Here is a 123,012-nt window from a genome sequence, read left to right as displayed (position 1 = left end):
ATAGGAAATGCACAAAGTTAATAGTATTTATGTACCAGTACAAATATGTTAATTGGACCTTGTCAATAAGTCTAAAACAAATTAATGTATGTGGTATAAGGAGGATTAGAGAGCAAAAATTAATGGCATATTCTGTGGGTATTTGAATGAAATGTTGGTCTCAATGATTGGGGGTTTGAGGGTATTTTTAGGGGCAATTAAGGCTAAAATTCGGGCAAAATTGGCTGTTGCTTTGGGCTAATTCCAATGCTTGTCAAAGTGACCCTTAGTGTCAGCATAACATTAAAAATTTTAAATTGATATGAAGTAGTGTTTCACATTTGGCTACCCATAGTCTACTTTATGGATTTTAACTATTCTTTGACTTCAGTAAACTAGAAATCAGAATATAGACAATGGACTGTAGCTTACTATTCAACTCAGAAATTTGTATTTATGAAGAAAAGCCTTTTATGTATTTTAAATATTTCCATGAAAGGGAACTCCTAAAAAATACCCACCATAACAAACCTTGTGTGAATAACTTTCATCAGTAGTGATAATAATTAGCTAGAAAATTTTACATGATAAAAAAAGCTTTTGGCATTTTGGCAATGGAGGTTTGTAATTATTATGATACCATCAGATCATGTCACCAACCAAACTCTTAAACTCCCAATATAATAACAACTCTTAAAACAGGAGGTTCAAGTATTTGAACTTATTTTAACTTTTTTTTTCAAATTTGTCAATTTTTGAAATATGACTTATTTGAATTTCTTCTTTCTACAATGTACGAATTAGTTGTGATTAATTGTGTTTCACTCTTTTCCAATGAATTGGAGTAGGTTAATAACTTGTCTTCACATACAAGCTTTTCATATTTTTTTAGAATTAGGGGAGGTGCATTGTTTTTTTGTAACACTTTTCATACTTTTCATACATAGATGCTTATCTAAACCATAAAGGTTGCGGATAACTGGCTATTAAGGATATGCTCCTTTCCAGTGGTGGACCGTGACCCGGAAGAGACAAAGCATTGGAGGGGCACAGCATTGTTCACAAACAATACAGTGCCCCTCCAATCATTGTCTCCCCTGGGTCACGGTCCGCCACTGCTCCTTTCGATTGCATATGTGAACCAGGGTTATTAGTGATTGTATATTTTGCCTCTTCACTTTACTTAATCATTTCCGAAACCTTGAACAGGCAGTGGCTGTTTTCTCGTACATATCTTCAACATACAGATGACTCTATCAACCTCGTCATTTGAAGGTCACATAGGAATGCTTGCTTCTGTCTACTGACCCTTGCCAATTTAAGGATGTTTCCTTTTACTGATTAGAGGGCTTTGTTTACATCCTTGGCCTGCTGAAGACGGGCGTGTTGAATGTGTTCTCATTACTAATCGTTAACGTTCTCATTAACGTTTCAGGGTCCCATTGTATAACACTTTTTTGTATAATTTTGCCATCCAATTGGTATTTCTGTGGAATCATTGATTTTGATTTGCTGTTGTTGAGCATGGTTATTACTATTGGAGAGCAAAGTGAATTGGATAGTAACTAATGTGCAATGGAACCCAGGTGGAAGATGATTCTGATACAGGGATGCAACTTTTCATTTGAAATTAGGAATTTCTACTTTAAACATATTTTGGGCTGAAATATCCTTTTTTCTGTAATAAAAGGGACAATTCTAGATGATTCTCTTTTCCTTAAAAAAAGATCAATTTTAAGTGACATTCCTGATGATAAGCATCAATATATCATGCTTACAGGTATTTTATTTCTGTCAGTGTTGCAGAGACTATAAAGACTTTAATTCATTAAAAAATAAACATTGAAATATGGCATACATATTTGAAAAAATATCACAATTCAGATTTGTCAATCGTCATACAACCCCTCCTTCCAAAACAAACATTCATACCTGAAATTTCCCAAACAATTTTATGCTCAAAGCTGCATTTCTTCTATGTGACATAGCTTGTTTGTTCTTTTTTGGTGAAATGAAAGAGTCCGATATGACTATCTACATGTAGTATCTCGTAAGAATTTTTTATATGAATATTTCTTTCATGAAACTAAATTGCCATGTGAACGAGGCCTTATGCAGATCTTGAAATTCTCCTTTGAAAGATTGACCTGCAGAGATTATCTAATCATGATTTCTGCCAAAAAAGCAAGGTTACATTGTTTCCCCAAATCACAGTAATCTCATCTTACACTTCACCCTACGGCTAGAATTGGCCGTTGGAATTACCTTCTCAAAATCAAAATGAAGCATCTGACATTTCAAAGGAAAGAATATAATGGGTTTTTTTGTCAGATAAGGAATATTTCTTGATAACATTTTTATTTTGATGTCAAAATTTAGTTTGAAATTTGATGAATCTTTTAAAAATATGTCTTCTAGTTTTTATATAATTACCCGTCACTGCTCATCAAAGCAAATTTGTAATTTTGAATTTTTTTGCTTCTCAGAAATGATTGAATATTATGCTCCTAAAAGATTGATAACATTTCATGGTGAGTAATTTGAAGATAATTGATTGGCATGGATTATGATATTATTGTAATTCATATTTAACAATGCTTTACTCTGATGACATACATGTTTCTGAGAAAGAAGATCTGTATTGAACGATTGACTTAACTGGTACAATATACACTGTACCTCTTAGCCATGACATCTTCATGACCTTAAACAATGTGTGAAATGACCCACATTATTGTTACATAATGCCTGATAAGTTACGGGATATGAGAGGATGTTGGTTGTGTTTCACAAGTCTGAGGATATCATTGATCAACAATGACTGAGTCAGGATACAATAAATGAGATAGAAGTGGAGATTCATTGAGAATCATACCAAGGTAGATTGAGTTTAAAGGTCAAGTCCACCCAAGAAAAACGTTGATTCGAATAGAGAAAAATCAAACAGGCATAACACTGAAAATTTTATCAAAATCGGATATCAAATAAGAAAGTTATGACATTTTAAAGTTTTGCTTATTTTTCACAAAACAATGATATGCACAATGCAGTGACATGCCTATGAGACAGTTGATGTTGTACTCCACTCACAGTTTCTTTTGTTTTTTATTGTTTGAATTATACAATATTTCATTTTTGTTACAGATTAGACAAGAAGGACCAACTTAACTGAAACATATGACATTAAACAATGCTAATGCATATGTTCAGGTAGGAAGTAATTGTTTCACGTGACAATGAGAAGAAAATTAGAATATTTAATATTTTATGTAATGAAATACAAAATAAATAGTGAGTGGATGACGTCATCTGTCTCCTCATATGCATATTGATCAGCAAATCTTTAAAATGTCATAACTTTCTTATTTTCCTTCCGATTTTGATGAAAGTTTGAGTGTAATGCTTGTTAGATTCTCTCGTTTTATTCAAATCAACTTTTATTTGGGCTGGACTTGTCCTTTAAGGCAAACTCCCACAGCAACAATTAACATCAGCATCATTTATGATGCTTGTGGGTGCTGTTAATTCTCTGATACTTACAGAGACCAATGCTTTTCAACCAATCAAATTCAAAGATTTCACTAAACTTCAGTGCCGACAACTTTCATGAAATCCCCAAAGAATTGCTAACTTTCCATACCTGGAATGACACATTTCACAAAAGAGAAAATCAAGTTCTGTCTAAAGCATAATGGAATGGTTTTAAGGGAAAAAGTACCAATGCCATGTTGAACAGCAGGTGCGAAATGCAGAAAATGATAATCAGCTATTTTGAAGTTTGAATGAGGTTGATATTTTCCCCGTTATCAGGCAGATGTTAATATGCCCATTGAAGGATTGAGGAACAAGGTGCTTTTCCACCCCCCTTGGAATTTGTTGTCCCTTTGGTCTGTATCCAGGGTCCATCTGTCTGCGGTCTAAGCTCACTTTAATCTCGGTCTAATCTTGATTTCCTCTAACCTGTTTCACTATCTTGGTCCAAGTCTGACCATAAGGAACAGGACTTATGTAATATCTTGTGATTTCGTTTTGGGTATTTTTGTCTCCTTAGTCTGCGTAATAAACCTTGTCTATCAAGGCCACTTGGGAAACAAGTCGATCACGATTTGATCATTTTTTTAGAAAAGTATTCTTGTAATTGACAACTTATCAACTCAAAATACTTAAATTGAAATGCCTAGTTCAACAATATGTAGGCCTATAGATGTAGTTGTTTAGGATTGAAATGGTTGCAATTAGTTTAAGTGTAGATTGTGCTTGAAGAATAGACATCTGAAATATCAAGATTTGCTAGAATGAAAGTATTGTAATCAAATGACCTTTACCATCTTGATATACCCCTTTTCACTGTAACATTAGCGTGAGAAAACCCATATTTGTTCAGCACATTGCTGTTATTGAACGTGATAAAAATGTGTTAACGTGAAAGGTTTCTGTTTCCAATACCTTTGATTTTAAGAATTAAAAAAAAATTATTCTGCAAATTAAAAAATTTGTTAATATATGCACATGATTTTGTTCATGGTAACATGTAAATGTCAAGGGTTCAGGGAAGTTCATGTGATCAGTGAAGTAATTTTATCTTTCTGTGTTATTGAGCAGTTCAATAATTGTTTTGTCATAAAATTCATTGCAGTATAATGAACAAACAAGGCTTCTGAGAACAATAGATTTAGGAAAAGATAATTCTCAATCTAATTTTTTTCCACTTTGAAAACTATATTATCGGTAATTGAAAATTTGTCTGCCCAAGGCTCTATCTTTGGGGATGGGATGTTATCGTCTACAAGCAATCTAGATTGTCTTTGAGATTAATAATGGAGTGAGGGTCAACACACAAAGTCAATAGTGGAAATGGTGGACGGCTGCAATAATTGATGTCATTTTGTTTGGAGACTGCTTGGTAATTGCCACTAATTTGTCCATTCATCTATTGCTATGTCTATTGTGAACAGTAAAACTGAGCTGAAGACAATGTTTAATGGCCTTTTAATGCTTAACCTTGACATAATTTGGGAGAGATTTGTGCCGATTATTTGACTCTCCGAAAGAACACTGGTTGTTCTCCTTGCTCCAGATAATTTTGCGATCAGTAGCTTTGTCCGTTACTGCACGAAATACTTATATTTATCCGCACATAATCGCATTGATGTGCTTTTTAATGTAGATTTGAAGGTACACATGTGATGAATGTGATTCCTTTTACTTAACAGGGTTTGGATTTGTATTGAAAAGCTATTTTCATATTTACTCAATTCAATGAACAGTAGTATACCATTTTACAATGCTGCACAATTCTCTGGTATTTGCCATGACAGAGTTCCTATTTATGTGAAATCAATATACTGTTGAAATTCTTGTGTCTTCAAGATGATTTGTTGTTTAAAAATGTCTGTACAAACAATATTTTTTATTTTGATGGGGGGGGGTGGACAGTTTGATTGAATTGAATGAAATTAAGCCGGGATAATATAGAATTGCACAACTCAGCCTGTCTGTTCCCCCCCCCCCTCCCCACTAGTTGAAAAAAAATCATGCATATTTTTTTTTTTTTTGGGGGGGGGGAGCTGTGCCACCCCTGCCCCTTGTTCAAAAATAACAGCTGAATCTCGGTTAATGTGCACCGGTAGACACCTACCTTGAAAAGCTGTTTTCCTGTGTTAATGTTTAATACTTCATGAGACTACATTTCTTGGAATTGTCCTTATCCTTAATGAAACATGATATCACACTGTTTATTGTTATTCTTGCCATTTGCAATTAATGAGTACAATGCATCAATATAAGGGCCTGACACACTTTACTTGTATTTCAGCATAAGGAAAATGAAAGACAAAAATTAGAAATTACCACACTGTCATACATTTCAACAATAGAACCTCTTTGCATACAAAAGGATCAGTTTGTAATATTTTACTTTTTGCTGAATCATTCTTTATGCACTAGTATTCTTTTATGACTGGTAGGACAGGTATTGTTAAATTTGACAATTATTTTTTAAGTTACCTATATACTCAATAAAAAAGCAGGGTGCTATTTATGTTGTTAAATTATGTCAAAGTCATCAATTCATCATCAATCATGTACCAATGATCTATTATTTTGTACCAAAAGATAATAACAGGTCACAGTTTCTTTTGTAATTTTTTTTACAATTTTTATGGGCTTTTTGTCATGAATGAATGAAAAAAAGATTCTGGTTGAAGTAAGTAGTGTTTTGAAATAATACTAAAATATGTTATATATGGTTAATAAAATAAATAAGGTTATTTTGATTCAGTTACACAACATGTTTTTTGTATAATGTTAATTATGTGACTTTGATTTGATACTAGTAAGATAGTTTTTTACTAATGCAAGAAGTCGTATTTAGATTTGCACAGGGGGCTGCTGTTCACAAAGCTTTTTATAGTTGTGCATGAATTTTTGGGCAGCTTTATGAATTATGAAGTGCTAGAATATAAGCCTATTTTGCTCTTCTGATTTTCACACAAATTTATAACACATCCTATAATTTCATTAATATAGTGCTACTACTACTTCTAGAAAGGGTTATCAGTAGTATAAATATGTATAAACAACTGCTTGTTAAATTCAAGTGCTTGTGAAACCCTCTTTGCTTCTTATATTCTAGTTGTAAAGTTGTGCATAACTTTGTAAATGGCTTTGTAAAACAGACCCCAGATATATGAATACTCAGTAGCAGTAATATGTTGAATTATATATCATTTATGGTCAAGTTAAGTTCTTCCTGGAATAAAGAACAAGATACATTCCTTAAAAGTGATATAAATGATTGATTTAGACAAAGAAATGTACAATTTATTTTTGTTACTTTCTCAGTGTGTGTGTGTGCTATAGCACATGGACCCTGTTTCAGTCGACTTCAGAGCAGCAAGTATTGTGATTGTTGTAAGGTTTTGAAATAGTTGAATTTGTTAGTGACATGTTTGATGAAAAAGGGTCCATTTACATTCATGACCATAATGTGTCAGATTATGAGATATTGTAAAGAGAGATTAGTGAAGAATATTTATCTGACGTGTACATATAGATATGCACAGTGTATTGGATACAAGATATAAAACTTTACTATTCTTTTGATTTACTTTTGACAGGATAAGCAAATCCACTGTCTAAACTCTGTTGAAATCAATGCAATAAAAAAAGACCTAGTTGACATTATTGTTGAGTAGCTATGGCCTTATCTGTGTTTATTATTCAAATATTGTGAAAGAATCTTTGTCATTTATTAATCTCTTTCTGCATTAAATCTATTTTCTCCATTTCTCTCACTCTCTCCCCTCTCTCTTGCACTCTTTCTTACTAAGTATATTAATTATATTTTTTTCAATCAAATTATTTGACTTATAAAGGCACTATCCATTGTCGGATATAATATTACATGAATTTAACATGAGATATGGTTCCCTTCTGAAACTTGGAAGTGAATGTATTTCATAAATTCATTTTAAAAATAGTGTGCTAAATATGCAATGCACTGTTTTGATAGGGAATGATTCACAAGTAATATTTAATGGGCATTGTATTTTTTTTGGCCAATCCCAAGATTTAATTGATTTAGTTGGTACGATACCACCGAGTCTGTTATTGGTCCATGTATCTAACTAGCATTTTTGTCTAATTGCCGGAAGAACAGATGGCCGCTTAGTGCCATTATCAAATGGTCCAATCACTATTTGGTATATTTAGTATCTTTTAGAACCAAAGTGCAAATCAGCCGTTGAATGGCATCAATTCACAGAGGTAGTTTTGAAACTCTGATCTGAAACCATTGTACCTTTAATTGCATTTATTGAGTGTGATATTTGCTTTTGTCACATGGCCCTAATACATGACTGTTTCTATGGTTACTCTTCTGCATTAAGGAGTAAGGTAGGTAATGTAAATAAATTTACATAAACATTTGAATAATTGATTGAAAACAGTCGGTTCATTAACGCTGTAACATTAGTGACAGGCGTGAATTACCCCCCCCCCCCCCTTGTGACGTTCATTATTGGGTTGTTGTTTTTTGTCAATATACATGTATATGCTGGGTTACACTTCGTAATTCCGAAACACTTAAATTGCCTATACCTCGATGTTCGTTAATCCGAAAACGTTCGGATTCGTTAATCCGAACATTTGTGGCGTTATTCCGAAGGTTTGTTATTCCGACGGTTCGATAATCCGAAAACGAAATAAGGTTCGATGTTCCGAAGGTTCGTTAATCTGAAAAAAAAAACGAAATAAGGTTCGTTGTTCCGAAGGTTCGTTAATCCGAAAACAAAATAAGGTTCGTTGTTCCGAAGGTCCGTTAGTCCGAAAACGAAATAAGGTTCGTTAATCATTTTGTTTTCGGACTAACGAACCTTCGGAATTACGAACCTCACTTCGTTTTCGGAATAACAAACCTTCGGAATTACGAACCTCATTTCGTTTTCGGACTAACGAACCGTCGGAATTATACGCACCTTTGGAAATACGAACCTTCGGAATAACCAACCTTAAGAATATCCGAACATTCGGAATAACGAAGCTTCGGAATTACGAATGTATGCGAGATGCTGAATAAAGCGAAATAGTTTCAGACTGTGTATTCAAAGCCACCTATGTCAGTTCAGACGAATATGGCCCCGGCACACTATTCCAACATTATATTAAAGTTTTTTAGGTCAAGTGAAAGCTGGACCGAGTAATAAGTGGATTCAGTCCACACAGAATTAATTGAACCGTTAATTAAACAAAGTTGTTATAGACCGAGGGAGAGTATATACCGTCCAATGAATTGTCTAGATGAGTGTTGTAATAGTGATGATCTTGTGAATGGTTGTCTGTTAATAAAAAAAAAATGGGCCTCCTTCAAATGCGTGCTCAATCAGTTTTGACGAAGTTGAATATTTCATACTCAACTGGCTGTTGCCTATCTACCATGGATTAAAGAATTGTCCAGTTATAATTATTTATAAAATCAGTTTGGATCGAAAAGTACCTCCAAGCAAAACGTTGTCGTAACCTTCACTTGTTTTTCAATGAAATTAACATGAAATCGATACTAAAATGTGTTTATTACGCAATTATGATGTAAATTATTGAAAATATGTTTTGAAATGGATATCAATGGAACCCTTGTAGGATTATGACATCATTGACATCTGGATTCATTCATTGCAGTCGTGCCTACTTTGGGGCAAATCAAAATTTGCATCACTGAAAGAATACCCCGTGACCATCAATGATGTGGGGGAATACTCTTTCAGGCCATACACAATATACATATATTTTACATGTTTATGACATATTTCGTCCTTACACGGTATAACAATGTTGAAGATGATATTGACGATGATTACCATGACAATGATTACAATGACGACTATGGCAGTAGTGATGATATGGATTGTTACTACTACGACGACGACGGCAATGATGCAGATGACGATTACGACGACAATGATGATGATATTGACAGGATGTGACGACAATGATAACGATGATGATTGATGATGAAGAAGACCATTTAAACTTCTCTAACCGGACGTGGTACCCCTGCTATACCAACAATCACCTGAACACTGACACTGTACTTTCCTTCCGTATCTCAACAACTGAGTTACTGTTCTTAAACTTCTCTTCGGTCACCTTACACAAACCATCTATCATCATGACTTTAGATCTGTACTACATTCAAACCTACGAAACTTTAAAAGTGCTTTCTCCATGTACTTGACGAGATGGAAATATACTTTATGTCGTCATTTTGACTTATCAGCCATATTTATATGTCGACATGACGAGATACGTTATCTTGCCAAGTCAACATTTGACAAAATACTTCAAAATACAATGTAGTACAATACATTTAATTTGGTAGATAACGATGATGTGACTCGCATTGAGGACAATTTTTTTTCATACGTTGATCTTGGCTAACATGTACATAACTTATTATAACTTTCAATAATTCGCTATGACGACATTTAACTTTCTATAGGTCGACTTGGAAAGATAATGCATCTCACCATATCGATATGATAAGGCGAGTAAGTTGACATGGGATGTGTCGTCATTTCGTCAAGTCAGTAGATGGCACTTTAAAACTTGTTCGCACAGACCATCATTGATACTCTTTACAAGTGAGTTGTCTCTCACGACTCCCTTCTATAAATTAGATCTATCTGTCTTCTTACAACCCAAATTCTTTCCAGGCTGTCTCAATTCCTTTCACTTCTTTGAAGTATTGAACTTAAGACCTCCCTCTCGGCAGTGCTCAAACGCCTAGCCCTGGGGCCTGTTTCATAAAGCTGTTCGTAAGCTAAGAGCGACTTTAAGAACGGCTGGTGATCCTTTCTTGTCAGCTTGTGGTAAATGATGTTCACCATTAAATGTTCATTGGTGATTATTAAGCGCATGAGAAAGGATCACCAGTTGTTCTTAAAGTCGCTCTGAACTTACTAACAGCTTCATGAAACACCCACCTGGTCTCGGGTAGAGCACTTAATGAAGGAACTTACAATATCGTGCTAAGTTTGATTTAATTTGATAACGAGTAAATTCGTTAAAGAAAAACGGTAAAATTTCCAGAAAACAAAAAGTGGATGTGATGAATCGTTGATCATTCTATTTGTTATGAAAGCCTGTCATAAAAAAGATAGATATTTATTAATGAAACATTTGCCTCATCATTCTAGATTCATTTCTGCCTACACGAACGCAATCGGTTATCTCGACCTATCTCGCCATCAGATAATGGCGGTGCAGGCTTTTGAACTGTCGTTGGTCTTTGCAGGCTAAATTCATTAAAAATCTAGACTAGTCGAATCTACAATTAAATTTATTAATCACATCAAACAGACGTGTCTTTATTGGTAATTATTAACCTCTGCACATTGTATTATGGAAGTGGGGGGGGGGGGGGCAATATTTCATAATTACTAATCGGAATTGAGTTCGGAAGGGTGTAATTCAACTTTTCACCCTGGGGTGCAAAATACGAACCTATTTTATTTTCTGCTGACTGTACTGGGACATTTATAATACCGTAATTAATATCATGGGGGCTTTCTTAATCAACTTCCTCAAAGAAATTAAAGGGAAGTAAGATTTAAAAGCAAAATGGAAAACATTTTATGCTTAGTCAATACCTCCTCATGATATGTGACACGGACTGCAAATTTATTGACAGTAGCCTCACTCGAACATATAATTAATATTTAAACCTAGTAAAAATACATAAAATTGTCATAAAGTCTGACATTAGGGCACCTTTCTGCAATGTTAATGGTATGTCATTCTGTACTTATTCTTTTACATACATTTTTTTCGAATGATTTGTAAGCCATTTACTCAGCGACTCAAGGGTATCCACCATTATTTCATTGGTTCAACTAATAAAAAGATGACGATGTCCAGAAGTGTGATTCGTTTTCAGACTTTGATTTGTAATTGAGGTATGGTTTAAAGCAGAAAAGATACACGAAGTGACCATTTGCTTTTAAGACAGCATCCGTATTTTACTTTAAGATCATAAAATATCAGTGGTCAACCTTTACCATTTTTTAAACTGAAGAACATCCATTACAATTGGTGTTAAAGGTTCTACTCAGAAATTTTATATTAGGCCTACAATCGTCACTTTATACTCTAGCTCGTCAAAATAATGAAGAATATAATTGTAGAGTATAGGCCTCTGTACTACATCCTCCACTGTCTTCTTCTTTCATCACCATTATCATCATCATCATCATCATCAAGGACCCCATGGAAGAACAGTGGTATTCTGATAATACCGCTGAAATGGGCCTCCCTCCATATTTTATTTGACGTTTTCATTTTTTTATCACGTATACATTTTATTGTTTTATATGGAAATAAATACAAACTAACAAACAATCATCATCAAGGACCCCATGGAATAACAGTGGTATTCGGATAATACCGCTGAAATGGGCCTTCCTCCATATTTTATTTGACGTTTTTAAAAATTTCATCATGTATATATTTTATTATTTTATATGGAAATAAATACAAACAATCATCGTCGTCGTCGTCGTCCTCATCATCATCATTATCGATCAGCAATATTTTCAAAATTTTCACGAGCATCCCAATTCCACCACTAATACCACCAATATGCACCATCCGTCGTAATCACAGCCATCATCATCATGGTTTCACCATGTCCGTTAAAATTACTTCACCACAACCATCAGCAACATTGTCATCATCGTGATCATCACAGCCATTCTTATCATGGTCACCCATCATCACCGTCAACGTCATTTCCATTACCGTAGTAATATACATCCACTACCATCACATCACCACTTCCAATATCGTGACCATTTCCACACACCACCATCATCATACAATCATCGCGATCACCAACTACATACAACTATCACCCCCACCACCTACAACGTTTCCATCACCACGCATGCCACTCTTAAAAAACATTGGGTAAAATATGCTCCATGAGGGTAATTATGTGTCAAACCAACGCTGGGCATTTCTTTGGAGCATTTTTATTTATCCAGTGTGATGAAAATTTGCCCATTCTAAAGTAATTGCTGCTTATTTTTTTAACCTTACTGGACAATACGCTTCCCGAATTGGGTAGAATACTGTCCTAAATTGGTTGGACACATAATTACCCTCGTGCTGGTTAAAGTTTCACCCAATATTACAATGCAATCATCATCCAGATCAACTACACAACATTACCATAATCACCATTACCATCATCAACAAATACACGAATTAAATCGAATTCAAGAAATCTAACTTGTCGCCATCGTGACGTAACGCAATTCTCGACTCAATTTACTCATGTACATGAAAACGAAGTTTACCAATACCAACATTTCTGTCGCCTTATCTGCCCGTACCTTTTTGATCTGCCTCAGATTATTTTTTTCCCAACGACTGTCCGGCAATATTGACGATTCCACTTCCAATAAAGCTAATGAGCCCCTGATGAGTAGGCCAATAAACATCTTGTATATCGTGTAACCTTGCTCATGCAAGGTAAATCAGCACTTTTCACAAATTACACAGACAACACCAAAACTACATTTGACATTTATTGATCCAAATACACCATAACAAAAGGCACGTCATTTGTAACATATCAAAATCAACTCGAATCACGTTAACATTTCCACGGACACATTTTATCAAATCATTCCAGAGCGAAGATTCTAACCCGTCAGCATTTGAGCTGCATCCCATAAATCAATTCATATATTCCCGATACGTCTCAACTAATGCCTTCCTTCATGACCTTCGAAATGATGTAATTACTTTCCTTATGCCCATAGCAAAAAGAGTTGGTTTAAACGCAACTAAGAATATTCATGCGCCGCGCATACACCAGTATACGCACCAGTGATTGGTTGAAAGTTTCGTTGGATGGTATTCTTTCTGCAAAACCTCAGAAATCAGAACGATTGGTATTCAAATGAATATTCACTCGAGTGAAGTATATCAAGGCTCCATAAAATATGAATACATTTGTCAACAAGTAAGTGTGAGGATTAACAACTTTAGAAAATATTAATGATCATGGCTTTTGATTTTATACACAAGATGGTAGTCTGTTTGCCAAAGTTTGTTACTGTAATCCTATTTAAGCCTAGATTACTTGTATTTGATAGTTCGTATCGGCTTGAGAGGGTAAAGCTTTTCACTTTAAATGTATTGGTGAATCATTGAAATAAATAAGAAAAAACGAGAGTAATATTGATAATAGAATCATTTACAAATGTACATCAGATTGATTACAAGTAAAAAAAAAAAAGATTTTGATCTATCAGCTATTAAATCAAATCAATCTATACTATACACCGTTTGTTCACAAATTACTTTACTTAATTGTATTTACAGTAAACAAAAGTACGTCAGTATATTAGTATCTTCCTCTCTATATTCTCTATCACACAACACTCACTATCAAATCGTCCAACGAAATAATAAAAATAAAAATAAAAAAGAATACTTTGGCAAAAGGTAACGAAGATGGCATGTAAGGGATCGAACTGATACTTGGCGCTACACCTGACGTGCGTCACAATTTGCCGTTATACCCAGTAAAAACTCTTCATAAAATTTTCATGCAATGCTTTATACTATATGAATGAACCATATGCAATTATTGTTTAAACGGTTTAAACAAGTGTTTAAAATTTTAAACAAAAAAGTTAGATCTTTACTATTCAATTAGTAAGAAAACATGTTTGCTTTAAGCTGTGAGACAACTACTGAAATATTCATATAGTAAACATGTTTGCTTTTATGAGCGTACTATGGTTCATAATGTTGTAAACAGCGATATTACTGTGTATCGTCTGCCTCGTCTAACAATGCAGCAAAATATATAATTTGAAACTTCACTACGACAGAGAATAATCTATAAAAAAAAAATCGGTACAGACTATTCGATAATCAAAATTAAAAACACACCATCAAAGGAAAACTCAAATCAATCATGAACAAGAGGACTTGAACGATCAAAATTTACATAAAACTGAAACACAGTTACTGATATTCATTAATAACTTATATAGCACCAGTTTGTTATGAAAGAAAAAATGGAAGACTGATTTAGAATCGTTAGAAAAATTAAAACGATTGTGACATTAAAGAGAATATATAGGGCGAGGATAATCGTTGTTATTCGAAATATTACTTAATCTTAAATTAAATATCTTTAAGCTTACAACAAATAGTTTCTTTGTAGTGATTTTATTTTGTAATGATAATTGAGCGAAAACCTTTAAGAAACAATACAGGGCAGTATTTAAATCATTTGACACGTGTGAGGTATATTATTAACATAATACAACTTGGCGTATGGTTTATCTCAAATACGCTTTTACTAAAATTTAGAGAGAAAAATCTCAGAAACTATGATTTGAGTTTAAAGAAATTTGAAGGACATAGGTTATAACAGTCAATTATAAAATTTTAATCAAAATGTTATCAATATAAGTACGAATTGCCATTAGACTAAACTGCTGCTGCTGCTCCCAGTTTTACGTTTTGTTGATGCTGCGTCCATGGACGAAGATTCAATTTGCGTCTGTGGTGGTTCATGTAAAGCAGCTTCTATTTCCGTGTCAAAGGGCACATTTAGAGGTGTATCCCCCCTGGGGACGACCCGAGGGGGTAAGAGCCCATCGCCCCGCAATGCGACTGACGGTACCGGATCAGTTTCGGTTTGTAGTAGTGCCGCCGAGTCGGTTGGGCCAGTACCCGATGCTTCTTCTCCTCCTATCATTGTATTGCCTTGTGGCGGACCGATGACCGTGCTGCCGGATGGAGACCCGTCGGTTCCCTGGTCGGGTATCGAGTAACCCGGTGTTCTCGGTGTTCCGATGTCGATGTCGACACTGCTTCCCACTGACATTGGAAAGAATGGAACGCTCATTGATTCGGCTCCACCTGCAAAGTGGAAAATAGAACTATGCTAAATTAATACTCTTTATGTTACGGTATAAGCCTTTGCAACAATCCATTTGTTAAAACTCCAAAAATGCCTATTAAACGTAGATTTTGGGCCCGTCTTACAAAGAGTTGTGATTGATCCGATCAATCGCAACTATCACAGCCAGCAAGGTCAACATCTATTATACATGTTTGTTCGAAATATTTTCTAGCTTTGATGTATATTCATGCATTAATTGTTTTCTTGAAAATTCACTGTGCTTCTCTTTACAAAGGACATTGTGCAAATTTCCTGTAGAAAAAAACAGGACACTGATGGATTTCCATAGAGTTACGATTGATTAGATCAATCGCAACTCTTTGTAAGACGGGGTCCTGATTTGCAAGGATGTTAGAATAAGGGGAAGAAAACGATATAATTATTGTCAAATATTAAACAAAAATATCAGGTGACAGCATTACAAACCGTCATTTCCAATATAAAGGATGTTAAGGCCAAATCTAGTTGCGCAGAAGGCCTACTTGAAAGAAAGAAAAAAAAATCACTCGATCGTCCAGATCAGACAGGAGGGACAAGCAATTTTTCAATTAAAATGGTTTACTCTTACAATCCTTACAATCTAAAACCGTTGCAGACAGAGTTTATTCACAATTACATTAAAATCAACATATTTAAGTTCCAAAATGCGCGATCTGGACCCCGTTGCATAGAAGTTACTATTAAAGTAACTTTCCCATCCAATGGTGACTATCATGGCGACGATGATCAACGGCCAATCAAAATCAAGGATTCTATGGAAGTTACCACTGCATGGCAAAGTTACCATAAGTTACTTTTACACAACGGGAAATCCAATTGCGTCTGATATTTGGAGGTGTGATTGATTGCAACAACTCATTCTGAAACGTGCCCCAGCACATTTCGATACCACTGAAGTGTTCATCTCACCTTGTCCAAACTTGATGAATTCATCTAGCATGTCTACACGATCTTTCAGCTTGGCCATCTCCAGCAGTAGTCCTTTCAACTCTGCAGCCTTTTAGAACAAAGAGACAAATAAACTCTTTCTTGTCAATCGGAACTCTCACTTGAAAAGTCACAAGCCACCAAACGATGGCAGTACGTGAGTATAACAATAATCTTTCTTCATCAAGATATTAACCCTGCTAATTTGGTCGTAGTGTTGTAGCAAGATATCGTTTTGTATTTTGCATTGTTTTGAAGAAAACTGTACAGGAATCTTCTCGAAACAAAATTATTAATTCATATTGTGGCAATAGCCTAATGAGCTGAACTTTCAGAGGGTTCCAAACGTTATGTATGGGGAAAATATGTCGCAAGCGAGCCCCCCCCCCCCCCCAAAAAAAAGGGGGGGAGCGAAAAGTTTATTGCGAAATCTAATTTTGTGATATATTTCGACGAAATAGGAGAAAATAATACTATATGTCACAATTTTCCCTTTCCTTTTCTTTGTTTTTCTCCTTTTTCTGATAGCGGTGGATTTTATTTTATTTTTTTCGCGGGGGGGGGGGGGGTGACCCCAAACCCCGCCTATGCGCCAGTCTATAGCGGGGTAAACAGCGGAGGAGAGCGTCAACCAAGGGAAAAGTCATAAAACTGTCGATTCAGTACCATGTGTGCTCTTGACTTGAGCCGCCGCAATCCTTCAAATCTATCGCAGAACGGACAAAAATAGAGACCAGTCCGACTTTAATCATTAACTTAAATTGGTTAAAAATGTGTCCTAATTGAAAACATGGAAACTCATGTTCACTAATATCACTTAATAGACAAACCTTGGGGAATTACACACGGTAAATCCGATTAAGCAAAAAATGTCGAGGAATATTTTTGATAACTGATTCGATTGAAAACTTGTTGTGATGAAATAAAATATATTTTTGCCGCGGTCTGTATCAGCGACAGGTCAATATCCAGATATATATTTTTTTATGTTCCTTGTTTGGAAAATCATTACAGGTATGAAATCTGAGTAGACCCCGCATGGCAAATATATATATAAAAAAATTACTGGTGTGATAATTGACGACGACGATGATGATGGTGTTGATGATAATGATTGTGATGGTGATGATGATGATGACGACTATGTTTATTAATAGCTATGGTGTGACGATTATGATACTAGTAATGGGAACGTTTATAATGGTTGTGAACTTGTGATGGCGACGATGATGATGATAGTGGTGACGGCCGAGCTGATAACGAGAGATATGTGAACAGTTCTTGGAATAGACGAATGGATTTATAAAATTGAACGTTTTTGTGAAGAAACTACTGAGTGCAAATGCAATCTCACCATCTATACAAAGTCCCACGCCATATGTCGTAAAAATTGTATATGAAATAATTCTCTCTGAACAATTTGTATTTTATGAAGTGAAGTCAGCTGTCCAGATTTATGGATATTTCACTTGTCTGTCCGTGGATGATCGTAAACCGACCGAGAAATTGAATTTCATAGCGATCCTGGATTGCAATTGGCCTCAACCCCAAAAGTACTTGTGCTCCTCTTTAGATTGTTTTGTAAACCTGCAGTCCCTTATAGAAACCAAACGAAAATGTGCACTTCAAAATAAATATAACAGACATAGACCTTCATCAATCCATTAATGATACAATGAAGGATTATTACAAACACAAAAAGACAGTATAAGGATCTTTACGGATTAACAAGGACTGAAATTAATTTCATTCATTATCACATGACAATGACGATATATAGTTTCTTGGATCCCAAATCTAAGACGTTGGTATATTCTGCCGGGAGACGAAGTGAACTTAACTAAATAGAGAATTGTATAAAGACCATCTCGGTTTTAATTGGCAAATTATCAATATTTCGCATTTCCCTACATTTCTCATTAAATTACAATTTAAACGTAACTGACCTCCAAAGTGTGTTCAGGGGCAGGATGTATACCACAAAATAGAAACACGGTTACTACATTTACAGAACAAGACCATCTATTCGCTTAAATGAATAGTAACAAAATATAATACTGAAAAAAAATCGGATGTAAAATAAGCAAATCATAACAATATAACGTATAGGGCCTGTGCAATAGTAGCTGATATCATGGAATGCCAATGAGCGAATCGATGACGTCACATACTACTACATAAGTTAACTATGTAAATATCACACGGTATTAAAAATCATTTTTTGTTGTAAATTTGATGATAGAAGAAACCGTATTATCTACAATAATAATTAAACGTAGGATGTATACTTGAAAATCATTCAATTACAGTATAGCCTATATACAGGAGGAAAAATATCTTATAATTCATTAAGAAATACTAATGTGAACGGGAGATATGTTCTTACTTGCTCGTTTGCACCTAATTTTGTTCTGAATTTAGGCAAAAATATCGAAATGTTATATTTTTCCTATTTTATATCTGATGATTTTTATGAAATTGCCAGCATTATGCTTGTTTGGATTTTCTCTATCTATTCGAATTAACTTTCAGCTGTGATGGACCTGGACTTTATGGCAGCAGAAGACGAGAGCTAACGAATTGAGGTACCCAAAAAGCCAACAAGCCCCCACCCCGAGTAGGTACATATACATCGTTCACGGCTGTGTATTTATCGATCTCCCTGGAGGAACAGAAAGTCGGTGTATTTCGTTTTGACAGCAAGCGTGGCTAAAACGGCTTTTTACAAGGGACCTTTTGACATTGGTTGTATTCGTATGCCATGTGGCGCCCATTAAGTCCAATCTAAAATGGGATCATGTCTCTTGGGCCTTACACTTCACGCTTCAAGCGAGACAGATCAGTGTAACAACCTGCTTTCCGTAGATTTAAAGTTAGAATCAGGGAAATCCCTCTTTGAATTGCGAGACTTCTACCATTAAAGTATATTAAACATTGGATCCATTTATCTAATGTCCACCGCAACGTTGTAGGACCGTGAGAGGTTTGATGAAAATTATCCACAAACCTGAGTTCAGATTTTTAAAAAGTTTAATTGGGCCTATTGTGACGTCACATGCGAGCAGTTCTTCCATTCTACATGTATGTGCCATGTGATACACACTTCATAAAATAAAATCTTCCCATGAAATTTTCACTGAATCTATCTGTGCATTCAATATCATAGGCTTCCATTGCAACAATATTTCCAGCCCACAAACCAATAAAATTTACATTACGTGAGAAGGTACTGCTATGGCAGTCATGTTGCATCAATAGGTGAGAACGTCCAGGCTTCAAACTAGAAAATCATGTTATTCATTGATTTTCTTTACCCTTCAAAATTACTTGTACAAAAAACAATATAATCAGATTTCCCCTCATTACTAACGGAATGATCTATCATAGCAGAATACTTGGAAAAGAGTAATGGAAAATCCATTTATATGCACCGAAAAACGTCGGCTTACAGCTGACGTAATTATCGCGGCTTATAATCAATTATGAATACATTACCCAATAAGACGAGTATTTATTTACAGAGTGCTATATTCCGGGCCTATGTCCCTAAACAAGTTCAATATTTCCATCAACGTGTCTAGAGAGGAAAACATGTAGACCGACAATATTGATGCTACATGAGTGGCGATACCGTTACATTATACGCTAACTTTTTGTCATCAGGAAAATTCCTTTAAAGCTAGAAGTGGATTGGCTTTTACGGCGATCAAGCTCAAACTACCCTAGGATTTGTGAGATAAACTTGTCTTTTCATCGGGAGAAAAACCCGCTAAAAAGCTGGAGGTTTCATCCAAGATCAAGTGAAGTTTAACAGGATTTTTCACTAATGCCATGGATACCTATGAAGAGGAGTGTAGTGTGTATAGTGTTACAGTCACACCCACGGGACTGACTCCAAACCGATCAAAATTTATTGCGCCATTTCCAACGACATCCCATCGGTCGGTTTGGCGTCGGTGTCGTCGGTCTGACTGTAGCAACAACAGGAAGATGGGAGGGTGCGATAAGAGGAATTTTAGAACCCACTTCAACATGATCAATGTCTGTCTGCCATTTTTATATCAGGATTAACAGGTATGTGCTCCTATTCCTTATTTACCGTAATCATGTTAACATCAATAACATTTAATTCATGGAAAAGGACCTGGTAACCGATCGTCAACAACCTAAAATGAAGGAGACCTCAACTCGAGGCAATCCTTTCACTTAAATCTGTAATTATAATGATCGTAGTTTGATGAATGATAAATTTGGGGCACAGGATAGGAAAGTATAGTAGCTGTTTATCAACGATTGACATGGCTTTATCTTAAACAAGTCGGAAAATGTCAGTTGCTCTCCCCAAGCCAAAAGAGGGGTTTTCCTAATTCATAATTAAACAGCAAAGACTATAATGCGAATGAAACAGTCATTTACGCAATTCCAGGGGCCACTTAAGCTAAAGAGCTCTAACTTACGTGACTTAATTTATTGTCTTTGGTTAGGAGGAGGGCGATGGGTTTAATTTAAAGTATAAAACTTATCCCCTTTCGAAAATCATCCATTACACCCGATTCGAATTCGCCTTTAGTGCCCCAAAGATGATCGTCAATATTCTGATGAATAGCACTTGACAAGCTTATATTCGCCGATAATATTACAACAAGCAGGCTTAAGTCAGAACACATGGTTTGTGTTATTTTTATATCATTCTTATTCACAGAACGGAAACAAGTGTGATCAGTTGATCTAATTCTGGTTTAAATAAATTGTGACAGAAATAGGTTTTTGTTCCGACTGCTTTTTACGACAGCCTTCCCAAATTGATTGACACCGAGAAAAACAAAAACGGTTATCAATAAACAAACATACCATGGTAAACACGACTTAGGACTGCATCAATGTAGGAACTAAACAATAATCATGGTAATTGATTCTTGACATACTAGATAGAAGTAAATTTGCTTAGCTATATGAAGTTAAATCAGAGCAAGGTTGGTTTCCTTCTATTTCTTTATAAAGTTTTGCAATTGTTTTTTTATTGGCGGGGTAATACATTCAAATATTCATCACAAGAAGAGGCCTGTGGGTTATTCATAGGCAGTCATGGCTATCAAACTTTCCAAGACACCATGACTGTCTTGTTATAACAGAGTTGTACATAATGAAAATGATTGCCACATGAAGTAGGACCGTTATCATGGTCATGTGCTTAGTTTCAAGGCAAATACATCTAGAAGAACTACCGAAGTAAACTACAGACCGAATAAAAATCTGGCCACACGACATTTGCTCCTGCAGCACTTTCTCGGGGATTTATTTCTTCTAAGTTAGATGTAGGATCAGGGTTAGGTTCCAATAAGTTTATATGTTTAGTTGAGGGTAAGGTTTAGGGTAAGGTTAAATCAATGGTTGAAGTTGGTCATTCCATTTGTGTGGAATTTATAGCGGAACAATTGTCGCCGGAGCAAATGAAACGAAACCAAAGCTATTTTGCCATCAACTCTCAGAACATTTACCTCCACTGACATGACAGGATACTCACCATGGGACATCAACCCACTATACTCCCTAACAACCATCAAACTGATGAGCATCCAAGGATATTAGAACAATTTTACTAAATTTGAATATCAACCAAAATTCAGATCATCCCAACTCGTATTTTCGAGTAACTGTGTTGTACTATGGTGTTGAGTCCCTGAATCCCTAACCAATGTCTAAAGCTCCAAAATATCCACTTGGACAGGGCAGTTGCTGGGTCAGGGGCAATCGTACTACGATTGTTGTAAAGTTTTCCGAGAATACTATGCTTGACTTACCGTCACAACCATTCCGAGTGATTCAATGGACCCCGGAGGACCAGGAGGACCCGGTGGACCTACGATACCTGAAATGAAAACAAATTACCATGTTCGCTTTAGATGAGGTGTGATTTTGAAGATTAGTTTGAAATATTGAGATACATGTACGTGCATAAATTCTTTCCTGCAATTTAAAGGACAGTTAGGAGAGGACATTTTGGAGATAGATACCAAATTGCGAGGGGTGCCCAACAATATTACAGCACTTCAAATGTGTTATTATCTGAATACCCTCTCCAGACGAGCCAGAGGATGATGTATTTTGATCAAAATGCAGATATATGCGATTTGAAATCAGGATGTACTTTTGTAGTTATTGACCTACCAAGTATGAAAGTCAAAATGGGTAAGTAGAAATTAATGAAATTGCCAGAAAATTACGAAGTGTTCTCCGTCTCTGACATCACCCATTACAAGGTGAGCGATTCCAGTGATCTGATGAACCTACCTGGTGCAGACTGTCCAGGGAGGCCCTGAATCCCCGGTGGACCTTGAGCCCCTGTTTGTCCTTGTGGTCCAGCAGGCCCTCTTGGACCAGGATCTCCCTTTGGTCCTGCTGGTCCCGGTGGCCCACTCGCACCCACTGCTCCGGGAGACCCCGCTGAACCGGCGGGCCCACCAGGGCCACGTGGGCCTTGGGGACCTCGAAGAGTAGTGGTACCACGATCACCAGCACTGTTATACACCGGGTTTACCAGGTTGACGTCATGGTTTACAGGTCGTATAGATGCGCCCCGTGAACGACTAATCTAAAGGTGGGGTTTAAAGAAGAAAGGAGTGGTAAGTGTCAATTCTGCGCTATGACGTACTCTAAATCTTTACTGTATTTGTTTGGTATCGACGGGCAATACCAAAATCTTTCTCTAACATTATCCGATGTCTTTAAAATTATCGTGTACAAATTTGAATGATGAATATTATTAGTTATAAATTGTGTCAATAATAATTTGATGTTTAAAATGTGTTTACGAATATCTCCATGTTTAAATGTAATCAATTTTTGAAAGCTTTGAAATAAATAATAGTAAAAAGCTAAGCAGAGAACCAGCAAAGAAAACTACCAATCGAAAGCTAGTATCGAGAATTGGGCAATGAAATCTCTGGCAATTCAGATGAAAAGGTACCAAATATTTAAATATCTTATTCATGTTCTCTGCCTTGTCACCTGATTTTTCAAACAGACTCATGCATAATGTATTTTCACTTTGCCAAATGATAATGAGCTTTAAATTGAATTCGTATAATGCAAGTTCTTAAACTTACCAAATTGTTTACTTTTTGTTGTAATTCATTTAACGTTGAACAATTCATACATGCTGCAATAGAACAAAATAAAACACATAAATCGCAATTTAGTACCAACGTGACAGATACATTTGTACTGAGTGATTCAGGCCTACTACAAAATTTGATCGAAGAAAGGTAATTTAACTTTTGCCTTAAATGACATGAAGATCACACGAGCACTCATTACCCGATATTCAAATAACATCTACAAACCATTATCACTGAGGGAAGAATTGATTTCCATGAGGTGGTTATCTTCATGATAATCACGATTGTAACATTCAAAATCAGAAAGCTCAAATAGGGAAACATCTCAAATTTTGTGTAAATGAACGAGCAACTGTTTCAAAGCAGACAGATCATTAAAACTCAATCCGCTATTCCGTGTGAACAAACAAGCATTATGCTTTTCGAAAGGATATCACTCAGGACACTGCCGAACACTTAAAGAAATATGCTTTGCACCTTTAATACTATCATTTGCATAAATACGAAAGGTGAAAACCAATGTCACCATGGGAGCACCTTCAAAAGGGCAGTTTTACACCTACTTTGCAATTTCCAGGAGGAGAGCACCTTTAAGGCTAATAAAGGGGAGAACCTCTCAAGGTGCACCTATTTTTACTGTTCAAGGTTGAGCAAAAGTTTCTTATAGTGAAAAAGATATAAGTTTAAACGTATTCATCAATGACAAAAAAGTATAAATAGTTGCAAGTGAATAAGGAAAGGATAAGCAATATTGGGTAACGATATTCTGGGCGAAGGAGCACTATATCGTTAGAAACCCTATCCAATATCCGTGCTATAATCAAATTTTATTATCCTAATGCAAATCCTGTCAAAAACATTTTAAAAAGTGCATTCAACACAGTCTTACCTCTACACACGCTTAATGAAGTGGTCAACAGGTAAGTATTTGATGCAGTGGCTTGATGTTTATTCTGAATTACATTACTATATTTGATTTTAAATGAATAAGAGTGAAAATATTCCGTTCATAAAAAGCCGAGGCTCAATATAGCGTTAGTCAGTTACTAGTTTGTATGTTGTTGGCACCGAGTCTGTGTGATAAAAAGGGTAAACTCATTTTATTTGTCCTTCGAAAAATTTGGCAGAGATATTCTTCATAAACCACAAGTTTGTGTCACGAAGGCACATAATATTTGAACTATGTTAAAGGGAAAACTAATAGGTTTTCTTTTGAAATATGGAATCATATCTACGCCGAATAAAGCTACCAAAATCTATTCAGATCATCTGATCCTCTAACCCCAGACCCAGCCCTTGCAAAAGAAGGTAAAAAACAATAATAATGAACAACAAGAGTTAACATGAGCAACGACTTATAAAATCAGCTTAATTTCACTCGTCTATACCTGTACAGTCGTATAATGACCACAAGCGGTTTGAGTTATAATAAACTGCTAATTTACGAGAAGAAATAAGATAAAAATACAGTATCATCTTTCTCGATCATGACATAGATTTGTACTTTAATAATCATTTAATCGAAAATGTATTGTTTTTCTCTAATTCATGATTATTATGTATGATAACAAAATAAATACTCATCGTGTTTTTAACACTTAACACTCCGACTCATCGCATACTTACACCTTAAACTCACATTAGTAATAGTGCTTTTGATAATCTAAGAATGTTCAATATCTAATATATTTGGATGGAATACAGAAAATTGACTGGAAACATGTCTTGGTCTCTGATTAGGCGTGACAGCTTAACGGAAATATATTAAATGAAATCTCTTGGATAAAAGAGGATGAAGCTGCAAATGGCATGAACTAGGGAAAAGAGACAAGCGAACATAAATAAAGAATCTTTGTGAAGTAGGAGAGATTGTGTTATCTCGTAATAGGAGCACTAAGACCTTCTTCAATCGTGTTCAAGATCAAAGACAGTCTCTACAGTCTCCATGTGAAGAGGTTTCCTGTTTCATATTGACATAGGTTGAATGCTCTCTGCCTTCAAGATCCGTACTGAGATTTTAACATATACAACGATGACGAAGATTTTAAATGACATGGTCTAAAAACTACCTAAGATTCCCCCTGCAAATGACAACGGGGAAGACGAACGTTAAGCTGAGGAAAAAGTCAAACCTGTTTCATTGCTATGATTACACAAAGGATGATTTCTTTTCAACGACTATAAATTTGAATAAACTTTCAAACATGTCAGATAGAATCATTTTTAAATTCGAATGCAACTGTGAAGAATATGAGTATTACAATCTCTGTCAGAAAAAAAACAATTGAGGCAAACATAAATAATATGCGGAGAAAGCTGATCTCAGAGCAGATTAAAACAAGAGAAAAAGAAATGAACTAAGTATGCTAGTACAAGTAATAACGAGAGATTTAGTCAAAGCACTTTCAAGATTACAGAGGAGAATAATATTTTTGTTTTCATTTCATGTAAACTCGAGGGGACACCTCTTGGAGACAATACACCATAACAAACATGATACATGAAGTATGAGGTTGATTAACGAGGGGATTTCACCGAGTCACCTCCATCTATCTTTCTTTTTAGGGTTCAACACAGACTTTAAGTTAAAGTGTATCCTTGATAAAACGGAAGAGAAAAATGCAGACGAGGGCGGAAGCCAAGAAAAACCTCCTACTCTTGAGAATAGGTGAGGTGCACAGCTAGGTTCATATTCAATGGTGGTCCTCTGACTCCTGTTGATCAGGGATCAAGTTCAAGATCGGGTTCGAAAGCATTCGATGTGATAACTCGAAAGAAGTCAAGATATATCAGACAAAAACACCTCCTCAAAAAAAGCAAGGTCTAGTTTGAAACACGCCACTACCCATAGAAAATCTCCGATGTCATGGATGTATTAATTAAAAAAAAAATGATTTTACGATTTGGTTTACCGACTCCAACCATGTAAACGGACTAGACTCGGATGTCCATAGAACGATTTTATGTATGGCTTGTATAGGCATTTTCTGGATTTATTGGATATTTCAATATTATCAGACCTAACTGTTAATCAAGCCCTATATGGCACCGAAATATGTTACGATATTATGTCATTCATTAATGGATTCAGTAATTTACAATTAAGGCTTTGTAGAAACAGTAGAAACATCGGCTTCCATTATAGGCAACTGATTGATCATTGGGCCTTTTCACACGTGAATCTTGAATCATCGTTGTTCATGATTCTATTCATGTTCTGGTTTGGTTCACACTTCCTAAATATTCGTCATTAGCCTTATTTTTCACTGGAATCATCATTTAATTTACGATTTTTACCGTATGGAAGGGCGGTTAATCTCATACGGTAACAATAAAATTCAGGACATTGCAAATAGGAGACCTTTCATTTATGTCAATCTAATCTCAGCATTATTCTATTTTTATACTCACCGTCGTTACAATTTGGGCCATGAAAACCAGGACAACATCGTCTTTCTGTTGTTTCTACTGTTCTGTATCCTATTGTATATTTTGGTCGAAACATTACCCTAAAAAAGGAAAGGAATACAGAAAAATATTGTTAAACTGACCCAAGTCTGTAACATAAATCCATGAGTGATTTATGTAAATTCACTACATTCTGAATAGTATATGAAAACAACATAATTGCCACATTAAAATCATTTAAAATGATTTATATGAAAAAAAACCTTTCCCGAGACGTACGCAGAGCACATACGCATGATAATAACGGAACTGATTTCATTTCACTGTAAATCTTGGAACAAAAAACAAAACGCAAAAAGAGTATGAGAAAGGAGAGCTATCAAAGAGATAATGAGATTCGCTGATTTATATCATTGGGAAAAACGACAAACAATTCTTTAGGACAGGTAAATATATCTCTTATAAAAATATACAAATTCCATGTCATCTCATAGGTAGCTAAAAATAACTCATGGATTGCTAGTCATTTGAAAAGACAATGTATTTTCTTTTCGGACTAAAAATAAAAGGGGGTGGGGCATTAACAACCCCATCGACCACAGTACAGGGGCCTACATGTATACTCGACAGACAGGCAGAATAGAAAAACCATACATAATAATTGTCTATGACGAATGATCAGGTTTGATACAAATAGACTTATGGGAGATGGGAAGGTGAGTCTGACCTGGATACTTCGGAAGCATTGAATAAAAAAAGGACCCCATTTTGATATATTTTCTGATTACATTTATTGGATGATATATCACCGTGGGGACGATAGGTAGTAAAGCGCCGGCGTCTGACTTTGTCAAAGTTAATCTTCGAGATGATTCAAAATTACGACATAATCAAGTTTGACCTTCCTGTTTTTTTTTAAATACATTTGTAATACTTTCAAACTCTGTTGATAGTAATTGTAATATAAACATGATAATTGAAATGGATTGGGTCTTAAATCAAGTTTTGCACGTTCGGAAATTAATTTTGATTTGAATTGGATGCAAAGCAGTTCCCAGGAATGGATAAAATTTTGTTGATAGAAAATAATTTCGTCTTGGATGCTCCGAAAAGGATTATTTTATATATATAAAAGAGAAAATACGTCTTAATAAATCAATCAACTACTTCTTTCAATTCCTATCTAAAATTAAGCAAATGCACATTTGCAGATCTTATGTGCATATTGTCTCGACGTTAAAGCTCCTTGGTCCTTCAGCTTATTATTGACTGAGGCGCGCGTGAATAGGAAAGCGGTATAAATGCACCACTGACATGACTGATACGATGATTAATACAACATTATGGCGGGGTTTTTGCGTGTCATCTACAATATCATGACCTTCATCACTGTGGCCTAATTTTCGCCTTATCACAAGAACATCAGATTTGTTTTCTTATATAGCATATGGGTCTATCGTTTAGAACAAGAACCTCAAGCCAAAGCAAGTGTTAAGCGCTCTCCACTACTGGAGGCATAAATTCGTCCTGTGTAAAAACTGTTTAATTACAAAAATAAACTGACAATGGAACATTAATGACCTCGTGAAAACAGTTTGAGGAATTTGATCTCATCGTTAATCGTGGTAATATCAATCGCATCAAATCATTGTATATTATGACCATTCCTAATCACAGGATTTGTGTATCTTTAATAAAACCTACCATTGCATTGACCCGAACTTTGACGCCACCATGGTCGATGATATTATTCACTATGGCATTATTTTGGTGACATTGATGTCACTGTTTCTTAACAGTTCCATTTTATTCTACGTGTCCATAATTATATAAATTATTATCTATAGGTAATGTTATTCTTTCTTTTGCATTGAGACTTAGGTACACGTAAATTTAATTTGCTTTTTGACAGAATTTTTAATTTACATCTACCTAAGACAGGTAAGAAGACTGCATCGCCAGGACAATGAAATCACGCATTCAAATGTATATGGATGGATTGAGGGATCATTCTAATGATATCAATCTGTTATCTTAACGTTTGACACAGGACAAGCACTTGGAATGGATTTGCATTCTTGAAATGTGTATACCAATCGGATTATCATTTACCTTTGGTTACGATATGGATATCGGAGATGATTAGCCAACCCAGGGACGTCCATGGTCAACCCGTCTATTCTTCTTCTTCTTTTTTCAATTTTTTTAAAAACAGAATTTAGTAGATCCACCTACAATAATTATGCACAATGATTTATAAATACTGTACATTTAAAATGAATATAATCCAGTAAATGTTCAGGTTTGGGCCCTCACATTAACTAAAAAAGAATCGTCAATGATCCGAAGACGACAATGACACAACTTCTTTGAAATGAAGCCTGAGAAAAGGATTCAGTCATTAAGAAAACTATGTCTCGCAATTACACTTCTGTTGGAATGCTCCCCAGGGAGTGGATAAAGTACCTAGTTACCTACATTTAGAGAGCAGGCCTAAATGCTTTTATTCTGTATTCTTTTGGCTTTCTCATAATTATCGCACAGACTAGTGGTAGGGCAGAGTTAACAAAAGAGGCCATGAACTATTATTGATATGTGATGTGTAAATCAAAGATGATTTGTCAACTTGCCGATTTTTTTTTAAGTTCTTACAGCCGACCGGATTATAATATACATAATGATTTATTCATACTGTTGAATACTGGCTTGTATTATTGATTTTTCCTAGCTGTTCTTGTATTTTCTTCTATTAAATTCTTGTATGACGGTGGAAAAAAGATGTCTCTAAATAGAGATGACATTCAAACTTGACAGTTTACAGTATCATTTTCAGTCTGTCATGGCCTCTCTCGGCGATATGTTTACAAGCCATTCTAATGTTTATTGAAATCACTGATCCGAATAGTATGTGACTTCGAACTTCTAAATGGGATACGGCATCGTTTTCAAAATAAATAGTCGTAAAAATGTAAACAATGTCATGTTCAGGTTTGTTTTCTCATCTCACTTTTACTTCTTAAAAAGAAGAACGTAAAGGGGGGGAAAGGACAGAAAAGACCCTGACAATGGACATAGCTGCTGTACTTTATGGAAGTGAAAGAGATTTCTTTATGGAGCCTCTGTTTTTTCTCAGATCCAGCAACCCATTTGTTTTTATACGTCATATATTTCTACTGTATTACTAGATTTGCTTTGTCTTATAGCTTCCTAGGCTATCCCACCAGTGTCACCAATACCACTACTTTAGCTTATACGGCATGCATAGGCTTTCTACTTCTGCAACGAGTACTTCTACTACTGCTACTCCTGCTAACACTGCATCGACAACTGATTGTTATGCTTTAAAGGTCAAGTCCACCTCAGAAACAATGTTCATTTGAATCAATAGAGAAAAATCAGACGAGAACAAGGCTGAAAATTTCATCAAAATCGGATGTAAGAAAGTTATGACATTTCAAAGTTTCGCTTATTTATAACAAAATAGTTATATGTACGAGCCAGTTACATCCAAATGAGAGGGTCGATGATGTCACTCACTCACTATTTCTTTTGTTTTTTATGGTTTGAATTATACAATATTTCATTTTTTACGAATTAGATGATTAGGACCTCCTTGCCTGAAGCACAAAATCTTAAAATAATAGAATTCCACGCGTCCAGGGAGCGATGAAACTTAATTTCACACGACAATGATGAGAAAATCAAAATATTTCATATTTCACATAATAGAATACAAAAGAAATAGTGAGTGAGTGATGTCATCAGTTCCCTCATTTGCATACCGACTGAGATGTGCATATAACTGTTTTGTGAAATGAAGTGAAACTTTAAAATGCCATAACTTTCTTATTTTACATCCGATTTTGATGAAATTTTCAGTGTTATGCTTGTTGAATTTTTCTCTTTTTATTCAAATCAAGTTTTTGTTGGGATGGACTTGTCCTTTAATATCATTAAATATGTAACGGTACTGTGCAAGAATAGGGTCCACTTTTCGACCCCTTTTGATAATGCTATTGCAGGGATTCAGATGAAAAATTCACTCGAGTCGAGTCGATGGTATTTTGGCGTCAGGTGAAGCGGCTGGTATAGACGTGCGGTATCATCGCTGGCACCAATTTAAGGAATCCCAATGTCATCTTCGTGTCATATAAATCCCCCCTGGTTTGGAAGTCGTTACAATTGCCACACAAGTTATGATCATCTTGAAGGTCTTTACGCACGCGTCTTGCAATAAATCATCACCTTCATCTTTTCCAGCTGTGGGTGCTGATGTGCACTGTCCCTTAATAAACCCTATGTACTTGAAAGTCACAGGTCACGATAGTAAGGGAATAAAATTGTGACCCTGCCTGATAATGTTTTGAAATTCAAAACAACTTCAGCTTGCTCTATGTGCTTTATCAATATACCTAGTAAGTTTGACATGCCTTGATCTTGCTTGCATATCCAGAAATCGAAGTGAAATTTTCTCAACTTTTAAGGTTATTTTTATCTGATGGAGTCATAAACATGTGCATTATGTGCAAATGTGTAAAAATTGTTAGGGTGTGCGTGTGTGTGTGCGAGTGTGGGAGGGTGATGAGTGTATGTTAATGAGTATTTGCGTGAGTTTTCAATGACCTGCTTCTGCTTCTTTTTACACTTCACCTATCAACCGGGGATGTCACTGGTCAAGAAAAAAAAATGCCAATCATTTCCTCATCTCATTTCAAACCGTTTCATATATCAAACGCCAGTTAAACTGAAGTTTTGTATAATAGGATGTAGGATTTTTTCGAATTATTTCATCTTCTGATAATCATGCTCAGTAGATATTCAGTTTGTAGAACAAAAGAAGACTGGCAGACTGGAGGACGGCTTCAACTTTTCACTGAAAATGCTAGCCCCCACCCCTCCCCTCAATCTTTTGAGAATACAAATTCATATCTTCCGTTCATTTCCAAAGAAGGTCCCTCTGGCTAGATCGTCTGTCAGTCATAATTTATGGTTGAAATTACTTCAAGACGAGTAGGTGTGAGGAGAAACAGCTTGAGTAATTCACAAATTACGTATGAGGTGAAGAGGTTGCTACTTGGCGTGCTGTGATCAGCTGTGAACATGATACTTCCAATGTTTCGATGATCAAGGGGTGTCCCCATGTTTAGACAGAAGGCATCCCGTTTAAAGGATGCAAACTCTCACCATTGGCATTAGAGAAAGGAAAAAAATTATACATAAAAATTGAATCAATATGATGAAAAATATTTAAATTGAAAATGATAAACATAAATAGATAAAAGAAAACATTTGTGAAAATGTAATGTAAGACTGTCTCTGATCATAAAAGATTAATCTCAAATGTTATCCTACTATCCAGGTTACGATGTAGTGTACGACTGATTAATGTAAGGTTTAAAATACAGAGATCCATTTCAAGACCAACTGCTACGAAAGAAATTCAGTTTGTGAGATTTAGAATGTGAACTTGTTAAATGGGGCTCCAAAAACTTCTGGATCAGGTTCATCGATTTTAGGGTAACTGGTCTCTTAAGAACTATTTCCAAAAAGAAGAAAATCTAGGAATAGCTGGAACAAATCGTAAATACATATATTGAAAGACGTCTTTAATGATCCTCACACAAGCGGCTGCGATGATTCCTGATTCCTCCCGGCGGAATCTAATAACCGGTATAAGGTACTACAGGGGTGCTGTCATTATAGCACTACGGGACTGTTATATACCAATAATCACAAAAATACACAGGTCATTACTACTTCACAGCACGAGACTTCCCCGCACGCTCTTCCTCAGAAATTTTTATTTTAGGACAGAATCATGAACTTGGGATGATTAAGACAAAGACTGTACATAGAGAGATCATGTGATGATGGTTAAATATGCTTTAGGTAGGGATTAATCACGCTAATCATACGACCAATATTAATTTAGAATGTTCCCTTTTTTGGAATAGTCTAAAGACGAATCAAATTATTTTCAGTTAGCTGTTTCTAACATTTTCCCGATTAATACAATTGGTTGTTTAATCAAATTAATCTCGACAGAAGTCGAACTGAGAAATTAATTGAATTTGTGACACATACATTTTCTCAATTTGAAAGTCGAAATCAAAGGGAAATTACACGTGTGATATAGACATTTTATTCTTTTGTTTTATTTAGGTGACAATTTCTTAATTTGTATTTTGGGATATATCCTTTATGCATCTTTGTTGTCAGCTGTACAGCAATCATCGTAGTCACCAAGGAAACAATAAGGGATGCACCACACTGCATTACACGTTTTTGTAAGGAAATGAAAAGTTTCTTTTCAATGAATGACATTTATCCAAAGATGCACGCTTAGTTGAGGATATTCCGGAGGTGGATAAATGTTCCCAAATTTGATCGGAACTAATGCCTTTCCGTCTGTCATACTTGGTGGGAATCACCTCTCACAATAATTTGGCAATGTCTCCTTAGTGGTTGTCCTAATGTGACCCCACCCATGCAGTGTTTCTAGTCCTTGTGGAGAAAAGTGACAAAGTTCAAGTCAATCAAACCATCGTTCCTGTCATTGTCTTTTCTACTCCTATTTATTTCATGGACCTTTTTTCATCTCCATGTTTATCATGTTTATGTGTACTTTCTTTAGATACAGGAGCAGGAGGAGGAAAGAGGGAAGGAGGTTTGTTTGTAATCTAACACTGCATTTTGACGAAATTGTCAGCGTTAAGATTTCTTTCTCTCTATCTATTCAAACCATCTTTGTGCTGGGGTGAACTTGACCTTTAATATATAATAATTTATACAAAGGAAAACAGCATATGAAACAAAATCAATATAACAAATAGTAACACAATACAATTTTAAGGGGAATTGGGAATTTAGAATACTATCGATGGTCCTATAAAAAAAATCCATTTATTTCCGCAGAAACCAGATTTTAAAATCAACATTTGAATAAAAATATTTCATTAAAGGTCAAGTCCACCCCAGACAAATGTTGATTTGAATACATAGAGTAAAATTAAATTAGTAAATGCTAAAATTCCATCAAAATTAAATGTAAAATAAGAAAGTAATGACACTGCAAATGAGACAGTCGATGATGTCCATCGCTCACTATTTCTTTTTTGTTTTTTATTTTTGAATTATACAATATGTCAGTTTTTACAGATTTGACAATATAAGGACCAACTTGACTAAACCAGAAAGTAGTAAACAATGCTAATTCCACACGTTCAGGGAGGAATTAATCATTGTTTCACTTGACAATGAGGAGAAAATTATATATATTTCATATTTCATATAATAAAATACAAAAGAAATAGTGAGTGGATGATACAGTCTCCTCATTTGCATACCGACTAGGATGTGCATATAACTGTTTTGTGAAATTAAGGGAAGCTTTAAAATGTCATAACCTTGTTATTTTACATCCGATTTTGATAAATTTTCATCGTTATGCTTGTTGGATCTTTATCTTTTTATTCAAATTAACTTTTTGTTTTGGTGGGCTTGTCCTTTAAAATAGGTAGGCTTGTATTCTTAGATGCATAATTATTATTTAGGTGATGGAAATAATATATTTCATGAATTAGAGTACATACAATTCTAAGAATTCTTCGTAAGTTAGATTAAAGAGACACTTTTCTTCTTTTGAAAATTTAACCTTCATCCATCGATATATTATGAATCATATTGCATATGAAAAATGAATCTAGCTCGGGATTTTAGATTCTTGAGTATAGAACTGAGCTTTTGGGGTTCTTGGAGCCATCCTGAAAATTTCTTCCTGGAAAACAGGAATTTTAAATGAACTGTCTTCTTTTCCAGCATTATTGACTAAAAATGCATAATTTACAAAGTCATATATTCATCTTTTTTCGATAATAAGTCCACGGTGGTTCGGAAATTTGTAGATTTATGACCGTCTACTCGAACCGTCAACTGTCTGTATATAAAGTGGCAGTCTTCAAGACTGGCGTGACAAACAAAATTGCGAATCTATGTCGGTTCAACCAGCATGAGAATACCTGGGGGTGTTTCACAACCTATCTTTGTAAAGTTGTGGATGACTTTTAGACTTGATATATGGTTGGGATATAAAAGTGAGGATTGCTCCTGCTTGAACACAGTTAACTGCATCTATTATTTGGCAAATGATATTCTATTCTCTAAAATACATGTTTACATAAAGAATGTATAAATAATCATCTTTATATTCAAATGATTCGTAATAAAAGATAATTATTTGACCAATCTATTTTGGCCTGCCGCAATGTTTCAGCATTTCGTAAATTCATGCAGATCTTAACAAACATCCATAAGAAAAACTTGTGGTTAATCGTAATGTCACGAAAAAAAATATCAGGAAATCTTGAGTCATGGAAACAGAAACTTAACTGATCTTTGCCTCTTGTTTTACTTATCATCATTCTGGCTAATTATGATTGCATGCAAAACCTGTTATCTTCTGATTTGTTGTGCCCTTAAGATTTAAAATACTGAATGTACACGTTGACGCCACAAAATGTCCAGTGAGTGCACAGATCTCATATTCTTCTTTTGCGTTGGGCAAAAGTGATACAATCGTTAAAGAGGGGGGGGGGGGGGGGGCTGGGGCACCTCCAAATTTCTAAAAGATATCTCGTACCTCGTAGGCTATAAATAAGTACAAGCACTATATCACAAAATATAAAATAAATGTCACAATTCATTAGGTCTTCAGGACAGCTGTGATATTTACTGATTCATGGAATAATTGTTTAGAGCAGATAAATAACATTTTCTTCTGGGTAGCGGTTAGCAAATTGTGATTAATCACTTTGGGTCACGGTCGAGCAAGGAACCTTTTGTTTAAATAAATCACTTTTTGACAGTATCTAGTGTGGCGATATGTAATTTACAAGGCTGTAATTTGTCTTTTAATTTTTCGAAAAGATGAATGATGTTTCCTGCAGAAGAGGGAGATTCTATGCATTCATGGAATGAAAAATATTCGGAAGAGGCGTGTAGGGTAACTACCCTTATTTTATAATGAACGAGGGGGGAGTGGGTATGATAGGGAGGTGTGGGGGTTAGAGGTTAGTGGAAGCCAAAAGACGTCAAAACGCTTGTCTGTAGGAAGACAGATAATGAAAAGTGTCTCTCGACAGAACACTATAGCCTTTAATCCAGGATAACGAAGTTTTTTTCCTTTTATCAATTTTTAAAGTGATCATAAATCCAAAAACCCCTTTTCTGGAATATGAGTATTATAACTTATAAGTAGGTACTTTAACTAAAAATCCCTTTTCTGGAATATGAGGATTATAATTCCATAGTCATGGTAAACAGCTTTAAAATGCGCCAGCACATGGCAATTGGCTATTATGGCCATCAAGCATGTGTAGGAGTTGAAGCTGACAGTTTATTACCTTAGACATTTGCTGTATAAAAGACTATAGCTAGGATTGTGCGGTAAGAGTTCCTGATGATTTGAAATAAGACCAAATCGCGAAGAAAGTGAACGCGACTTCCCGCTGATTTGGTGAAATATAAACAAACCATGTCCACTTTGGACGCTCAGTGAGAGATGTCTGTGAAGAGAGAAAGAGGTCACTTGAGGACACTCGGTATTACCCAATCAGAATACTGTGAAAAGAGCTTACGAGCCAATCAGAAAGTTCGTTCAATGCTTGCGTTCAATGACATAACAATCACCCCCCCAATTTTTTTTTTCAAAGACACTGATTCGCCCCTTTGTGTGGGAAAACAATTCCGAGATTTCGTAATTAAAGGTCAAGCCCACCCTAGCAAAAATTGAATTTCATGATTAGAGGAAAAAAAGAAGAAATTTGACAAAGGAAGCATAAATTGCCTTTGGGTTAATTCCACATATTCAAGAAGAAATGAATCCATGTTTACATCAAAATGAGGAAAATTGAGATATTCATATTTTGTATAATAAGATACTTGAATTGTGAGTAGAAGACGTCATCGGTTTCCTCATTTACTTACCGACCAGGATATGCATATAACTGTTTTGTGGACATTTTTTTTTTTTATTTCATATCCGATTTTGATAAAATTATCAGCCTTATGCTTGTATGATTTTGATGTGTTTATTAAAACTAACTTTTTGTTGGGGATGGACTTCTCATAAATTCTATAAACGAATCAAAATAAATTTTGAATTGTCTATTTAATAAATTCATTATGATAATCTAAATGATAATTTCTAGTTCTGCTCATAAAGCTTCAATAATGTACTTTTCAGTTTTCCTAATGATAATATGCACATGTCTTGTTCATTCATCTGTGGATCATGAAATACATTTACGAATGATTTCTATTCCTATTTAACGTTTGCGCCAACCTCTCTCCTTTCTAAATTCTCACTTAATTTTGCGCTCTTGACAACCACGATCAAAATATTTGAAACATGAAATGTGGGATATCTCATATCTCAAGAACGCATGAAGACTGACAGGTGCACTCGCGCCTACCGTGATTGTCTTGACCCTAAATTAGTTTCTCATTTTAGAGAACAAAGCGGTGAAAATATTAAACCATTATCTGACATCGAATTTGTGGAAAATGTAATGCAGAGCAGCTGTAAATAGCAGCAAGTAGCAATAATATATATTACTGTTAATATAACCACCAGCACAACGTGTTTCTACTGACACGGTTATCGATCACTCTACGGTTCAGGCATTTTTTTCTGTAACCATGCACACTGACACGGTTATCGATCACTCTACGGTTCAGCCATTTTTTTCTGTAACCATGCACTTGGTGGAAATGGTCACTCAAACGCTTCCTTGCTAAACTCGAATTCATCTCAAATAGGTTTGCGAATGAAATTTAGGATCACAAGATGTAAATTTTATTTCAACAATCTCCCACCCCCTCCCCTCCCAAAAAAAGTCGTTTACTCATGGACATGATGGAATGACAATTGGCGTAGTTCATGTTCATTATGGAGATACGGGGGGGGGGGCAGAAAGTTGAAATCGTTCTGGTTTCTTAATTTCGGAGACCGTCTAGATTTAAATTAACTGCATACATAAAGTATATTCCCCAAAGCCCTTTAAGATGAGAAGATATCGCCCGCAGAGAATTTCGATTTGTCTTAATAAAGTGACATGCAGAGATGAGGGAACGCTTGCGCGCAATGCTGCGCTCGCTACTGGTGTTGACATTTCGCTGCATCTTACATCGCTTTGCTAAGTAGGTTCCTTCCGATGTATGCATTACGCGGAAGGATGAATCACTCGGGGCGTCAGCGAAACGTCTGAGTCGTGTCAAACTATGGACATCTATGTTATGACAGCACAATAAAAGCAACGTTTTACAAAACAAATTTTGGTCAGTGACATCGAAAATGTGCAAGAGAAATGGGTCATTCGGTCATGCAATACAATGAAATATGATATACAAAATTTGAAAATAATTGTTAAACACATAAAATGTTATTTGCTAAAAAAACGGTTTGACATTTTTTATGTTGTCTGTCAACATTCAATTTCTAATTTCAGTCCTTAAGCTTCTTTCTATAGAGAAATTGATTTAAGTTCTGAAGTACTATATCAAGTTTTTTTTATTCAAAGGTTCAGATGGATTTTTAAAGAAGTTTTTAGAGTCGCATAAAGCAAATGAAAAATAATACCCACTCCGAGAATTATTCTGAGGAACCGTCACTGCAGGACTTTCAACTTTTATCGTTCTTTAGAAGTAGTTTTCAATGTTATTGCAAAATATTGCAATTAAGTAGGTCAGTTCATCCCTCGAATAAATAGCGTCAACTTTTTGAACTTTTCCCCGAGATTCATTTGGGTTAAATCTTTGTTCAAATTGACATAGGTGGTAATGTTAGAAGTATAGGCAATCACATTCGATTTCTTTTTTTTTTAATTTCAAATCCCCGTTTCTCCGAACCATACTCTGTTTTGATTTGGTGGGTTATGTTCACTTTCTCTCCTTCTCCATCTTTTTTTCTTGCTGTCTATCGATTCCACGATCTCAATCTCAATGTATTTGTAAGACATTAAGGTTCTATTTGTTATATATATTTTATTGTGTATATGAATTGAAGTTGTCAATAAAAACTTCTCATTAAAAAAAATCTCCACTATAATCGTTGTAATGATGACAACTATGGTTTAGTTGCAGAGCTCGCGAGAAATACAAAGTACTGGGGAATCACAGGGATGTAGACAGGGCTTTAATAAAAACCAAAATATTCACATATCAAAGCATCCAAAATGAAAGAAGCGGAGTTTTCTACCTATTACAGCATTATGATCAAAATGGAGGAACATTACAATGACCTTTAAAAAATAAGTTCATGTTTTGTTTTACACAAAATGCGATGTACGTAATAACGATAACTGACTTATGTTAGTTTCGTAAGGTTTCCGATGAATCATTTCAAAAGAAACAAAGGAAGCACTTACCGATAAGATGACTTGGAACAATCTTTATGCTGTAACTGACCATACATAGTACGTAGCTGATAGTTACACCAAGGAGAAACAGTACGTTGTATATACATTTCTGTTCCATTACGAACATTACATGTGACTTGTTTTGACCTCTTGAATTCACACCAATTTCCAGTCCTGCAAAACAAAAGACAGAAAATAATCATGTACATTTCAGTTTAAACATAGTATGTTTATATTTTTTTCATTACAAAAGCAGGTCTATAGGAAAGGGAAATCGTCTAGAAGCGACCCATGAGAACTTTAGATGTGAAAGTGTATGCAGTTACTGTATAGGCCTACTATATATCTTTATAATTTAATTTCAGAAGGAAGAACAGCACATACTTGAATTGCATCCGAACATTCTTTTTCAAATATAACAAATATTTTTCAAGCACCTGTTACTGTTTTGTAATAACGAAAGTTTCAGCAACGTTCAGGCCTAAATGATGATGTCTTTGATCACTGGACGAATGGTTTGAATTCAGGGAATATTGGAAGGAGAGAGAGGGTGGGGAAGCGGAGAAGTGATATTGATCTTTGTTTCCGAATTTGATCCAGACATGTCCTCAAATGAACACGTGTAATATGGAAGCATCTCAATCATCATTAGACACCTTGCATCCTATACAGCATTAGAGGGAGGAGGAAAGGAGAGAGACTCGTCTCGAGATTGCAAAGTTCATCCTTCAAGGACATAGCCCATGTTTTAAGGATTCAGCATTCAAAATACAAAACGTACACAACACAATCGTTTAATTGACAAGACGCTGGCGATGATGATGAAAACTGGCATATTTACACTCTAACAGTGTTTTTTTTTCTTTTTAAATCAGCCAAAAAGCTGTGAACCTACCAACTGTTTTTTAAAACCCAACTCCTTCTGCATGCAAACTAATTTCAACCATCAGTTAGTCGGCTGCTTCAAATTGAGATAATTGTACTTTCTCCAAGGCATGAGGTAATTCGTTGCTTATAAATGTGGGCATGAGTTTGTGTAAGGTGTGTGGGTGGGTGCGTTGGGGGTGTGTTCTTATATGTCGATTATCTGTTGTAATTACACATTTATAGGTAACTTTATTTCATATATACCTGCTACATATTGTTTTAAAAGTAGTATTTTGTTATATTTTTGTCATCTAATTGTTAAAATGAACAAAAAATAAATTGAATTCAATTAAAATGCCAATGCTACCAGGTTCAGTGTTACACTGATAGAATCAAGCCGCCCAGGTAGAATGTGTTATTGGAACAACTGTTCTGAATTCAGCACTTCATGAAATGAAATTGAAAAGCTGAACTGAAATAATCATAAGTTCCCATTCCATTCAAGGCATACCTGTGTGACATGAAATGACTACTATGAACGAAAGTTTATGAATTCGATATTAAAACAATGAGCTGTCGATCCCCCCCCCCCCAGCAGTTATTTGTAAGAACGGTAGCAACCCCCTCCCCGCGGACATGATCTTGACACCCTTGTAATGCCATTGACTCTCGACACACCTGTTACGATGTGACAGGTAGGCTTGGCCTTCATACCGTCCCATGATGCCTCCTCCAAGCCGGAAGTCATTATTTCAGGCGACAAGGGTCATGACTTCGTCTCAGGTATCCGATCAGGGACGCCGTATTTATTAAAGGGAAATCGAACCCAAAAGAAAAGTTAATCGAATGAAACAAGGACATTCAGAGAAGAAGGTTAAATTTGTCCAAACAAGCAGCGTGGCAAAAAACTCATTTACGATCGATTAGAATAATCTATGTCAAATTTGCAATCAATATCATCCACAAGAAATCAAATCAACTAATGCTGAAGGAAATCATAAATCAATTCTGAGGCTTGCTATTTATACGTTGCCTAAGAATGGTTCCAAGTTTCAGTCTTGCAGCCTTCCCATGTCATGCAATGCTACAAAACAAGAAACAGTTAATTACATCTTTTTTATCGTTTTTTATATAGGAATAACTATAGTATTCGGAAGAGACACATTCATATCCAAGGTGTTTTTTTTGTAATTTAATCATGAATAACATAGCTCGAGTACAAAAGGTTCACATCGTTAATTCAATAAAATTTTATCAAGACAGTGTGACACCACCCCTCTATCAATAAACGCCATTTGCCAGCATCTACAACCTCGGTAACATAGGGATGAAAACACCTCTCAACTTTGTTCTGACCATGACATGGAATTATTTAAAATTATTTTTTTGCCTTCGAAAGCTGTTATATATAATAGAGAATAAAATAGCCACGAAAACAGAGGGGGTATACAAAGTCATGATAAAGAATGTGATGGGAGAGACAGAATCTTAAATTAGGCGAGATGGATATCGCACTTATTTCTTGAAAGATGTTCTTAAAAGATTCTGCCCCTCACGCTTCCCAAGACAGAGATCGATCGTTTGGGTTTGCAGCACAGACCTCTAGATAAAGTATTTTCATATTCATACAATAAAATGGAAGAATTCGAGTAGGACTACGGAGTCTTTCCACTAATGTGTGTGTTTGGTTTTTTTTTTTATCAAACGTCTATCAATCAGATATGGGCTCTCATATCTCTGACCGAAATGTGAAAGAACAATATAGGCCTATGCATCATAAGCCTGAAGGACATTAGCGCCGCAGCCAGGTTTCGAACCCTAGACCCTCATGTGTCTCGTCAACATGGTCAAGTCCATCAGACCACACGGTCATGGCGCATCCGTGAAATATTTTAACGCTCAAATTGTCTACAAGATTGATGAACTGGCCTAAATCGCCGACCTCAAAATTTGTATTGCATAGTACTCCTGTAAACTTAATTTCCATCCTTTCTAATGCATGTTTTCACTTTCTCGTTGGCCTTTTGTCTGCTATGTTGTCGCTAGGAGTAACCTTTAGACATCAACCTGTCGCCGTGAGGAGAAATCCCTAAAACGACACCCAGAACTCCCCGAATCACCAAATATTATCGCTGACCGCCTCCTGTTCCTGCCTCCAGCATAACAAGTCCGTTACCGGAGTAGTCCCGTTTCTCTGTTTATTTACCTTGGAGTATTCGAGTTCAAAGCTTTAGTAATCTTCAGTAGACGGTAAAATGTTAAAACACCTTAGGGCTAAGTACACGATTCGCTTCCAGTCATCTATTAAATCTTTTCAAGAAACAATTTTTAACAATTTGTCAGAGAAGGGGAATTTGATGTCAAAAAGGATTGTACGTGTAGTTTCAGAATGGCTGAGAAGTAACAAGCGCCCAATTGTACGCTACTCTGCAACTCCCCTAGAGGCGTTTTGAGGTCGTTAAGATTATGACCAATTATAATCACTTTTAGAAGATATTCCTGGTACGAAGGGAAAAACCTTATATTGCCAACCTGAAAAATCAGGTGACTGAGAAACCCAGGTCGAACTTCTCGTAAATGGGCTACCTGGATACTGCTTACTATGTATGTATATTGGTAAATTAAATATATTTTTTCGTATGTCAACCGAAGGCAAATTTGAATCAATCAGCATTTCAGAAACAAAAATCACAAGCGTTTTAAGTAAATGTACAATATAATTATGTTTCTTTTAATTCAAAGAAATGAAATTCGACATGGCCACTATAACAGCATCACGAACAATAATCCTAACAAAAATGTGATTATTATCTTCAAGCATTGGTATCATAAACAGAACGCCTTTAAAGACCATACTGTGATTTTTTTAATATAACTTACAGTGAGTCCCCTTCAAGTTTAAAATATTGAAGCTACATAGCTTGCTTCGTGATTGACATTGTCACCTAATGTGCCCACCCATAGATAATCATGTTGTCATGGCGTGCGAGACAAGAATTTCTCCCTCACGGCATGTCTGCATTTAGCTCTCTGAAATTATCTCTTATTCGTGAAATGATAGTTCATAATAGCATTCAAATATTGGGATTCAATATTGTTTATTCCAAAAACAATAGAAAAAAATATGATGACGATAAAAAGTAATTTTATTATGATATCTAATCATTTTAGAGAAAAGGGATGTATATGTATTGTTTAAATTCACAATCAGTTCATGCAATTTTGAAAAACATAATAACCGTTATTTCAGCGAAAGATTTCTTTACCTTGTACTGCAGCCTTTACGCGGGGGAGCAGATTTTTTTCGGAAAAATAGAAAATTTGCACACAAAAAAAATCGAAGTTTTTAAAAATTCTTGATTCAACAAATTAATGAACCTCAGTTTAGAAGTCTCAATTCGTTTGGTCACTCACATCCTAAAAACCAATTTCCCTGAAGAACCGAACGGATTAACTCGTATAATTTGAATTCCATCCATAATTGACCACTAATTTTTCTTTCCATTCTATGGACCATTGTCTTTGAACTCTATACGCTACTTATTTCCCATGAGGGAATACGGCTTGGTTGTTTTCTTTCGACACCCTAGAAGCCTTCTAGAGCAGGAGCGGGGGTCATATTTGTCTTGTCTTCTGCCCCTGTTGTCAGAGGGAAACTCTCTTCTCCCATGGACGTGAATCCCACTGGGGACACCTGTATTAATAAAATGTCAAGAATCCAGCTCTGCTCGTCTTGGTGGGTCCCCTTGATTAATTGTAGATCTACACATGGATCCTTCACCATGATGATGTCATGTCAGATCAGCACCAATCGTCTGTATATTATGACTATCAATGTAATCGTGGAAATATTCTCTAAATGGAAAGGTGAATAGATATTGTCTACCGAAAGTCTTAGATAAATGATCACAAAGGAAAGTAAACCATTAAACCTGAATATTCACTCCTAAGTACCCTATAGTTTCGTGTTATTTGTCGATAAAAGATGTTACTTCACAAGTACAATCCATTCTGAAAAAGCATTGGTGGAATAATCAGGCAAGCTACCATTTTCTACTTTCTGTTGGTGTCTCCTTCTATAACAACGGTGGAAAAAAAATCACCAAAATGTTATACAGTTAAGACTGGATTTTAGAAACCAGAAAATGAGAGTTTGTGCAATTAGATCGTAGTGATTGTTGACTGCTTTCAGAAATCTAAGAGGACATTGAACCCACACTTCAATTCATGTCCGACAGTTTGACAACCTCATCTCGAGTTTCAAAGCTTATGGGCAAAGAAAACATTATCATCAGACAATAAGATATCAGACAGAGACGCATCTTTGGAGGACAGTAACCCATGGATGTTACAGGGTAACAACCCCAAATTGACATCCTCATGTTATAGTGGCATCTGGAACTCCTGGAAGTAAGGTGGTGTTCAGTAAGTACGTTCTTGATGAAGCCGCCACGAACTTGCAAAACGTCTCGTTATTGGCCGAACCGGTTGGTTTAAGTAGTACAACTCGTCTTCTTGTTTCCAGAGTTGCAATATGTTTCCACAAGTGTCATTCTAAACCTACGATGTGCAGTATTCCTACTTCAGATATACTAGTCCTACATCAGTAGGAAATGTCCCTGTAATGACCACTGCTCCAGAATACATGAAATAGAACTGCCAGCCAAAAACCAACAATAAGTCGACCAGTTTATTTAGCTTAAAAATTCATTTCCTAAGCTTTAAAATGATATATAATATGTTGAAATTTATCAACAATAACCACTACAAGTACTTGATTGAATGCAGAGGAAATTCAGAAAGAGCTTAAAAAATAAGGAGAAAACAAGGTTTGAAGTTTAAGGTTCACTTAAGCGTGAGAATGCATACTCAATTAAACTTCCAAGCATTCCGAAAAAGAAGTGTCAAAGAAACTCTTGTATCTTTTCATTTATGCAATTGCACTTCAATTTTTCACACGAAGAAAAACTGCCCTTTCAGACTATTTTTTTTTTGGGGGGGGGGTGAGACTAAATTACTATTTTGGCTATTTATATAACGAAAGGGCCGAAAAGAAGAAGAAAAGGAATACTACATAAAAAAATTGGGTCTGTGGCGTTTAACTTCGTAACACCCTCTTTTAAAGAAAAACATACGTCTCCTTTTTTTTCACTCATATAAACTTTTATGGCGCCACCCCCACCTTTGATTGTCATAAAATATCCACAGCCTCTAAGCAGTCATTTTTGTGCAGTTCATCCCAGTATACTACATTCATCGGTTTAGGTAATTTTTTTCTGACTTCTTTCAAGTCTGATACTATATTTTTTATACTGGAATTCCGTAGTAAGATATAGTCCTCTTGCTAAGCTACATCTGAAAAAAAAAACGATGAGCAACAACCCAGTGACGATGATAGAGCAAGAACCAAGATTCGTTTAATATCTTGGCTATACGATCGCCATGATTGCAACGAGGAAGGCTCAGACCGATATCACTAGCATATCCAACCGAATCCAAAATAGTAATGAATTGAATTTTGGGCACTTCCTTACGCGTTATTTAATAAAAACGTGATAACTCTATCAAGCTGTCCGGGAGTACCCCTGAGGAATACTTCTATTCCAAGGCATTAAACATGTACACTCTTGCGACATACTGTCCACACAACACTTGGTTAAAAAGTTATCCAAATCTTGGCAGTTTTCAACCAATACTGTGTAGTTTTCACCCAAAGCACGCATTATTGTTTTAAAACTATCCAGAATTGGATAAAGTTTTAACCAATTGTTGTGTGGGGAGTATGCTGCCCAACATTCTCGTAAGAAGTTAGAGGTTATGACCTTCTTTTTGGGGGTTGGGGGCGGCGGCTTAAAATATTGGTTAAAATCACAAAAGCTTGTTTAAAAAATCATGCAAATTGATGTGCGGTGTATCTAGTATTATTAAAAGTTGTAAATAAAAAAAATTGTGTTGAATGAATTATGTTAATATATTCTTAATAGTTAATTATAAAAAAAAAACATGAATAAAAATAAATCACAATGATGCAAACTGTTTTACGATATCTGTGGATGAAAAAAAAACACGAAAGCATAATTAATTTCTCTGCTTTGGAAAATGATAATGATAGCACATTAAAAAATATCGAGATATCTCAAATCATCATTTGTCCCATTCCATACTTAACTTGTATGCAGTTATAATAGCTTGCGGCAGAACAGCAATCTCAAAGATCTTCACCTATATTAAATCACATTTGCACTAGACATTGAAAGTCTCAATAAAATGTGACTATTAATAATACTAACTAATTGCGTTTGAAACAATCATGAAAGATCAACACCGATGCAAAAGTCACATTTTGCTTTGAATGCAGGATAAACATATTATCTAATCATTAAATATTTTTACCAGACTAAAATTTACACGCGAGCGACCGTACGCAGGAGGCAAGATGGCCGGATTTCAAACCTTTGCACGTGGAGTGTGCCAAACAACATTCTTTTACTCGCTTAACTGTACATAATGATTTCGGACATGCATTCTCACCCTTCTCACGTACGACCATGACCATAAACAATATTTGAGTAAAATTATTTAGTAGTGACACGGTTAATATCATTTATTTGACATTTTGACATATCTACAATTGCGGAGGGAAAAGATGAATTTCTAAATCAATCCTTGCAAGATTTTGGCGTCGAATTCAGAGTGAGGAGATTCGATAAATTCCCAATGAACTGTCCTAAATTTCAAAATAACATAAACCCCATCCTGGATCGTTCTTGAAGCATTAATATTGTTTTGACTTGTGATTCCTCCCCATGAGTAATCTATTCGCTTTCAGATGTGCCGACTGTATTCTCCATATTAAGGGGGGTATTGGTTCCCACATGGGGAGGCGTCAATCAGTAGAATCGCGAAAAGGCGGCGGCCATTTAACTAGGTCAGAAACCTAACAGAGAAACGTACGTCTGGGTCTATATACCGAACATGGATTAAGGGCTGAGAAAAAAACAAGGGGCACTCAGAAGGATTTGCCAAAGTCTAGCCTGAAAGGCGAACACCAAGTCAACAACTCAACTTTCATCCCTACCGTATTGAACCCAACAAACATGAACTCAAATGCTGTGAACGGGTATAACAATGTCACAAATTAACATTTCTCGAGAGCAATGATAACAAAGCAAGATATTACTCTCTCACGTCTCACATATGATTAAAAACAGGTCTCACATACGTGATGTATATTGTTGCTCTATATCTATTCAAACCTACCCACCCAACATTCACGCACACCCTCCTCACACACCCCATTACTGAAATATATCCGAATATCAAGGTGACAGAATAGCTGCATGTTGTTATAAACGTAGTTTTTATAAAAGGAAATTGATTCTTGTCGTGCAAATCAAGAAGTGGAGAATATTGGGTATAATGACAGTAATAATCATGTTATAAATCTGATTCTAACTATTATAGTAGGTACTCATTCATCCCTAGGCAAACTTCATCAAAGTTGCACGGCACTTTCTTCTTATCCATGGCATGTGAAGCGCAAGTCACTTCTGTTATGTCTGCTCAAGTAGATACCCTTCCTGTACCCTTTGAGATATCTACCTTCAAATAGCACATTATTTGTGCGTAATAGATCGACCCCTTCTACTTCTAGATATTATTACTATATATAAAGCCAAAGGTCATTTAGTAAAAAATATGCATTCTACCAGTTTTCGGTTTCTGTCTTGTACCGTAAACTCTTAAAACATGGAAGGGTTGGATTTCAAGCTTACTAGAACATTACTTAAAGAGTTGCGAGCAACAAAGTTTCATCTTAATTGACATTAGAAGTAACAACTTCGTGAATATGGTAATGAGTAATCTATGAAAGTAAGAATATGAAACATTTTTATAAGCTTTTACGAAATCTATGGCATGGTGTGTGTGTTGTTATTTTTTTGTTAACGAGATCTGGGGAGCGTTTCATGAAAGGAATTGTCGGGCAATTTATTCGACAAGTCTCATCTTATCCGACAGGTACCATAGAAACCGTGCTTCTCAGCCAATCAAATTCAAGGAAGGTTGTCGGATCCGACAACTTGTCAGAAAATTCGATGGAAATTATTCGAATCTGCATCCTTTCTTACAAAAGGTTCCCGGTGGATTGTTTTCTTAAAATCTATCAGAAAGATCCTAAAAGGAGAAATTCAACATTGTGAGAAATTCATCAGAAAGATCCTATAAAAGAGAAATAGTGTTTCATGGTAGTTTATCGTTGAATTATTGATAGGATACATGACAAGATGTAAACTATATTTAATGAACAGCGATTATATTATGAGGCTGAGGAAAATGTCTACTTTGCAGCAAAAGCAAAGCATATAATTTTGTTTAAGCATTTGCGAAATGTATCTTTATTGTAAACTTCCAGTTCTATACAAAATAAATATCTTGATTGATTTATAAATAATTTTGTTTTTAGAATAAGTGACTTTATAACTTGTATTTGAATAATAATGATTGACTCAGTGCATAGTTAAATGATTTCTAGATTAAATTCGTCCATGACGTCTGTAAATATGAACCGGGTCGCGCTCACTCACGTCTCCCAACGCGCACACACACACCCACCCACAGTCTTGGAGTCCAGATGGAGTGTGAAATGAGATCAAAATAATACGAGATGAACATGTGTACAATCCATAATGCATCTATCATTGCTCGGATTCCGGGCAATCCAGGATGGCACATTTGAAAACAATTAGGAGGGGGATAAAGATACATGCTTGGTTGCCTGATCTTGAGAGGGACAGATCACATCTTGACCATGTTCACGGCGGTGCAGACCTCTGATTTAAAGGTACCGTGTAGTAATAATGAAAAATGAGTCAAACTGTCTTATCACAGCTAAAGCGAGGAACGGGCATTTCAGGATCACAGAATGGGCAATGAGGGGGTTAAATATTGTTTTTGTCGGGAAGCAAAGTTATAAATAAAGAAGAAAAGTCGTCATCACTCCAGACTTGATGAGTGTCTCTCTTGATTTCAGCTTTTTAGGGTGTAATTATTATGGAAGTTGAGATTTATAATACAGTCCATACTTGTAAACATTTCCCTTCAATCACATAATTGTTTCCATTTGCAGTCACCTCAAAAGTGAAAAAAAAATGAAACTGTTAAGTTCGACTCAAAATGTATATTCCTTGCTACTCTTACAGGAATAATTGATGTGTGTGTGTGTGTATTTGAGAGGGAGGCAGGGAGATACACACACCCGCATACGCAGAGACAGAGAAAGGGAAAATACAGAATATGCACCCATATTACGCGGGCGATATCAATTAATGCTATATTCATTACATCAATCACAGTTTGACATGTGTGTCAGGATTGTGGTTTCCTCTCTTCCGCTTTCCTCTCACGAAACATCCAGAATACATGAACCTCAATTTGATTATGAAGATTAATCGCAAACAAAATAAATGTCATGGAAATGTCACTGTGTACGACCAATTATGTGGACAACGAGGTATTATTATAGTGATACACGCGACGATGCAATTATACCTCGATTAGTTTGTGCTATTGTCTCAGTGCAGTAAGAGTGTAACATTTGGCATCGTGTCAATTTCATATAGCCAATATAAGGTTCAAATCCTATCCGACATGTCTAATGGAGAGAATCTCAGAACTAAGGGGGCAACTTTCGAATCACGTGACCCGGAATAAGATTAAGTTTCATCGTTAACGTATATAGCCCTTTCATAAGCCCAATTATGCGGATAATTTGGGTTTATGATTGGGTTTATGAAAGGGGTATTTATATAACTATGTATTTGAGTATTTGAGGATCGGAGGTGGAGAGGTATGTGGGTTTGTGTGTGAGGGGAAGAAGGGAGTGTGTGGGGTTGAAGAGGGTGTCACGAGCATTCATTTCCAGGTACGCAATGTGATGATAATTTGGAATGGTGTTTGTTGTTCATGATGCAGTTGAAGTCATAATAAATCAACTAGATTCAATTCGTTGAAATGAAAAACTTCAAAGAATTTTATTTCCTCTTCCGCAAGGCTATACCCGAAAGATTCACTTGTAAAGTCAGCGAATGATACGGAATGAACCCTCGTCAGGTTCACCACCATCAAAAGCTTAACAATCGCATAAACTTGATAGTTTGGATGATATATGGTTTACGAGTTGCATAGTAGGTTAAAGGGCTCACCAATCATTTTAATATTTGTCTCCCATTTATCTTTTTAAATTATTCATTTCTTGTTGAAAAATTGGAAAAAAAAACAGGTCACTTTTAAAGTTATATGAAGGAAAGATCGAATGACCATCTCCTAGTCCTAGTGCAGTATACGTTAGAAATTCCCAGGACCAAAACGGGTAAAACATTTCGTCTACCCTAAACCTGCAATGAATTTTCAGGAAAGTTTGATGGAATTAAAGAAATTGTATGAAAGTTGACCCTCATTTGTTCTTTTATTTCAGAGTGTTAATGAAAGTATATTTTATATATAGAATCTTTATGGGGGAAAGATTACATCTGCATTGACATATCTTTGTTTCGTTAATATTTGAACAATGAGGAAATATTTGAGGAATATTGAGGATTTTAAACCAATCATACGACAATGATATCGACAAAACTTATGAGCGCTTACATAGGTTCTTTTCAATTAAAATCTATATAAATGTACTGTTATATTATTTAATGTAGTTGATAAGAAGGGATAAAATAAATGAAAATTAAGTAAAAAGGAAAAAAATCAAATGACATAACAGAATACAAGGAACTATGTTCTCCATCTCCTTAAGACCTTTCAAAATTCGTGAGCATTTGCAACTGGAGTAATTGCACCAATGTTATCCTTTGGGTCATTATCAGCATCCGAGATGGAACTGAGGTATCGTCCTATCATCCTGAAAGCCTGATACCAGGGGAACTATAAATTTTCAATTACCGTATCAATTTTATTAGAGATCATGACCTCCAAACAGTTCAAGTACGTGTCTAATGTCGAAATGGGACCAGGAGCGGATCAATCTCCCAAGCGATGATATATTTATGATCTCAGAAGAAATGTCTGGCATGTCCACACAAAAAAATGATTGCACAAAAGAGTGTGCGAAAGATAAACTGAACCCACCTAGCTCACACATCGATGAAAGGTATAGGGACTGTGGCTAGTGTTATGTTTCTCAGGATTAACAACTTTACTGCCTCACAGTGATGTGTTATGTCGTGAGCATGTTCGGAAAGCACTAATATACTTTTCACACTGCATTTCCTTTATCCCATATTATTTATTTTTCGTTTCACACTGTCTTTCTTAACTATTTGCTTAGCAGGTGTTAACGCCTTAACCCTGGGCAATCACACAGCTCATAAATATTGATGATTTACCATACAGAGCGTGATTAACGTGCGATTTTGACTTCTGTGATTGGCTACTATGCCGCTAGCCCAACTTTTTCTAAGCCCTGTTTCGTTTCACACTGCATTTCTTAACACCACAATTGTGGTGCTAGCACCACGATAAACCGGCTAACCCTGTTTTTTGCTGGTACAGTACCGTACTATTTACCGTGCTAGCCCACTTTGCTAAAACGTAGTGTGAAAACGAAGTGGGCTGAGCTGAAATTGGTGGGGCTAAGACCCCCCCCCCCTTAGCCCCACCAATATCCTGGGGTTAAGGGAAAAAAGTGCAGTGTGAAAAGCATACTAGAAAAGTGATATAGTAAAAGTTTTTTTTTAAATTCTCCTCTTCATGCAAACTAGTTAGTATTAAAAAGCTGACTTAATAGTAATTCAAAGTTGATTTGCACAAGAGTATAGCATAAATCATAACAACATCATTAGCCTAGAGTATGAATGTTTACTACAATAAAGATGGAATGGAGAAAAGATCATTAAAGGGGAATGAAACCTGTGGAACAAATAGGCTTGTGTAGAAACATAAAAATCAAAGAATAAGAATAAAGAAAGTTTGAGAAAAATCGGACAAATAATGAGAAAGTTATGAGCATTTGAATATAACAATCACTAATGCTATGGAGATCCTCCTATTGGCAATGCGACAAGGATGTGTGATGTTTTTTTTATCCATGGTGTATTCTTAAGAAATATGTATTATATGCCCTCATGCAGAAAGAACACATGATCTATGGATAGATGTGATAAAAGAGGCAATTCAAGTGAAATATATACTAAAGTAATGGGGAGAGTTGTTCACAAGTGACATCACACATCTTTGTCGCATTGCCAATTTGCTATCTCCATAGCATTAGTGATTGCAATATTCAGATGCTCATAACTTTCTCATTATTTGTCCGATTTTTCTCAAACTTTCGTTGATCTGTTTCTTTGATTTTTCTGTTTTCACACAAGCTATCTTGTTCCAATGGTTTCATTCTCTTTTAATGTACTTAGAGTTCAGAGAAGTAGTGTAGGCCAGAACAATCGACTACATCACTGTGTGTGTTTTGACTTTATAAAGCAAAATTGTATGAGATAAAGAGCGAGAGAAGAGAGAGAGAGAGAGAAAGATATTGTGTGCGTTGTGCAATGGTAAATTTGTGCGTGTGTGTGTTACAGATAGGGGGACCGAAATAGGTCAAACAAGAGCGACATCGTATCACATCAGCCATTACTGTCAAGAAAGACTCTTCACAAACACCATAGGGTTAGAGGTCAATGCAAGGTCAGACGCCAATGGGCTTTGTCACGTGATAATTTCGGCATATAATGGAATGATGATAAATCAATATTTGTACTTACTTTGAAGAGACGAGTTGTTCCAGTGGCGGATCCAGAGGGGGGCGCCCCGGGCGCGCCCCCCACCCCTATTTTCGCCAGATTTTTTTTTTTTTTTTGGATGGTTATATTTACTGGATTGGTACAATGTAGTCAATTTCAAGGGCTAGATCTAGTCAAAACTATATTTTAACTTACGCTCATGGCCTTTGTGTTCGCACAAATGCACCTCTGTCATACTGTATTACAATATGTAAATTCCGAAATTCCAGGGCGCGCAAGTCGATTGGTTGGAAAGTTGCACCACTTGTAATCGGGAGTTGCAGTGCAGTGACCAGTGTGAAGATGTTGGATTGGATATCATTTTTTCCCGAAATTCTGTGTTTTTTGTAACATGTGTTTGTCCGTCTTTATGGCAAATACATGTAAATTGTAATCAACAGATCGCGAGAGAAAGTGTCAACGATGCGAATGATAATGTCTATCCCCGAGATTATTCTTCACTCAAAGATGAAGCCCTATATCGGGCGCCACGTGCGCAGCATTATCATTCTGCCTTGGTCATGTACGTTTTCACTGAAATGTATAGATCAGACATATTTGTATTTAATGTAAACTAACTTTTACACTTTCTGGTAGATTCAGAGGCATATTATCCAGGGCGCCCCAACTAAGTTTCGCCGAAGCAATCATTCCAATCATTATCAAGGAGCAAGGTTGATTACCAGAAGATGATGTCGTTTTTTCTGTAGTTTGTAACAATTTACTGTGCATTTTGGGGAAAAAAGAACCAAATTTTATGCATGTTGCCATACGACTAAACAATTCTCGTTTGAAACACACAATGTAAATACACAAATGACAATAAACAGAATGGATTATTCGGAACTTATCGATTACAAGTCTCAGTTTCGTATCATTTAAATTTGACGTTTCAATCACACGATGCAAGCAAGTGAAGAGCCTTTGCCAAATGTATGTTTTGAATGACCGCTTATACGGTGTGTGACTGGAAACCAGCTCCTAAATGAGTCAGTATGTGTCTTTTATTCATGAAGTTACAGTGATTTAAGTGTGCATTTTTCTTCTAAAGGTGCTCTCAAAATACGACTTTTGGACATGAATTTTTGAAAAAGTCCTTGCCGTGGGGGGGGGGGGGTATCCCCCTCCCACACCCTCCCCCCGCTCGGTCGCTTCGCTCCCTCGCCGCTGGCGCCCCCCCTATTTCAAAATCCTGGATCCGCCCCTGAGTTCTGACACTTAAAGGAGATGAAACCATTGGAACAAGATAGCTTGTGTAAAAACAGAAAAATCAAAGAAACCGATCAACGAAAGTTTGAGAAAAATCGGACAAATAATGAGAAAGTTATGAGCATTTGAATATTGCGATCACTAATGCTATGGAGATAGCAAATTGGCAATGCGACACAGATGTGTGATGTCACTTGTGAACAACTCTCCCCATTACTTTAGTATATATTTCACTAGAATTGCCTCTTTTATCACATCTATCCATAAATCATGTGTTCTGTCTACATGAGGTCATGTAATACATATTTTTTAAGAATACATCATGGATAAAGAGTTTGTATCATCATAAGAAAAAGCAAAAAGACACATTTTGAGGGTATTTTATAGTTCACCAAAGGGAAAGCTGTTCATCAGTGATGTGAGGATCTCCATAGCATTAGTGATTGCAATATTCAAATGCTCATAACTATCTCACTATTTGTCCGATTTTTCTCAAACTTTCTGTATTCTTATTCTTTGATTTTTCTGTTTCTACACAAGCCTATTCGTTCCAAAGGTTTCATTCCCTTTTAAATAAAAAAATATATATCATATTGGAATTGTGGCCATTTGATCCAGCTGAATTCGGAATAACGGCACATTCAGAGGGACGTGGTTCGAGTCGCCATGATAACAACTGCTAAGTATGAAATTTGCTACCATCAATATAGTTCTCGCATGCGTCTTTGGTCCAATTAATTTTCAGAAAGATTACACAACCTTCATTATTTTAGGATTACCGTATACTCTGACACCATTAACATGGTAAAATGAAAAGAAACGAGTTCTAAATATCATTATACTACTTTGCTTTCATGAATTATAATAAACGTGTATGATTTTATTGCAAATACACCTGTCTACTTACAGAATAACAAGAATAACAAAGAAAACATTGGTGGTCATTTCTTTGGATTCTGTAAATTCTTTGGTAGTTACAACAACGATAATTGATCACTTTCACTTTTATACTTAACACGGTTAAAGTCCATGGTAAAAGTAGCTGTTAATCAATGACCGGGATCAATGATAAAGACAATCTTGGAGGGTCACTGGTTATATAAGCAGACTTACTGTTTTCGACACATTTTGGAAATCAACGAAATTAAATCATCCTGACTAAATACTGGCTACGCTGACCAGACGTATATGGATATTACAAAACATGCATGAGATACAACAGTACCTTTAAATTCAGGATTTATTCCAGAGGAGCAACAGAGCGAATTTCACATGACAAATCATCATTCTAAATCGGAGATTTGAAAGGAAGGACGGTAATGAGGAAGGCGATGCGGTAGCTATTCTCGGGAGCTTGTATATGCATGATTGGAAAGTTGATTTCTCTTCTTCGTTGTATATGTATTCACATACAAATTGTGTGACTTTCGGTCTAAAATTAAACATATTTATAAAAAATAGTAAATATATCCCGATTTTTTTTCATAAACGTGATGAATGAATGACATCAATTTGTTGTGACTTTTCAACTAAACTTTCTCCCAAGACTTGTAGGACCTTTTGCCACAAATGCCTAAATGGGCCAACGTATTTACCCGCTGTTGCGATCTCCATATCCGAGTTGGTCAGGATTATTTTTGCAATGATGAATATCCTTTCATAAGATTGTGTGTAAGAGTACTGGGGTGTGTGTGTGTGTGTGAGGCTGTGTGCGTGTACGTGTATGTGCATGGTGATGGAAATGAAATGATGACATGGATGAGTAATGAATGGTGTATCAATATGAACAATAATGTGTATTTCATGTTATAATAACAACGTATGGAAATCTTAGTGCGTAAAAGAAAGAAAGCGATGAAATTATTATTATGGTATTGAATGATAAAGGTCCTTATACTATGAGAAAACCATGATTCTACCTACAGCATACTAACGAAATTGACTCCAAAGTTTCAAGCAGACCAATTGGATGCCATTATACATGTTATAAATGACATAACAGTTTTGATCGGACTGGGAACTGTTTGGTTGATGTAAGCATGGTAGGTCAATGGTGTAAGTGTAATTTTGTCAGCAATTTAAACTTTAAAAGCTTAGTGAATTCAACATTACCAGGGTATAATTTGATAATATACAAGAACAAACTACATACAGCATTGTTTAGGAAAATGGAGAAAACTTTAGGAGAAATCCAAAAGAAATACTTAGAACACCTAAGTCTCCATTCAATAATGAAAAAGCTTAGGGAATCCAACATTACCAGGGAATAACTTGTCTCAGATTATAGAAAGAAATGAGAGCCTGAATTTGATAATGTACAAGAACAAATTACATACAGCATTGTTTAGGAAAATGGAGAAAACTTAAAGGAAATTCACTAGAAATACTTAGCACACCTAAGTCTCCATTTATCTGACGTCTTCCTGCACAAAGCAACACCTCTTTTGGATGCGCCAATCATGAGCTGACAGCCAATGTCAAAGTCAGTTATCATCAGGAATGAAGATTGCTGTAATGGGTAAGTGAAAGGCAGCATGGCAAGCAAAACAAGGGCGGTGCGAAGGAATGTCGTCTAGGAGTTTGGAAAAGCTTATTAAGTTATAATCCGAATGACGTTGAATAATAATGTTGAGGAGCACCGAAATTCATCAGTTTCATTGCACCAGTGAATTATTTGAGTACATCCATGGCTGGACTATCGACAATCACATTCATATCTGATAATGTTTTGTATTAATGAACCTTATGTATTGCCTCAGAACAGAGAATCGAGGATAAAATTATCATTTGATCTGTCAATCATAAGAAGAGTTTTGAAAAACTATATTAATGTATCTAGCATTGCCATTGCATGTCGCTAACCTGACACAGTCGCTGATTGGCATAGCATACGAACTCAATTATCTGGAGCATGTTAAAGACCCAAGCCTGGAAGTGAGGTCTTCTATGTTCATGGAACCCGAGATGGCATAGGCCAAAGCCATTCCTTGCCCTTGAACTGGCACCCAAGTTGTAAACGAGGTTTAGGAAAATTAATGACCTTTTCTTTATTATGAAAAAGAAATAGTATGTGACATCATCAGCTCCATCATTAACTGATTAATAGTCCTAGAATGTGCGTATAACACAGCATTTCGTTTCACTTTACTTAATTTCGTTTTAAACGGGATTTATAAAAGGATGTTTGGGGCTTTGGCCTGGGACTAAATACGTGATCTGATTGCCCATTCGAACAAAATCACTTTCACCCAGGTGGTCCATGAAATTCCAGGATATGTTTCTCTTACCGAGCAGTACTTGGCATCATCATGATCATAAGAGTTCCATGGTCAAGTTGACTTCCCCGGCCCCGCCCCCCCAAAAAAAAACATAAAAAGAACAAATATAGATGTTCATGTCCAGCTCAAGTCATTTTGCTTGTCTCTCATCTAATCTTACTCGTCTCTGCTCAGCAGGGAATCGCTCTGATTGGTATCATATGTTTCGATGTGATTCAGCTTATTACCAGACATTTAGATGGTAAGGATGCTAAGTACTCTTCGTCGCGACTCTTCGATCGCCGAAATTGACGAAGTAGAAAGGACAGTATACAATGACGTTCCTTTAATTTGAAAAAAAAATTAAAGAAACATTTCTAAAGTGATCGCCAAAAAAACCGCATAATTGGCATGATTTGTGTTTGTTGGAAAGCAAGGAATAGCCAAACTGATAACAATTCGATTAAATTTTTCGAAGGTAAAATGCACTGCTCACGGAAAAGCATATAAGGGACTGAAGTTTCGGGTTTTATTTATTATATTTTGGAGGTGGGGGTATAGCAGATTTCCTTTTGCAGTCGTCCGTTACTTTCATGACATTCCACCTAAATTTGAATTCAATGTTCCCAACTTCGTTTATCTTGACTCAAAGATAGTCTGGCAAAGGCATGAAAGAGAGGAAAAGGCATGTGCAATAGCGGTTCTTAACTAACCGCCCAATGCTTTGTCATTTGAAATGATATATTTTACTTGTCTTTGGGAGTTTCGTTGGTGTGGCTTATCTAATATGGTACAACAGTGGGAGAATGGGAAGAAGAGCTTTAACGAGAATAAAAATACTAAAGACAGGGGATCAGCAATGCAGCGCTATTATTACAATTTTCTAGTTCATTTCTTGGAACTTGAAAATAATATAGATGACTTTTTGAAATGATCTCGATTATCGACCAATTCCCGGATTAACAATCAAAATCTCTCAAGTCAAACGCAAAGTGCTTAATACATGCTCTAGTTTAGATTTTTATTTGCATTCTTTATGATAATTTCATACAACATAATTCGGTTTTGATTAACCAATTTGATAAACACATGATTACAATGAATAAGAACTACCTGCGATGGATAGGTCCATTCCTTCTCAAGAATCCTTGACTCATGCATGATAGAGCGAAGAGCCACCAATCCGCACAACTTAATCTGAATCGTTTATCGTCTGTAATGACCTGTCACTCAATCACTAATTTATTCATTAATGGTAGGCAGAGTGTGAGTAAGACAATCATATTGACTGCAGGAAACAGCGACCGTCTACCCCCGTTTAAACACTGTCAGCTACCCCGAGAGACAGGCGTGAAGTGATCGGTCCATCACGACGGGACAAGTTCTACGGTTAATATCCCTAAATATCGATTAAACAAAAACGACACTTGGTGACAACAGGGAACCAACACACCTGTTGCGGTTAAAATTGTTATGTTCTGTCATGTTATGCATGTAGATCATCGCTTTGTGTAATTTACTATTCGACTTCAATTGACTTGTCCAGACTTAAATTAGACAATACAATATCACTTACAGTACAGGGCATATTCATGAACATCTCGTGTGTGTATGTTTTTTTTATTTATTATTATGTATCAGATGACAAACAGTCCTAACGTTGGAAAAAAGAATAATACTTTAATATGTATTTTTATCAATAAATGTAGTTCTTAACATATATATACTCAGCAACAGGAGCAGCAGAAGTAGGAGGAGGATTAGCAGTATATTGTAGTAGTAGTAGTTGTAGTAGTAGTATTAGGAGGAGGAGGAGGATACAAATAATACCAACACCAATCAATCAAATCAATCCTTCTTATCACAAGTAGAACCTAACATTTGGCTTAATGGATTAATCTTTGAGAAACCAATAGATTTCCTAAAGGTTTAACTTTATTGGTAATTAACCATTTGATATATGCTCGTTCTTTGATGTTCTTTTTTATTCATTAACCATGTAGAAGGGTTCCGCCCTTGTCGCATGGAAGAGTAGATAGGTGCTTTCTAACAATTTTAATTGACGATTGAAATCAATTGTATACCTGAAGACGTTGGTCTTTGAAAAGAGTTCAAAAGTATCCCAACGCTTCCGGTATGATCCCCGGGTGAGCATGACGAATGTTGTATGGGATTCCAGGATGCACATCACGTGATCAGATGAGGTATGCAATGGTATCCACACGTTCATATGAATCTCTCTAACGCAAGGGTGGATTAAAAGAATACTAGTAACAAAGTCATGAATTGTATGAGTATTGACTTTAAAATTGTATTGAGTAAGTGGCACTTCATGGAATCTTCTTGAATAACATAACAGGGACATGATATAGCGAGCTGCTTGTATGTGGCGGCAAAAAAAAGGGGGGGGGGGCGTAACCAATAACTGCACAAGTAAGCTTCAAGACGACTACCAGATTGTTCAGTGTTTTATAATGTGTTTTTATGATGAAAGGAGAAAAGTTTTAGACTAGTGCTTGCTTGGAAATGTAAACCAAACTGAAGTTCGTTTACACAAGAAAGAAGTTTGTAGCAATTTTGTAAAGGACAAGGTCAAAAATGGCATCGTATTTACACCACTCTTAAAGCCTCCCATGGCCTGTAAATGACTTGATTGTTGACCCCGGCAATGACCTCTCCTCGGAACCGCGGATTTAGCCGGTCAAGTTAACCATTAAAAATCATAAATGATTGCATATTTAGGTACAACCATTTATCTCCTTGGTACAACGGTCAAGTTCAATATATACAATTTCATGGAAGATGGACAGAAATACGAGGATGAGTACCTTATACTTTATTAACCTGAGACTATGGTGCTATCTTATTTCAACATAAATTATTTGACGTGGGCCAGTTGGACAGATTTTAGCCTAAAGTGACATTAAACGTGTAAAGAATTCCTCAGTTTATTACAATATAGTTTAGGCCTAATAAATTGACAATGTTTACTAACAAAAGAGATCGATTTCCTGGTATTTTTACCTTCTTTTGATGAAACACTTTGAAAGGTCAAGGAAACATTAAGGTTTCTTTAAAAAGCAACAGCAACATCTGTAAGACTACTACTCTTCTACTAATACTACTACTACCATTTTTATTTCTACTTCTACTACTATTATTATTGTATACTACTACACTGAAAAAAATTAAGTGCTAATTTAGCACTTAATGTCCTTGTATAGTGAGTGCTGTTATTCTAGTTCAAATTTGAATGACAAAATCGGCACTCAGAGTGCAATCACTATACAAGAACATTAAGCATGTTAAGTGCTACACTAGCACTTAATCTTTTAGAGTGTAGGGGGTGGGGGTAGTGACGATCTGCGATACACAAAATGGATTTTTTTTTCAAGAGTTTTACACTGAATCATACTTTTATTTGGATTTCTTCTTCGAGACAAAAGAAGCTACATGTATTGGGAAAACCACAACAAAAATTAACTACATGTACGTGGCAATTGTGAGAGTGTGTTATAATCTATTCCCAGGCCAACGCAGAGATATCTTCGTAATCTCATTTTTGAATCACCTGTATAAACTATTCCTCGTCCGAATTCTTTGATTTCTTGTACATTTCCATTTGCTTCACTTCGCCTTTTCCACTCCTTATATTGCTACTAAGTTTGGACTCCCCTTTGAATTTTCTAAATAAAATAACGAATTGGCATAGGGGAAACTTGCTACCGAGCGACATCAAAAAAATACCACCAATACAGACTGGAGCACCTGCCTCGAGCAAATCTTCGCTATGTCAACGTAATTAGGCCAAGTGAATATGTTTTTAATAACACACAGGCTACATTGAGTTCATGAGAATGTATCGTGAGTGAGAATAATTATAATGCATCTGGCATGTAAAGGCTGATTTAAAGGCTCTTTGGAGATAAAAGCATGGGTTTACGAAAAAATAGAAGCCATGTACCAAAAGCAATTTCAAACACCTTTTTTCTCTTTCACTGCATATGAAATAATCGAAGCAAAAAATGCAAACGCAAGAATGGACAAAGATCAAAACATTATCAATTATAGCATTTTTTTTCATCGTTCGTAAAGTCATTCATAACTTCAAGATGACTTTGATAAAACTTAATCATTTACCAATACAGGTCAAATGTACACAATTCTGGAGGCTGATTAACATAAGAATTGCCTTTTATACTCACGATACCACCACAGGAGACGGATAATCATTTAAAAAATATTTTTTCCACAAATATAAGTCATTGTAGGTAAACGTTGTATTAAAGAGCATGTTATATCCCCTATCCCTTGGAAACAAACTAAATTTAGAGACTGGCCGGTGAGAATAGTCCAATCATAGTTCATCCTGTCATTTTATCAGATTGCATGACATTGTCTTTCCTGTGTCTCTCATTTATTTATTCTGAAGACAGACAGTGTCTTCCTATTTCATATTTCTTGGTGATCTAAGCGGGTGTCGCGTGCAGCAGTTTTGTTTACAATTAATAGATACCATGCGGGGAAATTATAAAGGACACTGTTAAATGAACAGACATCGTGTTTTAAGGAACTATATCATATATACGATCGAGTGTATTATAAATAATTACTCGCAAGATGTAGGCCTACCTATGGAGCATATATCAATGTAAAATAATAACATGATAATTAAAATGACTCAACAAAAAAGAAGTGCATTATATGTTTCATAAAAGTGCAAATGTGTTGTTTCTAATCTAATCTAATTCTAATCACAAAACAATAATGATAACTAAGTCTTATATAGCGCTTTTCATGAAATCCAAAGCGCATTACAATGTAATGCATAAGAAATATACAAACAAACGCGAAGTAGAAATTATATAACAAAAACAAATAACCAGCTAAAAATTACCAGCTATTATGGCTTTTACCAGTCAGTAGTACATTCAGGTGTTGGGTATTACTCGAGTTACGTGATAAGATTTCAACCAATCATTTAATAGGGTACATAATCTGATAGTAACAATTTCATAACAGAAAATAGGAAATGAGAAGGCACCTCAAGCATATACATGTCCGTTTTAACCCTATCTAGGCCGGGGTATTTTGGGAGTTCCTATGGCCGGGGGGGGGGCCTCCCAGGCCCCCCCCCCTAAGATCTCGGCCGTCGACCGCGCGATCGCGCCGAAAATTGGCACGCGGGTTGCCTGGGGCATAATCTACAAGATTGTATAGTAATTTATTTCATGCGAATCGCTATTAAGTGATTATGCTAATTTATGCGTAATTAGTATGCGAAATCATACTTTTCCCTCTAACTCCCTAAATAAAGCTCTAAATGTACTAATTTTTGGTATAGAAACTCTTTGTGGTGTCCTTAGCAAGTGTACATGAAAAAAATTGTGATATCAAATCATTTTCTTATGTATTATATTGTTTTTTGCTATTTCTTATGTATTTCATTTTTTTTTACCTTTTGTTTTTCACTGTTTTTTTCAATGAAATTTGTTGGGGACTCTTCTCTGATCATAAAAAGCATAAAATGAATACATTTAGACTAGAAAAACTAAAAATAATCATTCATTTATGAATTTTGGTTGAAAACACAATTTGCATTGACTTTGTACACGAAATCACGTTTTTGAGCAATTTCCGGTCTGACATGCACTTACATAATGTTGCGTAATTTCGGAACCACGTACCCGGGTGACGCAAAATTGGTCTCAAAAGTTGCGCAAGACTTGAAAGTAAAATGTCAGCGAGCGGCGCGGTCAAAAAATTTCGCACGGTGAAAATATCGCGCGATTCGTTGAGGGGGGGGGGGCCTCCGAGCCCCCCCCCCCGGCCTAGATAGGGTTAAGTATGATCCACACAACTTTCCAGTTCCTTGGTATGTTATGGTCAGGAAGAAATACCAATTCCAATACAGTTGTACGCTTAATTCCCCAAACCCGAAGGATAATCTCATACACGCGGCTGTACCTTGATTTTAATTATAGTAATAATTCCATATATATACAACGTAGCCATTATGATGTGATATAAAAAAATATTGCTAATGAACGAACGGATTAAGGCATCTATAATCACAATAAATTAACATCTCATGAAGACCTTCCCTTCCCACCATGTCGATAGTAAAATAGTGAATGATGATCGCTGGTTATTCATGAGCCCGGATATATTGAGATAAACAGTCATTTCATGGATTTCCGCGTCAAATTTTAGAATCAAATTTGAAGAAAAATCTTGGCCGACTTCCATCGCTCTACCACCTGAAGCAAGAGTCTCCATGCCAATTGCTGCAGCAGCTGGACAGATATAACGAACTCTTCAATCGAACGAGATGTGATAGTGATAAAAATATTAAATTAAAAAAGGGCATTTTCGAGTTAGGTGGATATTTCAGTCAATTTCAATATAAAAATTAAAGTCAGGGAGAAACGCATTAAATGTCATCCAAGAGGTCTGAAGATCGCAGCCCCATCGTAGTTTAGAAACTAACTTATTCATAACGATGTCAATAAAGTCGTTTCCTATTTTCATTTTTGTCTCCCCAAAAAATAAATAAAAAAATATTTCTACGTATGTTATTTATTTCATTATCAAACCCTCTTATTGATTAGTGCCGACAGAGTGTATTGAAAATTAGTATGATAGAGGCCTGATTATTCCGACCAAACAAGTCAACATGGTCAATTTGGGTCAAAGGGACTCCGGGAACAATCGCAATTATGATCATGATTATCATGGTTAAAAATAAACATGATAGGCCAAAGAAGCTCCAGCATCATACACCAGAGAAAAAAAAACATGGGATGATGACGGCCTAGGAGAAAGGAAAATGACACGAAGAAATCCCTAACCCAACTCTACTTTCACCATCCAAACAGTGAGATTACCTCGAAATTCCTCAAGGATCTCAGCATCGTCTACCAAGGCGTCTAGAACTCTTATCATAATAGCATGGTAGAATCCACTAAGATGGCCAAATTGACAGAGTTCAAGGTCTTCCTCAAGGATTGGATTCGACCAGTCGACCATCGCCGAAATTCGGAGTTGACTGGCACAAATTATTCCTTCAAGTCCAGTGACTACCATTCACCATATTTCATCTACGCAACATGCAGGTCCATTGCTCACAAGTATTCATCCTTTTGACCAATGAGGTAAAAAAAATATACCACCACGAAACATGTAAATGTATTTGGAATAATTAGGATTTTGAATAATTATGATGAGAAAGCCGTCTCGTATTTGTTATGATAGGTATAGTGATCTTATATCGGGTATCCATTTTACCCTACAGATGACCTTAAAGGACAAGTCCAACCCCAAAATTGATTTAAATAGAAAGAGAAAAATCAAACAAGCATAACACTGAAATTTTCATCAAAATCGGATGTAAAATAAGAAAGTTATGACATTTTAAAGTTTCGCCCAATTTCACAAAACAGTTATATGCACATCCTGATTGGTATGCTAATGAGGAGACTGATGACGTCACTCACTATTTCTTTTGTATTTCATTATATGAAATTAGAAATATTCAAATTTTCTCCTCATTGTCAAGTGAAACGGTGATCAATTCCTCCCTGACCATGTAGAATTAGCATTGTTTAATACTATATGATTCAGTCAAGTCGATCCCTATGGTCAGATCCCTAAAAAATGAAATATTGTATAATTCAAACAATAAAAAACAAAAGAAATAGTGAGTGATGGGCATCATCAACTGACTCATTTGCATGTCACAGAATTGTGCATAACACTGTTTTGTAAAAAAAAATAAGCGAAACTTTAAAATGCCATAACTTTCTTATTTTACATCAGATTTTGATGAAATTTTCAGTGTTATGCTAATTTGATTTTTCTCCATTCATTCAAATCAATATTTTACTGAGGTGGACTTGACCTTTAATCTTCCAGAAACTAAGTCAAGATCAATCGTTTAATACTGCAACGTCGGACTCCCCATGAGAATAAAATTTCATGATCTCAGACATCAATTGGTGGGCCTGAACGAATTTGTTTAGTTGTTTAAGTTATCATTATCACAATATCTTTTCCATTTTCTGATCGAAAAATGAAATACAGGGTTCAACCCATAGTTGTTGTAATTCACTATATAGAATACAACCACGGACTCTAAATAAACATAATTGAAAGATAAATAGTAGAGATGTTACAGCATGAAAGGACAGTTTAGTAAGTATGCCCACATTAGCAAATTACTATTTTATGAAACAATCAAATCTCCATTACTTACCATTCATTATCAGGATATTTCTAGTTTTATGTTTACAATGTTGAGTTTAAAGATCAAGTCCACCCCCCAAAAATGATGATTTGAATAGAGAAAAAATCAAACTAGTATAACGCGGAAAATTTCATTGATATCGGATGTAAAATAAGAAAGTTATGACACTTTAAAGTTTCGCTTACTTCTCACAAAACAGTGATATGCACAACCCAGTGACATGCAAATGGGATAGTCGATGACGCCCCTCACTTTCTATCTTTTTAAAAATATTTATTGCTTGAATTATACAATATTTCATTTTTTTACAGATTACAACTAGGACCAACTTGACTGAACCATATAGTATCAAACAATACTGTTCAGAGATGAATTAATCGTTGTTTTACTTAAAAATGAGGAGAAAATTAAAATATTTCATATAGTAAAAAACAAACAAATAATGAGTGGGTGACGTCATCAGTCTCCTTATTTGCATACCGATCAGGATGTGCAAATAACATGCATAACTGTTTTGTGAAATTAAGCAAAACTTTTTTATGTCGTAACTTTCACATTTTACATCCGATTTCGATAAACATTCCAGTGTTATGCTTGTTGGATTTTTCTCTTTTTATTCAAATTAATTGTTTTGTTGGGGTTGACTTGTCCTTTAAATAAAAGAGTAACTTACCAACAGTGTATTCAATGATGAGTACATGGATCGATATGATTCAAATGAATAAAACCAATCATCCAAGGTAGGTGTGTTTATCAATATAATTTTTCGACCATCCCAGTTTTACACATTAATTTTCCAACCTACATAGTTGAAGGATTCGGCTTTCGAATCGGACAAAATGGCTTTGTCCACATTCAGAAAAACTGAAGACCGACTGATAGCTGATCACAACATATACATTATAAACAATTTAATAAAATCTGTTGTGCAGTAAGAAGGTGAGCTTTTGAAAAAAAAAAGTGATAGAAAACATCTCACCTGGTTCGGCTCCTTGGATATTGTCCCGAATAGGAGACTTGACACGAAGTAAGCACAATCTGCAAGATGAGTAGAACCCATGTTAGCTGTATACCACTCATCATGAAGCACACCCCTGGACTTTCCCTGGATCTAGGCCCCACACGTCCTCCTGAGTGACTCCACGGCATTACCCTTCTCATATAAAAAGTGAAATAGATTCCTCCGGCGCAACTGTGAATAAAATCACAATGACGATGAATTTCCCTGTCTTCTCCTGGTTGAGGCAAATAACTGTTTTCCAAACTTTCCTTGGGATGTCAACGACTTCAAATGATTTCTAGCCTTTCGTTGACTGAGTTGTACAATGCCGGGTATTGCTCCTCAGCAACATCACAAGGGGCAAGCTCACCTAGGTACTGTCTGCTTGATGAAGTGTCCTCTCCTTGTGGTCATCTTCTGAGCGTGCGTTTAGAGAAGTACTCTCTGGCTTCCTGCACTTCTGATGCACGCTCGGATGCTATGAGCTCGAGAGGACATAGAAATCATAAGATTCTCAAAGACGTTACTTATAAAAGATGGTCATAGCTTCGCTGACATATGCAGAAGGTTCATGAAAAACTGAAATCATATATTGATGATAAATGAAGAGTATACTTTGAAACTTTTGTTGTTCTGTTAATATTCACGACCTTCAGGGTCAGTATAAGCCAGTCAAGTTTTGCAAGGAACTTTGCAATTTAGAGGTGGCGCTGTTCAATCATTCTTGTCTGAGCCATTGATGCCTCCCATAATGAAAGCGTGGTGTGTGTGTGTGTGTGGGGGAGGGGGTAAGTTTGGAATGTATGGGTGAGTAAAAGGTTATGTAGGTGTGAAATAACTTCCTCTTATACAATTATTGTTACGATCATACAGTGTTTCATGAAAGAAAAATCAAGAGAGTTCATGTAATAATATTAATGTGTTAATGTGCTGAAGAAAATATTCAGTAATGTTGATATGAGATCATTCTAATGTTTTTTTGATATGCAACACTTCGTTAAGTATGAGTTTATGTGATTATTTCTGGAATTTTATATACTTATAGAGGAGTGAATAAACTTGAAACTTAAAAAAGAGAACTGATACCCTCATGAGCATGGCTCCGTGACAAGGGGTACTAATTTGGCTTAATTTGGACACAATCATTGTTAGTAGTGTTTTCTTGGGTGAAGTGCGTATAAACCCTACACATAAAAAAGACCACAACTATTCACTCAAAACATTAGTCCCTATTCAAGTTGATTATGATTTACATGTTCTAAAACTGTTATGGCATAGATATATCAAGTATCGTGTCATTTTACATGAACCCCTCCCCAAGAAAAACAACAAATCTACGAACCGCCATCAACAATGGTGAGCAATGTTACACGACAGTATTTGGGGTAAAAAGGTAGCGCACGTACATTTTTGACAGGTTAAAAAGCACCTAAAACAAACTAAATAAATTTAAATCTATAATTTTATCCCTACTAAAGAAGTTGACAAGTGTAAAATACCAGTGTCGCGTATATTTTCATTCGTAGTAGGGTCTATTACTTCGCGGCGAAGTCTTGTTCTTTCTTCCCAAGAGACAGGATCTATGCATTCTTCTCTTTGTCATGCTAATGTTTCACATTCCTATCGCTGCGCGCACATCGTTAATTTTGGGCATCGAACCATGTCATTCATTTAGCCAATGAATTTCCTGCATGCCACTCAATCACCTCCATTTCTTGGAATGAAGCGACCGGTCGTTTTGGTTAAAAAAAAAACGATCGGTCGGTCGCTGAGTAGTGAGAGGTACTTCAGCGACCGATGCAAGCTCGATGTGAAATAACTTCGTATATTCAGCGACCGATCGAAATGCCCTATTCCTCCTTTGTGAAGTTAATGTGCATATAGCGTAAAATTTGTGCAGATCATTTTGCGCACAGACAAGTTACAGCCAGGGGCGTCGATCCTGGGGGGGCAGGGGGGGCGATTGCCCCACCAATGAAAATAATGGGGGGCAAACATATCATTTTGCCCCCCCAATAATTCCGGATATGCATAAAAAAAACAAGATTGTAATGTTCAGCAAGCGAGATTGAGATACACAACTCGTTCTTTATTTAAAATCGTGCTCAAAATGTCCGCTTTTCAGATTGGAATATAAAAATTTTCAGCTCGCGCTTCGCGCTCGCATCATTTCTGTAGCAAAATCCCATACTTTTCATGATGAAATAGTGAATGTAAATGTCCCGTTTTCAGTTCTAAGCCTCAAAAGAACTGCTGCTTCAATTTTCTATCATCTTTCTTGGATATTATCTTGATCTTTATCAAAAACGTCCTTTAAACTCATTTTTTTCAGATCGAAATATCAAAATTTTCAGCTCGCGCTTCGCGCTCGCATCTATTCTTCTTTTAGATACAAATCTTAATCATTAGTACCATAAATGCTTAGAATATCAAGTTTTCAGGTCAGAATATATAGAAATTTCAGCTCCCTCTGGGCACTCGTACTGTACTATCTGTGTAGTGAGATATGGGTCCTCCTCATGAGTTACTACAAACAGTCCTAAACAGGCACGCTTTTTCCTGTCAGTATACTAAAAAAAAAAACAGCTCGCGCTTCGCGCTCGCATTAATTTGTTGGTGAGATACGTGTCTGTGTCTAATGAGTCATATATATATATATATGTATATATGTGAGGGTGTGTGTGTATGGGTGTTTTGTACGATCAAGCGCCTTTGGAACGATAATGATTTTGCCCCCCCAATCAGAAAAATGGATCGACGCCACTGGTTACAGCGACCGATCGCTCTTGGCCTGACCAAATTTTGAAGGCAGTGTGAAAGCACGTACGTCCGATCGGCAATGATCGGTAGCTGCGACCGTACCTTCATGTGAAAGCAGTGTTAGACTCGTAACATTGTTGTCATTTTCTATTGGGACCGGGTATTTGGAGTGACGATGCGGCAAGAAGTCACCTTTTTGAGCTCTATTGATTTATTTGGTTCAAAAGTTTCACTCTGATTATATTAGAGATTCGAGCACGACTATCATCTACAATGCAAGATCAACGTCGTGGAATCGCTGGAAGAAATAATCAATTCTGTATTCTCTACTTGTGAATTCGTAATTTTATGGTCAAGAAATAAAGGCGTCATGATTGACTTAATGTCGGAATGTGAAATAAATAACCTGGACTATCGGGACCGGTAAGTTTCGTCTTGCGTGTGTGTGTGACACTCCTGTGGACACCGAGTGATTCGGGATTCGATCCCTGATATTTCGGCGGATGCGTCATTTCAATTTGTGCGGGGAAACAAGTTTTCGGTGAGTTGGAATCATTGGCATTATCGTGATATAGGTAACCACCATTCACTTCATACAGCAGCGCTTTATTCAGTTGCACGCACGGTTCCCTATTTCCACCTCCATTCACTTTGTACACAAATGCGCGTACACAAATCTATGAGTGGTTTCCAAAACCACGATTTGGCCGAATCATTTTCTAAGTTTAGGTCTCCTTCTCCTCGTATTGTCTCTCCTTGCCTCCCCTCTGAATCATTGGATTCCACAAGATGTTTAATTGATTTTTATCCTTCATGTTTTTAAACCTGGAGGTTTCAGACTGTTTGAAAGGAGCGTTTCATCGACGCAACAAAATGTCGGATCTGACAACTTTCCAGCTCGCGCCTCGCGCGCATTATTGACAATGACATTCGTATCATTCGCTCTCTCCCCTTCTCTCTCTCTTACTTTCTCTCTTTTCCTTGTCATTATTTTTTTCTGACAAAAATCATGTTCGTTTTCAAATAATTTTTTTTTAACCTTCACCCCCTATTTAAAAAGGATTATTCCCCTGATGTTTAGGGAGGAAATAAATTTTGTTCATATCAATAAGAAGAAAGACTGAATTACTTACATTTCGTATATTACTATACAAAATAATGAATGGATGGCGTCATCGCTTGACTTGCATGTATTTGCATAACAACCAGTGGTTGCCTGTAAAGTTATAAAACTTTTTGTGAAATTTAGCCAAACTTTGAAATGTCTTATTTTAAATCTGATTTTCAAATGAAATTTTCAGCATCAAGCTTGTGTGATTTTTTTGACGATTCATATGATTTTTCTTTGTTGGGACTCACTTTCCCTTTAAGAGTAAACATCCTTTATTCCAATAATAGATCAATGAATTGGTAACTCCGTCGAGAGTTGAGCAATGTATTACGTCGTTTTGGAAAATCAGTAGGCCTATATAACAATCATATACATTTATTCAGAATACAAACATACGTCAAAAAAGAAGTACATTGATTAAACGAGGAAATACAGGAGTACAGATTTCAGAGTACAGAATTTAAGTGATGTCAAACAATGTGAACAACGCATCTCTAATAGCGCCATTTTCGTGTGACCGTATAAGCCAGTTCGTAGTTCCTTTCTGCGCATGATCAAAAGATTCTACGCATGATCAGAGGAAGGTCATTTGTATTTAAGTGACATGGTGGTTTAAAATCTAATGAGATAAGCACCAACTTTCATGTCTTGATTATTCATATATTCTTTTGAACTGTGGTTTTCATTTACATCCACAAAAAACTACAATGCGTCCACGAACGACTTGTATTTCACAGTTTGCCAAGTACATTGTGCAACATGCTATGATATGCATTCGAAGAAGGAATGCAACAAACACCTTCATAAAGTGTTCATTGGTGTGCTATTCTAGTCACCTGGTCTATTCAATTTCTTCATCCTGCTATGTAAGGCAAGCTTACGTAATATCTTGCTTTGAAATCTGCCTATCATAATGAAAGAAATGAAAGGTCATTTGACCAAAATTGTCCATGAAGTAACTACGAACTGGTCTATTGAGTTTGAGGCTGGATCAAGTCAGTTATTTTTAATCGGGTCCGGGGGGGGGGGGGGTACTTCCATTGGCGAGTGGGTACCGTGCGCGACCATGGGGTCTCGAAAAGCACTCTAAACACGTATTTTCAATTTTTCTGAAAATGCACCCCTTAACAAGTATTTGAGTGTGATACCCTACCCTTAACAAGTATTGAAAACAAAACGATACTCTTGGCAAGTTCCCTGAATTGACCCCCTTAACAAGTACAGCGATATTTTAAGGACGTCGCGACGGTCGTCGGTTCACCTTCATCATTGGGTTTAGTACAACCCCACTTCTCACATCTCGCGCAAATCGTACTGTTGACTCTTGGGGCACAAGTACATCATTTATAAAAACATTTAGTCTTAATTTCTTACACCCTCGCAAATTTGACCCTAAACACGTAGCTTTCATATTAAAAATATACTCCTTTTTTATTATTTCAGTGTTTTTTGACACCCTTATAACGTGCCCTATCTTGAATAAGACATCCCTTTTACGTGTTTTCTTTTTGGTCGCGCATGGTATCCACTCGTCAATGTAAGTGCCCCCCCCCCCCGGAATCGGGTCCATGATTCAAAGATCTAATCGGAAGCGGGTAATAGAATTGACAAATTGTAGGCCAATGGAACTCTTATAATAAACAAAATCCAATCCCTGATTCATGCATTTGGCATGTGAACTGAGTATTTGCTTTGGAATGCCCTTTGTTGCGCTACTTTCCAGATAAGTTACGATTAAAATATTTGTGAAGATTGATATGCATGGATCGATTCAGCAATAGGTCTATACAGAGGGTCCCAGAATAACCGAAATAAAGAATTATTGAAGATTATTTTATCATAACTTAATTACGAATGCATTAGTCAAAAAGCGTATTATTGTAAAGCTTTTAATCTTGTCATTCGCCTGATAATTTGAACCGTTCTTCATGTAGGTATTGGTGATTATAAAAGTGAAGAAAAAATACCAATAAGTAATTTAAGTGGCGATATCTGAATTTCAAAAAGAAAATCAATAAATGTTCGTTAAATTATATCACAATCATAGCAAATGGTTAAAAAATGACAATGTCCAGGGCCCCGTCTTACAAAGAGTTACGATCGATCCAATCAATCGTAACTCTATATGGAAATCCATCAGTGTCATAATTTCTTCTTCAGGAAATTTGTAAAAATGTCCTTCGTAAACAAAGGAGAACACACCAAATTGTCAAGAAATCAATGAATTTATGGATATACATTCATACTTTGTATCTAGAAACTTTTTTGAACATACATGAATTTTATATGTTGACGCTGCTGGCCGTCCATAGTTGCGATTGATCAGATCAATTTCAATACTTTGTAAGGCGGGGCCCTGGTTTTTTCTTAAATCATGGCTGAATTCCAGTAATTTCATAAAATGAAGATGTTTTACAGGGTATCTGTCAAACTTCTCGACACTTTCTAGATAAGTCATGCATAAAGTCTTTGTTTACCGTGCGAATGCTACATGAAAAATCCGTTAGTATGGAAATAGATTAGAAGAATTATCTCGAAGAGATATACGAGAGGAAGAAAAAAGGATGCTTGAAGCTTTACAATGATACGTCATTCGTCTATTGAATTTGTGATAAACTTTGAATAGCCTAAATCATCAACAATTCTTCGTTTGTTGTCTTTGTTTTTTGTTCTTGTGGGGTGTGCATGGGACGCACTGTGTAGTTCTGGTAATGACTCACTGCAATAATTATCATAATTATGTACATGGATTTTTCGGACAAAGATACTCTCTACCAAACTCATACGCAGCCCCATGGAATATTTGATCTTCAATCACTCTGTAGCCCCAAATAGCCAGTTTCTTGATGACAATCCTTATAGTTGCCACGTAGGTCTCTACCAAATTGTAACGGAAGCCCGTTTCCACTGGACCGCGGAGACACTTCTGAAAAGTATTTAAAGGAGAACTCATTGTCAACTCCAAAATATACAATGGACTGAAGATCTTTACCGCCGCCGTCCCATCACACGGCCATAGCTCCTGTGTCGTATATGAATTATCAGGCCTGAAATCAAAATGAAGATGTCGTTCGAAGTTTCTGTAGCCAAACAAATGGGCCGGAATTGTGGGAGAGGTATCAAAAAATGAAAGGATTCCGAATGTTCCTGCGAATGTCGCATTTGCAGTGCGATTGTATGCCTGGGTCCACATCCAGCCTGCCGGGAAGCCCTGGCCCCAGTTCTTCTCTTGATGGGCATGGGCCATACCAGATATGACGGAGTCTGAATGAGTCCATGTGTATCTTCCTGGAGTTCCTAGGCTATAGACAAACCAATGAATTGGTAGCAGTGGTAGGTTGGAAAGCCAGCCTTCTGGACCTGAACGGGGAGTAGAAAAAAAACATTAGCTCATAAGGAGGCCTAACCTTTAGCATGCGTCAGGTTTTGATTAAGTTTGTTTTACATAATTTAAATTATGGCATTTATTTCATGATTTGCACAAACTAAATGAAACTTTACATGGTGTATCGATGAAAACGAAACACAAATGTCATTGTTTATCGAAATCAAATTAATAATGATAGGCCTAACTCCAAATAAATCTGAATTATGTATTTATAGTATCAAGCCTCACTTGACATGCTTGACACTATTGATCTGAAAAGTATAGTAGTGTAAAATACAAAGTGGTATACCCTGGACAAAGACATAACATGAGACATGAAGGATTTATGAGAGCACAGATGGTCTCATTCCTTTAGATTTCAATTGTTCACTGTGAAAAAAAATAATATAGAATTTATATGGCGCATGTATCCATCCATTAGGTGCTCAGGGCGCTCCTATATTAGTAATAAACCAAGTGTAGTTTCAGCTCACAACATTTAAAACAACAGTGTTCAGTGATGCATGGTTCTACCAACAAGGTATTTTTTGAATAATATTTTTTTTTATAGGGGATGTGATTTTTGTTGCCATCGATATTGTATTCTCAATGAGAATATATGATAAAAAAAATTCTGATAAACTTGCATTCATACTTTTGTGAGAGAAGAGTTTTAATATTTGTAAGTATCGATGTGCAGTTTGCCTTAAACTAAATTCAATTTCGTGAGAATACTGCTTCGTTGTACCCTAAATGCTCAAACTTAGGTTTGTTTCCACCTGATTTTATGCCATTCAAGAGCGCTTGGAAATGCAACTTGATTGACTTGAATACCTTACAGACCATATCGAATGGAGTGAAAGCTAGATCATTCTGGCATTGCTCAAGAAGTTAGATAATTGCTTATTTAAGTTTTAGTAGGATTTTACAAAATGGCCGATAAAATATGCTTTTCGATAATATGTCAGCTTCTAATTAGCTTGGAATAATGGTATCAAAATGATTTTTTACGAATTACCAGGCTCGAAATCACGTGTTACAACATTGTACAAATAACGCGACCTGAACTTTACCCTTCATTAAGGCTGGCAATGAGTAAAAAAAAAATTAAAAAGGAGGTCTCGACCGCGGCACATAATTATGTATCATACATTTATACTAAGTATCCCCCCCGCCCCCCGGAAATCAGGTGCTCGAGCATTTAAATGAATTCCATCATTTCACGGGTACCCATTTACTAAACCTGGAAGAAGAGTGGCAAATGTAGATAAACCGATAGATGGTCAATCTACAAAGGCTGTGAACTCACCCTGGCCAGTAGAGTCCCAGAGCAGTGGTCCAGAGAAGCTTCCTGCAAACGTCACTCCCTCGATTGTGAAATTAAATACCGTCGAGTCTGGAGTCACGTTGAAGAATCCAAAGGGGCGTGCAACATACTCGAAGTAAGACGGTGTCTGCAACGAGGGGTTTTTGCTGACCGGTTTTCCACCATGTATTGTAACCTCGATGTCGTTTTCATCTGGGTAGGCCTCGACAACCACCATAGGAGACTCACCATTGCTGCGTAAGAGACCGATGTAAGTCAGCGGAGCAGGGTCTCCTGCTGGCGTCGACTGGTTGTTCCTTGGGAGGACACGACCGAAGAGCACACCGAATGATCTACTGTTGTCTGTATCAGTTAGTCTGGTGTACCAACCTTCAAAGAAAGGCCCGGTGGATGGGTAGAGATGAGGGTCATACTGACTTGCATTGCTGTCAGGGAGCAACAGCAGACAAATCACCAGAATTAACAAGTGCATCGCAGTCTTTACAACGAACGTAATATCATGGTATACAGGCCAACCGAAATGTTTCATCAGGTTTTCGCGAGCATCCGATAGCTTACACAATACTTTTGGTCACAAATATCTGAAAAGGTATAGACGTCCAGTAATAGAACAATAACTTGTTAAAACGTTACCAAATGGTTTGCTTCATTGCTTAATCCATACAGTAGAAACGCTATCAATTTCGATCAATGTCCAGTTAAAGGTTATGAAACTTCAAACAAACTTCTATAAATTATTGACGCGTTTTTTCAGGTTGTACGTGGGTATATCAATCCCTCGAACTTAATCTAGTTGTATGCGAGTTTTGTTGTGTTTTATGTTATTTTATCTCCGGATTGGTAATTCTCTACTTATATAATCCATATCAGCGTACAAAGTTCACAGCGAATCATATTCATATAGCTCATGATACTTTATAGACCTTGACTGCCTGTTATCTAACTTCACGCAAGTACGTCGCGACGTCCCATTAGCGACATTTATCATGTTTATATAAATTTAGATCCTACCGTGTCAATTCAACCAAGAGTCATGGTAGTATTCTAAGTTTAGTCATTTCCACATCGGGATGGGGCGGAAAAAAAGATGTTCCAGTTCGGCAGCTAGAGGTTGATCTATTTATTCTACTTTGACTCAAACAGTATAGGCCTACATTTTAGTTTAATAGGCTTACATCCAAGCAGGATAACATTGTTTATAAGGCGCGATCTCAAATATTTTGATATGAATTTTGTTTTGATCAGGGAAGAGTTTCATCAACATTTTCGTCTGACAAGTCATATCTGACAAATTTCCTTGATTTTTGTGGGATGAAACATACATGTACTTTGTCCATTGATGAAGACCTCCCCTGAGAATATTCTAAACAGTTTTTGGTCATCATAAACAAGGTGCATAAATTATCTAACTAAACAGTGTCATTGCCAGCGTGAAGTTTGTCCTTAAATGTGCTCTTTAAAGTCGAGCAGCACCGTCAATACTTATTTATAATTCATAATCATGAGATATATAACTTCGCTTTTCAAAATATTGAATGAAGATTCCAAAATGGCATATTTCAATCCATATTTCTGCGTTCATCGATCCTCCGTCGAGCTGCTGTATAGATGAATGACATTGACGTCACACCCCGAACAAAGCTGACAGCAGCTAATACATGTAGGGCCGTCGCTAAGGGGGGGGGGGTGCGAAACCCCCTACTAATTTGGATATCGTTGGTAAATCAGCCCTGCCGTCGGAAAAAATAAAAAAAAAAGGAGCGAGAAGGAAAAAAAATAAAGAAAGAAAAAGATGAAAGAAAAAGGGAAAGAAGAGAAAGAGAAAAATACAGAAAGGAAAAAAGAAAGGAAGGAAGAAAGAAATGGACATAGAGGAAGAGAAAAACGAAAGGAAGGCAAAATCAAAGAGAGGATGAATGGGGATACACAATGTTTTGATTATATAGGTAAACCTGTGTGTCAGACTGTCGGTGTAATTCAAGATGCCGAGTCTTAGACATGTTAGATGTTTGCAAAATAATTATAGATTGTCTCTTACGCAAGCGCAGGCATAGGCGGCGGAAGCGGGGGGACGGTGGGGACGTTTCCCCCCCCTAAATTTTAGCTGGGAGGGACGGTCCCCCCTAAAAAAAATTGATAATTTTTTTTTTTTTTTTTTTGTCAAATTTTTTTTATACGTCCCACCCTGAATTCACGTGGGCACCCCTGAAACGTGTGTTGTCCCCCCTAAAATTTAGGTTGATGACCTTTTTTTTTTTTTGCTTGTCAAAAATTGTTTGGTTAGCAAGTACTAAAATTTAGGTTGATAACCTTTTTGGGGGGCGCTTTTCAATTCAAATTTTTTACCTGTGTCCATCCCGAAATTTCAGGTGGACACCCCCTAAATTTTTTGGCTTCCGCCGCCAATGAGCGCAGGGCTACTGGACTGACGCTTTTCGGGAAAATGACAAACTGTCGGGTCACGCAAGTCTGTTCCAAATGCTCCATCTACCCTGTTCTTAGTTGGTCTTTGAGTTCCCATATCTTTTTCGGTAAAAGTAATGCCAATTTGCATACTATTATCTTTAAATTACGATTTTTGTTTTGCAATGCGATCGTCATGTTCATAGGGAGCTCCCTGTAGGTTACCGACAATGATTAGAAAGTTCCGGTTAAAGGTCCAAATCTCAAAATTTTCCGCTTGAGCTTCGCGCTCGCATTAAGATACACAGAGTGTTAAAATTAATATGCAAATCTGAGTTTATTCTTTATAAAAAAAAAGTTTGAAAATGTTAAGTTTTCAAGTTAAAACTTCTCAGATCGCAGCTGTACCGACAGTAATAAAAATGTCCCGGTTTAAAGTCTAAATAAAAAAACAGCGCGCTCACATGAAAATTACCCTTTCGGGGAAGTACTACATGTATACCAAAACTTTCAGCTCGCCCTTTGCACTTGCACATTGAGATACACAGCTTGTTCACTTACATATGCAGAATCTAAATTTGTTCTTCATAGAAAAACGTGTGAAAATGTTAAGTTTTCAAGTCAAAGTATTTTCTTTCATGTTGGACAGTGCTTAAATTGTTCCCTTTTGGGTCAGTAAATCAAAATTTAAGCTCGCGCTACGCGTTCGCATTATGTTTATTGCGATACACAGCTTGTTCAATTACAGATGCATAAACTGAATTTTTTTAATGTAAAAACATGTTTAAACGTTTAGTTTTCAAGTCAAATATTTCAGAATTTTCAGCTAGCGCTTCGCGCTCGCATTAATGTTTATTGAGATACCAAGCTTGTTCAATTACAGATGCAGGAACTGGGTTTGTTGAAATGTTAACACATAAAAAAAATATTAAGTTTTCAAGTCAAAATTATCAGCTCGAGCTTTGCGCTCACATCATTCAGTGATATCCTTTCTTATCATGATTTAAAAAATGCATGGAATGTCCGATTTAATGCCCTTTTTACACAGGATTTTCTTAACCCCGGACTATCGCTAACCCCGTACTATCCTTAACCCCGTACTATTTTTTTTCCTTTTCACACATGCCAAATTGTTATTGCTAACCCCGGATAAGGAATGCTTGCTTTTTACACACGAAACTCACTAACCCCGGACTAGCGGTTTTTTTCGATCATTCGTAGTACAAGTGCTTCACTCGTACACTTTTTACACACGCTACAATTTCCTTAACCCCGTACTATAGGTGGGGCCAAATTGCCATATAGCCCCACCTATAGTAAGGGGTTAAGCTTAGCCCACTTTCGTTTTACACATGCGATCTTAACCCCGTACTATTGCTCTTAGCACCGCAATTGGTGGGATAACCCTGCTTTTTTGCAGGGCCAAATAATCCCGTACTATAGGTGGGGTTAGCCCACTTTGCAAAAACGCTGTGTAAAACGAAAGTGGGCTAAGCTTAACCCCGTACTATAGGTGGGGCTAAATTGCCATTTAGCCCCACCAATAGTACGGGGTTAAGGAAATTTTAGCCTGTCTAAATCATGTTCATGATTGCCAAAAACTAAAGTGTTGAAAATGTCAAATTTTCAGGTTGTAAAATAAAAAAATAATAATTTTACGCTCACAACAGTTACATAGTTCAGTAAGTCTACGGCTTTTACCGGTATTGTGATATCAATTTTTTATATATATAAATGACAGCTGTTGATAAGAGTTTTTGGATATGGAAATTGACATTAGTAAAGAAAGTGATTATAATAACAATGATGATAATGGTGGGGAAGTAGGTCAACTCGAAGGAAGGAGGGAAGGAAGGAAGATGAAGAAGAAAAAAAGGCACCCGTTTTTTATGCTGAACGAGATCAAATGCTTTACTTTTTAATAAACCCCTCAAAAAAGTTCTGCAACTCAAGTTTGAGTGCTAATAAATTTCTTAGTGTGCCATCATCATATGTAAAAGTGGTAGGATTGGAAAGTATGATTATTCCTCTTTACGATCATGTCTCATTTGTAATGCTGGTGCTATCATGAAATACACAGACATTATAAATATGCATCAATGTAAAATATGAAATGTTGCAAAATTTGTTGCCATGTCATGTTTGAGTTCTGCGACTCAAACTGCAAGTTTGAGTGCTAATAGATTTCTTAATGTGCCATCATCATGTGTAAAAGTGATTTCTTTAGAAAGCATGATTATTCTTCTTTACAATCATGTGTCATTTGTAATGCTAGTGTCATCTTGAAATACACACACATGATAATACACAGCAATGTTAGAAATGAAATATTGCAAAGTGCGTCGTTTCCAATAGCGAATTTCCAATTGTTTCGAGAATAAACCGAGTGCATTCACTGTCACCTGCATGGTGGAAATTCTTAAGAAATGGAGACTCTTGTTAGAAATCAATGCATTTTGCAACATTTCACTTCTGACTTTTCTCAATGTTCAGGGTGGTTGCATATTCCATGATTACATAATCAAAGCAAATGGCATGTCGTTGTAAAGAGGAGTAATTCAGCTTTTCAATAATACCAGTTTCATCTTTTATACTTCATAAACTAAAAAGATATCATCCCCCAAAACTGAGTTGCAAAACTTTTTTTGAGGGGTTTATATTGACTTGAAAAGGGATCTGTTAAGGACTATTTGTAATGACTTGTGGAGAAGATACGTAGTTTTTCTTTAATTCCGACCTGGGTCCCGTAACACAAAGGTTAGCCATTGATATTACGCTTGATTTTTACGATTTATTATACATTGTAGTTAATGTAATCAATCGTAGAATATTTTTCTACGATCATTGCTTAGCTTTGTGTTAAGGGCCCTTGGAGGTGCGAGGTTGAAGTTTTGATACCCAACCCGCCAAAACCAGACATATTCCTTTATTAAAATAATTAAAAAATAAGTGGGGATATGATATTACCTGCTTGCTCATTGCATATGTAACATTGTTTGACCGCAATAACGCGAAACTCTAAAATACCATATCTTTTTTTTATGGACATCCGTCTTGAACTCGCCCCACAAAAAGTAGCGTTGTTACGCTTTTCAATTTATTATGAATTTGGTGTCATGTGGAAGCCGAGTACAAGCTATATTTAGGCTTAATAGTATTAGCGTATACATGGTATATGCATATTGATTTGTGTCACTTTGCTGAATAAAATGAATAAAACACGGTTAGTTGATGGGTAGTGCAGTACACATTCCTTGCGACTCTATGGGATTGTTGTATTACTAGTTTTAAACGTGCCTTACTTTGGTTTTGAAGGGGCTAGCGTTTGATTTTGGTCTCATTTTACAGCTAAATACAATTATACAATCATCAGCTATTACAGTTCATTGGAAATTTAAGGTAACAACTGTTAAAAATCTCGCTTTTCGATGTTTGAAATTAACATAAATTCGCATATCAAACTTACCTTGATTAAACTATTGAATCCCCTATTATATATCATTCGAAAATGGGATTTCGTGAGCAATACAAATTTGATAACTAATTCATGGTATGGGCAAAAATGAGAAAATAAATAGGCCTATAGACGTCAGGTATATAGCTAATGAGTGTCCCAAATATTATTCCACTCATAAAATATGAGCAGTATATCCTATACCTAATTTTTATTGCCACATTTGGAATCCTTATTAAATTTCCTTTCAGAAAGTATTTTTTTCTTCAAAATTATGACCGTTATCGTTAGACTTGGGTGACCTTACACAAATGGGGCGAGTTCAAAACATATGGCCTTATTCCTTCCGATTTTAATGAAATCTAACAATTCAGATTTATTGCAACGATCCATCAGACACACTTAAATTAAATATTTATGAACCACCAGCAGAACAAAACAAAATCTCAATCAAGTAATCAAGTGTTGCAGAGGCTGTTTTTATTACATTTCTTGAATCGTTCATCGAATGCGATAGACTCCCTCTTTCTTGTTGTTTTTAACTTTAGAGGGATTTACTTGATCGGTCGTGAAATAGATAATAATATAGAGACATATATATATATATATATATATATATATATATATGTATGTATACATTGTATATATATATATATATATATATATATATATATATATATATATATATATATATATATATATATATATATATATATATATATATATATATATATATATGATGCACTTAAATCAGTAATAATAATATATTTAAAGTGATACTGAAGATATGGATGTCACGTCTGGTTATAATTCTCTTAGTGGAAAATTCAATGGTGATAATTATAGTTAAATTACTAGTATTGAACGAACAAAGAACTAAATTATATTTTTTTTAATTTAAAACTATTGACAATTCTTATTTCTGTATTTAAGAGATGCAACATCCAGAAGTAGGGGTTGGATTCTAATTAACCCATTACCTACTGGAACTAGGTGGTTCTGTACAAACTCTATGGTCTATACAGAATCCAGTAGTCAACGGATTAAGAGTTATTCTTTATGTTGTTTAGGAGGGCCTTGATTCCTGCATAAGTCTCCTCTCCAGTCGGTAGGATCTGATTCTCGGGGAGCAGGAAACCATATCTCCCTTTATCCCTCAATTCAACGACGTAAGAATAAGTAGCCTCCAACTCTGCATAACCCCAGTCAACACTGCACCCATCTGCAGCATCTAAAATACAAAAAAAAAAGAAAAAAGAAAATCAATTTGAAAAAAAATGTAATCATCAAACGCAAAGTCGAAGGCATGTGGTCACCCCCCCCCCCCGCAAAAAAACAGCAAAAAGTTGCTTTCCGGTTTCAGTGAAACTGCTCATTTATCATGTTTATCCTAAATAAAAAGGCTCCAACAATTATACAGACACAACCTGCGGCTATTTTTAGCTTACAAATTGCTCCCATTTCTTTATATTTTTTCTGAGTTTTGAGTGCAAGTAACATTTATTTTCTCGAGGTTAAAAGACAAGTCCACCCCAAACAAAAATGTTGATTTGAGTAGTAAAAAGAGAAAATTCAAACAAGCATAACACTAACAATTTCATCAAAATAGGATGTGAAAATTAGGAAGTAACTTTAGCTTAATTTCCAATAACAGTAACGTGCACATCCTCGTCAGCACGTAAATGGAGAGACTAATGACATCACCCACTATTTCTTTTGTATTTTATTATGTTGAATATTAAATATTTTAATTTTCTCCTAATTGTCATGTGAAAGAAAGTTTTATTTATCAATGAATATGGAAATACCACTGTTTTAAACATTTTATGATTCAACTGACAGGGTCTTTGTCAAAACTGTTATAAGTGGAGCGCCTCTGGCAGTCTCACCTGCATCACGCAATTCAATATAGAAGCAGTGCTGACTTTGAAAACTGCTATAAAATAATTATTCACAAGAAATATCATTCATATAATGATACAATACTACATTCATTGACAATAATACTTGATTAATCTTATGTCAAAGTTTCATGAACTAGGTTCATTTATTTTTTTAAGTTATGACATTACAAAATCTTAATCGTAGGTTAAGATTTTGATGTTGATTCCCCAACTTGGTCTAAGTTCATTGACCCTAAATAACCGTTGACCTTGGTCATGTGACCCAAAACTCAGGCAGTGTGTTTAATATTACTTGATTAACCTTATGGCCAAGTCTCATGAACTGGGTTCATATACTATCTAAGTTATACTGTCACTTCCTAATCTTAACCTTGGTGTTGATGCCGCCGCAGTCGGAAAAGCGGCGCCCATACAGTGCGTATCAAAAAAAGTTTACACTTTGAAAAAGCCCTGGGAATGAAAAAACATACGACATGTGGGTAAATTTTTCAGATATAATTTTGGGTTTGGGTCTTATCTATCCAATGAAAGTAAAAGTTTTGTCAGAATGTTACACTTGAGTGAGCGCTGTCCATTTTTGTAAAGCTCGCAGAAATCTGTTTGCGAAGAAATGCTCATTTTCACGCTGTGTCAAGGGGGAAGGGCGAAATCAAACTTGCCCTGCGAAACATTTCTCATACATTTCCCTTGCACTTTTAGTCAATTGAAATAAAACGGACTCATTCAAGCATTCTGTAACAATTTTGCCACCCAAATTGAAATTTCAACACTTAGTTAGCACAACCTTTACCATTTTTGTGCAAGCTGGATCTGAAGACATAACTGAATCTGAACAAAAGTTTATATCAGACATCTCCAGCATTTTTCACGAAGTTTTTATCATTTAAAGTGGGTTTACGTTTCATTTTTCATTTAATACTTGTTTCTCCACACATTTTCCAAGCTAGATACTGATTAACAAAATGAAATAAAGCCTAAGCCATTCCATGTAAATCACAGCTCAGTGTAAAGCAAATATCGTCACGATGGCCTCGGTGTGTGGGGGAGTGGCGCAATGCACACTTTGAAGTGTTTGTGGGCAAGGAAACAAGTAAAAAAGGCGAAAAGATATCTTTAAATCAATTTCAGTAGCTGAATTCCACTTTTTCTTCATGTTTAAGTTTTACTTTTATTCGCATAATTATTTCAAAGCTCTGCGCAAATCAATTTTCACTAACTTTTCAAAAGTAAGTGGTGCTCACTCAAGCGGAAATATTTTTCGACAGTTATATCGTCATTTGCTTTAATGGATCTGTACTAATGTTAAAATGTGGAAAAATCTTCAGAATATTAGAAATGTGTAATTTTACAGGATTTTTCAAAGTGTAAACTTTTTTTGATACGCACTGTAGTCTCACTCTGCTATGCAGGTGAGACAAAAAATGAATATTCTATAATTCAAAACATAAAAACAAAGAGAAATGCTGAGTGAGGGACATTATCTACTTTTTCATTTGCACACCAATGATTATTGTGCAGAGAACCTATTTGTAAAAAAAAAAATCAGTGTCATATCTTTCTTATTTTGCATCCGATTTTGATCAAATTTTCAAGTTTTGTTGTAAAATACCATGAGAAATATTACTATCACTTGTAATTTTTTGAGGAAAATCTATTAAGGATTAAGAAAGTTATTATAATTATTGATTTTCACATGTGACGCCATAATACCAGCAGCTGCCCAACATTATTATGTAACAAATATTGGTTCCTGATGACTAATTTCTTTTTCTTTCGGAAGCGGCTGTGTAATGATTTGTATGGTGATATAATATACTGCAGTTACAATAAAAACCCTTTCAAATTCTAAAAAAATGCATTCCATTAATTTTTTTTTGAAATTCACGCTATAAAACTGTTTGCACATGACGATGATTTTTTTTCAAATCTTTTCTTCAAACATTGCCAAATTTCTATAATTACTTTTTCTTATATATTCTTTTTTAAAGTATTTTTTCCTCAGGTTCAACTTCCCCTTTGAACAGGCAGGTCACAATTTACTTACAAAGTGTTGATGCTGACGCTCCAAAGGTATACCGTGTCCCGTGTACAGCTTGTAGGGCTGCACATGCTTCTTCTGCAGCACCAACCTGAACAGAAACAGATCACAAATTGTAATGTCATTTATCCCGTAGAAGGAAAAAAAATCATGAACATGATTGCGATCATTATGAATGCCCTTCTAGCATTCTATTGATGCACGACAGGTAACCCCGAACACGCGTAACCTAGCCAGCTGATACCACCCCAATGCTGGCCCCAATGATAACCAATATTGAATGCTGCCCTTCCACTGGCGTGATACATTTGTATTATCCCTTATCTCCGACTTGATTGTCCCAGACAGGAATATGAAAAAGGCCCATTAAATATTAATTTTGTAGTATGGTCTAATACCCTAGTCTAAGTATTTGTCCAAGATATCTATGTCTATGCATGTTCCAAACAAAGCAAACGATTGGAATTTTTATGTAAAAATGCAGAACTGAGAGTTGGATGTTTTTTGTTGCTGTTGTGACAGATGTGCTGCGATACATGTGTGGGTCAGGGGGGGGGGCGTTTCATGAAAGGACTTGTCAGACGTTTTATCCGACAAGTTCTGTTTTATCCGACAGTTACTATAGTAACAGTGCTTCTCAACCAATCAGAATCCAGGAAATTTGTCAGATCTGACAACTTGTCGGACGAAAATATTGATGAAACGCCCCCAGGAGGTGACTGTCCTCAATATTTTTTCAAGTATTGGAAAAAGGGCATTTCGGCCTGTCGATTGAAGATCGTCCGAAAGTGTCCATTTATAATATAAAACATTTGGCATTTTATCGATGCTAATTTAACAAAAATTCAATTTCAAAACAATGGGGGAAATGTGCACTTTGTCTGTGGAACTGTGATTGCAGTGTGATGAACGATCCCTATTCATTTTTTTTAACAGAGGCGGCAATAAATCACTAAATGCAGAGAAAACCAGCAACTGTTTGGAATTTCAGAGCTGTATTCACTTTAATTTGATATTTTCCTCCGATAACATGAACATTATTTAGAGATTTAGGGAAGGAAATGCTATTTCTTTGCACGATAAATCAAGTGCGTAGCTTGAGGACCCCTTCTACATCGGGCGGCGAAATCAAGGGGTATTACCAAGAAGTTTCTATGACTGGAGTTCCAACAGGCAACAAATTTATTCAAGCAGCTGTTCATTTCTAAAGAAGCACAAAAGAAAGAACGGCAGTTAAGACCTTTTTGATGTCCGCCTTCGAAGCCGCAAGTTTCAGTGAAGAAATCCGAAACGAAATTTTACGAATATCCATTTGGATCAGTTTCCCATCTTTTTATTAATAAACAAACAGAAATTTGTACGCATGACAAGACATCAACAACCAAGCACTATTACGCTGAGATATTTGCCCAGATTATATCAATTTACCTTTAATTAGTGGAAAAAGTAAGAATTTGACCTTTACTGAATCCAGATTTTAACACTTTTCCGATCGTTTGCGGCAAATGAAAATTTCAAATGTGGTTGATGGAATATTGCTATTCATTATTGTATATGCCAGATGAGTGCCCGCACATGCCCAGTCGAGGAAATTTGAGTCATATTTCAGGACATGTTGCATAGTTTATTTTCGCATGCCTCCAAATTATGTACTACACATATAACCAGACCAGATGCGGCGAAAAATAGCATATTTCCCTGTATATATGACCTATAGCTATGGAGTGACGCGGGAATCATTTGTCTACACAATTGCAAGAGACGTTGACCAAAGTGCATGCCTGACATACTTTCTGCTGGCGGCTTCGAAGCTTGTTCAAAGGGATTTTATTTGCTGTTACTCCATCTCATTTAAACCTCCTTGGAATTACGAAAACAATGGGATTTTCGTATTGGTGAGGTTTTTTTAAATATTCTCTTCTTGGTTAAGGATCTTTAAAATATTTAACACAAATTTGTAAGAAAAAAAAATGTAATGTAAAAATGCCATTGAAACCGAGGTGCGCCGCTTCTTTTCAAAAACCTCGCAGAAAAGATTGAAAAAGATTGCAGACAATAATTATTCAATAAAAAAAATCTACGTTTACTTTGTAAAGAAGCTTCTCTGCACTTTGTAAAAGCCAATAACTACATTTAAAAATCAGCTCGCCCTTTGCATTCGCTTAAAAGTTAAGTTACAATACATACCTTTATCACGATTTCAAAAAGTAGGCCCGTTTTTGGTCTAAATTACGAAAGAACATCATTTATCTACTATCCTTTTCACAATACCCACATTTTATACACTTTTTAAAATGATTACATTACAGTATTTATGCTTAAAAAGTCGGATCTCGCTTCACGTTTGTATTGTCATATACTGTCTTTATATTCAGGTCGGAATATAACAGGAATTTTTAACTCGCGCTTTGCGCTCAGATTACCCATTGTTACAAAATGTCCTTTTTCAGGTCGAAATATCACAAACTTTCAGCTTTGCGCTCGCATTTGTGAGATATGTACACTGTTAGCAAAATTTATCCTTAAAATTAAAGAAGTTCCTGCAGCAGAGTCTCGAGAACACCTGTATCTTACCAGATTGCGTAGTCTGACAGGAAATTGGTATTTGGTGTATGGAATCTTACAAATTTCCTTAAATGAAACACCCTTTTCCCCTTTTTAAACAGATCTGTTCTGTTAGATTGCAGAAAAATTCTTCTTTTATGAATTTACAGAATGATTCTGTTATTGCTTTCTGCAAAATCTTCCTTTTTCGGTAAAATCACGGGTTTTTTAACAGTGTAGTCTATCCTATCATTTATGGGTCACTTCATGCACTCCCGTCCCTTTTCATGTCAATATACCAAAAATTTAAGCTCGCGCTTCGTTTCTTTTTTTGTTTGATAGGACTACGCATCTTGTCAATCAATAAAGAAAAATAGAAAAAAGGAGAAAAAGCCTGTTCTGTATGTTTAATATTTTATGATCAAAATACAAGAAAGATTTTTTTATAAAAGGAATTCGGGCTCATTGTTTGCATTTATTGCGGCCCTTTCGGCCCTATGAGTTATAATATTTGTAAGAATATCTAGAGCTAAACTGTACTGAAAACCTCAGTTCTTAGTTATAGGACGAGACGACTACCCCTCAAAAAAAAATAAAACAAAACTTTCAGCGGCCGATTGGGGAAAAATATGGACTAAACTGTTTTTCTCCTACCCCTAAAAGCAAAGGCTGGATCCGCCCCTGAAAAAATAACATTTCTTTTCATTTCCTTCTGTACCAACTCGGAATAATTTCATGGAATCGTGGATGTCATAACTTTTGAAATATAACTTACTTGGAGTCGGTACCGTTGGTCTAATTGCAATCTCTATATAGCATGCAATGCAAGTCATAATTATTTCATTTTAAAATAAGTTTTTTTTTTACTCCTTTTAAAAACTAGAGAGGACGTCCAACCCTACATGTATTTCAGCAAGTAAATATTGAGAACATTATGGAAATAGCAGAAGATTCCGTTTACCTGTGTAGCATGGTTTTCAGCATCCCTTTCCATGTAAGAATATGGAGAGAGCCAAAGCTGGGAGTAGGAGTGGAAGTCAATAAAGCACGCAAATTTCCTACCCTGGTCTTTGAGAGTCTCTAGAAGACTAGTAGTTCCAGAGACTTCAGGTTCAGAATGGGCTGCTGGACCACGATATATGTCAGAGCACGACAAACTAGATGATCCGCTCCCTGCACAAAATACAAACCAATTTAATTCTACATCAGTCAACAAAATTAAAAAAATACATAAATATGCGTGAAATTAAAGGCCAAGTCTATACCCTAGCACAAAGATTAAATGAATAACAAGATAATGATAATAATGAATATACGTATTACAACAGCACGAGTTAAGAAATACACGTACACGAAGTTCACCCTCACAAAAAGTTTCTTGTAAAATAGCCGAAAAATAAATTATATTGGGGAAGGTTTAAGAAAAATCCATTAAAGATTACGAAAGCTATTACATTTTTTGGTGACGTTATATACGAGCATCTGCCTCACATTATGTGTACTGTAGAACGCATAAATTTCTATGATTTTATAAATGTTCATGATGACTTAAAATTTTTGTGTTGCTATACTAAAGTTACAAAATAAACCATTTCTAATTTTTTGAGTAAATGAAATTTCATTGATTTCTTTTTAATTCACGATACATGTGAAGCTGCTTGCATGTGACGGCACAAATGAAAAAAACTTAAAATCATAATAACTTTTAAATCTCTGATGGATCTTCCTCAAACCTTCACTAATATTTTTTTTCCAATAATAACAATAAATCTATTGTCAAGGTGAACTTCCCCTTAAATAATAAATTTGATAGTCAAGAAATCGATAGATCTGTACCGGGGTACTCGAATTTTAATAGCTATAGAGTGCGTCCCACAAAAAAACGAAACCGAGTTGTAGCGATGATTTAACATAACTTAATCAGAAATACAACAGACAGATGACCTATCACTGTAAATCTTAGAATGTCTTCTCTTAGATGACATATGAGATTTTTCATCCACGAATGAGTAATGAGTAAAAGCAATTTGAAGGATAGCAAAAAGTCATTTAGCTGGGGGTATAAAAATTTCAAAAAGAAAATTACATGCCTAAAAAGTTCAGTATCTGCCCTTTGATGTGATAGCTAAACCGCAGAAAATGGTCCAGAAATAACAAAGTTATGTTTCTTCGAATCAATGTTTGTATTTCCATAATTTCCTGAAATATACGTGTTTTCGCCGGTTTCCCACCGAAGCTATCGCACAGTTAATAACTTTTTGTATGGCTACTCCTCTACAGAACGGGGTGTCGAGTAAGTTTAAAAACTATTCTGTAAAACCTTTTCACTTCATGAATTTATTGTAACGCAAACCTTATTTCAAATAACCAGAACTTTGTTATTTCTCGATTTTTTTTTGTTCTTTTGTAATTTAGACCTAAAACGGGCCTAACTTTTTGCAATCGTGATAAGGGCCTGTGTATTCTAACTTAACTTTGCGAATACAAAGGGCGAGCTAAAATATGTCATGTACTGACCTGAAAGTGGGAGATTTCAATTACTTTTTTTTGTGGGAATTCATGAAGAGGATACGAATCTCAACCAGAATGGGATTTTAAAAAATGTATTTATTGGCTTTTACAAAGTTCAGAGAAGATAACACACAAAGTTTGAGATAAAGGCTAGATCTGTGTCATTAGCTTTTTACGAGACGATGTCATGCCGAAAATGGCTCATTTTTATACTTTGTGTACAAAGTCTCTGGGAGATGATTCATAGAAGGGTGATTATTTTTCCTTACAATTAGTCTTTCTAATGAATTTAGGGTTTAATTAAGTTGTTCATTGGTCTGTAAAAATTTCCATTGAAAAAAAAACAATGAAAAAAAGATGAAAAAAAAGAAATGCATAAGAAATTCAAAACACAAAGAAATACATAAACAAAAATCACTTGCAATTTTTCTTTGTGCAAACCTTTTATATAAGATTAAAAAGATGACATATGGAAAAAAGAATCGTTTTCAGATTTCAGATGTGCGTGCCAAATTTTGAAGCGATTGCGCGAACGGCGGCTGAGATCAGGAGGGGGGGGCCATCATGCCCCCCCCCCCCCCGTCCTCAATACATCGCAAATAGCCCAGAATACTTTACCTCCCCACTCATACATGTAATTGCGATTCGGGTCGACACCATCACATGCATTTCCCTCATAAGTACTCCGTGTTTTCCTCCACATTCGGTCCTGCACATACAGGGAGAAAAGTAAGTTTAGACCAGGGACAGTCATGTGGGATATCAAGTAAATAGCTAAATACAGCGAAGTAAGGTGACTAATATCTTTATATTATTTTTAAGATGGAGAAATTATTTGATTTTTTCAGCATTATGACCGTACGTATACGATACAATCGCCGTTCAGGTAACGGTGCCGGGTAAAAATGGCAGAGGTAATAATGGCAGAGGTATAAATGGCAGTAGTAAAAATGGCAGAGGTAATAATGGCAGATGTATAAATGGCAGAGGTAAAAATGGCAGAGGTAAAAAAGGCAAAGGTAAAAATGGCAGAGGTAAAAATGGCAAAGGTGAAAATGCCAGAAGTAAAAATGGCAGAGGTAAAAATGGCAAAGGTGAAAATGGCAAAGGTAAAAATGGCAGAGGTAAAAATGGCAGAGGTATAAATGGCAGAGGTAAAAATGGCAGAGGTAAAAATGGCAAAGGTAAAAATGGCAGAGGTAAAAATGGCAGAGGTAAAAATGGCGAAGGTGAAAATGGCAGAGGTAAAAATGGCGAAGGTGAAAATGGCAGAGGTAAAAATGGCGAAGGTGCCATTTTTACCTCTGCCATTTTTATTTCTGCCATTTTTACCTCTGCCATTTTTACACCGAGCCCAGGTAACAATGTGATATTAATATCATCTTTTTGTAATTTATAAAATTAAAAAAAATTGTATTTTAGCATGAGGTTTTTGAGAGATAACGAAGACCTAAAATCGAGAATTTGGTGAATACGTGCTGAATGTTATCAATAATACAATGTGACACGTAGAGCAATACTGAATAATAGCAACCGATTGAGTCCTTAACTACTTACATATTAGCTACTGAAGATAGTTTCATGCAGATTTACAACTGTAGCAATTATCTTAGACGGAAATCCCAGGGACGCGCGCCCCCACCTTTTGGAAAGGGGGGACACAACATAAAATGTCCCCACTATTTTTGAAGGAGCAAAAAAAGAAAGAAGGAAAGATAGAAGAAAAATAAGAGAAGGGAAAGAGAGGAGAGGGGAGGGGGAAAAGGGATGAAGACAAGTGAATGAAATATAATGGAAGACGTCTTTCATGTCAATATAAAGGCGTGGATCGGGGGGGGGGGGCTAAGGGTGCGCGCGCCCCCGTAGGATCCCTCTCCCCACGACTTCAATGATATACATAAAATAGGCTGATATGGGGCTTGAGATATCAAGTACTGAAGTCAATATACAAACATATTTCAGTTCGGACATCGAGCTTTCAGAGTTTTGTTTGATTAACAAATTGATTTTCAAAAAGTGCTCTGTAAATGTCCGTTTTATTGTCTAAGTATCAACACTTTCAGCCCGCTCTGCGTGCTCCCATTATTTGATTTGCAAACTCTTTTTCTCTTCGTGTGTTTCATAAAGTTCTCAAAATATCCCTTTCATGTTTAATTGTCAAAACCAGTCAGCTAGCGCTGCGCCCTCGCGTTTTGATGGGTAATGTATACTCTATTGTAATTCTATAACCTAATTCCTTAAAATCCCATTTCCTGACATTTAATAAAACAACTTCGGCTCGCGATTTGCGCTTGGATTGTTAAAAATATATTAATCCATGTATTCTGTTCAAAATTACAAAAGTGCTTAAAATGTCCCGTTTTCAGGCCTTAATATAAACAAAATGGACATGGTGGCTCAGTGGTAGAGCGTCTGCTTCATGAACGGGAGGTCGTGGGTTCGATCCCTAGCCGAGTCATACCAAAGACTTTTAAAAATGGGACCTTCTGCCTTCTTGCTATAGGCGCTCATAATTTAGATTGGAGAAGGGTAATACTAAAATATTGTTATGCAGGGCCCGCTGGAAGAGCAGTTTACTACCTGAAGTGGCTACCCTAGGTAATTAAAACATTATTATTATTAATCTATCAAATTTCGCGCTCTCATTTAGGGTTATGAAATTAATGAATAAGATTTTTTTTTCATGAATTCTTCATAATCAAATTGTGCCTTTTTTAAAAAAAGAATATCGAAAGGAAGAGGAAGATATACATTCATCATTTTCATATGATGACTAAATAACCTTAGATTGCCCCTTTTCTTGGTCAAAATAATGATTATAAAAATATCAGCTCGCGCTTCGCGCTCGAATAGTTTACGTACGGTTCATATCCATTTAAAAAAATTTCCTACACAGTGCTTGAAATAGTGCTTTGATTAATCCTTTTTCAAATCGGAATATCAAATATTTTCAGCTTGCGCTTCACGCTCGTATAATTGATTTTCATGATGAAAAGTTATTTAGAATGCACAGATTTTTAGGAGGTAAATCGAAAACAAGCATGCATATTTATTGAGATATGCAATTGGTTTTTCATTCAGAATAATGAAAAAAATTCTGCTCGCGCTACTCGCTCGCATTATTAATGAAGGAAGATACCCAATTACCCATCCTTTTCATGCTTTACTAAACATGAATAAAGTGTCCGGTTAAATCTAATTTTTTCCGCTCGCGCTTCGCACTCGCATTATTTAGTTATATACATGTCCTTTTCATGATTACAAAAATTGCTTCGCACGTCCATTTTTTAAGGCAGAAATGTTCACAAAAAATTTAGCTCGCGCTTCGCGCTCTCATTATTTGATTGGTGAAATACGTCTTTTCCATCAGGCCAGAACCTATATTAAATCTTTCTGCTCGCGTTGCGCACTCGCAATAATTATAGGCCTATATAATTTCCAAAAATTTAAGCTCGCACTTCGCGCTCACACTTTAAAAAAAAATGCTTAGGAGACTATGATAAATTTATGTTGTTTTATCAGAATATAGCTATCAAGTGACTGTTCAAGGACTACCTCTTTAAAGAAACTACATAAATCAACTTGAGCAGCCGATCAGGGAAAATGTAGTTGAACATTTTTTTTCGCCCCCCCCCCCCCTCTCCCTATTGGTGAAAGCTTGATCCGCTCCTGTTTACAATAAAATGTGAAGGTATAAATGAATGTGAATTCCATACATAAGCACATATCTCACCCAAAACTTAATGCGAGCGCGAAGCGCGAGCTGAAATTTTATGCTATACTGACTTGAAAACAGGAAAAATGTACCTGTTTAGGACTGTTTGTAGTAACTATTGAGGAGGATACATATCTCACTACACAGATAATGCGAGCTGAAATTTGTATATATTCTGACTTGAAAGCTCGATATTCTAAGCATTTTTTGTACCAGTGATTAAGATGGGTATCTAAAAGAACAATAGCTGCGAGCGCTAAGCGCGTGCTGAAAATTTTGATATTACGTTCTGAAAAAAATGACAGTTTAATGGACGATTTTAATATAGAACAAGATATATATATAAAAAAAAGATTATTGCAAATAGAAGCGGGAATTCTTTTGAAGTTTAGAACTGAAAGCGGGACATTCTATTCACATATTTAATCATGAAAAGTATGAGTTATTGCTACAGAAATGATGCGAGCGCGAAGTGCGAGCTGAAAATTGTTAAATTCCAATCTGAAAAGCGGACATTTTGAGCACGATTTTAAATGAAATACGAGTTGTGTATTACAATCTCGCTTGCTGATTTCTGTGTAACATTACAATCTTACTTTATTTTTCCACATGCAGAATTATTGGGGGGGGGGGGGCAAAACGATATGTTAGCCCCCAACCCAATATTTTCATTGGTGGGGCGATTGCCCCCCTGCCCCCCCCCCCCGGATCGACGCCTCTGTCTATATCTATGGGAGAGGTGAGGTTACTTTACAACCAAGCAACCTTTACAAAGTACTTGCAATAGTAAGTTCAGTGCTTACATTTGTCCACGAGTACTGGTATCCATCTACGTTGAGTGAGGGAATGATGTAAAAATCGAACTCGTCGAGGAAGCCTTCACCATTATTTTCCAACAGCTGCAGAGTTACATAATAATTATTATAAATACGAACAGATTATACATCTCATCATTGATATCAGGTCAGTTTACCGCAAGAATGGTAATTTTAAGGATTATTTCAATATTTTAAATGTTCAACAATATATGGTAGGCTCTCCAGTGGTGAAACAATTATCTCGAAATTCAATTAAAAACTCAAAATATCAGCAAATTCAAATGGGCAAAATAGAAATATACTCGTAAAAATTACCCTCTAAGTCCCGAAAAAATACAAACTAAATGAATCATTTTGTAGTTAGGTTTTCTTCATTGTGAACATTATTGTGATCACTATTCTGAATATTAGTTTTCGAAAGAGACCCTCAAATGGCATTATAGATAAATACAATTAGTTAAAGTAAAACATGGCTTTAAATACAGTGTTCATAGTAATACAAACAAAGACATACTGGATATTAAGAATTTATCTAAAGACATTATCATGTACCTCAATTATAAAGAAGATCATTTTTTTAAGAAGCATCGGTAAGAGTAAGATGTTTAGTAATACTTGATTACCCTTACGTTCAAGTTTCATCAAATTGGTCCATATGCTTTCTAAGTAATGATGACATTTCAAAAACTTAACCTTGGTTAAGATTTCAGTGTTGACGACGCCGCTCTACTATGCATGCGAAACAAAAAGAAAAACCCTGCAATTTACGTTGGATGAAAATCATGAATTTTCTTCGATGTTTTATGTCTACAAAATAAATGAATGTCAGTCTTTCTTAAGAGGGGGTGCTCGTTCAAACATCGAGTATATTTCCGAGTAGTTTTTTTTTCTGTATGAAACGATTTTTTTCGGATGATACGTGTATATCCTCGCACGAATAAAACTAATTTCCAATTATTGAGAAAATTATATTTGTGGGAATTTATGTCACATGACATAGTGGAGAAGCCATCCCTTAATTATGACGTCAAAAAACAAGAATTTGACATCTATAACTCCTTTATCTTTGATGGATTTTCATCAAACCTTGAGGAATATTTTTATTTTTGTGTCTTTTATCGACAGGATGTTTGATCGGGGTACAATAAAGGGGAAGATGTACATTAGGGACTAATCCATAGCCTGCTTGGTTTATTCATGATATGAAACATAAGTATGTGCAGTACTTTAACCTGTGAACAAGGTAATCATGCTTTTACAATGTCATCCACCTATTCATAATACATAATGCAGAATAGTGCTTTATTTTATTGTCATTGTTATGCACTGTTAGAAAATTTATCCTTACTAAGTTCCTGCAGCAGAGTCTCGAGATCTTAATCTTACATTATATCATGTAAACTAACACAGGAAATTGGTATTTGGTGTATGGAACTTTACACATTTTCCACTTTTTAAACAGAACTGTTCTGTTAAATTGCAGAAAATTCCTGTTTTATGAATTTTGCTTTCTGCAAAATTAATAAGAAAAATTATTTTATTTTTTTTCTGAAAATTCGGGTTTTTTTTAACAGTGTGCTCGGTACAAGACGCTCGTGCTTCGCTCGCATCCTCTAAAAAAAAAAATCAACATTTTAGTTTTATACAGCGCGTCCCAGAAAAGAGGAAACTAGGATTCCACATCGTTTTTCTTATAAGGAAAATTAATTGTGATATTTGATTTACATTATCACACAATTCAATTATTTCTCTACATTTTGATACCTAATATGTGGCAAACAGTTTTAATGTCACAATGTTCTGGTTGCGCTGAAAAAATTGACAAGATTGACTTGTTATACGACAGCCGTGCTTATTCCACGATTGGCTCATTGGCATTTATTTTGCATTTTTTGGCTAAATTTCTCTCACTGTTCCCTGAAATGAGGGTGGGATAACACATTGAGTTTCTGCGCAAATCGTTTCTGATAGGCCTCCGTATTTATTGTCTGTAATCTGCCATGCGTGATTGATTAGTGAGCTGTTGGTCTCAAATTAAAGATGAGATTCTATTCTTACCAAAAGTATCAAATTCATAGTAAAAACATGTTTAATGATTGTGAAGTCTATCTCTGAAAACGGGTATCCCTTTTTGTGGGATGTATATTTCACTTAACATTGAAATGAATCAATTTATCACTTCCCCATAATTGAAGATGGAGTCCCCTAATAACGGTATACCAACCGGGATACCAACCTGATATGTCATGTACATTACAGTTGCTGGTGAGATCCACTCACGGGCATGGATACCTCCTTGAAAATAGACTATCCTCTTTGTGCTCCCACCCGTGCTCTTGCTAATCTGAAAAAGATACAAATTATGAATATATACAAATATATACATATATATATATGTATCTAAGTATCTAAGTATATATATTATATATATATATATATATATATATATATATATATATATATATATACACACACATACACATATATATATATGTGAGGGTGTGTGTGTGTGTATTCATCGGAAGTAAAGTACCAAATTAGTAGAATTTTATCCTTGTGGGGTGTGTTACGGCACATTTTGGTAAATTACCAAAATGTGCTGCAACAAGGTGCAGTATGAATCAATAATATAAACAAATTTCGGTGAAGGTAAAAAAAATGTTTTTGGGTATTTCCAGTGATAGACAGCAGAGGTTGAGTATGAGGATTCTACGGTTATTGTGAAGCAATGCAAATAATTACCTTCAGACCGTTGATTGGTTTACCAAGATAAGATGTAGCGAAATTCATCTCCTCTGCGATGCTGTACTGGTTAGCCATATCTGTTACCCAAGTTTGGATCTGACATTCAGAATAGAGAGAGATTTATTTAAAGGACAAGTCCACCCCAACAAAAATTTGATTTGAATAAAAAGAGAAAAATTCAACAAGCATAACACTGAAAATTTCATCAAAATCGGATGTAAAATAAGAAAGTTATGGCATTTTAATGTTTCGCTTATTTTCAACAAAATAGTTATATGAACGAGCCAGTTACATCCACATGAGAGAGTTCATGACATCACTCACTCACTATATCTTTTGTATTTTATTATATGAAATATGAAATATTTTTATTTTCTCGTGATTGTCATGTGAAATGAAGTTTCATTCTTCCCTGAACACGTGGAATTCCATTATTTTAACATTTTGTGCTTCAGGCAAGGAGGTCCTAATCGTCAAATTCGTAAAAATTGCAATATTGTATAATTCAAACAATAAAAAAACAAAAGAAACAGTGAGTAAGTGACATCATAGACTCTCTCATTTGGATGTAACTGGCTCGTTCATATAACTATTTTGTTGAAAATAAGCGAAACTTTAAAATGCCATAACTTTCTTATTTTACATCCGATTTTTATGAAATTTTCAGCATTGTGCTTGTCTGATTTTTTTTTTCTATTGATTCAAATCAACATTTTTCTGAGGTGGACTTGACCTTTAAATGCATGCAAAACAAGTGTCAAATTTTATTTTCATCAAACGCCCGGTAAGTATCGATGGAGGTATGAAAAACCGATATTTTTCTGGCAGAATTGAAATGATTTAAAATGTGACAGGACCTCTTTGTCAGTAAGATGTGCAGTGCGTACGAAAAGAATAAGAAATAATCCTGTAGAATTGTATATTTGTAATATCTTGAAGCATTTTTCCCATTTCAACATTGGTACAGATCTCTTTAAGCAAAATGACAATATAGATGTCGAAAATAATTTCCGCTTAATGTGAGCACCACTTACTTTTAAAAAGTTCGTGGAAGATGATTTGCGCATAAATTGAAAATGGTTATACGAATAAAAGTAGAAATTAATCATGAAAAACACACGGAATTGAGCGGGGAAGATTGATTTGAAGACACCTTTTATCTGTACAAATTAACTTGTTTTCTTGCCCAAACACTTCATAGAGCGCCATTGCGTCCCTCGCCTCCCGAAACATCTAGGCCATCGTGATGATATCTGCTTTATATGGAGCTATGATTCACATGAAATGGCTTAGGCTTGATTTTCGTTTTGTTAATCATTATCAAGCTTGGGAAAAGTGGAGAAACGAGTATATGAAATGTGCCGTTTTAAATGACCAAAAATAGTGAAAGAACGATGGAGATGTCTGAAATAAATTTTGTTTACATTCAGTTATGTCCTCAGATCCAGCTGACACAAAAATGGCAAAGGTTGTGCTTACCTAGTTAAAATGTGAATTTGGGTGGCAAAATTGTTAGAAAATGTCTCCGTTTTATTTTAATTTGCTAACAACGCAAAAGAAATGTAGAAATGTATGAAACATTCAGTTTGTTCTCGCTTTCTTTCCTTAACACACTGAAAATTTCTGCGAGCTTTGCAAAATGTATAGTGCTCACACAAGTGTAACATTCTGTCAACAGTTTTATTTTCATTTGATAGATGAAACCCAAACTCAAGAGTAAACTTGAAAGAATTATGTATATTTTTTAATTCCCAGGACTTTTTCAAAGTGTAAACTTTTTTAATGATACGCTGTGTATAGGACAAAATATTCATCGCCATCAAAAAAATCACGCAGTAGGCATGTTAGATAAAAGTCGGCGAATACATGGAAGAGGCGCGCTCTTCTCTTTCAAAATCAGTCATACAAATTGAAGTATTTTTTCAGTATTCTAACACATATTTTTTCTCAAGAAAAACAAAAGTATTATGTTAACTTCATGAACTCAATGACAGGGGCGTAGATAGCGGGGGGGGGGGGATGGGGGGATGCATCCCCCAGAATTTTAGGTGGGGGGATGGTGTGTACAATCATCCCCCCAGGTTTCTGTGGGGAAGAAGCAAAACTATACAGTAATAAAGCAATGAATGCTAGTTAAAATCAATCAATAATAATAGCAGTAATAATCATAACGTACAGCTATGACAAACATGATCAAAGTTGGACTTTTGTTCAGAGTCAATCATCTTATATGCATTTACAACTTGCAAGTTTTAAGTAATAACAACTGTCTTGCGTCGTCATATACATTTAAGGATCGTTATTCAGAGTTTAACCAAGTACATTTCTTTATAATAATTATGTATTTGCAAAGGAGATAAGTTCAAAATATTTCATTACAGATTTAAGAAAGTGTCGCTTAATCACTCCCTTTCAGAGCAATTGCTTTCATAACACATTAACACTGTTCAAACGAATTAATAAGAAATTACCTATACACATACACTGACCCTTTTCCCTGCTGGCCATGTCCTCAACCCCTACTTTGCAAAGGAAAGGTGAAAATTTTCAGTCTCTAAGGAGCGAATTAGTAAATGAATGATTTTGGAATGAAAAAAATCCTTTACTGTTAAGGACTGTTTTGCATAACTATATTGGGTGAAAATAAACGTCTTCCAATTTCAAGAAGAAGTAAGTCGAGGCGCAATGTATTTTGGAATTACTTATACCAGTGATTTCTGTACGTGCGCAGTCTTCTAGGTTTGAAGGTTATAAACTGTTACATTTCCTTACCTATGTTTTTATCATAATCATCATAACAAGGTACATAATAAGAAATGAATCGAAATTATAACAAGTTACTATCTATACAGTTTACTTCCGACAACCCGGTGAGGTTTATTTCATTTCCATACTTAATTCAATCAAGCCTTTGTAATCATGGTAATTTTAAACAGAGTGTGCTTATCATTTTAGTGTCCGCATATCTGCACGTGTATAAGAAATATAATGTTGAGCTTTTTTATTTTACCCCTATTACTATAATTGTAATTGATATTTTTTTTAGTTATTTGGCTGTTTATTTGTTTATTCCTTTAGTTGTTGATTCATTCGTTTGATCATTAACAATATCGCTACTTTTAAAAGAGTATACTACTATACTAGTAAAATAAGGAATACTAGTTATTCCAGATCATGTTTAGCAGGACTGTCATGACCAAGATGATAACTAGACATCCGACAAATGACATTTCTCTTATGATCATCTTTACTCATTGTCATTAATCAAACAAAAGATTACTGCCATGAAAAATGTGCAAGGAAGTTTGTTTATTACTGGATGCCCTGTTTATTGCTGAAAGCAAAGTGATTAAAAGACACACGAGATAATCCATGAGGCAGATCGTGTTATTTTGTTATCTTTAACTCGTCTGCTTTGGCCCATGATATTTTGTTTATATCGAGTACGTTATCTCCTTCATTCTTTATATTTATATATTAATTATATATATATATATATGTATATATAAATATATATATATATATATATATATATATATCATATATATAAAGTATGACCCAGCTCGGGATCATCCCCCCCAGGTCTAAGGACCTGTCTACGCCACTGCTCAATGACATAGTCCAAATCGCGAGTGCGTTGTTAGTAAAGCCATGGAGATATGACAGGCCTGGTACTGCGCCCGCAATGTGGGAAATGTGAGAAAATAAGCGGTAGAAATGATGTTTACTGCATCCTTTCTTTAAAATCCACCATGAAGTGGATGATTTGCCACCATGTGACATCTGCCTACCTCGTCGTATGAGTGATAGGTCTCGTAAAAACCAGCTGAAGGTAGGATACCATCCTGGTTATCGATGAGCTTTTGGACGTCCTCAATCATGACATGGTAGTCAATGTCACGTGACTCCAGGAGATACTTGAAACCTCCCACAAGATTGGGTGCCATCATCACATCAGTGAAACCATTTCGGGTGTGAGTCCAGAAATCGTACTAAATATCAAAGAATAAAGATGTTATGGGTCATCATTCTGATATTTTCAAGAAAACAAATAACGCTATTTTAACGAAATTGACGTAAAATCGGATATACAGTCTCATTAGGAAAATTAGGAAAATGACATTCAAAAGACGAAATTCAAAAAGAAAGAACTTTTTTGATCAATAAAGTGACCAAATTTCCTTTGATCTATCTGCATGATATATAGAATATTGTTTATCAGACACTGAATAAAAAAATCATTGTTCAGCCGATGGACGGAGGACCTACAATCGTAACAAAACAAACACCGTACGTTGATACCCCTAGTCACTAACACCGTACGTTGATACCCCTAGTCACTAACACCGTACGTTGATACCCCTAGTCACTAACACAACGAATTTAAGTAATTTGCCGCAAGAACCGTGAATTAAGACAATAATAATAACTCGAAGTGCGAGGAAATACCATTCCCTTCCCCTAAAAATATATATTACCATCATCATGAATATTATAATATAACTTGTTGCCCTCTCTTAAACTTGTATCGAGAACATTGCCTTTATTTACATTGCAAACCTTGGGCCAATACCACCTGTAACTAAAATATCTTATTCGAGATTCATTAAGACGATAAATGTACATATTTTTATCATAGTCAAGTCTGTAAAAAATGTCTTAAACTTTTTATGACGTATAGATAGAGAGAGATAAATAGATAGATCATGGAGGTAGATTAGATAGACCAATTTTGTTATCACACGGTAAAATACCCAAACAGATACGGAGTCTGGTTTGCATTGGGGCCGTGCCATGAACAAATATACAAAGTAAAAGGCACTCAATCTTAATACAAGAGTAACACATATAATTCTTACCAGGTGATAATACATGTGGGTAGGTTTGTACAAATAATTACGAATCATAATCAAATTCTAAGTTAAAAATATACAAGATATCTGCAGTATGAATGCATAAAACAGAAAATAACATCATTATAGGGTAATGTATACTCAGATACATAATTATAAATTGATTGGTTTGAATTACCGTGATAATTTCTGTATAACGATGCTGCGCACTCACACGCTCACCCTTACACATACACCCCACACATCCTTCCCAACACCAGTCATCATTAAGTCACACCCCTATGTTACAACGCATACACACATAGGGAATCATATAAAGGATTAAAAAAAAAGCTGTTAAAGGCGAGATCCCCCCCCCTCCCCCGACCAACCCTCCCCTTTGTGATTCATGTCCTTATATTGGCTAAAACTCTTATGAAACTGGTAGTGGTATTACATTGTTGCATAAGTATTTGTAGGCCTAACATGTATAATATCACTAAGCCCATTTCTTCAAAGATCCTTTAAGATGGTGCCTTTATCTATGAAAAGACATATTTTAATGTCAAGAAAATGGGATATAGAAAGCGTCTTTCCATAGCATACTAGGCCTATGTCGACATACGCTAGCTAAAACGGTTAGGTGTGGCAGCCCCTTAATAATCATCACAAGAATCACCTTTTCGTCCAAAGTCTCGGCTAAGTGATGGATGTAATCATTCTGGATAGCTCCTTTCGGCTCGATACGGAGAGTTTGATATCTGAGAGAATAAAATGAAAAGAATACCAAGTCATTTGCTTTATATCGAAGCATAGTCATATAAACTTAAAGGATAATTGTTCAAAATTTCAAATGGAATGTACATTAGCCGATTACCATGGATGTATATGAACATCAAACATGTTAACGCAGAATTCATCTCATCTTCGATGACATGCCCAATCAAATACTTAGACTGAAAGAGAATGAGAGAAGTTTAAAACCGATCTCTTTATAGTTGTGAGAACTTGTTAAAAGCCCCTTTCACGTTGATTCGTGATCAGTTTCCCTGGTGCTGCACGATCGATGGCTTGGTGTCTTGCGATCACTCGCGGTCGTTGTAGGCGATTGCACGAACCCGAGGTGGTCGTGGCTGGTCGCATCTAAAATTTGAACATGTCTAATATCCATACGACGTGATCAAATTCGATGGACTCACTAGCATTAGATCGTAAAACCAGTCGCGTGAGTGTTGTTCAACGTTGCAAGAAACTGTTGGCAAAACTAAGTAGTCGCGTTTAATCGGCTTGAGGGCTAATTAGTATTAGTGATACTTGCACGTGTTCGCTAGCGACCTATGTACAGTGCAGGTCAGTCTTGCGACTCTGTGCATTAATAACAGGCCTACATTTATAGACTATTGCACGACCAATCGCAACACGACAGACAACTATTCAGTACTTACCTCCGACTGCATGTGCATGTATGCAACCGTTCCATACGGTAGTGCAGTATAGGAGAGTTATGAGCTTCAAAACTCAAGATCCTTCTGTAATTCTCTTCTTTGCATCTTTATCCTGCTGCCTCTTGATTTAACGATCAATTGAGGTTTTATATCTTACACCACTAGCATGAATACTCGCATACAGTGGCCTACCGTGGGTCACCACCAAAATTTTGATTCACGTAGTGAGCGCGCGAAGCGCGCTCAGTTGCCAGGTATACTGACCTAATAAAGGTATTTTAAGGACAGTGCTATTAAACGGATATGTCACTGATTAAATGATGCGAGCGCGAAGCGCGAGCTGAAAATTTTTGATATTCAGACCTAAAAAGGGGAAAAAATTTTGTAATCAAGATACGTCCCTGTCTCGCTTTACAATGTGAGCGCGAAGCGCGAGCTGAAAATTTTGTATATATCGACCCCAAAAAGAAAGATTTTAAGGACTCTATTTTTAAGGAATTCATTAAAAGTATACATATCTCACCATAGCCATCTTATTCGAGTGCCAATCGCTTGCAGATTTTGTTAGAATTACATGTGAACACATGACGCACTTTTTGTAGTCATAGTAATCATGATTATAATACGCATCTCTCTATCAAATATTGCGAGTGCGAAGTGCGAGCTAAAAAATTAGGAAATTCAGACCCGAAGAAGGGCATTCTAAGGATTTTTCGTAGGAATTCACTAAGACCGTACGTATTTCACTAACCAGATGAAAAAGTTTTCAGCTCGCGCTTTTTTATATTCAGAACAGAATAGGAACATTTTAAGGTCTGATTTTAGGAATTCATGGAGAGCAGACATATCTCACCAATCCACTGATGCGAACGTAAGCACGGACATGAAATGTTTTATATCAAGACCTTAAAAATCACTTTAAGTCGTCATGAAAAAGAAGCATGCTATTATACATAAAACAAATAAGATCTCGAAGTGCGAGGAAATATATTTGGTGTATATTGACTTGGAAACAGGAGGTTTTAGTATATCAGGATTGTATATCGTTAAACAGAGAATGCGAGCACCAGGAAAATGAAGACATAGGCCCCGAGCAAATTATGTTTCATAAAGTTATTAAAAAGTGTTTATGTAATATAGCATAACATAATTATGACATATAACATTATAATGAACATTAATTTCTTCTTTCCTACAACCATAGAGGGGAAGGGGGCACGTGCCCCCCATGCCCCCCCCCCCCTCGTAGTTACGCCAAAGCTCGCACCTGTTTCATTCAATCGTACAATCGACCGCGTTGCCTCACATCGACTATTGCGACCTCACGACTAGGCAATCAGTGACGTACAACTAATTACACTGGTGTGAAGCCACTGGCAATGACTCGTGCAACACTCGCATGTGAACCAAAGGCATAGAGATACATACATGTATATCTCAAAATTCGAATGACTCGTGCAAAGGTTTGTCGTACGACAGCTGTTGCGTTTGTGATGCCCGTTGCGGCCTGTCTTACGACCAAAAGGTCACAAAATGGTCGCTGACCAATAATTGTGAAAAGGGCTTTAGAAGATCGACCTCTGACTTGATAGGAGTCGAACTGGTGTGAAGTCTCAAGCATATCGTTGTATTCCTCAGGGTAGTGTGCTCGGTCCCTGTCTGTTCTTGGCATACATTAATGATCTTCCCATTACAGAGCAATCAAATATCAAGATTTTTGCGGATGATACAAAGCTTTATGCCCACTCGGATCTACCTGGGTCTTGTCGGCAACTTCAGAATGACCTATCACTGCTAGAAGGGCTGAGAAATGGCAACTTTGCTTCCACCCAGACAAGTGTGCTGTTCTGAAAGTTTGTCGTATGCATTCTGCATTTGAATATCACATGGGTAAAGAAGATGACTCTGTACCCGGGGGGGCAGTCAAATATATTGCTGTACACACGCATGTCCCCCCAAAAAAACTCGTTTAAAGGGGCGTTTTTTCAGTTTTGGATGTGGGCCGCGCGTGCACTCGTTAAGGGTATCAAAAACACCGATTTTCAAAATTAAGGTTGGTTTTGAAAGACTGGCCAATGGTCAATCGCGGGGTCAAACGTATTTAGGGTATTTTTTTCCAAAGCTATTTTTTCTAAGACTAGCCAAACGTGGGTATGTTTTTTCCCCAAGCTTTTTCCCCGAGGCTTTCCTCCTCGTTTATGAAGTGTTCAGGTTCTTCTTCCTGCTTGTGGTATTTTAACCCTAACTGCACTGGGGGGCATGCAATACCCTTGAATATAGTTTTGTCTATAATTTATTCAAATATATTTGTTAGCAAGAAGGCAACACTTGTTTAGGGGTCATATTCTGGCGACAACTTTTTTGGGGCCAAAATGTGTTAATGAAGCTCGCGAAAAACTTGTTTAAGAGGTTATTTTGCACATTTAGAAAAACTCGTTTAGGGGGTGTTAGGAAATATTTTGGCCAGGCGTGTGTACAGTAATACATTTGACTGCCCCCCCCCCCCCGGGACTCTGTACTTCTTAGTGAAAGTCGAGTAGAGAGGGACTTGGTTGTACTATCTAGCTGATGTATGATTAATCAAATAAATTATACTGGGTTTAATGAGGACTTTTTTTAATTTGGATGAAGGTACAGACTGTGGATCTTATGTATAGCGGTCTAATTAGACCATTATTAGAATATGGCCATTTAGTTTGGTCATCTTTTAGAAAAGGTGATCAGAAACGGCTAGAGAGTGTGAAGCGAGGAGCTTAGTACCAAGCTAATCCCTCGACTGATCGGACTGAGGAACTTGTCCTGTTCAGAGTGACTACAACACTTGAAACTACCATCTCTTCTATATAGTCGTAGAATAGAAGATATGGTAGATTTTTATAAAATTGTTAATGCATGGTATCTATGACACTAGCATAGATCTACTTGTACGTAGTAAGGAAAGGAGGACTAACGGCCATTCCCAGAAACTTTAGAAGCAGTATGCAAGGCTTGATGTGAGGAAGTTATTCTTTTCAAATCGAGTTATTAGTTCTTGGAACAGTTTACCAGAAAATGTGGTTTCAGCACCTTCTGTAAATTCCTTTAAGAATCGGCTTGATAATCACAGGAAGGGTATTGCTTTTGTGTACGACTTTGAGTAATTGATTTTATATCTTGCCACATGCAACTAATTGCAAAATGCTACTTATTGAAACTGATAGTGTGAAGCCTACAGTTTTCCCTTAATTGGACCGATGAACAGGCATACTCCTACAAGGATCGTTGGATAAGTAAAGTAGACTTCACATGTAAGTACACGGGTCACATTTCAAGAGCTGTCGTGAATAGCGATTCCACTACCTGTCTCTGATCGTGACTGGTGTACTCTGGCATATTAATCGTGTCCAGATTTTTTTTGTAAAGAAATCGAACTTCAGATAAGCTGAGTCACTGGAGTTAAATAACTAGACGAGAGTAGGAGTGCACAAGAAAGAATAAAAACATTCCCCGAATTATGAAAATGAATCAAACAATGTTGAATATTTTGAAGATTGATATCAATATGCAATTTACCTGACTTGCTACATTTACCTAAATGTGATTGCGTGTAAGATTAATTTTCGCGCAAACAATAAGCGAGGTACTGACTTCCGATAAGAGTCCTGAAATGGTATACACCGAGATCCCATCGTCAGCAGAGAGGGATCAGCTTGACGTCATCAGTTGCACCCCCATTCAACCTCTCTTACTTTTCGAGAATTTTGGCGTTTCCACACACAGAAAAATTGAAAATCGGTTTTTCAACGTGATCAAGCGTCGTCGGTGGAGAGTAGACAAACATTTTTCAAGAACTGTCTCAATCCTTGGGTCTTATTAAAAAAAACTTGTTAGAATAATAAATTTACATCAACCAAACGCTAGCAAAATCCTTCATTATGATTGGCTTATCGTAAATTTATTACGGAAACTGTGCATTTGCAATTATAACAAATCTGCATGAAATGGGAACCTTACAGTTTTTCATTATTTTATTTTTTTTTCTTTCTTTTTTATGTTTCCCTTTTCCCCTCAAACTTTTAAGACAGATAGATCCCACTCTGAACCGCACATACAGGGTCACAATTTCGTTTTACATTTTTTTTTAATATTCCGCTAAACGCAATCTTTAACTGACCTCTGGACTGGTCTCGTGATCCGAACTCTGGCATAAACCATGGTCTTAGTCTTAAACAGAATCATTGGAGGCTAAAAATGTTATACAAACACGGTTAAACCTAGCCTCTTGTCGAGGCTGCTTCCCTAGCGAAGCGAGGGATAATTAGGCCTGGCGAGCGCAGCGAGCCATTAATTCGCTTTGCGAATTAGGATATCCCTCGCTTCGCTCGGGAAGCAGTCGCCACCGCCTCGACAAGAGGCTAGGTTAAACCCCGATTTTTAGACCATGGTAACGATTTTTGTTTCTGTTATGTTAATTCCCGTCGAAAGTCTGCAGATTTTTTTTCTCGTTTTGCTGGTAAACGGCGAACATTTTACCTCTCGGTTAATCAGGCATAGTGGCTGACCTTATACTATGGAGTATATATTTTTTTATCAAAGTGCAGACAATTACAGAGAGTGGCGATTCTAACTCTCAACCTAACGATTACGAGTCTAATTTTCTAACTACATGACCACATGACTCGATTTATTAATCAATAAATCAAATCAACGTTCTGAATACGGGTCCCGAAGCAAAAAGGCTGTACAAAGTTCTACATGCTAGCGATGCTACATCGCGAGGTGGTTTTCTGAACCGGTTTGGAAGATCGCTTCCAAGATCGCTTCGACCGTTCTCACTACACGTTAAACTTGTTTCAACTAAACTAGTTTCCAGTAAACTAGTTTTAGGAATGAACTGAAAACGGCGTTTTACACAACACTTCACCAGGGCCCTGTGCGCTGATGTGAATTTGACAAGCAAAAACAAGTTTCACTACAAAATGAAGGTCATTTTGGGACAGAGAAATTTGAATAGCAAAAATAAGAGAGCAGAAAAAAGGCTTTCACTACAAAACGAAGATCATTTTGATTCGGATAAATTGACAAGTAAAAAGAACGGCTATCAATATATTCAAAAGGAATGGTTAAAGCCAAATTAATCGTTTATTGGTGAATATGTGACAGACGAATAAAACTGTTCAATAAAGTCCCGTTAGATAATAACCAACTATTGGCTGATTTTGGCCACTTTGTCGGTCGAAAACAATCATCTACGCATTGGTGATTTTAATCAATCCTTTCGAACGTTGTCAATTAAATGAATGAATACTGTTCAAATTAGACTTAAAATGCACTATTGCCTATCGATTGTTCAAGAATAAGTAAGGCCTAGAGCTATGAAATTATTCGAAAGTTTTCCTAGCGTATTTGGATGATAATGAAAAGAGACGTACCCGTCATATCGAACCTTCTCGGCTACGGCTAGAGCGACAAGTAAAGAGATAATTAGCAACTTCATCGTGATGAATGTAGTCTTGACGTCGATGGTGACGAACAGACAAATGAAGTTTAAGACAATTTCTCTGCCTATTTATTGTTTACTGGAGACCCCAAAACGGGGGAGCTTCTCCTATACATTTAACCTAACAAATTTCAATTAATAATTGTGAACAGTGTTCAGTTGCGCGATATCCCATGTTGACGTCTCGTGCGCAATATTTCTTTGAATTATGATTCTAATCAGGTTGACGTCTGCAGACCTAAGTCCAGTTGTATCACTTCTATTACAGTATTTCTATTCACAGGTGGATATTGCCTATACCAGGGGTTCTCAAACTTTTTCTTTGAAGGGCCAGATGAGACTCCAAATAAACCTGAAAGGGCCAGGGTGAAGAGGATACTTAGAAAAAAAGTGCGCGAAGCGCAAAAGCCCTTGCGGCCGGAGTCCTAGATGCTCTCTTGTGCTATCTGGCCCTTATTTTGGTAGCACTTATTCCAACGAATTCATTACAGTTTCATATGAAACGCAGGCAAAATTAGAAAAGATTTCAAAATACGGCAAAGAGTCAATATCAATGATAACAAAATTGTAGTACTTTGTTAAACATATTAAAAGTAATCTAGATTGTACCTATTCATACCTGGTATTGGAGAGACAGATAATGTCTTGAAGTATCAATATTTCTTGTAGTCAAGGTAGATTGAATAATAAAGCATGTCTGACTCTAACAAGGATGTTAGTCTCCTAGTCACTTTCAATATGTAAATGATTTGTCTCCATTATGATGAAATAAGTTGTGACAATAAATAAATAATGCACTTAATCAGTTGTCAATCCATTTGTTTTATTTCTAATAAGAACATTTTTGATAAACCTAGTTTCATATAATAAAATACAAAAGAACAAGCTATCCGATTTTGATCAAATTTTCAGCATTTTGTTTTGTGAATTTTACTCTTTTTATTGAGATATATCTCCAGCCTGGACCATCCCTTTAATGTAGGAAGGGTCCATACGGGGGAGGGGGAGGGGTTATAGAGCCCTTTGAAGGTTACAGATGAAGCCCCTACTGAGTGGGGTCGGGGAAAATTCCCTGGAAGCTTTGGAGTTTTAGCCAAAGTAATGATCTGATGATTGCAACCGTTATTGCATTAAATTGAGGAAGCTTATAACATTTTAATATGCAGTCCATCTTTCTTCCCATTTTTTATTTTCAATTCTCGGCAGCCCGGTCGTCTTCTATCTTTCTTTTTTTCTAGTCCCTTTTCTTTGTTTTCCAATTTAGCTTTTAGCTCATTCCATTCTACCTTCGTTTCCCGCTTTTCTGCCATTTTGTCATATTTTAATTAATTTTCCTTTCTTAATCATGCTAATTTATTAGTAGGGCTATTTCGGATAGGTTTGTTCTTTGTCACATGTTCTGATATTTCGTTCCTTTTCCGCTTTCCTTCCGTTTTCCATTTTCTTTCTTAGTTTTCTTTCACTTTTACTTCTCCCTCCATTTTCTCTTTTTCCCGTTTTTTCTTTTTCCCCTGCCCCCTACCTTTTACGCAGCGGCGTAGCAGGGTCGGTGGCCAGGGGGGGGGGGATTTCCCGGTCATAATGGTATGAACAGGCATATAGTGTAATAAGGCGACGATTTTGAAAGGGCTAGATATATTGCGGGCAGAATTAATCTTAAAAAAAAAAAAGTTGCGAGTGAGCGAAGCGAACGAGCAAAATATTTGACATTTTTGACAAAAAATGAAATTTTGTGTAGCGCGAAGAGTTTAAAAAAACGAGGGGCGCGTGTGTCAAAAAGCTGCTTAATATAAGTCCCGAGTGAGCGAAGCGAGCGAGAAAAAAAACTAACCTTTTCATGAGAATCTAACTTTGACATATTTTTTTACATTATATTCAGTAAATAAAATTATACCCTACACTTTTCCTTTGTGTTTCTTGCCTCATTTTTGTTGTTCTTGGTTGTAGAAGTTTTGGGGCCATGGCCCAAACCTTCCATATTCATATACGGCAGTGCTATGCGGTTGGGGTCAGGGGCAGAGCCACCGGAATTCCTTGATATCATAGCGAGTTAAACTTCGCAGATTGCCGCTATTTTTAATCACATCGCGGGTATATACAGAATATAGATTTACACAACCTTTCTTTATGTCTTATGCTTGTTCTTAATTATATAACTACATTTTCTGTAGAAAAAGAAAGGACCCTGTGTTGATGGAGGTCATGGGCGGAAGCCAGAGGTGTGGCAGCCGACGCGTCAAGGTCAGAGTGGAGACGTTCGATAGACGCCCTATATGTGCAACTAGGCATCTGGTAAGATAGGCAAGATGTAATATATCACTACATTTTAAAAGATATATTAGGATATTGAAATAATAAGGATAACTATAATCAGTTGTCAGTTGTATTCGACACGACATAACACTAAACGATACTTAGTATCTAATGAATCAACTGTTCGTATGGAGTTGTCATGAAGTACCCATCGATATTATTACCTAAAAGAAACTTATTAGGCTTAGGCTACTTACACTAGCCCCCCCCCCCCCCCCCCCATCTAAATGATTTTGCCGTTTGCAGACAAGACGAAATCAATATCTCCATGTCATAATCCATTATTTTGTAAGACCCAGCTATTCAATATAGGTCTTACCCCTTATTTTGACTCAGTATCAGCTCGCTATCGATAAAGTTGATATTATTCTCTTTCATATTTGTCTTAGCCAAATAGAAATCAACTGCAGGTTCTTCTTTTCTCATGGATGAGTAGATAACAATTTCACCATTTGGTTAACCCTTTTATTTTATGAATGTGTACAGGGAGTTGAAAGTTTCATGCATGTTATCTTTGATTTTGTATTTTAGGATTGCAGGAGTTAAATATTAGTTGTTTTTCCTCGTACATGGCCTTGTCGAATGTCAAATGCAGTGCAATGTCTTTTAACTCCAAAATTAACCCTGAACAGAGGTTACAATAAAGTTTGGGTGCGTCATATTCTGGTTGTTCTGTTTGTCCTTTTTCAATCAGAGGGTCGAGGGATCGAATCCCCTCCAGGGCTCCGTAACACAAAGATTAGCGATTAATCGCTAATTTGAAAGAATAATTCTGATTGGTTCCTATCAGTCTAGGGAGCAAAATACGCATGCAACGATGATCTTGATAGGCCATTTCATTTAACGATTAATGGCTAACCTTTGTGTTACGGAGCCCTGGGTTCCGTAACACAAAGATTAGCGATCAATCGCTAAATGAACTGACCAATCAATATCAATGTTCCACGCGCATTTGGTTTAAAATACTGACCAGGGACCAATCAGTGCGGTTCTTTCATATTTGCGAATCATCGCAAACCTTTGTGTTACGGAGCTCAGGACATCTTTAGCTTCGTCTAGAATTTTGCCCGAACGAGTCGAGATGATGGGTAGCTACCGGCATGGCCAGGATGAATTATTTGAATACGCTGAGCGTTGGAAGCACCAACAGCAGCTACGCCCGTACATATATGTAATATAAGCAACATGATAACAAAGGACACAGACACTGTAATTTCCAGTTATACTTATTATTGTATTATGTATCTAACGTGCATTTAACATATTAAAACAATACTTTGTTTCGTAGTCGACATGTTGCTTGTCCCAAATCCATATTCAGCGAATGCATATATTTGCAAATGAAATGGTTTTATGACTGCGGTATATGTAGACAAAACAACAGGAGTAGAATCGTCAAGAGATAGATCTCCCAAAGCTTTGCAAAGAACGTTTAGATGATGCATATTTCTCATTCTTTTAGATTAGTCTTCCCTAAACATGATCTCTTGGAAGTCTGCAAATCATGGTTTCGAGTTCGTTTAGGCAATCGGCAATTGAATGATCTACTTGTATTCCTCCACCATGTGTTTGCATAGAGCCTTTACAGCTTCATACGTCTCTTCGCCAGTTGGTATGATCTGGTTGGCTGGAAGAAGGAAACCGTACCTTCCAGTATCTCTCAGCTCCACAACGTAAGAGTACTTTGCTCCAAGAGTGACGTAGCCCCAATCTTCGCTGCATCCAGATGCGGCGTCTGTGCACGTTTCAAATAAGGAAAGAGGGGAGGGGTTCAGCGTCATACTTTTGGCCTCCTGTCATTTGACTATCACTTGGATCAGTTTCATTCATTTCACAATGAAACTGTAATTGTTTTGACCTCTCACTTGTTAGCCAACCTTTATTTGGTTGTGAGTGTGTTGTGTGTGTGATATGCAAATTTGTAGGCTAAACATGCATACACTGTTCCATAATCACATTTAAACATTAGCATATTATATTGATATAATCCTATATAATTGCTGCAACTATACTACCTACAACCATCACCATTACTAGTTTACCACCACACTATCATCAATTATTACCACTTCGACTTCTCTTATACTATTACTACGACTACTAATTATACTACTGCTACTACTACTACTACTACTACTACTACTTCTACTACTACTACAACTATTATATCATAATGCTAGTTAAAAGGTAATTTCCCTTTAAATAAAATCATGTTGCGTTTTTCGGAATAGATGAAAATTATGAATGGGATCAAATTGCGACACTGCAACCAAATATTATAATGATCAGAATGGTGACAATGATATAAAATTCACGAAGATATAAACGACTTAACACACGGCTGGAACATGATCTGGTCTTAGATGCTAAGTCAGCTTCAACACATATATACAGCCATCTTTAACACAAGAAAATGCCAGCACCAATCGTGCGATTATTTGCAAGTTATTCGCAACTTTCGAAAATCATCTGCATGAAAAACTCACCTGGATGGTTCAGCCAGCGTATGCCAACTTACTGGCCGATCGCTTTCTCCTCCAAGCAAATATCTTTATACCAAGCATTTCACTCGTATACTTTCATAACTCAAAATATCAAGTATTGATTTCTTAAGAAGAACAGTTTGCGTTGTTACCAATAGGCAATTTTTGATCAAGAAGTGGGATAAAAAGACAATGCCTTTCCACAACCTACGAAAGTCGGTATCATGCTGATTCAATGTTCAGGGCCCCGTCTTACAAGGAGTTGCGATTGATCTGATCAATCTTAACTATGGAAAGCCATTAATGCCCACATTTAAAATGCATGTTTGCTAAAAAAAAATTCTAGGTATGATGTTTTTCATAAAGGTATCGTTTTCTTGTCAATTTGATGTGCAGCCCTTTATCAACAAAGGAAAGTTTGCAAATTCCCTGTAGAAAAAAAATTATGACACTAATGGAGTTATGATTGATTAGATCAATAGTAGCTCTTTGTAAAACGGGGCCCTGATGTGACAGCCTATTATCATGCCCATGGCATCCCGGGAAGCGGTGGTGCTTAAGATTTATTTGTCTGTGGGTGCTGCGAAATCAACTTCATTTTGACTTCGGAGTGGAAACCCTTTTATTGTGCTTGTCAATTTTTTTTTCTTAAAGATCCCCTATTAAAAAAATCGTTCAAAGGGCCCTGTCAATTTTGATACTTACAAAGGGTTCTTGCGGAAGGGCCATATATGTAATCGGTACCATGTACACTTGCAAGAGCGTTTACAGCTTTGGCAGCAGCCTCGTCCTGTAAATAAGATGATAAAACTGATTTAATGATGATGATAATGTGAATACTTTTGAATTGGGATAATTGTCATCAATTCAATCAGGATCACCGTTTCAATTTCCTTATTAGTATACAAACTTCTTAATGCAAACTATTCGACCGGATTATATCTTAATGATAAACTAGTCTAGTTTCTGACACAGCTGATATTGTTTGATTTCAGGAATTTCATAAAAGCTTATGAGAATTGTGATTGTCTAATCCTGTTGCAAAACTCCTAACCATTCTCAGCCAATAACCCTTTTTGTTTATTATATTTGAGCTAATACATAGATATATAGATATATACAGTGCGTATAAAAAATTATCCTGTAAAATTATATATTTGTAATATCATGAATCTTTTTCCACATTTAAACATTGGTACAGGTCTCTTTAAGCAAATGAAAAAAAAAATTCTTCCCGCTTGCGTGAGCACCGGATACTTTTGAAAAGTTCGTGATAAATGATTTAAATAAAGGTAGATATTTATCATGAAGAAAACATGGACTTTAGCTAGGAAAATTGATTTGAAGATATCTTTCACCTTTTAACTTGTTTCCTCGCCCAAAACAATTCATAGAGCGCCATTGCGCCACCTCCCCCTCCCTACACGCCGAGGCCATCGAGATAATATCTGCTTTAATTCACATGAAATGGCGTAGGCTTGATTTTCGTTTTGTTTATCATTGTCAAGCTTGGGATAAGTGTTGACAAACAAGTATTAAATGATGTTTGAAATGTAATCCTACTTTAAATAATAAATATTTTGTGAAAGAATGCTGGAGATGTCTTGAAATTAACTTTTATTTACATCCAGTCATATCGTCAGATCCAGCTGGCACAAAAAAGTAAAGATTGTGCTTACCTATAGGGTTAAATTGTTAATTGGATGGTAACAAAATGTGTATCTGTTTTATTTAAAAATGCCACAGGAATGCAGGGCACGGTCAGTTTGTTTTCGCCTTTTTTCCTTGACACAGAGTGAAAAAGAGTATTTCTACAAACCGATTTCTGCGAGCTTTACAAAAATTGACAGTGCTCACTCAACTGTAAGATTCTGTCAAAAAATTTTTTTTTTACTTTTTTTCACCGAAATAATGTCCAATTTAAAAAGCCATTACTTTGTTATGCCTTGTCCGAGTTAGATGAGTACTTTAGGGTTTTATTAGTGTGATTTGACTCTATCCGTTCAAATTAATCCAGGAGTATCACTTTACAGTAGTCAGTGGTACCACAACTGGTAACTTACATCGGTTTTGAAATCAGAACTAAGTTAGTCTATGAGCAAAGTTGAAATGGAATTCAGAGCACAGGCCTAAGCCTCTTTTTTTTCTTACATGATCATCCTTGTCCATAGGCAGGATGGCCCTGGCGGTGAACGACCACGGAGCGAGCCAGAGCTGAGAGTAACTGTGGAAGTCGATGAAGCAAACGAACTCCTGGTTGGCGTTGAGAAGGAAAGAAGTTGTTCCAGCAACCTCTGGCTCAGAGAAGGCGCTTGGGCCACGGTAGGTGTCTGAGCAGGCACTGGTGCTGGCACCCTCGCCTGAAATCAAGACGGTATTATAAGCAGGACCAAGTTATGTGATACTGGGAAGCGAATTGCGCTTGGTTTACAACGGATCACGGTACAATCTTTTTTATTAAGGTTTCAGGGGTCCTTTCTCTATATCTCCCTCTTTATCTATCCTTGTCTCTCTATCACTCTCTCTAGTTTCCTCCCATCTGTCGTCAGAACAAAGGTGTATGTCAAAGCAAGTACACACAAAACACTTAATAATTATATAATTATACACTACTTTTACTATAGTTATTATGAGTATATTCATTGTAAATTATTTGGATCATTGAAGGCTATTGTTTTCTATATATTTACAAAAATAGGCACCTTTTCATAAAACATACGTACCTCCCCATTCATACTCGTAGTTCCTGTTAGGGTCTACTCCTCGGCATGCACTACCACTGTTAACTGATCGTGTCTTTCTCCACATACGGTCCTAGAGCGTCATGAAAACATGTTTTAAACACTGTTAAATTCCATAAATCTACATTATATTTATATTGTTCATTTACTCATAGAACTAGACAATTACTTATCATCACCTCCAATAGAACAGGCGGCAGTAGGGGCGGGAGTGGGGTAAACGTGTGATCACTGATCAGTGCGTGTGATTGACCTCTTGGGTCGAGACGATCCACAGGTAGAGTGGACGAGATGCCGTTTTATTCACAGATCTACTTTTAAAATATTGTATTCGAGGATCTGTAACTTTTTGCCGTATTTCACATTGACATCTAGTCTACTTCATAAAGGAATCTTGATGAGGGTAAATTTATTTTACGAAAATGAACAACAGAATGCTACGAACTTGTGAAGACATAAGCCTTCCATTATCTGTTCTTCGATATCATACCTGCAACGGAGAAAACGATAAAGATGTATACATGATTATGATGGCCTTTTTTCAGTGAAGAAAATGGGTTAGGGCGGCTACATTAAGAAGCTACCACACTTTCATCTAATATATCTCATATTCTTGTTATTTTCATAATTTATTCTTACACGAGTCCAGGTATAAGAGTAGCCGTCGACGTTGAGTGATGGTACGATGTAAAAGTCGAAAGCATCAAGGATCTCAGTGACATCGCTGTCCACACCATAGTTTTCGAGAAGCTGTGTTGGTGAATATTTCATAGAATATCGCGTTACAAAGAGCGTACTATAACAAAATGGAAGCATGTCATTCTCCATTATCCCCCCCCCCCCCCGATGATGGGTTTTTCGAACTGAAAGGATTTTAAAAAATTCTTTGCACCTTAATTTTATTTGATATTATTTTCAAGAACAAGATACGATCAGTAGGTATTCATAAGTATGACTGGGTACTGAACAGTTGTTTGAAAAAAGTACACAATCTAACACTAAACATGATTGGTCACTTTAACTAAATTTATGACATTTTGGTATTCCGATGCGCATAAACTACATGTTGTACAAGTATCAAAGTAAGACACAACATCCAGTAATTTACATATCACTGTCATACGAGCTCATCAACTATATTTTGTCGTATTTGAGAAGACTGCATAAGAAAAGCTATAATTATTTTAGCGTTTTCATTTTCATATATTTAGAGATTAAAAGGCTCAAATTTACATTTAGCAGGTGGGATACTCCGAACCCAATTGCGATTAAATTGCATTAATTTAGAAATTTTGCATCAGAGTGTTCAGACAGCTACATTGTGCACCACTAAAGGTGCACAATTACACCATGTGGGAAGGTACATAGAGTGCTTACAGATTTAGTGATGAACATGACGGTTGCAGGTGACACCCACTCACGAGCATGGATACCTCCCTGCCAGTAGACTGCCTTCTTGGTACCAATACCTCCAGTACTGATCTATAAAAGTGAAAATGTTGTATATTAGAAAGGTAAAACAATTATGATTGTATTTCACTGCTTAATTAAATGTTATTTTGATACGGTATAAGCCACTCAATGGAATGAGAAAAACGCATCTACAACATCAAGAAATATACGCATACATTCGTTATTCCGAAGGTTCTTTATTCCGAAGGTTCGTATTTCCGAAGGTTTTAATTCCGAAGGTTCGTTAGTCCGAAAATGAAGTGAGGTTCGTAATTCCGAAGGTTCGTTAGTCCAAAAACAAAGTGAGATTCGTAATTCCGAAGGTTCTTTAATCCGAAAAAGAAATGAGGTTCGTTAGTCCGAAAACGAAATGATTAACGAACCTTATTTCGTTTTCGGATTAACGAACCTTCGGAACAGCGAATCTTATTTCGTTTTCGGACTAACGAACTTTCGGAACATCGAACCTTATTTCGTTTTCGGATTATCGAACCTTCGGAATAACGCCACAAATGTTCGGATTAACGAACCCTTTTACGTTTTCGGATTAATGAACATTGAGGTATAGGCAATTTACGTGTTTCGGAATTACGAAGTGTAACCAGAAATATATAGCACGTAACTAATTTACGTGTATATATTTAAAAAAAAGGTAAAATACAAAAAAGGAGAGTCGGCATATTACAAAACGACAGAACGGGAAATACAATAAATAGGTGTGTAGAGGGTTTGAAGGAGTGAAACTGAAAGAGTAGGAAAAGAACGAGGAGAGGAGATGGGCCTAGAACTGGAAAGGTGGACAGAAGAGGATACAGATGATTATTGACTCATATATATCGGTTAGGCAAAAGAAAATGATAACTCCTTTTTATTGTATTAGTTATCATTCTTTACATCATCTTGATCACTATCTTTTTACTAGAAAGATATACATTGTAATTTCCAACCTTTACGGCATTGATGGCGCGACCTTCAGTCGAAGTAGCGATCTGGAATTGTTGAGCAATGGCGCTGTGAGCAGCAGTAATCTCAAATACCCAAGCTTGGATCTAGTAATGAAAATTGTAAAGAAAAAAAACACATAAAATTGAAATCGAGTAATCTATAAATGTAATAAAATGTTTCTCATGAATGTGGAATATGATACAGAGGCCTATACATAATTATAGTGATGACGAATTTGCCACGTGGACCTGACATTCTATGTGTTAGGGTTCTTACATGAAAGTAAATCAGTAGTCAAATACTTAAGATCTGACATGTTGATGACCGCGCATTATATTTTCCCAGTGACATGGCACAATTCATAGATATCCACCATCAAACGATTTACAATAAGAATCTGGAAAAGTTACCAAATGCTGAAATAGCATGATTGTTATCAAAATGTGTTCTAGAAAGATATTGACTTATACATTCTGCTCTGCAGATGGAAAATAAATGAATATTAACATGCTTAGCATCTAATAGTTTACATGTTAATGTAACATTTTCAAATGAAGAAAATGTCACTAATATTGGATTAACATGTGATCGTAAATAAGATCTAATATTAATATTATCGAACAAAGTAATCATGCTTATTATGTCTTCCTTTCAAAGTTTGTTTTAGGTAAAGGCCTATACGCTCGTCGATGTATAAATCATCCTGATTTTCTTGAAGTAGACTTAAGACGTTACCTCATCGTATGTGTGGTACACACTGTAGTCGAAATCGGCGGCAATCTTGACATCGTCTTCGGTGCGGACCTGGGAGTCGATGACGGACTGGACATCGTCGATCATGACAGAATATTTGATCTGTTTAGCATCCAACAGTTCCTTGATATCATCCTGGAAGCGAGGTTGAACAAGGATGTCGGTTGGTCGCTTGGTGGTTCGGGGTTGAGACCAAAATGATATCTAGGGGAATACAGAGGAAATCGATGCATTACCTCTACACGTTCCTTTTTTAATTAAAATTGCAATATTATAAATATATGTATTACTTCGGCTATAAATGGACATCAAGGTTAATGAATTAATGAATGAATGGATAAAAGGAAATGACAGAAGAATGCTTCCGTTGATGTCATCTATGTAGCAATTTCAAGTAAGCGTTAGTGCCAGTATTCCGAACTCGGTCTAATTCTGGGAAAAGATTATGGTTAGTAATAAGTGCAAACAAAAATTGTTTATATTTTACACAACTATTGTATTTACCACTCCAAGAATGTTGCTTTGAGTGAAAAATGTGATGAAAATTTGTTCGTCTAGATGTGGAGATTTACATTACATTGCCTACCAAAAGTTAGGGTATATGTTCGGCAACATACTGTCCACACAACAATTGGTTAAACAAAATTATCCAACGCTTGGTAGTTTTCAACCAATACTGAGTATTTTAACTCAAAGCACATATTATTGGTTTAAAACGACCCAGGATTGGTTAAAGTTTTAATCAATTGTTGTATGGACAGTATGTTGCCCAAAAAGAGTGTATAATCAAGTTGCACCAGACTTCAGATAACATTGTGTAAATTGTGCTGAGGTGCTTGTGTGTGTTTGAATGAGTGTGTATAAAGCAATGAAATAGTTATATCCATTGTGTATTGGTTTGTTTATTTGAAATTATTTTGGAGATCATGATACATGATAACATAGTAATACAGAAATAAACACATATACAGTTACAGCTTTCATCCAGGAAAATAAATGCAAAACTAATTTCTTTCTTTGTACAGAAATCAACAATGAACATAAAATGTGAACACAGACCGTCATCATGAGCGGGAAGTGTGATGTAGACAGCGCCTACGATTAAGATAAGCTCACCTATATGACTTTGTGTGAAGCTTTTAAGTTATTCAGCATGAAAATGTAAAACCTGCAACAGATTTGAGGGAATTTGCAGGTGCATTAAGTTTTGAATTGATCAACTATGATTAATAGATTTATTAGGCATGGTTTTCACTTTAGCAACATTAAAACGGAGGAAAATTTGCAGAAAGAACCCGCCCGTTGATCACGTGTTTTTTTTTTTTCAATAGATTTTGCACCCCTAAGGACCCTAAGAAAAATAGGTTAAAATTCGTGCCTTTCAGTAAAGCAGTCAAAATATACACCAGTAAGGGTGTTCAAATGAAACACTGATCTAAAAAAATATCGAAGTTGCAAGTTTAAAGGTGCTCTTGTTTCTTTAAGGTGCTTCTGGTGTATTATTAGTCGGCACCATACATAATGATATCAGAGAATCAAAGTTTAACATATTTTTTCTTGGAGTGTGTTTTAGCAATTCATAGTGTCACCCTTCCCACATTTAGCACACCTGGTTTGCCTGTATATGATAAATGAACCAACCATTGTAAAGCACTTGTTATTTTTGAACAACAGTTTTCTGTTACTTATTTCCATTATACCAAAGTGACATGTTGATTGGTGGGAGTGCTTGCCTACCTTTCCCTCCAGTTCATTCTTTAATGTATTGAGAAAGTCCAGCTGAAGTTCATTCACTGGCTCAACTCGAAGTGCCTGGTATCTGAAGAAAATTTAGATAAATATGACAAGATTTAAAAAAAAATTGGGGGAAACTGAGCATACTTTAAGTTTTTTGACAAAGGTCTATCGGCAAAAACGCCCATACGCAGTAAAAAAAAAATAGCACACATTGTGTAAGCCTGTCACTCTAACAACAAGTTGTTTAAACTTTTTTGTAATTGTAAAAACTTTTTAAACAATTTAAAAAGTTATACAGTTGTTTAAACAGTTGTTTAACAGTTTTTAACAATAGCTGTTAGAGTGATGGGCTTTAACAACGTGCTTAACATTTTAAAAAGCGCGTTTACAGTGTATGATATACTTGTATACTCTTAAAATGTTGGGCAACATACTGTCCACACAACAATTGGTTAAAAAAATATCCAGCCCTGGATAGTTTTCAACCAATACTGCGCAGTTTTCACCCAAAACACACATTATGGGTTTATAACTATACCCAGAATGGGATTAAGCTTTAACCAATTGTTGTGTGGGCAGTATGTTGCCCAACGTTTTTAAGAGTGTATTTGTTTATACATTTCTACCTGTATAATGTTTACCAACACTCACCCGTCATAACGTACTGCAGAAGCCACAGCAACCAGCGCTAGAAGAATTAAAGTCTTCATCTTGGAGATCCTATCGTCCTATAGTTCTCACAAGAATGATGCTTTGGAGCTTTTGTATGAGTTTGTTAAACATATTTATACTACATAGTTTAGTTAACGTTTTATCAAATAAAAAGAGGATTAAACCATCATGCTTGCTTAAAATAAGCAGTATTAATACCAATGGTACCAGTAACCGCATGCTAATCCGAAGGCAAACTTTAAAGATATTTATCAGTTTGAAATGTTATGAAAATTCATTACCAAAACAATTCAGAACACAGAAATGATGGTTTACATTCAACCCATGGACTCTTTTACAAGGACATAACAGTGAATTTCAATCGCAAAGGTTGGCATAGATACCGGTATAATCTAAAAGTGTTTTAACATTACAATCTTTTCCAAAGAAATAGGAATTTTGATCATCATTTTTTCGTGACTGATTCTGAAATGATTCTGATTCCAACCAACTGTTTTTTTTTCTCCGCACTTCGGAGGAAGGGGATCTGCCAATACAAGTACAGGGTGCAATCAGATCTGTTACATAAGATTTTGCTGCTCGTCACTTCCCTTATATAGGTTTTCTTATAAGAATGGTTACCACATGTCCGAAAGCTGTACATGAAAATTGGGATATTCTTCCAATCGCACCCTTAAGAATTTGATTAATACCCCCTAAAATAGATAAATAAAAACATAAATAAATAAAAACAAAATGGGCGACATTTGAATTGAGATACATATATTT

General features: G+C 36.0%; 4 protein-coding genes across 5 annotated transcripts; all 4 read right to left on the bottom strand.

Moving 5' to 3' along the window:
• Positions 1-14,284: 14,284 nt before the first annotated feature.
• LOC121408693 (collagen alpha-1(XXVI) chain-like) lies at positions 14,285-67,306 on the bottom strand. 2 transcript variants are annotated; one of them, XM_041600239.1, is made up of 8 exons: positions 66,675-67,306; positions 39,345-39,509; positions 26,923-27,020; positions 23,500-23,552; positions 22,685-22,985; positions 22,195-22,262; positions 16,376-16,463; positions 14,285-15,423 (listed from the first exon to the last, which is right to left on the bottom strand). In XM_041600239.1, exons 1-8 carry the CDS (start codon positions 66,854-66,856, stop codon positions 14,984-14,986), a joined length of 1,395 nt encoding a protein of 464 aa, XP_041456173.1. In that variant the 5' UTR covers positions 66,857-67,306; the 3' UTR covers positions 14,285-14,983. The 2 variants fall into 2 exon arrangements, with proteins under 2 accessions (XP_041456173.1, XP_041456174.1); XM_041600240.1 differs by lacking the exon at positions 66,675-67,306 and adding an exon at positions 58,564-58,645.
• A 5,445-nt stretch (positions 67,307-72,751) lies between these two features.
• Positions 72,752-76,206, bottom strand: LOC121409600. The gene is made up of 2 exons (XM_041601510.1): positions 75,243-76,206; positions 72,752-73,926 (listed from the first exon to the last, which is right to left on the bottom strand). The coding sequence occupies exons 1-2, from the start codon at positions 75,787-75,789 to the stop codon at positions 73,304-73,306; spliced, it is 1,170 nt and encodes a 389-aa protein (XP_041457444.1). The 5' UTR covers positions 75,790-76,206; the 3' UTR covers positions 72,752-73,303.
• A 5,613-nt stretch (positions 76,207-81,819) lies between these two features.
• Positions 81,820-109,190, bottom strand: LOC121409599 (carboxypeptidase B-like). Its single transcript, XM_041601509.1, has 10 exons — positions 109,081-109,190; positions 102,904-102,985; positions 101,184-101,384; positions 97,390-97,488; positions 96,884-96,991; positions 94,633-94,728; positions 90,733-90,823; positions 88,565-88,776; positions 85,066-85,150; positions 81,820-82,348 (listed from the first exon to the last, which is right to left on the bottom strand). Exons 1-10 carry the CDS (start codon positions 109,143-109,145, stop codon positions 82,161-82,163), a joined length of 1,227 nt encoding a protein of 408 aa, XP_041457443.1. The 5' UTR covers positions 109,146-109,190; the 3' UTR covers positions 81,820-82,160.
• A 3,484-nt stretch (positions 109,191-112,674) lies between these two features.
• On the bottom strand, positions 112,675-122,348 carry LOC121408692 (carboxypeptidase B-like). The gene is made up of 10 exons (XM_041600238.1): positions 122,224-122,348; positions 121,573-121,654; positions 119,818-120,039; positions 119,085-119,186; positions 118,063-118,167; positions 117,325-117,435; positions 116,668-116,758; positions 116,096-116,304; positions 114,650-114,734; positions 112,675-113,196 (listed from the first exon to the last, which is right to left on the bottom strand). The coding sequence occupies exons 1-10, from the start codon at positions 122,280-122,282 to the stop codon at positions 113,006-113,008; spliced, it is 1,257 nt and encodes a 418-aa protein (XP_041456172.1). The 5' UTR covers positions 122,283-122,348; the 3' UTR covers positions 112,675-113,005.
• Between the last annotated feature and the right edge of the window lie 664 nt (positions 122,349-123,012).

Source organism: Lytechinus variegatus, chromosome 2, assembly GCF_018143015.1.
Source record: "Lytechinus variegatus isolate NC3 chromosome 2, Lvar_3.0, whole genome shotgun sequence".
NCBI classification, from domain to species: Eukaryota; Metazoa; Echinodermata; class Echinoidea; order Temnopleuroida; family Toxopneustidae; genus Lytechinus; species Lytechinus variegatus.
The sequence above is the reverse complement of the archived record's forward strand: the minus strand, read 5'-3'. Positions and strand labels throughout refer to the sequence as shown.

Excerpts from the sequence above, each read along its gene's own strand:
- LOC121408693 (XM_041600239.1), bottom strand. The coding sequence starts at position 66,856 with ATGAGAAGGGTAATGCCGTGGAGTCACTCAGGAGGACGTGTGGGGCCT. Across the intron at positions 27,021-39,344 it reads TGTTCCAAGTCATCTTATCG|GGTAATGTTTCGACCAAAAT; the intron begins GTAAGTGCTTCC and ends TTCCTTTTTTAG. Across the intron at positions 16,464-22,194 it reads CACTCGGAATGGTTGTGACG|GCTGCAGAGTTGAAAGGACT; the intron begins GTAAGTCAAGCA and ends TTGTTCTAAAAG.
- LOC121409599 (XM_041601509.1), bottom strand. The coding sequence starts at position 109,145 with ATGAAGTTGCTAATTATCTCTTTACTTGTCGCTCTAGCCGTAGCCGAG. Across the intron at positions 94,729-96,883 it reads TAATGTACATGACATATCAG|CTGTTGGAAAATAATGGTGA; the intron begins GTTGGTATCCCG and ends GTAACTCTGCAG. Across the intron at positions 85,151-88,564 it reads CTGAAAACCATGCTACACAG|GTTGGTGCTGCAGAAGAAGC; the intron begins GTAAACGGAATC and ends GTTTCTGTTCAG.
- LOC121409600 (XM_041601510.1), bottom strand. The coding sequence starts at position 75,789 with ATGAAACATTTCGGTTGGCCTGTATACCATGATATTACGTTCGTTGTA. Across the intron at positions 73,927-75,242 it reads CTGGGACTCTACTGGCCAGG|GTCCAGAAGGCTGGCTTTCC; the intron begins GTGAGTTCACAG and ends CTCCCCGTTCAG.
- LOC121408692 (XM_041600238.1), bottom strand. The coding sequence starts at position 122,282 with ATGAAGACTTTAATTCTTCTAGCGCTGGTTGCTGTGGCTTCTGCAGTA. Across the intron at positions 118,168-119,084 it reads GCGCCATCAATGCCGTAAAG|ATCAGTACTGGAGGTATTGG; the intron begins GTTGGAAATTAC and ends TCACTTTTATAG. Across the intron at positions 117,436-118,062 it reads TCATGTTCATCACTAAATCT|CTTCTCGAAAACTATGGTGT; the intron begins GTAAGCACTCTA and ends TCACCAACACAG.